Source organism: Rousettus aegyptiacus, unplaced genomic scaffold, assembly GCF_014176215.1.
Source record: "Rousettus aegyptiacus isolate mRouAeg1 unplaced genomic scaffold, mRouAeg1.p scaffold_m13_p_16, whole genome shotgun sequence".
Taxonomy (NCBI): domain Eukaryota; kingdom Metazoa; phylum Chordata; class Mammalia; order Chiroptera; family Pteropodidae; genus Rousettus; species Rousettus aegyptiacus.
Window position 1 is genome coordinate 41,693,259 of NW_023416291.1, and position 106,041 is coordinate 41,799,299.

The 106,041-nt window shown below is 52.5% G+C and overlaps 5 protein-coding genes and 2 pseudogenes across 17 annotated transcripts; 4 read left to right on the plus strand and 3 right to left on the minus strand.

The window, feature by feature from the left end:
* Positions 1 to 6,956: 6,956 nt before the first annotated feature.
* On the plus strand, positions 6,957 to 9,576 carry GDF15 (growth differentiation factor 15). Its single transcript, XM_016132492.2, has 2 exons — positions 6,957 to 7,273; positions 8,553 to 9,576. The coding sequence occupies exons 1-2, from the start codon at positions 7,021 to 7,023 to the stop codon at positions 9,185 to 9,187; spliced, it is 888 nt and encodes a 295-aa protein (XP_015987978.1). The 5' UTR covers positions 6,957 to 7,020; the 3' UTR covers positions 9,188 to 9,576.
* A 797-nt stretch (positions 9,577 to 10,373) lies between these two features.
* Positions 10,374 to 14,180, minus strand: LRRC25 (leucine rich repeat containing 25). Of its 2 annotated transcripts, XM_016132491.2 has the most exons (4): positions 14,010 to 14,180; positions 12,745 to 13,541; positions 10,616 to 10,792; positions 10,374 to 10,503 (listed from the first exon to the last, which is right to left on the minus strand). In XM_016132491.2, exons 2-3 carry the CDS (start codon positions 13,530 to 13,532, stop codon positions 10,654 to 10,656), a joined length of 927 nt encoding a protein of 308 aa, XP_015987977.2. In that variant the 5' UTR covers positions 13,533 to 13,541; positions 14,010 to 14,180; the 3' UTR covers positions 10,374 to 10,503; positions 10,616 to 10,653. The 2 variants fall into 2 exon arrangements, with proteins under 2 accessions (XP_015987977.2, XP_015987976.2); XM_016132490.2 differs by having other exon boundaries at positions 10,374 to 10,792.
* A 2,015-nt stretch (positions 14,181 to 16,195) lies between these two features.
* On the plus strand, positions 16,196 to 16,311 carry LOC118612774 (annotated as a pseudogene).
* Positions 16,312 to 25,804: 9,493 nt separating this feature from the next.
* SSBP4 (single stranded DNA binding protein 4) lies at positions 25,805 to 40,771 on the plus strand. Of its 12 annotated transcripts, none has more exons than XM_016132363.2 (18): positions 25,807 to 26,167; positions 33,442 to 33,514; positions 33,809 to 33,870; positions 33,983 to 34,041; positions 37,106 to 37,195; positions 37,675 to 37,740; positions 37,947 to 38,006; positions 38,092 to 38,161; positions 38,324 to 38,391; positions 38,470 to 38,537; positions 38,808 to 38,853; positions 38,944 to 38,988; positions 39,088 to 39,142; positions 39,221 to 39,291; positions 39,364 to 39,442; positions 39,821 to 39,849; positions 39,949 to 40,172; positions 40,431 to 40,771. In XM_016132363.2, exons 2-17 carry the CDS (start codon positions 33,453 to 33,455, stop codon positions 40,156 to 40,158), a joined length of 1,140 nt encoding a protein of 379 aa, XP_015987849.2. In that variant the 5' UTR covers positions 25,807 to 26,167; positions 33,442 to 33,452; the 3' UTR covers positions 40,159 to 40,172; positions 40,431 to 40,771. The 12 variants fall into 12 exon arrangements, with proteins under 12 accessions (XP_036090276.1, XP_015987850.2, XP_015987849.2 ...); XM_016132355.2 differs by having other exon boundaries at positions 25,815 to 26,167; positions 33,957 to 34,041; positions 39,949 to 40,056; XM_016132356.2 differs by having other exon boundaries at positions 25,864 to 26,167; positions 33,957 to 34,041; positions 38,944 to 38,979; positions 39,949 to 40,056; positions 40,431 to 40,644.
* Positions 40,772 to 40,969: 198 nt separating this feature from the next.
* On the minus strand, positions 40,970 to 46,432 carry ISYNA1 (inositol-3-phosphate synthase 1). Its single transcript, XM_016132352.2, has 11 exons — positions 44,044 to 46,432; positions 43,815 to 43,943; positions 43,546 to 43,707; positions 43,136 to 43,268; positions 42,851 to 43,044; positions 42,474 to 42,623; positions 42,178 to 42,393; positions 41,904 to 42,068; positions 41,707 to 41,820; positions 41,416 to 41,633; positions 40,970 to 41,284 (listed from the first exon to the last, which is right to left on the minus strand). Exons 2-11 carry the CDS (start codon positions 43,932 to 43,934, stop codon positions 41,083 to 41,085), a joined length of 1,674 nt encoding a protein of 557 aa, XP_015987838.2. The 5' UTR covers positions 43,935 to 43,943; positions 44,044 to 46,432; the 3' UTR covers positions 40,970 to 41,082.
* Positions 46,433 to 47,267: 835 nt separating this feature from the next.
* On the minus strand, positions 47,268 to 104,345 carry ELL (elongation factor for RNA polymerase II). The gene is made up of 12 exons (XM_016132350.2): positions 104,180 to 104,345; positions 75,158 to 75,205; positions 70,197 to 70,318; positions 69,671 to 69,834; positions 67,300 to 67,565; positions 60,348 to 60,472; positions 56,508 to 56,604; positions 54,684 to 55,155; positions 51,347 to 51,413; positions 50,941 to 51,112; positions 49,928 to 49,972; positions 47,268 to 49,312 (listed from the first exon to the last, which is right to left on the minus strand). The coding sequence occupies exons 1-12, from the start codon at positions 104,312 to 104,314 to the stop codon at positions 49,196 to 49,198; spliced, it is 1,830 nt and encodes a 609-aa protein (XP_015987836.2). The 5' UTR covers positions 104,315 to 104,345; the 3' UTR covers positions 47,268 to 49,195.
* On the plus strand, positions 63,628 to 63,745 carry LOC118612633 (annotated as a pseudogene).
* Positions 104,346 to 106,041: the final 1,696 nt, after the last annotated feature.

Below are 106,041 nucleotides of genomic sequence, written 5' to 3' on the forward strand. Positions count from 1 at the left end.
TCTGGTGGGCATTTGAACCCCTGTTCCCATGTCTCTGCTGACCCCAGGCTGTCTCCTCTGCCTGTAAACCCCCCTCCCCCATTTATGCTTGGAGCACTCCTATGCATCCCTCATAATCCAAAGTTTGGGAAAACAAAAACAAAAACAGAACAAAACAAAACAAAAACTCCAAGGTTTGGTGGAAGATACTGAGGTGTTCGTGGTACATGCTGAGTGTGACAGGCCTGGGTAGGGGTCAGGGGGCAAAGTACTGCGCCTGAAATCCCACAGAAGCCCTTCCCCCACACCCTCTTCAACTTGGCTACCGGCTCTTTCCCACGCTGGCAGCTTGCCACCAGGCATTCAGCGGCTTCTACAAGGAGTGCCTCAGACCTGCCTGGGCATGTCCCAGTCCCCTAGAAGGGATGAGGGGTAGGAGCAGTGTGGTGCTGATGGAGGCAGGGCGAGAGGCAGAGACAGAGAATGGGAAACTGAAAAGCAAAAATGCAGAGAGTAGGGGAGAGACAGGGACGGCAGACAAGACACTGAGGGGCAGAGATGACCCCAGCCAAACAAGAAGAAGGATTTGAGATTCTGGGTGACTTGGACCCAGCGTAGTATGACTCATGCACCGGGTTGCCTCACTCTGGGTCTCAGTTTCCCCTTGTGACATGAAGCTGATCATTGGATCCAACTGGCAGAGCTGTGTGTCCATGGTCATCCGGGGCCTGACACAAAGCAGGTGCCTCACAAATGCACACTGTGGTTAGTGGAACCATTACAGGAGCACTCATGCAAACCCGGGCTGGAGCGGGTGTGTGGGGGCGTGATAGTGGGAAGGCTGGATCCACCCCAGTGGACACTTTCCGGGCAGTGAGCACATGGGGACCCGAAGCCTAGTGGCTCAGCTGACTCTCTTCCTGCCCCACCCAAGTGCCCAGTTGCTCCCCCTCTGCCCCCTACCAGAAACCCACACAGCTGGTCCCAGGAACTGAGCTGACCACTTCCGCCCCTAGCAGCCCCAGGCCTGCTGACTCACGCTCAGCTGTCCCCACCCCTCCCCCACAGAGCCCTGAAGGAGGGGTAGTCTGGCAGAGTCCCAAGCCCAGAAAGCAGGGAGCTCATGGCCAGGAGAGGAGCATCAGGAAGGAGAACCATACCCTAGCTTTAACTGCTTTGCAAATGAAAACACACCCTTGACAAGGAAAAAATGAATAATTGGACAGTTTTGGGTACGATTAAACTCAGTCACAATTTCAAACTTTTGGACACCTAAAAAAATCCATAAAGAAATTACAAAGAGGAGCCAGGGACTGAGAAGATATCTGTGATGCATTTAACTGACCAAGGACCAGCTTTCAACATGTGAAGGTTCCCAGACACACTAGACAGAAGGAGAAGGCACCAGATAGAAAAATGGGCAGATAACATTGTCTCCTGAGCTGCCATAGTAATGACCACAAACTGGGTGGTTTAAAACATCGAGTCCCAATCTTTTTGGTACCAGGGACCAGTGCTCCTATGGGAATTTAATGCCTAATGATCTGAAGCGGAGCTGAGGCTGTGGTGCTAGCGCTGGAGAATGGCTGCAAATACAGGTGAAGCTTCACTCACCACTCACCTCCTGCTGTGCGGCCTGGTTCCTAACAGGCCACGGACCTGTACCAGTCCGTGGTCTGCAGGTTGGGGACCCCTGGCTTAAAATGTCATCCTAGAGACCATAAGTCTCAAAGTATCAGCAGATCTGGAGGCTGTGAGGGAGAATCAGTTCCAGGCCTCTCTCCTGGCTTCTGGTGGCTTCCAGCAATCTGTGGTGTTCCTTGATTTATGACTACATCACTCCAACCTCTGCCTCTGTCTTTCTGCGGGCTTCTTATAAGAATATCAGTCATTGGATTTAAGGCCCACCCTACTCCAGTGCAACCTCATCTTAACATAAATAAGTACATCTGCGAAGACCCTAAAGGTCATAATCTGAGGTGCCGGGTGGATGCTGGAATTTGATTCCAATGATTCTATTTCTCTATTTTGTATTTCTTGATCTTTTCTCTAATCTTTACTATTTCCTTCCTTCTACTAGCTTTGATTTTAGTTTACTCTTCTTTTTCTCTTTCATCCAAGTGTCAAGTTAGGTTATTGATCTGAGATCATTTTCAGTGTAGCTATTTATAGCCATCAGGTTGCTACGAGCACTGCCTTTGTGGCATCTATAACTTGTAGTATGTTGTGATTTTGTTTTCATCCGTCTCCTTTTGCGGTGGTCTGGAGCTGAACCTGTAATATCTCTGACGTATGTCTGTAGTGACACTGTGGCTTGGTCCTTAAGAAGGCACTGGTCTGGAGGAGCACAGAACCGGACACAGATACTCCAGGCCGCTGTGGTCAGGATGGAGTCACAGGGAGGCCACTTAGCCTGAGGGAACCTGGGAAGAGAGGGTAAGGCTTATTGGGACATCAAAGCTGTAACTGAAGAGACAGATAAATAAGAATTCGCTAGCAGGGGCCATCCCTTCCAGACTTGCCCAGGCATATCTGAACTGAACTCTGGTTGAAGTTGAGACATCATTGCCCAACCACCTGTAATAATGGTTATTCTAAAATATTGAGATAGTAGCTCTAATCGAGCTTCATCTATTCAGTGCTGCTCTATAAGGGGTAATACTGAGAAACTGAGTTTTGGAGATGTTAAAAAGCAATAGCAGTTTCACTGTTACTAAGAGTCGTTATTAGTAAGCCCCATGGGACTTAACATCTAACCTAATTGCAGTTTCAGCCTCTCCCAGGAGGGGAATTTTAAACCAATAAATCTGAAATTTCCTGGTCAGCACTAGGGAGGCCACCTGTCTGATAAGACGCCCTGTCTTCCACTAGGGGAAGGTGACCTTGCCCAAATTGCCACTCTCTTCTCTTTCTCGTCCCTCCCATTTCTGCCTCCATTAGATGCCCTCCATTTTGTGCAACTCCTCGGAGCAGGTTTCTGTTTACTAGAAGGGATACTGCCTGATTTGTGAATGATTAAATAAAGCCAATTAGATCTTTAAATTTACTTGTTTGAATTTTAGTTCTTTAACAACGGCAAGGAATCACAGTTCTCCTTGTCCCTCAATTAGATTTTAAAATGATCTCCCTTTTAGCCTCTTTCAGATCTCCTGCCAGGAATGTGTTTGCTTCAAGTCACGAGAAACAAACAGTAAGAGTGGGTTTGTGTATTCTCTTGTGTATTGTGTGTTTTTGATGAGGGTGACCATGGCCAAGTGGTGAAAGAAAATTCTAGGAGGTTTGGGGCTGAGCCAGGTGAGATCACAGTCTGCCCCTCCCCCCCGCCGTCCCCTCCAGGGCCTGCACGCTCTGTTTACCTCCACCCCGGTCAGCCTTTAGCTCAAACGCGCAGGTCCCGGCCTACTGAGCTCATCCCTGGCAGGCTGCCTACAGCCTGCCCCATCACTCCTCCCAGCTTGGCCACAGGACTGGTGATGAGGTCATCAGCTAAAGATGTTTCAGAGGGGAGCCAGATGGGGTCTGGCTGCCAGCATTCCAGAATTTGGTGAAGTGGAAACTGCCATGGAACTAACATCCCCCTTTCCCGTTCCCAGGGGATCACCTCGGCTCTCACTGGTGCTGTGTCCCCTTGAGAAGTTCCAGGAATAAAATGAACTAATTACTGGTCCTGATTGTAAAGTGACAGATGCCCACTTGTGAGTCAGCAACTTCACTCCTGGATATGCATAGTAGAATACTATACAGAAAAGAAAAAGGACAAACTGCTTGGCAGGTAACAAAGAACACTCGTGGACATGGTGTTGGATAGGAAAAATGTACCGCTGGTTCCATTACATCACATTGGAAAACAGGCGAACTTATCCATGATAACAGAGGCGGACATAGCTGGTATCCAGGGGCAGGGAGAGTGATGGGGAAGGGCCCAGGGTGGAACCTGATCCAGGAAGTAGTCCCACAGGGATGACACTGTAAAATAGCATCGAGCTGAACACCTAAGGTTAATCCTTTTTCCTTATGAAAGTCGTATCTCAATCAAAGCTTAAAAATAAAAAGGCAGAGGCTGTAGGAAACATTCTGGCAACTCCTCAAAAAGTTAAACATAGAGTGATGGAGAATGACGGTATGACCTAGTAATTCCACTCTGGGTGTATCCCCACAAAAACTGAAAACAGGTCCTCAAATCTTTGTATATAGATATTCATAGCAGTCCTATTCATGATCACCAAAAATGTGGAAACAACCCAAATGACCATTGATAAACAAACTATAATGTATTCCTACAGTGGAACGTTACTCAGCCATAAAAAGGAATAAAGCATTGACTCGTGCTACAATGTGGATGAACCTTGAAAACAGGCTAAGTGAGAGAAGCCAGACACAAATGGACACAAAGTACGTGATTCCATTTATATGTGTGATATTGTGACTTATAATAGAAAATATATAGTTGGTCTCCAGCACATTTCTGGCACTGAGTTCCTAAAACCCTTGGAATTTCCTGTGAAGAGAGTGAGAGAGATGTCTTTTGTTATGTTAATGAGACTTTTGGAAAACAACCTAAGGATGGGAGATAGTGGCCAGTGGAGCAAACCACATCTTAGGAAGGTTAGAGCTTTCAGTCCTACCCTCTGACTTCTGAGAAAGGGAGAGGAGAGGCACTGGAGGTTGAATCGATCGCCAGAGGCCAATCATTTAATCAATCATGCCCGTGTCATGAAACCTCCATAATAAATCCAAAAGGATGGGTTTCAAGAGCTTCCAGGTTAGTGAACACGTGGAGGTGCTGGGAGGGAGGTACACTCAGAGAGGGCATGGAAGCTCTGTGCTCCTTCCCCATGCCTTGCCCAATGCATCTCTTCATCTGGTTGTCAAGTCTTATCTTTTAATATCCTTTGTAATAAATCAGAAATCTAGTGAGTAATGGGTTTCTGAAGTTCTCTGATCTGCTCCAGCAAATTAATCTAACCCAAGGAGGGGGTCATGGTATCCTCCATGGTATCTTCCAAGCACTGGTGATGACCTGGACTTGCAATTGGCAACTGAAGAGGGGGCTAGCGACAGTCTTGTGGGACTGAGTCCTGGATCTATGAAGTCTGATACTGTCTCCAGGTAGATAGTGTCAAAATGGGGTTGACTTACAGGACACCCAGCAGGTGTGGGAGAATTATTGGTGTGAGGAAACCCCAGTATTGGAAACTGGGTACAGAATGTTTAATATAAAATGTCCAGAACAGGCAAATCCATAGACAGATTAGTGGTTGCCAAGGGCTGGGGAATGGGGACTGACAGCTAATGGGGATAGGATCTTCTTTTGGGGTGATAGAAATATTCTGGAAAAGAGGTTATATAATATTGTGAATGTGCTAAATGTCATTGAATTTTTCACTTTCAAGTGTTGACTTTCCTGTTAATTTTCTGTGGAGCCTCCTACCTAGAAGGCATGAGAAACTGTCCCATGACAATGCCCAGGAGAAATAGGGAGGTGAGTGGAGATGGCTTCCGAGAACCTCCCACCTCTATGCTTCTGGGAACCCAGGCATTCCAACAGGACTCAGGCACGGCCTGCATGGCCCACGTGGACATGTGCAGCATTCCATGAAGGGATTGTCTCTACAATCCTATGCATCTTATCTGTCCCTCCATTACCTCATTGCTAGAGTGGAAAGGCCAGGTTTAACCTTCTGACCAGCTTCAGTCTGGATGGTAGGGTGAGCAGCTGTATTTATTGAGCACCTGCAGAGTACTCCCCTGGCTCCCCCTCCCCATACACTGGGGGTGGGACCCTCCCATTACCTGGTGATAATCCCACTGCACAGAGCTGAGGCTGAGACGCTAAGGTGTGAGGGTGAGGCTTGGCTGGGTTCACACACCCAGTGCGTGCTAGATCCCATTCTTCCAGTGGGAACTTTGCCGTGTGGTCCCCCAGTAATCCTTGTATGTCTTGTGTGTACATACCTGTCACATTTCACACCCCCCCATCATCTGCTTTGAACAACTGCCCATCTTCTCTGGTCGCGAAGCTGGAAGTAGGCACGGGGGCTGGTACCTGGGGCCCGGAGTCTTTAGCAGTGGAGAAAGGTCTGGGTACCCCAGGGAGAAGGGTGTTTCTGGAGCACCCCCTGCCCCTCCTCCATCTGGTGGCTGCACCTGACACCAGTCCCCCCGCAGCACCACAGTTCCTCGCCACCTCCTCTCTGGGCCTAGCCATGGGACTCTGCACCAGCTTTCCAGGAACCCCCAGTCTGAGACAAACAGCAAAGTACAGACACTGTCAGTGCTGGGACTCAACCCTGGGCAAGAGGAAGAGATAGGGGATGGGAGCATCCAGCTGAGCCTAGAAAGGTAATGCTAGAGAAGGCTTCCTGGAGGGGTGCTTTTTGAGTAGGGTTTTGAAGAATGAGTAGGAGTTTCTCAGATTTGGAAAGCGCCTACATATGCCTGGTTCTATCTTTTAGATCTCATGCGACCTTCTTGCCAGTCAAAGTCTCAGTCCTTATTTTCCAGATGAGGAAACAGAAGTGTGATGGAGAGAAATATCTTGCCCCAGGCTGCACTTTTTGGCTCTTTCTAGCCCTTTCTCCTCTGCTTTGTTTTTCAACATCTTCAGCCTTTGGCCTTAACTAGAGGGGAGAGACGGCACTCCATGGGGGAAGAAAGCCACTTCTTAAGCTCTTCCTATGGAATTTAGCACATAGTAATAAATCTTTTTTGAGAAAAATGATTCTTCCCACCAGCCCACCAAGCTGGGATGATGCCCCCATTTTACAGAAGAGAATATTGAGGCTCAGAGGCACTCCTGGGTGGGTGGGGGTTGCCCAGCTTCCCCAGGAGCACTGCCCCCCAAGAACCTCTCCCTGAAAAGCAGCCTCAGACCCTGCCCAGCTGTGGTCCCCGGATTGTTTACTGTGCACCCAAGGCAGGCGGGACCAGGCAGGCGGGGGCGGACAAAGTCCGGGAACTATAAAGGCCAGGCCAGCAGTGTCCCGTCAGTCTCAGCTCAGAGAACAAGGAGCAGGGCCCCAAACACCGCGCTGCTACGCGATGCTGCTGATGCTGCTGACGCTCTCATGGCTTCCAGGGCTTCCGTCGGGAGATGCCTTATCTCTGGCCCAGGAGCACCTCCCGGCCTTTCCAAGACCCTCAGACATGCACGCCAGTCCGAATGTCTCCAGATTCCCGGAACTGCGAAAACGCTACGAAGATTTGCTGACCAGACTTCGAGCAATCCATACCTGGGAAGACTCGGACCCTGACTTCATCCCTGCCTCTCGGGTCCAGATACTAACCCCAAAACGTAAGTGAAATCTCAGACGACTCCTACTTCCGCCCAGGTAGCTCCTATCATCTAACCACTGTTTCTGAGTCATAAAGCATGCCGCCGAGCCTCAGTTTCTCCATTTGTAAGCCAGGCAAGAACGGTCCCCCCACACCCCTCGAGGCTGATGGGGGTGCTGGTGTCTTTGCTTGTGTCGGGGCAAGGCGAAGCTTAGCCAATGTGAGATATCTCCTTGGATAGCAGAAGGGGAAACTGAGGCAGAGAGCAGCCAGAAACTCTCCTGAAGGCTCTCAGAGCCTGGAGAGCCCAGAGGTGAGGTCGGGCAGGGGTCGCGGTACCTGTCCTTGTATGCAGTTGTGATGGTGGTGGGGTTGAGGGTGAATGGGATCCAGGAGGAAGGATACAGAGGCAGGGCGGGGGATGGGAGGCCAGTAGGCGGTATTTAGCATTGTAGCATTAGGCAAAACCAACCCAGGCTGGTTCTGAATCTGATGCAATCGCGCGAAAAGGCACTGCTAAAGTCTTACATGATAGGTGCCTTGAAAGAGGGAGGGGAGTATTTTTTCACCTTCCACGGAGGCTCCAGGAGGCAGAGAGGGCAGAAGGAGTTCTGGGCTGGCTAGGAAATGGGAGGGGTTGGGAAGAGGGTTTCATGCCAAGAGGGAGTGCTCTTATCCTGCCCTAATCCCAATGGTGTTGTGAGACTCCAGGTAAACTTCTTGCCCTCTCTGAGCCTAGCAAGCTGGCGGTGCTCCATGCAGCAACTCAAACCCCAGTCCCCATAGTATCCCCAACACCTGTACCAGCCTGGGGGCAGCCCGCCATTCTTCATTTCTCAGATAGGAAACGGAGACCCAAGGAACTGAAAACACAATGGCTGGTTGTTGTATCCCCAATCCCAGGCACTTAGTAGGCCTTCAGTAAAAATGTTTTTGACTGCCAGAAGGAGGAGGCAGAGTCAGCATTTGAATCCCAGTCTCTCTAATATCGGTTATTTACTCACTCCCGCAAGTATTTATTAAGCACCTACTGTGTACTGGGCACTGTGGCGACCAAGCAGACAGAAATCTCTGCAGAAATTCTAATAGGGGAAATGAAATGATATACAACCAAATAAAATAGGGCGGTGCCTATTTTAGGCAGTCTGGAGGGTTTCAAGGAAAAAGTGGCTGATAGAGAAAGGGGTTTGTGTAAAGTCCCTGAGGTGGGATACAGCCTGGCTTGTGGGGAGAAATGGGCACCCCCACGCCCGGCACACAGTAGGCCCATGGTGACTGGTCTTCTCTCTCTCCCACAGTGAGCCTTGGGCCAGGCGGCTACCTGCAACTGTACATCCCCAGGGCCAACCTGACTAGGGGGCTCCCTACAGCCTCCCGCCTGCATCGGGCCCTGCTCAAGCACGAGTCGAGCTCGTGGGACGTTACACGGCCGTTGCGGCGTCAGCTTGGCCTCGGAGTCTCCCGGGCGTCCGTACTCCGCCTGCGGCGGCTGCCGCGGTCTAACCGGTTGCTGGCAGCATCACGTTCTGCAAGCCTCCAGCTAGAGCTGCACTGGTTGCCACGCGCCGGCAGAGAGCGCCGCAGTGCGCATGCGCGCACTCAGGATGCCTGCCCGCTCGGAGAGGGGCGCTGCTGCCACCTGCAGAGCCTGCGCGTATCGCTCGAAGACTTGGGCTGGGCAGACTGGGTGATAGCGCCTCAAGAGCTGGACGTGCGCATGTGCAGAGGCGCGTGCCCAAGCCAGTTCCGGTCCGCTAATATGCATGCGCAGATGCTGGTGCGCCTGCATCGCCTGAAGCCTGACGCAGTACGTGCGCCGTGCTGCGTCCCCTCCAGCTACCAGCCGGTGGTACTCATGCACCGGGATAGCGAGGGCCGCGTGTCGCTCACGCCGTATGACGACCTCGTGGCCAAGGACTGCCACTGCGTATGAGAGGCCCTTTGCCTTCACTAACGGCACGTGCGCAGTTGAGGTGTCCTCAGTCCTCGTCTGTCAAATGGGCTCGTGGGACCAGAAAGTATCCTATTCTAATCACTGCTGTCTGCCCCCTCGCGCCCAAACCACTGTATTTATAAGTTGATATTTATTACTAATTTATTGGGGTTAAAGGTCTGAGGGCCTGAGGGCTGTGGCGGGTTGGTCTGCTAGGGTGCGCATTTATTTAAACTCTGGTAATAAAAATAAAGCTGTCTGACCTGATTCTTGTGATCCTGTGATGTTCAAATAGAGCTGGAGACCTTGAGAAAAGTTCACACCTCCCTGGTCTCAGTTTCCCACAGGGGACCTGGTACAGGGGTGTGTGGAAGGATTCTGGGAATGGTCAGCTGGGCGTTCTTGGAGATGACAGGCAATTGGATGGTGTCCCTGACACCAAAGGACCTCAAGGGCAGCCTGGGACATCCCCCTTGGTCTCCATGCTTTTCTAGCTCCCTGTTTCTCTGGGTTTCAGTCTCCCTCCATCATTCCTCAGTTCTCAGTACTCCTGTTTCTGGATGAGTTAAGATATCTCGGTATATTAGAGCTAAAACAGACTTAGAGACCAGGTCTAACATCATGTTTTACAGATGGGTAAACTGAGGCCCAGAGAGTTAATGGTGGAGTCAGGACCTGGACCTATGCCTCCTGACACCCTGGCTATAGATCTGCATCTGTATTAGGATGTTTAAGAGTGAGAAGAGGAAGGGGATGGCGTTCTGGGCAAAAGAAATAGCACAGGTGAATGGATTAGGGAAATAAAAGCTCCAGAACAGAGGTGGGCTTGGCAGGAATAAGGTCCAGACCAGAAGGGCAGAGGGATGGGAGAGGGCAGTGAGGTGGGTAAGCTGGATCACACAGGCCTCAAGGACCAGGACGAGGATCTAGGGGCAATGGAGAGCCATGGCAAGTATGTGAGCAGGGGAGAGGCACAGTCCCATTTCATGAGTTACAAAGATCTCTTGGAGGTTGGCGTGGGCTGCCCTGGGGGCTGAGTCTGGATGCCAGGCACCTGGGAAGGGGGCCTTAGAGGAACAGAGGGGAGGGACTTGGGGTGAGGAGAGATCCAGGAGTCTCAGAGACCTAGCCTTCAGAGCTCGGGAGATCCCCACTGAAAGCAGCTCTCTCCTTCAGGCCGGCGGTCTAGTCATCCCTGCAGTTTTTATTGAGCACCATCTGCACACCAACAGGAAGGTGACAACAGACTTCACACCTTGAACTTCCTGTGTCTGTGTTGGGGGTCTCTCCTCTTCCTCTTCCAGCAGCCGAGGGAGCTGAAGAACAGAGTAGGAGGCTGGGGAGGGGGCTGCAAGGACAGTCCTTCCCTGTTCCACTCCTCAGACTGGGAAACTGAGGCCAGGGGAGATCTGGAATGCCCCGAGTCACCTGAAAGGGGGCAGGCTGGAGTTCAGGCTGTTGCAGGCTCAGCGCCCAGGGATCACGTATTCCTCTTCGTCTGGTAGGGCCTGGCTCAGTGACTGCAGGTTGCCATAGACAGACTGCGAGACCTGGTTGAGGTCCTCGTAATTCATGTAATAGTCGCCATCCTCCGAAGGGTGAGCCCTGTGGACAGACAGATGGGTGAGGAGGAGGACTCAGAGGGTAGCCACATCAGCTGTGAGAGGCAAAGAAAGTTAAGGGTGGTCTAGTGCACAACTAGTATTTACATATGAGGAAACTGAAGCATAGGGCAGTGTTCTCCCAGCCAGACACTTTCTCTGCAGAAAGGAAGCCAGGGGCAGTGAGTCAGGAAAGATTTTGTAAATTCAGCATTGTTACACTGCAGTTTGAAGACCTTGAGCCACTGTAGCATTTTTTTTCTTCCTTAAAGTTGAGATGGTTGCCCGTTTTTTACATTAAAATCTACACTTTAGTTTCCTCTTAAAAAGTTGGAAGCTTTGGTCACACCAGCCACCTCGACACAAGTGGCTGGAGCCAGTGTCTACCGCTTTAGATGGGAAATGGTTACACCACTGTCCCTGAAGCAGGGGACTTTGTGGCCTCAATATAAAAGTCTCTGAGCCTCAATTTATGTATCCATAGAATTGGTCTGGGAGGATGTTGCTTCTTAGGAATGTCTAGCTGTGGTAGGCAAGACTCCCAGAGAAGAAATTTCCTGCCTCCAGAACATTCTAATCCCACCCTGGGTCCTCTTGTAACAAAGACCATTTTGTAAAAATTGGTGGTTATGAAAGAGTCATGGGGTTGTAAAGTATAGCATGAGGAATATAGTCAATAATACTGCAATAACTATGTATAGTGTCATATGGGTACTAGATTTATTGGGGTGATCACTTTATAAGTTATATAACTGTCTAATCACTATGTCGTATGTCCGAAACTAATATAATATTGTATGTCAAATGTAATTAAAAAATTAAAAAATTGTTTTCAAAAGTCACTTTTGGTAAGTGGTATCTATCAGTCAACCAACCACACTTTGGTATGAATTACTCCAGACAGACACATATGGTTGTGTGGGAATGGACAGGACTGGTAGTCAGAGTTTGTTTCCTGCCTCTGCTTCTGACTCACCACGTGACCTTGGGCAAGTCATTTCCCCTCCTCCCAACGCCCACCTTACTGCAACTGTAAAATATAGGGTGGGAACAACACATCCAATCCTAAATGTTTTTGGAAGCTACTGGCCTTGAGCTCTGGGCAACAGCAGGCAGAGGTGAGCATCAGAGCACAAGTTGCTTTAGCAAGTCTAGTTCCTTCAAATCCCTACCGCAGGCCACTTCTGCTTTTAAGCTATATTTGCATCTGCTTTGTATATTCATTCAGTTCTCAGCAATAGGCTCTCACTGTGGATCCCACCACCCAAACACAAACAGGACTCTGTTCCCTTCTGCTTAGATCCTCCCAGCTCTTCCACCCTCAGCTCTGATGTCTTGCCGTCTCCAAACCCATTCACAGCAGACTCTGTTTTCTCTCACCTCCTGGAATTTGTTTCTGCTGGTGCCTCCCCCTGAAATTCCCTCCACTCCTCAGACAACCTGGAAAAGTTGAACCCATCTATCTGATCCCAGGCAGATCTAGAGGTGTCATTGGGGCTTTGTGGTAGGAGAGGGACACAGATGGCTTTCTTAGCATCTCTCATGTATCTAAAGGAGATGGAGAGAGGGCTGTCCCCATTACAGGGAGACGGAAATGGAAGTTCAGAGACAGCTCTGGGTCACACGAGATCTGCACCCAAGCTACTGACCGCTACCACAAAGCCCCACTCTGCCTGGAGCACTTGCCTGTTCCCTCCCTGTTCTTGGTGGCCAGAAACTGGGTTTGTAGGTTATGAAATGAGAGCTTATTCCATCTATAGGTTCTCACTCCATTCTTACCCCAACTCCATAAGGTGGGGACTGCTATTATTCCTATTTTACAGGTGAGGAAACTGAGACCCGGAGAGGGGGAACTACTTGCTCAAGATCACACAGCTTTCAAAGGGCAGAGCTGAGATTTGAACACTGCCCATCTGGCTCCAGAGTCTTGCAGGCAAACGTGTGTGAGTCACTCACCTGTGTTTGGCCCACTGGTGCCCGGCAGGTGGTTGGCCCACAAACACGTTCTCATAGTCAGGCGTGGGAGGTCTGGGTAGGGTGGCTGATGGTTGCTTAGGGCTGAAGCTCCGGCTACTGTACCTCAGCTGCCGGCTCGAGCTGGGGCTGGGACCATCCTGAGAAGCCCACGTTTTGCTCAGGCCCCGGCAACTGGGTGCCCATCGTGCCCGGAGTCTCCGGGCCAACAATGGGCCAGCAATGGCAAGCCCAAGAAGCAGGCTCCCACTGGCAGCCAGTGCCCCAATGGTCATCGAGGCTAGGCCAGGGGCACAGCCACCTTCCAGGAAGGTGGAGAGGTTGTGCCAGGAGCCAGTGCCTGTGTCCAGGCACTGCAGAGGCAGTTGGCCAGAGCAGTTGTCTTGCCGGACTTTGTGCCAGGAAGCTAAGACGCAGTGGCAGTCAGCCTTCAGCTCAAGGTCGCAGCGTTCTGCCAGTTCTGTGTCCACAAGGTTCAGGGGATTGTCTGTTACATCCAGGATCTGGAGCTTCCTCAGAAGGGCGAAGAAGGACCACGGGAGCTCTCGGAGGCCGTTCCCAGACAAGTCAAGGTGGAGCAAGCTGCCGGCCTGTAGAGACGTGTTCCTGGGCAGGCTCAAGCCTTGACCACTGAAGTTCAAGCATGTAGCTGTAAACTCCGTAGTCCAATCCACGTCCCCTGAGAACACGTTGCAGGACAATCCCTGGCTACTTGAATCCTGCAGCAGCAGCAGCAGCAGCAACAGCGCCCACGCTAGGGCGCCCCCCATTCAAGCAACCTAGGCAGAGACACCGGAATCCAAGCCCTGACCTCAGCCTGTGGTCATCCTACCCTCACCACTTGGGTTATTAGTGTTTTTTAAAAAATAGGTCAGAACAACTCAGGCCGCTTCTGGTAATAGGCAGCCCCTCACTTGTCAGCCCCTCGCTGGGCGGCTCTGGCCTCAAGCTCAGTCTCCCCTCTCGGGAATGGATACATAACACTCGTGACTGCAAGGCTTGAAGGTTGAGGAGGGTACCAGTCCCCAGCAGCCCCTCCCCCTTCTCCCAGACAGGACCATAGGCAAATGAACAATATTCCCTCAAAGGGCCTGGTCCTCAAATTGCAAGCCTCTGGGAGTCCTGGGCTAGAGTGGGTGGAATGGGAGCTGTTGAAAGGGGTCACCCCAGCTCTGATTTGCCACCCCTTCATAGACCCTAGTTCTAACCTCTGTCCTGCCTTTGAGGTCCCACAGAGACCCCTTTACCTGGGCAGTGCTGGAAGGCTCCCGTGTGGAGGGGCTGTGCGATGGTTCACCTGGATGCACGACGACGGTGACCAGTGACTTCGGATCCCCCGTAGTCCCTAGTGCTCCTCAGACTCTGCACCCAGAGATGTAGGGGAAGAGGAACTGATGTCAAGTGGAGTACAGAGGGCAAAATGAAGAAGACACAGAGAAGACCCACCCCACTGCAAGGCCTCCAGGCCCAGGGTTCTCAGGGGGAGGGGCGACCCGCTTCCCTTTTGCTGGAACCCAGTTGACCTCCATTAACACCCCAACTGACTGCTACCTCATCAGCTCACTTCCTGCTCTCAGCTCAGTTGACTCCCAACTCATGCATTCATTTATTCATTCAACAAACATCACCCTGCTGGGCCTCAGCCCTGGCCAGGTTCTTAAGGAACACAAGTCTTGCAGGAGGACAGAGCTGGAGGTGGACGCCCCTCTTCATATGGAGTCAGGGCAGGGCTAGCAGAAAGGACAGGGCCCTGGAAGGCTTCCTGGGGAGGAGACATTAAAATTGGGGCTTCCACAGATGATTAGAAGTTTGCTAAGGATTCCTAAAACCCATCTTTCACTCTTCAAGCTCTTGATCTTCCCCACAGACTCAGAGATCTCTCTCAATGATGCTTCCATGCTGGGAGATGGAGAAGGAAAGTTCCCCGGAGGAGGAGACATTGAGTCTGGGGCTTGAAGGATGAGTTGCAATGGGATGCAGAAATGAATGCATTGCAGATTCCAGGCAGAAGGCACAGTAGTAGCAAAGACCCTGCAGCTTGAGAAAGCATGGGCACTGAGACCAGGAGTGGAGTGAATGGAGTGGAGACTAGGAACAGGTGACATGGGGTGGGGGCTGCTGCATGGTCCCCAAAGGCAGGCTGAGGACTGGGGCTTTATTCCCAGGACCATGGGAACCCAAGGCAGATGTGTGAGCAGGGGAGGAGCACTGTGTCAAGAGATTCATCTAGAGTGAGCCTGGGGTCTGGAGGTGGGGAACCTGGGGACAAGACCACGGTCCCAGAGGGAGAGGCGGGCCCCAGTCAGACCAGAATGATAATGACAAAAGTGGGATTGAGGGGAGAATGGGCAGGGTGGGCTGGGAGAGGGTCTTGGCCTCACTGGAGTCCAGGCATCAGGCAGACTGGGTTCAATTCCATTCTAGCCTAACTCACTTTCTTCAGACTCCGCCCCTTTCTTTCTCCAAACTCAGAAGAATGTCAAAGGTTTTGAACCAAGACTTTGCAGAAAGGGCTACAAATTGTTCTTCAACACACCCAAAGATACGAACTCCTAATAAGAAAATGCAAATCACAATAACTCTGAGATACTATTTGTTTTCACCTACCGGGTTGGCAAAAATTCAAACGTGTGATAACACCCTGTGCTGGCTGGGTTGTAGGGAAATGGGCAACCCCACACATTGCCGGGAAAGTATCCATGGCACCAGCCCCCATGCAAGGCAGCCCAGCACAGGCTACGGGAACCATGAACATTTGTGCCTGCTGACCCAGCAATTCCACCCTGGCACTCCCCCAAGTATCTGCATGTTTGCAAAATGACATAAATGTGAACCGATGAAGGATATACAAAATGTGGTCCATCTACACGGTGGATTATTACTCAGCCATTAAAAGGAATGAAGCACAGACACACAAAACACCATGGGTGAACCTGGGAAACATACCGAGTGAGATAAGCCAAACACAAAAGACCACATGTTGTATGATCCCATTTATATGAATGTCAAGAACAGGCAAAGCCATAGAGACAGAAAGCAGATTAGTGGTTTCCAGGTGCTGGGGGAGGGGGAATGGGGAGTGACTAATGGGGATGGGGGTTTCCTTTTGGGGTGATGGAATGTCTGGAACTAGATAGAGGTGACGGTTGTACAACTTTGTGAATGCACTAAATCGTTCACTTTAAAATGGCTAAAATGGTAATTATGTTAAGTGTATTTTGCACAATTAAAAAAAGAGAAAGCAAAAAGATAACACTGCTATGAGACAATTCATTGCAGCAATTTGTTATGTAAGAAAAATTGAAAACAACCTGAGGAATTGGTTGGATCGATAACAGTTCATCCGGACGTGGTTCCATAGTGTAGCGGTTCGCATGTCTGCTTTACACGTAGAAGGTCCTGGGTTCACACCCCAGTGGAGTCATGGCCCATGGCCCACGGCCATGCCACCCTGAACAAGCTTGATGTCTGATTTTGGAAGCTAAGCAGGTTTGGGCCTGGTTAGTACTTGGATGGGAGACCACCTAGGAAGACCAGGTGCTGTAGGCATAAATAATAATAATGAGTAATAAATAAAATAAAATAAAATAAAATAAAATAAAATAACAGTTCATCCATCCTGGGGAGTGCCATAGTCATGCAAATGAAATTATAGATCTCTATGAATAAATAAGGAAAAATACATTCATTTCCTCCATAAATGTTTATTAAGCTCCTACTGCGTGCCAGGCACTGGGCTAGGAGCTATGGATACAGCCGTGAACAAAACAGACAAAATCCCTGTTCCTGTAGGGTTCTTGTAGCTGTCAGGGAATCAGGCAGCAGGCAGGATCCATCAGAAAAATATGTAATAGGTGGTGGGGAATGATGTAGAGAAAAAGAAAGGTGAAATCAAGCAGGGAGGGTGGTAACTTTTTAATGAGAAGGTCAAGGAAGCACTTATTAAGAAGGATAATGGAGTTTATTGAGTCAGGAGGTGGGAGAAGGGCACCCAATGTATGGAACAGCCTGTGCAAAGCCCCTGGGATGGACGTTGGTGTGGGTGAGAGCAGATGTCTCCAAGAGAAAATGTTAACTGAAAAGGGCAACTCATTATCATCGTCATCACCTTCTAGATTTCATTTGCCTAAAGAAACTTAGAATGAAACACACACAAAAAATACTTGTAGGAACCTCTTATTGGCAGGTGGGTGGGAGGGAAAACCTTACCACATGTGTTTTAATATTTTTTATTTTAGGATCTTATCATTTCATGTGAATGCAAATCATAGTCAACACATTCAATTAAAACACTGAAATCAGCAGGAAGAACACAGAAGACAACTAAGCTTTCAGGACAAGAGGGATGAAGGGCTGCAAGCTGGCTATGGGCCTGAGTGCAGATGGCCATTCCTCACACCCTATGCCCTGGGAGGAATCAGCAGGTCTAGCACAGAGGCCTCTTAGAATAGGAGGAAACGAGGAAATGAGGAAGCACCAAACACTTGGGCTGCAGGGGAAGGGGGCGGGGAAGATGCAGGCCTGAGTCCTGGGATAGTGGGTTCTGGAGGTGGGTCTGAGGGATCTGGGCCCTGGGGTCTGGTAAATCTAGGGGTTCTGGAGTCTGGGAGGTCCTGGGACTTGGGGGTCTGGAAATCTTGGCATCCGGGGGTATCCAGGGATCTAGGGCATGTTGGGGGGTTTAATGGGCCTGAGGTCTGGGGGATCTGAGGTCTGGGTATCCTGCTGCAGCCGCAGCTGGCCATGCCCAGTTCTATGGAAGGGGGGAAAGCTCTGGGCTCTGCTAGCTGCCAACCTGGCTGAGGGGAGCCAGAAGCTTCTGGAGGGCACATCTTCATACTCCTTCTCTTGACCTCCTGACACATGCTGAGCAGGTCCAGGACCCGAAAACGAGGCAGAGCCAGCCTGTCAGCACAGAAAGCTCCAGTGACTCTCAGATACCCACAGAACCCCTCAGAGATGCCCAAAGATGGAGAGATACACAGGGAGTTTCCGGAGGGCAACCCAGCCCAGGGCCACTAATGTGTGGCCCTCTCGATTTGCATCCTCCCAATACCCTCTGACTGCTCTGTGCCCACCCTGTGTAGGTTGAGGCCTCAGCCTGGGCTTGGCCCCCAGGAGCCCCTGGACCCTCTTCTGACCCAGCCCCCTTGCTGGCTTCCTGCTGTCTTCATTCTCTCCTTTGAAACCCCCCACACCCTATGCCTGGGAGGTGGGGATCCTGGGGACGAGGCGGGGAGCAGCCCTTACAGTCCAGGGGAGGGTGGGGGGGCAGCCTGACCCAGTACCAGAGGCCGTTTAGGGGGCCTGAGGATTTTCAGGTATCTGAGGGGCTCTGGAGCCAGTAGGTCGGGACAGGAGACAGGTATGATGACCAAGGGCAGAGAAGCTGACTTGGGACAAATCTGGAACTTGGGCAGATGGGGCAACTGCAGACCTCCATGTATTTATTCAGCAAATGATGACTAAAATCTGCTTGGCCACGTCATCTCTGTGACCTGGGGCCAGTACCTAACTTCTCTGTGCTTCAACTGGCTTCTTCCTCTTAAAACAAAGACAGTAACAACCACCATGTATGTTGGCTGCGAAGGGCTGAAAGGCAGAGGTGAACGTGAGCATGTGTCTGGCACTGGAGACATGAGTGACCAATACACCAGCTTAATGTCCCATGGAGGAGTAAATGATGGTTCATGGATGCACAAAAATCTAATTCAGAAGGCAAGCCTTGATTTTTAATGAGGCAGAGAGACCTTATTTGAGGTCACATGGCCTCACTGGTTATAGTAAAATTTGAGAAGCAACTGCATGCTTTTGGGAGGTGGGGGTTAGACAAAATATGGCATTGAGGATACTGTGGTCAGAAAGCATGTTCCACCTGCCAGAGGGCATTTTGCTGCTCTGCATGGGAGGTCATGATGCTGGCCCACAGGGCTCTTCTGGGAGTAGCCCCGCACCACAGACCAAAGGAGAGTTGATATAAAGGCCCCAGCTCCAGATCCCTCTGTGGAGTATCTCCAAGGCCCAAGCAGTGCCCCGGCTCCCTGGGGGTCACCTGGGCGCCCCCTGCAGGGCATTTTTCTCTCCTCACTGTGACCAGAGCTTCTTGGAGTGGCTTCCCTTATGTAATTATGCCCTAAAATTTGTGTCATAGGGGCTTCTTCTCTGGTACCCCAAATTAATATAGGTCCCATGGAGTGCTATAAAGGAATACTTTATGATCTCACTTATATATGGAATCTTAAAAAAATACGTGAATAAACAAAACAAAACAGAAAAAGACCCATAGATATAGAGCAGGGGTCCCCAACCCCCAGGGGCTACAGACTGGTACCAGGGGTGGCCTTTTAGACTCTGGGCTGCTCACCTCCAGGCGAGCAAGCAAAGTTTCATCTGTATTTGCAGCTGCTCCCCAGCTAGCATCACCGCCTCAGCTCCACCTTGGATCATCAAGCATTAGATTCTCATAGGAACACTGGTCCCTGGTGCCAAAAAGGTTGGGGGCCACTGACATAGAGAACAAGTTGATGGTTGCCAAAGAGGAGGGGATGGGAAAAAAATAATAATCATCATTTATCTCACAATTTTAAAAAAGGGATGCTATATAGCAGTTAGAGTTTAAAAACACTTTAAGTTTATTATATAAATATATAAATAAGTACATAAGTATATAATATATTAATATATATAACCAAATACATACATTTATAATGTATAATTATTATATTTAATTATAAATAGCAGTGCTTAGACATTGGCTATATAATTTTCACAATAGCCTCTTGAAATAGGAATGGTCATTGCCCCCATTTTACAAGCAGGGAAACTGAGGCAAGATGTGTTTGAGTAGTTTGCTCAAGGCTCTACAGCCCTCAGGAGTAAGTCCTGAATCTGTGTGGTTGACCATTAGGCTACACTGCTCAGAGACAAAGTGCATTTGTCTGCATCTACCTGGAGGGGTGTGCAGAGCCATTGTACAGCACACAGTGGCTCTCTGGAGCCCTTGGGGATGCACAGATGTGAACTTAGCTTCATGGTAGTGATTGCCTAGGGTGGGGGCTAAGGAGGGTATTTAGCTTTATTTGCTATGTTTTATTTTATTTTTAGTAAGGTTTCACTTGTTCCACAAATATTTACTGAGCACCTACTAGATTAAGCTAAACTCTTGCCCTTGGTGAGATGATATTCCAATGGGGGAGATGATGAACTGCAAATTAGCAAGTAACGGTTAGTGCTACTGAGATATATCTATATCTATATCTATATATCTATATCTATAGTGCTACTGAGATAATAATAGTATATAGTATATATATGACTATTATAACTATACACTGTTATATAGTATGTAATAATAGTATATATATAACATATATATATATAATATATATAGTGCTGCTGAGAAAAACTTAATCCGAGTGTGGGGTATTTGGACAGACAGATGGGGTGACAATTTTGACCGTTAGTCAAGGGTGGCCTCTTGGGAGGGGGACAAACAAAAAAGGAGAAAGAAAAAAAGATTTTCAGCTAAGAGTTCAAAATAGAAACAAGATTTTTCTGGGGGAGGTTTGGGAGTATTGGGTGATTTTTTTTTTTTTGTATTTGTCTTCTTTTTCTGCCATACCTAAATATGTAAGCATATATTTGGAAGCCCACTTGGAAGCATGGGAAAGGCCAAGAGAAGCCAACTGGATTACAAACCTGAAACGAGATCTCAAGAGCTGCTCAAGAGCCGCCAGGGCAGAGCCTGCAGGTACCCTCAGAGGTTGGATCTACGGGTCTCTGCTGTCCTCATGTGGTCATGCTCAGGATTGCAGGTGCATCTGGCCTGGGCAGCAGCAGAAAATTGGTTTCTCCGCTTTCTGACCCCCACACCTCCGTCACAGGAGGGTCATGACAGTCTGTGTGGTCCTAACGCTGATATCTCTGAGGTCACTGGAGGCCTCCGACCCCAGCACATAGTGGACATTGGTAACTTTTAATTCATCAGAAGGTATTTATTGAGTGCCTACTGTGTGCCAAGCTTTGTTCTAAGTGCTAGGGACAGCATTGAATAAAATATTCAAACTCCCTGCTTTCATGGAGCTCATGGATTCCCGGGGACATGGGCAATCAATGTGCAAAAATAAGATTTTCAGGAAAATCCAACTGGGCACTGTGACCCAGGTCATTGGAAGGTTTCTCTGAAGAGACATCACTGGAGCTGAGTCCTGATGGAGAAGAAGCTGGCTATGGAGAAGGGCTGGGGGAAGGGTGTCCCAGGCATGGAGAACAGCCTTGGGGTGGGAATAAACTGTGTGTATGCAACAAGATCATGGACACAAAGTGCCCAGTTCCTGGTGCTTAGCAAGCATCCACTTCCTACTGTTGTTAAATTGAGGGATCCCAAAAGGGCAGAAAAGACTCCACCCCCTGTACCACCCGGAGGGAGAGTGAGACCTTAAGTTTCCCTGGAAATGCTTTCTTCTACCACAAGAAGAGAAACCAGGGGCCCAGAGAGAGGAAGTGCCAGGAAACCCCAAAGTGGGACCCGGCGCCTCTACTCCCTGCTGTGTGTCCTGGGGCAAGCTGTTTCCCTGCTCTGAGGCTCTGTTTTATCTGCAGAACTTTCTCTGCAGTTGATCCCCCATCTCCATTCATCCCATCCTCCCAGGCCTGATGTTCCCACAAAATGCCTCCAATTTCCCACAGTGAGTGTCCCAGACCCAGGCAGGGCACTGGGGGTACTTCTGTGGGTGGGGAGCTGCCTCTGGGTCACTCACATGACTCCATGCCTCTTCAGGCTTCAATTTCCCTATCTGTAATGTGGGAGAAGAAATGCTGCCTCTCTCATGAGATGCTGGGTGCATAGGTTCTTAATGATTGGTTTGACTCAAGTTCAAGTGCAAGGCAAAGGAGCAGGGACTTGATTTGTGAGCAGTGGGAGCCATGGAAAGTGCTGGAAGCTGGGCAGTGTACTGGCTTGGGCTGAGCTTTGTAGAGGATGGACGGGGTGAAGGACCTGTATGTTCAGCTAGACTGAGGTTCAGTGGTCTCCCACTCAAGGCCACACATCAACACAGGGCACAGCCAGGGTTCAAGCCCAGGCCCAGATCCTCCATCAGGGACTTCTGCCACCAGATGACCAGTCTTGAGGTATAATCCCCATTTCAGAAACCTGAGACTCCAAGTGGTTGCCAGCTCTCCTAGGAGACCATCAAGTGTGAATGACCCTCCTCTTGTGCCACTTAACCCCTCCCCCAGCACCCCTGGGCTGGGGGGCCTGCTCTTACCCATTCTAGGCTGGAACCCCCCCCCCCGCCCCCCCAGCCTCCAGCCTACCTGGTGCTCACCAGCTGCTGTGGCTTCTTCCCTCCCAGTGTTGTTTGGGTTGTAATTTTTGTGTTGCAGTTAGAAAATTACCCATAATTACAGCTCTGAGAGGAAACGTCTGGTGGTGCAGACCCCGCTCCCAGCTGTGGCCTTCTCCAACACACAGCTGAGGAAGCTCCCGCAGCCCCCAGCTTGGATCCTGGCCCCTTCCAAAGTCCTCCACTTTAATGAGGAGGGGGCTGCTTCCACCTCTTGCGAAGAAGAAAAACCATCATCAGGAAAACCCAAACCAGCCTTCCTAATGACTCTTGCAATATATTCACGGCCCCACTGCTGGGTTCACAAAATAGGGCCCATCCTGGGGGAGGTCGTTATCAACTGACTACTTGATGCATTATTTTAACAGTGGCAAATCAGACCCAGGCTAGAGTAGAACCGGTTATCTGGAGGATGTGGCCAGGAAAGGCGAGGAGGAAGGGGAAGGGGGCGGAGAAGGAGGAACTGTTGGGGCCAAAGACCGAAAGAGGAGACAGAATAGGGCAGGCCTGCAGCCAGAGAAAGAGCCCTCCAGGAGGCAGGAGCAGACAGTCCAAAGACCAGGAGGTGGGCCCATGGAGGGTGGGTCTGAGAAAGGAAGGGCTGGAAGGAAGGGAGTGAGGGGAGGTACAGCCGCTCCTCCGGGCAGTGCCAGAGCGCCACAAGCAGGCAACCGCCCCTGACCCCGCGGGATGAGTCTTAAAGGAGGGGGCGTCGTTGGTGGTCCCAAGCGACAGAGACCCAGCTCAGAGCTGCAGTCCCTGCACAGCCACACGAGGGCGGCCGGGAGCCGGTGAAGGGGTCGCAGGTCTGAGATCTAGCCTTGACACTATCCCCTTCGCTTATGAAGCCCCCTCTCAGACCCTTGACCTGGTCCATGGCCGCTGTCTGTCTACCAGGGCAAACACCCTGCCTCCTCCAGGTCTTCCCGACCTACCCAGAAGCCCCATGGAGCTTCTTAAAAACTCTGATGCAGATCCCGCCCCATAGGGCTCCATAGCTCCCCATGGCTCCTTTTAGAACAAATCCCAACCCGTCGCCTCCGAGAGGGGTTCCTCTGCTCTCTTAGCCATCATTCCCCCCTCTCCCCGCCCCCCTCGCTCAGCTACACTGCCCTCCTCGCTCTGCGTCCAGGACCTGAACCGTGTGCCCACCTCGGGGCCTTTAAACTAGCTTTGGCTGCAGTCTGTACTCTGCTTCCAGATATTTCGGATCAACTCCTACCTTTATTATTTTTTTTAAAGTTCCTTTCCCCTATGCCCCTCCCTCTCATGGGTCGGCGGCCTCTTTCTGTGGGTTCTGCTCTTGCAATGCGTGTGCTCTGATTGTATGTGTTGAAGGCTCAGCTTCCCAGACGCCGCGTGGGGCCCAACTCCCGCTGTTCTAGGACTTTTCCGCCGGCGCCGGGGCTGTGTTTGGAGATCGGTCCCAGTTGCTATGAGAACCGCCCGCCGCACCACCCCCCTTGCAACTCACGCGGCCGCGAGAGCCTCTGCCTCTCTCCCTCCTCTGGGAACCTGGCGGACCCTGCCGTCGCCCGTCCGCTCCATCCAGGACCCCTCCTTCTGCCCAGCACGTGGCACTCTAAATTATCCTAACTGAACAGCTTTTGACGATATTCCTTCTCTATCAGACTCTGCTCCACAAGCAGTAGCAACGTGCGCTGGCATACAGCAGGTTCTGAATAAATATTTGTGGAGAGGAAGACTCGCATCGACTTAAGGAACCGAGGCTCAGAAACGGGGAGGGACCTGCCTGGGGCACACAGAGTCCTAGGCAGCTACGGAACATTGGGAGATAAAGTGTGTGTGTGTGTGGGGGGGGGGCGTCTGCGGGACCTTGGAGTCCCAGCAGTCAGTACACTGTGTGACTTGGGTGAGTGACACCCTCTCTGTGCCTTGTTGGGAATAGGCGCTGGAGACTGGTAGTGGGAGCGGACATTAGGATAAGAGTGTACTTGACGCCCACGTTCCCCGGTGGCCCCCTGGGCGCTGGACAGTCCCAGCTCTGGGACTGACATATGAGTGCCAACCGCTCCCCCAAAGCACGCAGCGCCGGCCCCTCCTCCGAGCCGGCGGGGCCCTGGAGGCCGCTGGAGAGGAAGCTGGGGGAGGGGACGGCCGGCTGGACAGGAAGTGGGTAGGGCTGGCGTCCCCCTCCTCTCCACCCCTGTTGGGGCCCCTCAGGGTGGAGGCGGGGCTGGGGCTGGCCAGGCCCTTCCCTTCCTCTTGGCGCGTCTGGAACCCCAGCGGTTCCCGACTTCCCTCCTGCCTGCAGGCCTGAGTGTGTGTGTGTGTGGGGGCGGGGGGCGTTCGTTCTGCGGGGCGGCCTCTGAGAGAGGCATAATGGGGGGTCCGCCGGAAGCGAGAGGCGGTGTCTCCGTCAAGACACATACCACACAGGAAACCTGAGTGCACAACCACACAACACAGGTCCCGATCCACCCACGCACGGAGGTACACGCGCACACGCACGTGTGCACACAACCTGACGCTGTGTCACTTGGCCCCACACAACCGCTGCGGACACAACACTGCGGTAGAGCCAAGGACAGTTGCCCAGACAGCGACCTTTCACTGGGTGCCTGCCAATCCCCCAGGCACAACGACGCACACATGCCCTCACACACACTCGCGGTTGCATACGATAAAAAAAGAATACCCATGGCAGCCATTCCAGACCTGGATTCACAACTGGAACACCTTCCCCCGCCCCAGCCCACACATGTCTGCTCACACAACTTACAAGGACCCTGGCAGACAGGCCCCCACCAGGCACCCCTGCCCTCTAGTGTCCTCATCTCGGTGTCCGCCTTCACCTCCCCTGCACGCTCCCTTGGGGAAGAAGGGCTCCAAGAGGAGGAATGAGACAGCTGCTCTCTGCACCCTTTATTCCTGACAAGAGGCAATTAGAGGTCGGATGTGCCCCAATTTACAGCTGGCAACACTGAGCCTGAAAAGCGGAGCCAGCCAGAGTGACCCTACTATTGACAGAGGGTATGTCTGTAAAGTAGTGCAGGGTGCCTCCCAGAATTTGGCCTGGGTATCCCAGGAGCATTGCTTTTATGTTGCGTGGCTGTGTGCTGTGGGTAGCCGTGGGTATCCACAGGCTCAGTGAGACCCCATGATTGTGTGTGGATCCCTCGGGAGGCTGCAGTGAAGTGTCCCAGGTGACTCCGAGTAGCTGCGTGGGCTCATTCTCCAGCTGTTGGAAGCTGTGGCGTGGCTGTGCCTACACGTGTCTCTGTGTGGCTGTGTGCCTATGTCAGCGATAGGCTGTGTTTCACTGTTCTGTGACAGCTACTATAGGAGTCATGTGTACTTGTGTGTGACGGCATGTCCCTAGGCCAGTTAGGTATGGAAATGATACACCCAGTGTGACTTCTCGTAGCCTTATGGACTCAGTAGTTGTTCTAGTGTCTGTGCAGACTCGAGTGTGTCCTGGGTTTGAGAGTGTAGTTACAACTGAGTGTGTGGCTGTGCGAGTTTGGTGGCTGGTCCTATCTGGGGAGTGTATGTACAGCCGAGATCAGCCGTATCCTGCTGTGCATCTCCTGGTGGCCTTCCTAACTCGTGCCTCGCATGAGTCTAGCCGCCCCCCCCCCTCGGGCGGGCACTGCGCGTGCGCGCTCGGCCCACGATCCCGACAGTGGGACCCACCCGTGCACTCGCCATCGCCCCTTTAAGAGCGGCGCCCGCGGGCGGCGGGGAGGTGGCGGGCGAGGGCGCGCGCGCGGCAGGAGGAGGGGGCGCGCGCTTCCCGGAACAGCCCGCGCAGAAGGAAGAGAGGAAGAAAATAAACCCGTGGGTAAAGCTAGAGCTGCTGCTGCCGCTGCCGCCGCCGCGGCCGTGTGGAGCTCCCCCGCGCGGATGATGCCTGTGGTGCCCGCGCGGGGCTCAGGGCGTTGAGGCCCGAGGCGCGGGGTAGCTATGGCTACGGCAAGCGCCGCCAGCGGCGCCGCCTGACAGGTGTGGGCCCTGGTGGCGGCGGCTTGGAGCAGCATGTACGCCAAGGGGGGCAAGGGCTCGGCCGTGCCCTCCGACAGCCAGGCCCGCGAGAAGTGAGTCGGGGACCGGGGGCAGGACTCCGCGGTCGCGCGGCTTCCGTGGGCCCCAACGCTGGCGGGCATCGCGCGGGCACGTGGGCGCGGGTTGCCCGGCGTGCGGATCCCGAGCGCGCTCGAGGGGCCACGAGATTTGCAGGGGCGTGCGAGACCCGAGTACCTCGAGGGGTCGCGAGATCTGTGGGAGTGCGCTAGACCCAAGGGGCATCAGGGGTCGCGGGATTTGAAGGGGCGCGCGAGACTCAGGGCTTGAGGGACGCAGAGTCGTGAGGTTTGAAGGGAAGCGCGAGACCTGAGAGGGCATGAGAGTTAAAGGGGTGCGGGAGCCCCTAGGGGCGCGAGATTTGAGGGGGCGCGAGGCACTCGTGAGAGACTCGAGGGGTCGAGATTTGCGGGGATGCGCGAGATTCAAGGGTGCGAGATTTGAGGGAGGCGCTTGATATCCTAACGGGACTGGAGGGTCGAGAGACTTCCCAGACAGTGGTGACTTGGATGAGTGAGGTTGCATGCGCGCGGGATAGCGATCCCGGCTGCTTCCCGGATCCTCCAGGGAGTTTCCGGGCCGAGTGAGACTGGCCTCTCTAGAACCCCGGCGCCTCGGGAAGAGCTTGAGAGGAGAGGAGAGCTTGAGGGGTGCCGGCCCTACCTGCTCCTAGCCACCTGTCTGCTGGGCAACTGGGTGGGGCCCATAGGAACACCGTAGGGCTCAGTCCTGGGGCGAGGCCCCTGGACGGCAGAGGCCACAAGCACCCCCTCTTATTCTGAGCGTGGTGCTGGGCTGTGGTACCAGGTGCTCTTGGGCTGGTAGGCAGACAGGTACCTAACTCCCAGACTTGGAAATTGGGGCTGGGGGCTCTCAGAAATGGGAACTCAGTCTAGGGCAGAGAGGCTCATTCCAAAGGTGATACTGCCACTTACCTGCTTTGTGGCTTTGGGTGAGGGAGCGCCCCTCTCCTAGGCTCACTTTCCTTTCCTTAGAAATGCAAATTAGTGTCATCCCTTAGGATTGGGGAGGATTTGAAAGGTCTGGAAGCTGTGACCTTCCAACAGCAAGGACACCCAGTGGCTTGCGGTATTGTTAAAGTGCCAGGGAAACGGGCCTGCACAGGAGGGAAAGCTTTTGATGGCTGATGGCCAATGGCCGATTCCCAGGATCCTAAGATGTCCAACTACCTAGAGTGGCCTTGGTGGGAAACAGGCTGCAAGAGCAGAGAGGAGCCTAGGTCATTCTGGAGGGTGTCTCCTAATGATGCTCCTTGAGAGCCAGGCCAGGAGTGAGGACTTGTATGCCTGGGCGGTGAAGAGGAGCTCTAGATGTGGGCTTACTGCACCTCTCTCCTCTCTGGCCTTAGGTGACAATCCCCTCCCCCCACCTCCCCCCTTGTCTTTCACACAGACAGGTGTCCATTCTCTGCCTAGCTTTGGGGTCATTTTGGAGAAGAGATTCTTCTTGCCAGAAGATGTTAGGCAGCTAACAGCCTTTCCAGGCCTCTTAGCCCATCTGTTATAAGGTTATGCTTCATTTCCAGGCACTAAGCACGAAGAGTTTTTGAAACTGGTACCTGGCTACTGCCCAGGTTGGAAGAAGGGTGTGTCTGGCTTGGCTGCACCACCCCTGGGGATCCTGGCATGTCCCTGGCTATCCTCCTACACAGGTTTTTGGGTCTGGGGGCTACCTCTTGCCCAGCAGGAATAATTCACTTATTCAACAGTTGTGTGCTGGTCTGCATCTAGGGTGGAGTGCGGTGGTTGGGAAGATAGATCTAGGCCCCGAAGACTCCCACATCCTAGCAGGGAGGCAGGTCTCTTTACTTGGGCAAATGGATAGGAGGCCAAGCAGAAGGATGATCTCAAGATAGTCTATGAAGAAAACAAAGTGGGAAAATAAGTGATAGTGAAGTATGAAGGGTCAGTCAGGTGTGCAGACACCTGGAAGAAGAGCAGCAACTGAGGGCACACCAAGTGCAAGGGCCCTGGGGTGAGGTCTGGCAAAGGAGCTGGGGTTGTTGCTATGGGTAGGGGGAAAGGCAGCCCACGAGGGCACCGTATGGGCCAAAGAGGCTTGTGTGTGTGAGTACGCTCTGGCTCCTGTGTGGACTAGGTTTCACAGGGGGTTGGGAGTAGAGGCCAGGATGACCTGGGGGAGAGCTGCTGATGGCAGCTTAGGTACGGCCATGGAGATCAGAAAACAGAGAGAATCAGAAGTTTGAGCTGCTGGCGATGGGGTTGGGAGTTGAGTTTTGACCTTGTCAGACGTCTCAGGAGAGATTTTATTCTTTGAACCTGGCCTCACTCTTGGAGCTGGAGAGGGGGTTATCCAAACACTGGATGGTTGCATCCCCCTGTTTCACTGGTGAGGCCGCTGGGACCTGGAGAGGAAGTGACCTGCCAGTTTCACCAGTTCTGAACGCAGAGAACACTAGAGGGACTGGCTGGCTGCTCTGAGCATGTTTCCCCACATGAAGTGTAGCCTGCCAGCCTTGCAGGATTCTCACAAGGACTGGGTGAGATACTGCAGGCAGGGTACTCCTAGCAGGCAGCCACCAACCGAGCCACTTCCTGTCTCTGGGCCTCGGTTTCCTTCTCTGTGAAATGGGGTGAGGGGGTTGTACTGCTCAAGTCCTTGGCACCCTGGGACTGTGTTTTCCTCTCTTTCCTTCTCCTGAGCCCCTCCGACTCCCCATCTCAAAATGGCATCTGAGCAAGATTGCCCCAGAAACAGACACTTACTGTGGGTCCCTGCTCTCAAGGGTGCACAGCAAAGTCCGGGAAGTACAATAATGGGGTGGCCTGGAGGGCAAGAGGGAGGCTCGGGTCCAAGTGGGCTGCCTGCAGCAAGACCCAGCCTCTCCTGTAAATAGTAAACATTCTGAGCCTAGGGGGAAGCCCATGAGCAACTGTCACCCAGAACTAACTAGTGCTTGTATTTGCTGGTTGGTTTTGGGTCTTTTAAAATTAGGGATAAAGATAGCAGGAACAGTTGGAGACTCCTTTGTCTCCTTTGTATCTCTCCCCCAGAGCTCCAGAAGCCCTGCCTTGGTGAATCGAAGGAAGAGGTCTAAACATCTGCTGTGTGTGCGTGTGTGTATACATATACATATGTGTATATATGTGCATATATATACATATATATGTGTGTATGTACATATACATATATATGTATACACACACACACTCTGGAGAACTTTAAGTGCTGCCAAGTGGGTTTAGAACAGTTTCATAAATGACGACCATAGCCAGTGTTATTGGGCATCTCATGTTTTTCCCTTGGGATCGGTTTGAGATGGCAAATAGCCCAGCAGTTGAGAGAGTCACTGCGTGTCTGTCTCACTTCTCAGTGTGGCCATGGCATTCTTGTTGCGGGGGTCATGGATCAGAGGTTCTGGAGGAAGGACCCCTCCCCTCCCCAGCTAAGTCCTGGAGGCGCAGCAGAGCCAGTGGACACAGGGGAGCCTATGGGGAAGGGCTTGAGAAGAGGAGGCATCTGGGGAGGGAATGGAAGGTGGGGGAAGGCCAGGGTAGAATTCGTGAGTTGGGGGTAACTGCCTGCTGGGTGGGAGAAAATCTGTAAGAGGCAGAAGCTGATAGGAGGGTGGTGAGGAAGGTGGCAAGAGATGGCTGAAGGTAGCAAAAGGAAGGTAGGAAATATGTGGGTTGGAGAGTCCCTTTGGGGGCATCAGTGGGACATGGCTGGTGGATTTGATCAAGTAGGGGAGGTGTGATGTAAGTTCATGAGTAGGGGGCATCGCCCTGCCCCCAGCAGCATGTGCATCCAGGGCCTTTAAGGGAAGGAGGGCACTAGGCAGGGAACATTCCTTACCATAATTCCTGATAATTATGGTAATTCTTGATAATTACGGTGTTTGTGCTGCATTTTAGTTCACGTGTCTCTCACATCCCATTAGATCACCACTTACCTGCACAGCCCATGTGCATCTTCTCCCTGTGAACACTCCAAGGCCAGGTACCGTTCCTTCTGGAGGGAGGGCCTCCCTGCACTGCCTCATGCTCCCTGCCGCCCACATGCCCTCTTGCAGAAGGAGGGGTGGGTCATTCGTTACATTGAGTTTTGGATCTAGAGCCCTGCCCTTCCCTGTAATGAGCTTAGAACCTGGACCATCAGGCTGAAGTCCTTCCCGGAAGACCCGAAACAACCTGGCTGAATGTCCCTGTTTCAGAACTTTTCACTGAAAACAAGAAAAACAGTCCAGAATTCCTCCCTGAAACTCAATCCTGGTAAAAATTAAAGTGCCAACTTGTAAGAGAAGTCAGCAAAACCGAGAATACTCTCTGGCTTCTCTTTGTTCTTGGGATAAAACCCCAAATCCTTAACACTGAAATAGTAAGCACCGACCTTTGCCAATGCTCAGTGACCACCTCATTTAGTTCTCCAAACATCTCAGGAGCAGGTCTGGCATCTGGGGCCCAGGTTACTCTTGTGAGCTCAGCAGGGAGGGAAAGAGACCCAATCCTTGCCCTCCTAGCTACATTCCAGTGGGGGCTGCAGGCAGTGAGCAGAGAGACATGTCAGGTGGGGATTAATTAATAAGATGATGGGTCAGGGTAGGGGTTATATGTGATAGGGAAGCCTCTGACAGGTGACAGTGGAGCCACGAAGATCTCTAGGCAGAAGTACCCAGATGGAAGAACAGCTTATGCAAAGCCCTGAGGTGGAGGGTGGCCAGTATGTGTGGTAGGGCACTGGAGGGTGTGAGTGAGGAGTGCTGTAAGGGGTGTGTGGAGACTAGAAGCTGAAAGAGAGCAGCCGTTGGAGGGGCCCTGTCAAAATCTAAGTAAGAGAGTTGGTGGCCTGTACTAGGTGTGCAGAGGACAGCATTTTCCTTAAGATTTTACCCTAAATTCAATAAGTAGTTATCTCAGGGACAACATGTGCCATATATCTACATGAATCAAGGCCAGACTACCCCGGTCAGACCACACAGGGCAGGGCAGCAGTGTGGAAGAAGCCAGTGGAGGGGCATGTCAGGTCTGGGCCTTTTGATACCAGGTGGAGAGTGGATCCGGAGTTCAGGGAGACTAGGCTGTAGTGCCCTGTGGACAGCTGTATGAAGATGTCATCGGAGTTGGAGGGAGGCTACCCAGAGAGGGGAGAAGAGAGGCCTGGGCTGAGGGGGAGAACAGGCAAAGGTGGGTTCCTAGACCTGTGTGGTGGGTCAGATGCTACCACTGCAAAGTCTAGGGCCAGGGGAGACAGAAGGTCCAGTGGGCTGGCAGCATGGAGCCCATGATGGATGTGGTAGGGCCAAGGGCCACTTCTTCAGGAGGCTCAGGGAATCCTGAGGAGAGCCTTCTGTCCCTGAGGGTTAGCTAGAGTATAGCCCATGCCCTCCCCTCACCCTGGACCCCCTGTTCTGTATTGCTTCCTGTCTCTGAGCATCTCACTCTCCAGCCTTGAGAAGGGGTGGGATCACAGGAGCGAATTGGACAGGTGAGCCTGGAGGGTGGGGGTGGGTGGGTGGGGTTCGGGCAGGAAGGTCACTGTGCTGGAGAGGGGCAGATGCTGGAGACTGCCAGAGTGGGCAGTGTCAGAATTTGGCGGGGCCTGGGCTGATGGTGCTGCCAAGAGAGGTGTGATTATGCAGTGGGGACTGCAGCCAGTCAGAGGACACACACTCAGAGCTGCAAGACTACCATGAGTCCTACCCCTCTGTGGTAGCGGACAGGGACTCCTGTCCCTTGAGTGTTTGTCACAGGGTACATGGTGTAGTGTGAGTGAGCCAAGGACATGTCTTGCCCTGGGACAGCTACTACCCAAACCCCCCAGTGGTGCCCCCTTGTCCTTGCATAGCACACTCTGTCTTCCAACTCACCATACCATATAACTTACCTTCTTGTATTGTTGCCTTACTGTCCTTCCAGGGGTACAGGGGTCTGTTGTGTTCACTGCATGAGAAAGCGCTGGGTGATTGTTGAATGAATGAATGAATGAATGAATGAATGAAAAAAAGAAAAGATGGATGGGTAGATGAAGGAAGGAAGAGGATCCAGGGCAAGGGCAGACCTGTGGGGTGGGTACTAGGGGCCAGGACAGAGGATTGGAACAACCTCAGTGAGTTCTGACTGGGAGCTGGTGGGGGTCTGATGGCATGGCTGGGATGGGAGGATCTAGGATCATGGGGCTTGGTTGGGAACGGTAGGAGAGCAGGAGCATGAATTAAAGCAAGGTTATTTTTAGTTGGGGCCATCAGCCAGGGTAGAGCAGCAGCCGAGCTGGAGGCATAGCCTCAGGCTGGCCCTTAGGGAGCTCCGAATCTCGTATCCAGACTCCCAAGCCCACCTGGGCAGTAGCCTGGAGGGCCCCATGTCAGTGGAGTGGATGGCTGGAGAATGGCTAAAGGGTGGAATCTTGTCCCTCTGCTAGCCAGTGTGGAAAATGGATAGGGGACTGGGTGGGAGATGGAGGCAGAGGTGGAGGATAGGGAGGCCTGGGAGGTGATGTGGCTAGGCAGACCTCCTTGTATAGCCCAAAGAGACTGCTGCTGGTTGACAGTTGGCTCATGCTCTTGGGTAGGCAGCAGCCGAGTTGGTGTGTCCAGGGGTACCGTGCACTGTGGGTATTTGGCAGCCGAGTGGCACTGCTGGCCTCGTCTCCTCTCCCCACGTGCACTGCCCCAGACTCTCCCTGGGGGCTCCTATGGAGAAGTTGCAGCACTGATAGTTGGCAGGCACCTATCCCAAGGAAGACGATGGGGCCCAGGCATATCTGGGGGAGGAAGGCCTCAGGGAGGGAGGGCCCTTTCCTTACTCAGCAGGCAAGGCTGGGAGTGAGTGAGGTATTGGCCTTGGGTACATGGCTCAGGGTACGTACGTGCTGGAAGACTCTATGTAGTGCATGTAGTGCACAATCTGAAATGACTCCCACGAGCCTTCTGCCTCCCTGGGGCCAAGGCTGCTCTGGGGTCCTCGCATCAACAAGATAGGGCTAGGAATTGATCCATGAAGGAGTGTTGGACTGACCAGAATTCGGCCTGCATGTGGGAAGTCGGGGACTGCTGCCACTGTCGCCTAGAGGAGGGGCCTGCAGGCTGGGTGTCGATGGCTGTACAGGAGTCGGTCAGGCTGAACAACTTGTGAGGATGCCATCTCCTGTGAGAGGTGGGGGAGATGGGGAGGATGAGGGGACCAAATGGGGGCAGTGAATGAGGCTGGAGGTGGATGCGATGAGGGCTCACTGTGGGCCTTCTGCCCCTCATCTCCACCTGCCCATCTGCCTGGCCTGAGAGCCTGAGCCGTCCCCACCCTGCCCGCAGGTTGGCACTGTATGTGTATGAGTACCTGCTGCATGTCGGTGCCCAGAAGTCAGCCCAGACCTTCCTGTCTGAGGTAAGCTGGCCTGGACACACCCCAGGGTCCTCTTCTCCCAGTTTCCATCGGTGCTCCAGTGGTGGTATTGGATGTCCCCTCTTGATGGCCCTGAGAACTGAGGGCTGGGGTGGGTCTGGGCCCATGGCCGGCATACAAGCCCCTATTTGTCCATCCACTGCTCCTGTACTCACCTAGTTGTCTGCTCCCAGCTCCCATTCTTTGGTCCACTGGTCCTGCCCTGTGTTCTCTGCCTGAGGTAAGGCAGAATCATGTGGGCGGCGGCCCCTCACCTGCCTTCCCTCTCCTCTGCAGATCCGCTGGGAGAAGAACATCACGCTGGGGGAGCCCCCAGGCTTCCTGCATTCCTGGTGGTGGTGCGTGCAGGGCTGGCATGGACAGACCATGGAGGGGGCTGGGTGGGGGCGCATGGGGAAACCATTATCCCCCCTGCCGCCCACAGTGTGTTCTGGGACTTGTACTGTGCAGCACCTGACCGCAGAGAGGCATGTGAGCACTCGAGTGAGGCCAAGGCCTTCCAGGACTACGTGAGTCCCACCCCAGGGACAGGCACTGGCAGGGAGGTGGGGCCTGGGGGAGGCTTTGTCGCCTGGGCCTGGTTTACCATGGGCTGGGCAAAGGGTCACTCACAGGATGGTAGAGGCTCATTCCACTGCACTGCAGCCCCCACACCTTCCTGAGGCCAACTCCTCTCCCCCTTCACTTAGCCCAGTGGTCCAGGGTAGACACTGCAGCTCCTACCTCCACCACTACCTCTCCTCTGCCACCCCAGCCTTTCTGAGCCTCCCGAAGTGGGAGCCCGGCCCCCACTGGGGATGCTGGGGGTGGCTGATAGCGCTTAGGCCACTTTCTGACCTTGCTATGTGACTAGGGCTGTGACTTACTGTTTTGGCTTCGGTTTCCCTCCCAGTCGAGTGGGGGGATGTGTGGGGTATGTGGCATCAGAGGCTTGTCTAGAGAGGGGCCTGGGTGGCATCTTGTCAGGGGAACAGATGGCAGCCCCCTGCCTTTATCCGCTTGACTCTGGCCCCTCAGAGAGGTCGATTACAGGTCAGGGAGAACCTGGGGGACAGGGGCTGTGGGTCTGATGGGGAAGCAGCGGCTCAGGGGGAGTTCCCCCTTTCCACTCTTCTCCTTGTGCTCCAGCTCTTCAGCTGGTGCCCTCACCTCTTCCCCTTGGGCCTCTCCAGGCTGGCTGCCTCCACTATCTGCAGTGGCACCTGAGCGCAGGCCTCTGCAGGGCCAGGGTGCAGCTGTGAGGGGTGAGGGGGTTCACCACATCCCTGAAGTCACCCCGTGCACGCTGTACACGCATGCATGGGAGCCAGGGTCTCTGCTCTTCGCCCCCATCAGGCTTCATTGTGCATTTGCCGTCCTCGTGTTCTGGTGTCACCAGAACTGTCTGGAGCTGTGCGTGCCTGATGCCTTGTGGGCCCTTCCCTGCACCTCTCTGGTGTCCCTGGGGGAGTTCCCCTTCCGATCTCTCATCTCTCACAGTGCCCCCTGCAGTGCCCCAGCTGGAGTCTGGCCTCCCTGAAGGGCGGGGCTCAAGAGCTCCATGTTGGCAGCTCAGTGCTTCCCAGTGAGTGCCGGTTTACCATGGCAGCGGGGCGTGTAGGGGGAGCTGGAGCGGGCACCGTGGGCCAGGGGCACACACTGGGTAACAGGTTCCTACAACTGCCACTCCAGGTGGGGGTGCTTTGTCTGTCTCCCCGACCCTCCCAGCTCTGGGTTACCTTGGCGTCTCCAGGAAACAGGAGCAAGCCCAGCCCGTAATCATGGCAACGCAGGCCAGCGCCTCTGGGTGGATTGACATGGGGGTGTCCAGTTCCAGCCTCATGCCAGGGAGGGTGGGCTGGTCGTGCATTAACCCTTCAGCGCCTAGAATTGGGGAGCCGCAGGGATGAGGGGTACCCTGTCTTATCTCTACCCTCACAACTCGTGGGCTAGATCTAGGTGTGCAGCTGCCCCCACCTCAGCCTTCTCCCACCAGGAAACACTCTGACGCCTGCTATGGCTCAGAAAGGTGGCTGCTCCCCCCACTCTGCCCTCTCTATGGGGTAGGCAGTGGAGGGTAGACACACTCAGGGCTCAGAGGTGTCCCCCTCCAGCTACTCGGGCAAGCACCTGCCTGGGTAGCTGCTCCATGCCATGGGGCTGTGTGTGAAGAATGAGACAGAGGCAGGAGGGACCCACACAGCTGAGAAGGGGCTGAGAACTTTGTCCCCTGCCCCAGGGTCCCATGGGCTGTCAGATGACTTGTGCTGGGAGTTCTCAGCCACAGTAGGCCTGGGGAAGCTCCTCCTGGTACCCCTAGCTTGGGGCCTGGCAGGAATCTTTTAGAGGCTGACCTTTGAAGAGCAGGAAGGGAGCCTGGCTGTAGGCTGTAGTCCCGCTGAGGGAGGGGTGTGTCTGTAGGGGCCCCTTACCCCACTCCTGTAGGGCAGGAAGTGCTGTGTGATTGTGCTGTGGGCAAGTGCTTAACCCCTCTGAGCCCAAATGGCTGCAGTTCCAGAAATTCCTGAGTGCCCTGTGTGCTGGCTTTCACCAGCCCCTGGGACAACTGTGACCAGGACAGACTATCCCCTTCCTTCTTAGGCCTGATGGGGGAGGGCAGGTGATGCAGACAGCCAGGAGTCAAAAGGCCCTGGGAAAAGTGCTCCCTGTCTCCTCAATGTCCTTACCCATCCTTTGCTGTGTTCCCTCTGTGCTGTAGACTAACCCTTTTCCCCTGCTCTGTGAGCCCCAAAGGCTGACAAGCCTGGGACTTAGAACCAACTAGAGGAAGTGACCTGTCAGCCTGCCCCCTGCCAGCTCGGGCCTGCCACCAGCATCTCTGCCCTTGGCCCACAATGGAACACCCTTCTGGCACCTTCTCCCCTCCTCCATCTGAAAAAAGGTTTGGGGCCTGGAGACAGAACCTAGGGAGTCCTGCTCTTCCCTTCCTCCCGGAGGGGCAGGGAAATGGTCTGTGCTGAAGCTCCAAGGAGCCTCAAAGAGGAAGGTTCATCTTGAAGCTGCCAACTGATCTTTTGTCTGTTTATTTGGGGAATGTTGGGTAGAGCTGGGGGTCCAGCTAAGCTGCCTTACCAGCCAGAGGACACAGGGTGGTTGGAAGGGTCAAGGGTGGGAGACTGTGCCCCAACCACAGGAAGCTGGATTCAGACAGAACCAGCCAGTGCTGGATGGCTGAGTGCATGTCAGTCCTGGGTGGTTGGCATTTTAGACTCCCACAATCCTCAGGCTCAGGACTTTGGGTGCTGAGATTTCTGGATCCCTGTCCTTCCTGGGTTATGGGCTTAGCCCAGCTGGGCCCTGACTACCTCCAGAGTCTCAGGTGCAGCAAGGAAGCAGAGCCCCTACTGAGGCCACCCAGTGAATCTGAATTTGTGGTCATGTCAGGGTTGATAAATGGGGTTGGAAGGGGGAACAGCTGTTCTGTCACCTAGAGGACCCTCTAGGCATCCTATGTGTGGTCAGAGGGTCAGATGGCCTGGGTTCCCTGTTCTGTGGGACAGGCTACTTGAGAGGATGAAACACTGGGGCAGGAAGTGGCCTGACCTAGCCCTCAAGTCTCCCCTACCCCTCCAGAGCGCTGCAGCTGCCCCCAGCCCTGTGATGGGGAGCATGGGCCCCAACGATGCAATGGCAGCAGGTCCCATGGCACCTGGCTTCTTCCAGGTACAGCCAGAGCTGGGGCCCCTTGTCCCTTAACCCTGTGCACATGTGTTGAAGGGTGACAGATGTGGGCAGTGACGGGGATGGAAGTCCCATGTTGGGAGAGGCCTTGAGATGGGCAAGCTATAGTTGGGTGGGAGTGTGTGGGTGCAGTGGGGAAACACATGTGGGCCCCGGTGGGGCTGGCAAGGGTATGGAGGGTGTGGCCATAGTGCCTGGGCTGCAGTACAGGGGAGGGTGGGGTCTCTGTGCACTTGACCTGTGGGTGTGCTTGCCAGGGTGCCTGGGTCTGCAGAGCATAGCTCTGTGAGCCAGCCTCCTGCCTGTGACCCCTCCCATAGGGGGCGCACCCAGTCTTGCAGATGGGTGTCCCACCCTCTTGCCTCCTTGGTGTCTCATCCCCAGTCAGGCTCAGTAGGGCCCCCAGGAAACAGCTTCAGGTGATCTTGCTCTTCCCAAACCACCTGGTTCTGTACTCCTAGGGCCCCCCTGGCTCCCAGCCGCCCTCCCACAACCTCAACGCCCCCATGATGGGGCCTCATGTTCAGGTAAGGACCTGTGATGCTCCGCCCCTTCGCCCACACACTCCCTGGCCCTCTGCACTTGCATGCACCAGGAGCCAGTTGTGGTTTGCTGGCTTGGCCTGGAGGAGAGGGCAAGCCAGGCTAGTGGCCTGGGCGCAGCAGGAACTGGGTAGCTTTGAGGGAGATGAACAGGTCGGGGGAGGTGCTGACCCCCAGCCCACCTTTTCCAGCCCTTCATGTCACCGCGGTTCCCAGGGGGCCCCCGGCCCACCCTGCGGATGCCGAGTCAGGTGAGAGAGGGAAAATGGGAAGGGGGGCAGGAGCTGGGCTGGGGTGGAGGCACCCACACTCAGTGCTGCCACACCCCCTCCACAGCCTCCTGTGGGCCTCCCTGGCTCCCAGCCCCTCCTCCCTGGCGCCATGGACCCCTCCCCACGTGCTCAGGGTGAGTAGGGAAGCTCTAGCTGGTGTCCCCCTACCACCTTCAGGACCCCAGCTTTAAGTGTCCTGTCCCTGCTGCCTCATGTTGCAGACCCCCCACCTAAGCGCATGTTCTTACTGGGGAGTTGTCCCGGCCTGAGATACCTTCTTTCTGCCCTCACCCCAGGGCATCCGAGCATGGGCCCAATGCAAAGGGTGACTCCTCCACGGGGCATGGCCAACGTCGGGCCCCAGGTAAGGGGTGGGCCCAAGTGGGGGGCTTCAAGGGTTCTCTCCTCTGGGCGTGTACTCACAGCCCTTTCATCTTCACAGAGCTATGGAGGTGGCATGCGGCCCCCACCCAATTCCCTCACTGGCCCAGGCCTGCCCACAATGAACATGTAAGGCCCTAAGGGACCCTAGGAATATGCCCATGGGGGCCACCCAGCTTCTTGGGTTGGATCTACACAACAGCCTGGAATATTGTTTATTCCACTGTTAGGTGGGGAAACTGAGGCCCAAAGGCCAGTGAGTGAAGGGTTGGGACTTCCAAGTAATTGCTGCTTAGCCAACATCTGCTGTGGGGGCCTGACTGGTTTTCCAGTGGGGCGGGGTGTGTGTGGGAATGCTGCCTGGTCCAGCCTCCAGGTTCCACCCATGGTCTCTTACAGGGGTTCTGGAGTACGGGGCCCTTGGGCCAGCCCTAGTGGCAACTCAGTGAGTAGAGGAATGTGGAGTGGGGGGTGGGTTAGGTTAGGGATGTGAGGGGTACAATGGGCAGATTGCTCACACTGCCCCTTTCCCTAGATCCCCTATTCCTCCTCGTCCCCCAGCAGCTACACGGTGAGTGGGGTGAGTGGGGCCGAGAATGGGCCACCAGGTGGGGTGGGGTGGGCAGTTGTTGGATGGTAGATGGGGGGCCTTTCTCACCTTCTCTCCCTCTGTGCACAGGGACCCCCAGGAGGAGGTGGGCCCCCTGGAACACCCATCATGCCCAGCCCTGGAGGTAGTAGGGCCTGAGTGGGGGCATGGCGAGGGGTGTGCTTGGGGGCCTCCCTCACGCCCTACTGCATCCTTTCCCCAGACTCCACCAACTCCAGCGAGAACATGTATACCATCATGAACCCCATGGGGCCAAGCACTGGCAGAGCTAATGTAAGTAGGGAGCTGCGGGGTGGTGCCGCTGGAGGCAGTGGCTCAAATCCCACTCTACGGTTCTGCTCACAGTTCCCGCTCGGCCCCGGCTCCGAGGGCCCCATGGCCGCTATGAGTGCACTGGAACCTCACCACGTGAACGGATCCCTGGGTGAGTGGGTAGCCTGGACGCTCTCCTCCTGAGTTGTTCCATGAGCCTCTTGCGCCCCCTGGCGGCCTCCCCTGCCCCTTCACCTGTGTTCCCTGTGGGGGCGTCTGGGTCGTGCCAATCCTCCGTGGGCGGTTCAGTGACAATGGGTTGCTCTGGGGGAGGGTCCAGCAACTAAGCCGTGAGAACTCTTGGTTGGCAGCCAGCGCTGATCCCCCTCCCGGCCCTCTGCCCAGGATCTCCAGCGGGTTGGCCCAAGGGAGGGGGTGCCCAGCCGCTGGAGGAGTCAAGAGGTCTATAGACCCTGGGCTCGGGGGTGGAGGGGTGAGCCCGGTGCAGACGCATCTGAACTGTGTGTCCTCGTGTGTCTGTCGTCCACAGGCTCGGGCGACATGGATGGGTTGCCAAAGGTGAGGGGCTGAACTCGGGTGGGGCAAGGGTTCGGGGCGGGCCGAATAAGGGGCCTGACTGGCCGGCGGGAATCGCACACTCACCTCGGCCGCCCCCAGAGCTCCCCCAGCGCCGTGGCCGGCCTTAGCACTGCCCCAGGCACCCCGCGGGACGATGGCGAGATGGCGGCCGCAGGGACCTTCCTGCACCCGTTCCCGAGCGAAAGCGTAAGCGACTGCGTCGACTCCCCACCCGCGGCGGCGTCGGGCCGGAGGGGCCTGGCGGGCAGGCCCCGGCGGGGCGGCCGGGGGGCCAGAGCAAGACCGTGACCGCGGCGGGCCAGGTGGGGGGGCAGCCGCGGCATCCTTCCCCTTCCCTCCCCTCCCCCGCCCTGGTCTCACTAGCCCCGCCCCTATCCTGCCCCTATTCTGAGACCCATGCCCCAGGGTGGCCTCACCTCCTTAACTTTGATACCTGCTCCCTCCCCTTCTTTCCACCTCCGCCCAGACCCATCTGTTTTTTGGGGGGGAGGGGAGGGGTTGGTCCCAGCCTAGGGCAGAGCTGAGCCCGCTCTGCGCGCCACCCCCCCATTTCTCTGCAGTACTCGCCTGGGATGACCATGAGCGTGTGATGGGGCAGCAGCCCGTTGCTCACTGCCGGCCTTGGCCTCTATCCACTGTCCCTGTCAGGGGCTTGGGTGGTCTTCAGGTCAGGGTCTGAGGTCACACCTCGGGGCAACTGGACTCCTGGTCAAGGCTTGGAGGCCCCACATTAAGGACTCTCATTTTATAAAAAACACAAGGACCTCAGAGGCTCTTTCTTGTATGGGTTCTTCTCTCATTTCTATTTTGTTCTGGGGACTCCTGGGGTGGGGGGGATCTCCTTTCCCCTGGACAACCGGGATGGACCCCATTAATAAATGTAACTTGTTTTGGTTTTTGGTATTGTCTTACATTTCTTCAACTTTGGCTTGTAGCCACACCCTCCACCCTTAGTCTCAGCTTCATCTTCAGGGCTGAGGTTAGGCAAAAGCCCCAGGGGTTCTGAGGGTTGGGACAAGTTTTAAAGGGTAGGTAAGTCTACCAGGTGAAAAACTACGGGGTGGTTAGGGTTAGGTAAAAGGCATGAAGAACCCACAGGTATGCCTAACAGTGGCGATGGCTTTATTGTCTGAGGGTAGGGGTCTGGAAGAGTGGGTGGGTCCTGAGGGATAATGGGGGCAGGAGTTGTAGGCAGCCAGTGTGGCTACCACCTCAGGTGGTGGGCGTCAGGGGTGCCTCAGCCTGCGAGTGCCCATTGGTGTCACTGGTATAGCCGTTTGGGGCTGCTGGCGCTGGTTGTTTCTTGCAAGACACAGGGCAAGCAGGAGTCACCTGCCCAACCCAGTTGAGCCCTGGGCGCTCCATCTTGTGCTCCAGAAACATGTGGTTCTGTGGCGGAAGACCCAAACAGGCCCTGGGGGGGACAGGTCAGGGCTCAGGGAAAGACCCCATGGCTAGTGCCCTGGCAGCCAATTCCTAAGCCCCATGCACAGCCCCCGTGAGTGGGCATAAGACCAAGGGGTAGGGACCTCTGGGGGGGCACACCTGAGGATGTTCTCAATGCAGCTGCGCTGGCGGAAGAGCGCATTGACTACTGGACTGCCTGGTGGCACAAGTGGAGCCTTGAAGAGGAAGCCGAGCAGTGATAGCACAGGATGGAAGCCCTGTGGCTCTGGGTCGGCATCGGTGCAGAAACTCACGCGCTGGCACAACTCGGTCAGCAGCGCCAGGTCCAGCATGATGGGTGCAGCCAGGAGTGAGTCCTGTAGGGCCAGCAGGTCAGGCGACCGTGGGACAGAAAGGGGGAGCCCCACCCCTGCCCCCAGCGCCCCACACCTCGCAGGTGTTGTGCAACACCAGCGTGTTAGTGCCGCCCAGCATCAGCTCCGACGTGTACTCATCAAGCGCACGCTTGCTGTCACCCACATACGGCACATACTTGATGACCACCTAGGGGATGGCACAGTCACATGAGTCTGCCCTCCTCTGCAGGTTGCCCCCTCCCTGGATCCCTGTTCCTGTGCCCCACGCACACAGTGGTCTGGCTCCTCGCCGGGTGCATAAAGCACCGGGTTGCTCTGCACCATGTCGTCCACCACGCTGCTCTTGGACACTTCCTTGGAGCGGAACTGTGGTGGCGCTGACAAGTTCCGCCCATCATTGTTGCCCAGGTGGTTGTAGCTCACAATGGACATGGTCTGCGGGAACATGGGGCCTCACGGATGCTGCAGGCCCCACAACACAAGCCAGGCTAGGGTTCAACCCCCCACCCCACCCTGTGCCACATACCCCCCCAGGCCCACGCACCTTTAGGCCAGAGCTGATAAGGAAGTCTACAAGCACTGACTTGACCTTGGTCTGACCTGACTTGAAATCGTCTCCGCCCACAAAGACTCGGCGCTGCCAAGCAAGCTCAAGCACTCCCGGTACCAGGGTGTTCTGCGGCGACCCATTGAGGAAGGCGCAGCCCTCCAAGATGCTGGCCACAGCGAAGAGCGTGGAGGGCGACACCTCCAGGCCCAGCTGTGGACACAGGCGGGCAGTAAGCAGAGGAGTTCCTTTGGGGCTGGCCCTGACCCTGCTCTACCTCGGAGCACACCCACCTGGATAGTACGCAGCAGGTTCTCAGCGGTGTCATTGAGGCCTGGAACCAGTTCGCAGAAGCGCTCCGTGTTTGCCGTCCATAACACAATGATTTTGTCCAGCCCCGCACGGGACCGGAAGTCGCAGATGTCCTTGCGAATCTGCTCCAGCTAGGGGAGGGGAGGCGGGGTGGTGGGGTGGTGGGAGGTTGTACAAGCACCCTGACCTGTGGAGGCCTGGGCTACTCAGCTCTCCCTCAGGATGGGAGTATGGGGACAAAAAGGGAACAACGCTGGGGCATATGGGGAACAGGTGGCAGGGGGAGGGGCAAACGGCAGTGGGAATAGTGCTAGGTGAAAATTACAAAGGGGGGGCCGGGGGAGGGGGCACGCCACACCTGCTGCGCGCGCGTGCCAGGAATGAGGTTGTCAGCACGCGTGCTCTGGTTAGCTGCGATGAACTCTGGGATGTAGACAGAGGGCCGCGGGCGCAGGGCCTCCATGTGAGGCCACAGCTGCTCCTGCAGCCCCCAATCCAGCACCTGCGCGCGCCGCATCGCCTCAGCCAGGTTCAGTGACGATATGTCCCAGCCTGGGGTAGACCCTCAGGCTCAGCCCCATCCAGCAGCTGTCCCCTCCAGGGACCGCCTCCCACCCCATTCTGGGTCCAGGGCTCCGCCCACCGTCGAACACGAGGTCGTCGGGGGATACCATGGGCAGCAGCGTGTGGAAGGGCACGAACACCTCCTGGCCCTCAGTGTCCAGGCCCAGGCTAACGGTGCCCGCTTGGGTCAGTGAGCCGTAGTAGTTGGCTTCCTGGGGGTGTTGGGGAAGAGTGACAATGAGGGTGATCGTGGAGTGGTAGGGCCCCGCCCCGCTGTTGGGGGCCTCAGCTCCAAGCTCCAAGTTCCTAGTTGCAAGCCAGGGCTGAAGCCACTTCCCAGCCTGAGGTCCCTTCCGGGAGCTTGCCCCACCTTAGGCTCCACCCCCGTGGAAACCGCTCCCTGAGGACCCGACCTTGCAGGCCCCGCCCCCTCCTGTATGGACTCCAGCAGAGCCCTAGCTTCTCAGTGCTCCGCCCGACCCCCCCCACCTTGCGACCGGTGCGCGTGGGCCAGGACAGGCGCAGCCGGTTGGCCAGCACCGCAGCAGTAAGCGTGGAGCCGTTGTTGCCGCCCCAGCCGACGAGCATGACCCCAAGCCGGGGCACCTGCCGGGCGGTCCGGAAGGTGAAACGCGTGGACGTGGGTAGCACCTGGGGGCGGGCAGCGCGGTGAGCCTGGGGCCGCAGACGTTGGGCAATCCCATCCCCTCCTAGCTCCCTGGGTCCCCCAACCCTCGACCCCCTGGTCTCTTGCCCACCTTCAGGACACCCCCCTCACGGCTGACGCTTGTCGTCCGGTACTCATATTGTGCCTCGATGGCCTCGGGGCCGTAGACCACATCTGGACTCTCGACCACAAACTTGGTTGCAGTCTCCATCGCGGCGAGCTGGGGGCGTGGGGTTGGCAGGTCAGCGGGGACACGAGAGGAGCCGGGCCGAGCCGACTTCCGTTTCTCGGACCCCCACCGCGCCCGGGGCCCCACTTACCAGCGCAGAGTCAGCGCGGAGTCGGTTCGGACAGGCGAGCTGCTATAGCTCCGGGCGCCGGAACTCCGGAGAAAAGAGCCACGGCCCCGCCCTTGCTCCGCCTCCTGCTCTGCTTGCGCTGGGGGGAGGGGATCCGGAGGAGTGGTGCACCGCCCTTGGACTCGGGTTCGAGGCCGTTCAGCGCGGGATCCACGGGCTATCGCGTGCCTGCCTCGCCAAGCGCACCCTGGCATACACGTGGCCTAGACCCCGGACGGGGCACGGAGCGCGTGGATTCACTTCGCACCACAGCCCGTTAAGGCGCGTGGCCTCTTATCCCCCTTTCGCAAAAGAAGGCAGTAAGGCTGAAAGTGTCAGGCTCCAGACACGAGGCAGGAAGTAAAATTAAGCAGGGTGCCTGGGCCTACAATGGTAGGTCTCTTGTGCTGAAATACTGCAGAGGAAACCAGTCAGAGGACTGAGCTAGGACTAGCACCCCAAAGTCAGATGCTCCTCCAGCCCAAACTCCTTCTCCATCTCACTTCTAGCACCCACCAGGCATTCTGACCTCCTTCTGACAGGGCTCACATGGCGGGGGTCCTAGGAGGGCTCCGTTTTCTGTAGCAAGATGGCTTGAAGAGCCAGGTGAGGGAGGATGTTAAGTGGTGAGGGGAGAGGAGGGGATGGGCAAGGCCCAGGCAGCCATCTAGAGAAGCTAGGCCTGCACAGCCCTGCTCCCTGCTATCACCCAGTGATAAGGGAGCGTGGGAACTCAGAGGGCGGGGGTGGTTCGCCCAGGAACTTTCCAAAACAAGCAGCCTCCTCTGGCTGGAAAATTTCCACCACTGGCGTGGGCCCAAAAGGTGGATCATTGGGAACTTTCGCAGGAAACATGGTCAGGGCCTAGGCTTGGTGTGTGTGTGTGTGGTGGTGGGGGCGGGGGGGAGGGTTGCTCCAAGACTGGCCCCAGGCTTTGCTGTCATGGGGCCCCAGTGTGGGGGAGTTGGTAGTGGACTGGGGCACACTCAGCTAGAGGAAACTCAGGGAGGGCATTCTGGAGGAGGTGGCTGCTGGAAGGGGGTCTAAAGACATCTCTTATCTGGGGGAGTGGGTTCAGGAGCAGATAAAAAGGCAGCTGGGGAGGGGAGGTGGTATAAGGAACGAGGGCAGATCCTAAGGGCTGGGGACAGGGAATATGGTGTAAGTATTTGGGTTTTGTCCTAGTACCTGGGTAGAGACTGAGTTTCAACACCAAGACCAGTGATTTACTCAATCATACCTATGGAATAGAACCTCCATAAAAACCCCTAAAACAATGGGATATGTGTGAACACATGAGGTGCTAGGAGGGTGGCACACATGGAAGGGGGTATGGAAGCCCTGTGCCAGTCACCACTCTGCCCTCTGCACCTCCTCCCTTTGGCTGTAGAAGTATTTTCCTGAGCATCGTGAGCCATTCCAGAAAATTACCAAACTTAAGAGGGGGTCATTAGAACCCCCAATTTATAGCCAGTTGTTCAGAAATATGGTTGACTTTGGGGACTTGTGGCTGGTATCTGAAGTGAGGGGCAGTCTTGTAGGACAGAGCAGCTTAACCTGTGGGGGGTGATGCCAGCACTGGGAACTAAACTGTTGGATGTCTTATTTGGTGTTGGATCAGAGGATCATAGAAGGAGCTTGGCACCTCCAGGCCACATGTGACATCACGGGAATGTGTGCAGAGAGAGGATAAAGGCCCCAAGATGCAGCCCTGGAGAACCCCAGCATTCCCAGGGCAGTGTGTGGGAGATGCCAGCAGGAGGATGGTGGGCTAGGTAGGCTCCATGGAAGGGCAGTGCTGCGGACAGCTGCGAAGGATTATTCCTAGCAGTCAGTTGGCGATGTAAAGCGACTGCAGGGAATGTGCAATACGGGGTGAGTGTGTTTGGGGCAGCTGGTAACTGGAGACCACTGTCCCCACCGGACTGCAGGCTTCTAAGAGCCAGGGCAGAATGGTCTTATTTACTGCTGAGTGCCAGTGCCCAGGGAAGCTGGCTACACAGGAGGGGCTGTGGGATCTGGGTATTGGTGGGAGGAAAATCAAGGACATTATCCAGCAAGTGGTAGCCCCAAGCCCCTTGGTCAGAGTGTAGGTCATGAGAAAGGAGAAGATCCTTTAAGGGCCCCAGGGAGCTGGACTCATGGCTTCTTCTCAGGAAGGATGGTCAGAGAACTGCCTGTAGCTGCTTGCCTGCACTAAAAAGGTGATGACCAGGGTGGCACCAAACAGTGTAGGGGGTTGCAAGCAAGGCTGGTGGAGGGGGGCAGGCGAGGCTGAGGCATGACAGGAGGCAGGTGTCAGCCTGGGCCCTGGGGTGTAGGGAGAGTGATGTTATCCCCTGGAAAAACGATGTGGCCAGGCCAGCAGGGATTGGGGCGGGGGGAGGGGGGGTACATTCTGCCCTGCCAGGCCTGTGTGACCTCACATCCCACTTCCCTTGGATTCCTAGGCTGCCTTAGAACTCAGGCCAAGGCCGCCGGCCTGGGGGCCGCCAGGGAGGCTGAGGCCCACAGCCCTGACCCCTGGACTCTGTTAATCCTAGTCTTAGTCTTTATCTGTTTTTCCTTCCCCAAATAAATGCCCACCCCCCCATCCTGTCCTTGGAGGCCAGGCCCTCTGCCTGCAGCTCCTCACTTGGAACACAAGGACGGCCATCCCCACTGGCATCCTAGGCCTGTGGAGTTCCACTGGGTCTCAGCGTCCCCTTCCCCATCAGAGGCACAGGGGATGCCCCAGCGTGCTGGCCTAGAAGGAAAGAACAATAAAATTACTGTTTTCATTAATCACAGCTCATTTCTCAAAATAAGGGCACTTCCCTCACCCCAAGTGGTGCTGCTAGAAATGTGGGGACACCACTGCTTGTCTCAGCCCACTCCATCCATACTACAGTAGGAGGGTACACGGCCCTGTTCACACACCCACTGTGGCTCCCCATGGCCCCCGCCTCCCCAGTCTCTGCTTATTCCTACCTGTGACCAGGCAGTCTTGGCCTTCTTCCCTGGCACCTGCAGGACCCACCACCTCAGTCAGGTCAGCTTCCACCTACCAGCCTCATTCCTGAGCGACGGCTTTGTCAGGATGCCTTCTCTGCCAGGTCCCAGCCTCTGCTCATCACCCTGGACTGACCTTGGCCCACCCTGACACAGGACCAGGGCCCCTGGGCTATGACAGACACACATGCACCCTCGCAGCCAGGGCCGCTGGATCGGTTCAGTGAAATTTATTGTAGGTTGAAAAAAATCAGCATTTATCTGTTTAGTGTACAAAAAGGACACTAGATCTTTTAAGAAAATATTAGGAAACTGAAGACGTGGATGCCTTTCAACTGTAACATTTTGGCAAAAGTGAAAAGTTCTTGTAAACACCAACTCCATGGCTCAAAAAAGTTTTTCTCCACAGTACAATATTAAAAAGAAAAAAAAAAAAACAGTATCAATAAGTTAAGACCATATTTAATCAGCTAGAACTTTTGTCCATCAACCCCCAAAGCACAAAACTTTTCTTAGCTTCATAATTCCTTAAAAGGAGAAGAAGAAAAAAAAAAAAAAAGGAAATTCAACTGAGAGTGCCTTGAACTGGTTCCCAGGGCAGAGGGCCGGGGGCTCCTTAAATGATCCTATGTCACCGGTCTGCCTGCTCATGTGCACAGTTGTCTGCACGACTCGGGGCCCAGGGGCTGTTCAGCCCTTGCCCACTCTGTCCCAAATGAGAAATAACACAACTGCTAGTGAAACACGAGGGATGAGCTTCCTTGGTGCCCGGGCACCTAGGGGCTCATGGAAGAGACTGGAGGGTGGGGACAGTGCAGGCATTCATGAGGGGCCTGATCTTTGGGAAGCCATCAGGAGATACCCCATGGCTCAGACACACAGAAATGTCTCTGGGCATTGCCGCTCTCCCTGTGGGGCTGCGGCTCACAGTCACCCCCCACCCCACTGAATGTGGCCTTGAATCTGAGCACCCACCTCAGACCCCACCACACCCTGGCAGGGACACACATGGACACATACACAAATGCACACACACAGACACACACACATAGCCCCCGACACTCTGGGGGACACTATACTAGGCACGGCAACTAAGCAGCAATTGGGATATCCATGCAGCCCACGCCCCCAGAGCAGGTGGACTGGGTGCCTTTTCTGAGCTCGCTCTTGGGGAGCCTCTTGACTCCACCAATCCCCAGCCCCTCCCTGAATGCAATCCCCAAGGTGGCTCTAAGACAACCCCAGAACCCACAAGAGGACTGAGGGTGGAGCGAGGTCTCAACAGTACGACATGAAAAGCAGCAGCAAAGGGGAAATTGAGACCATGGAATAAAGTCCAGCACTGTTGCTGCAGAGTGAGCTTGTAGCACAGAGAACCCCAGTGTCCCTAACAGCTGAGAGCCTGAAATAGTGGGTAGGCCCGGGGGCTCCAGCAGCTGCTCTGGGGGCCAGCTGGAGTTCTTGAAATAGACCTAGGGGGTTGAGCTGCCCTGCATACCCCCTTAGAGAGAGCCCACCCTTGCTTGGGCCTGGAGGACCTGGATGGCCTAGCTGGGCACCTGGCCAGAGCCCAGCAAGGGAGATGTGACCATGGCTGGTCTCCCACCCAAACTTCCCAATGGCATCTGTAATACTGCAGAAAGGACACAGGGCAGCGTCTAGACCCTGGGCATCTAAGGAGGGGAGGCACAGGTTTAGAAAAAAGATGCTTTCTCTGTCATATAAAAATAGACTCAAGTCTCATGAGCAGTAGCTAAAAGTGGCTGTCTTTGTATAAAACTAGAAAAAGCAGGCAGGCCGGCCAAGTGTTCTGACGAGAGGAAGCTGAAGCCCCTCAGACTGTGGTTGGCGAGGAGCTGGGCTTCCTGGGGAGCCTGTCCTGGGCAGGGGCTGCTCAGGAGGTATGGGGGCTGGGGAGTAGAACGTCCTGCCTGGATCTGTGACCTATGGGTGCCCCATCTACAGGGGGTCCCCTGAAAGCCGGCATTGCTGGTTCATCTGCTGGCTCAGATGAACGTGTCTTCTTCGTGTTTATTTTGTTAAATAAATCTTTCTCCCGTTTTCAGCTCCCCCCGCCCCCAGCTTTCCCACCATCCAGAAGGGTCAGTCCAGGGATGGGGACCTCCTGCCCTTCGGCCTGGGGCTAGGGCCAAGCCTGCAGCTGCCGCTGGTCATATTCAGCGATGAGCCTCTTGATGTGGGCCAGCTTGCTGTGCAGGTACTCACAGCGGTGCTTCTCCTGGCTGTAGTTGGTGTTGGTCTGCAACAGAGTGGTGGGGTGAGCTACATTCTGCAGCCACTGGTATGGAGCATGGCTGGAATGGGCACTGACCTACGTGGAGATGCTAGCCTACTGGTTGCCTCATGCTCCCGCCAACCTTGCCTGCAGGCCAGTGCCCACCAGGCAATGACTAGTACCACTTCTCTGTCTTGGGCCAGAGTCCTAGGCTGGCATCATTCCCAAGCCGCAGGCCCTGCCCTGAGAAATGAGGTTGTGACCAGGGAAAGGGTCAGATGTGAGATTGGCATGAAGCCTCCAGGATGGTCTAGGGCCTAGATGACAGGGAACCACTTGGCATGCAAGGCACACATATGGTGAACCCATAGCTAGTAGCCTTTAGGAATGAGAGCTAACATTGCCTTGACTGGACATTAGCCAGGAGCCACTTCATAGGAGACTTTCAGGTACCCCAAGGACAGGGCTTAGAGCCCATGAGGCTGGGTATCCCTCCCAGACTAGCAGCTAAGGGTGGGAACTTCATTTCCTCAACTTGACTTTGGGGGCTGCACCACCAAGTAGTGGGACAGCTGAGGGGTGCTAGGGTGTCCAGAGAGGGGCCACTCCCCACCACTCCACAGCTGGGTTGAGACTTACCTTTTTGATTTTGCGATATTCCTGTAAAATCTGTCCACGAGTAGTCTGAAAGAAAACAACAAAAAAAAGAAAACAATACCCTCACTTATGAGAAGCTCCAATGAAGCAAGGTGCTCTCCAATAACCTGTGACCTGTGGATCGCCACATACCTGGGGACAATAGCCTCTGTGTGGCCCTGCAGGGAGCTAACCAAAGTACAGAGGAAGGGCAGCAGACTGTGGGAAGGAAGCTAGACTAGGGGGCAAGGTGCAGGGGCCCAGCCTCAAGGACAAGTCAGTAGTGGGAGGGGGCAAAAAGCACGCACATGGCCTCATTCCCTTATACCTCAGTTGGCCGCTGTTCACTGTCCACTGTTCAAGGCTATGTATAGAGGTCCCTGACCACCTGGGAGTGCAGGGGGAGGCTGGGGCATGTCTACATGCTGGCGGGGAGGAGGGAGGATGGGGATGTCCTAAGGGCTTGTGTGTCTCAGACCCTCAGAACCCTCATTGCTCTTCCAATCACAGTCTATCTCCTCTGGAAACCAAAGTAGCCTCTGCCAAGGAGATAGACTCTGACCTCTTATTAATTAGGTCTGGCCCTGCAGTCTGGTGATCAGCTGAAAGGTGGATCAAGAGGGAGGCTGGTGTCCCAGGGCTGGTGACCAAGGCCCTCCTACATGGTCCTATATGGGGACCTAGGGAGCCCATGTGCTGTAGGCCAGAGGACAAGGGACTCCTAGTATGGGTGGAGATTCCACAGAACTCCCCATCCCCTCTCACCTCCCGCTGTGCCTCTGAAAGCACAGCTGGGCCATGGACACAGTGTGTCCTGGCCCTGTCCCTCCTGGCCACGGGCTGAGGTGTCCTGTGATATGAGTAGCAGGGTACCAACAAGGGGTGGCTACCTGTCAGGCTACTAGGGGGTGAAATATTAGAGCAGCCCCTCCTCACCAGGGAGAACAGAGGCTAGGCTTGGACTGTGAGAAACAAACTTGTCTCCTTCATGGTGAGGTGTGAGCAGGGGGCCCTACCTCATACTCCTCAGAGCCCTGGGAGAGTTGCCGGAGTTGGGCGTCCAGTTGAGTGAAGCGCCGTGTGATCTGCTCAATGCGGGCGTGTAGGTCACGGTACTCGCTGTATTCGGCATTGAAATCATTCTTGTAGCTCTGACGCTGCTCCGAGGAGGAGATGGTGGCATATTTTCTGGAAACAGGAGAGAGGCCAGCAGAGCTCAGGGGCCACTATGGAGGCTGGAGTGCCCATGGCTACATGGTTGATCCCACCTAGGGAGGGCCTGACCCAAGTAGGTTCCTGCCATGAGTGTTTGCAACTGGCTCACAGGGACTTGACTCAGTACTGCTGCTGCTGAGTGCAGGATGGGGACAGGGCAGCAGGGGTAAGGCCATGGGAGAGGAGGGGCCTCAAGTCAGTACTCACAGTAAGTAGTCGGGCGTGTCTGAGGTTGATGTGGGGATGCTTGAGCTGTTGCAGGTCCCGTTTAAACCTGCAAAGAATAAAAGAGATCTGCAAAAGATTCACACTTGGTTGTCTGAAGGACACAGAGACACATACCAGCACCACCCAGGGGCCCCGCTGGATCCAGGGGGAACCGAGGCCTTTCTGTGATGTGTGCGTTATGTCCCTGAACAACAGCTCCTTAAATGCTAAGTACCCAGATAGCGCCACAGGCATGTGTTCAGCAGGTAGCTGAAAGGATAGGTCCATCTCAGAGCCAAAGCCTGAGCAATCCAACCAGAGCTTGACCTGTCCAGAGGCTTTGCTGCTTCTGCTGACTGTACATAAAAGGCCACTACACTGAAGTGACCCCATCTAACCAAGTCCTTCTGGTGTTCGGCTTCTGGCCTTGAAGGACAAAGACAGATGGCCCAGGGGAAACATTGCACCTCCCAGAATCTCTCTGCTAATGGGAATTAGTGGTCTGAGTTCAACCTGTTGTTCCTGCTTGTCTCACTGGTCAAGGGGTTTTGGGACCTGTAGGGCAGCCCCAAAACAGGGCTGGGCTGGAGTCTCGAAGGGACATATCCCAGGCTGTCTTTGTGGTGAAGCTCAAGGACATGGGGCCAAGGCCTGCCCAGATCATACTCAACTGAAAACTACAAACTAGTGTTATCTACTCCTCCCTCCCAACTTCTTCCAGATGGCTTTTACCCACACAGAAGTGGTTTTATCATTTTGCAGCATATCCTCAGTAAAGGGATAGCCCCCTAGCCCATCACCAGTTTACCAAGCCCTCTCTAATTTCACACTTAGGTTGCAGCAACTGGGTGTAAGGCTGCCCTGCACTAGGGGGTTCCTACCAGTGAATGGAGCACACCCCTTCCCAAACCTGGGTGTGTTGTCTTTAATGAGGTTGTGGTTTCCCTGGGCTAAAGCCTGTTGGACAAATATATAAGGGTTTAGTCCACACTCCCATGATACATGCCTAGCACAAGGCAGGTCTCCTGAGATGTTCTTTCTTGAAGCACAGGGTTAGATCAACCTGGCACTCAAGACACCTTTGGGGTCTGGCCCGTGACAAACCTCTGAGGCCCCCACTCCTGCTAAAGCACTCTGTACAGCCACCACTTGGCCTCCCCTGCACCAGCCAAGTGCTTCCTGCCATGGGGCCTCAGGCTCACTGGCAATACCCCCTATGGCTGCTCCTCTCCCCCAACACCCATCTGTCCCCTTCATAGCCCCAATACTTCTCCTGTGCCTCTCAAGGGCAAGGGATATAGGGATGCATTTTTGAGTTCATGCTGCAGGCCCCAAAGGGCTGTCCCACTCTGCTCATAGGGGTCAGTGGGCCTGAGCTGAGCCCAAACCCCCGACCAAGCTTGCCAGCCTGCCCAGGAAGGCACCCTGAGGCCGCAGGAGTAGTTTACAGCCTAAATAAGAGTGGGGGGAAGGGGCAGCACACGACTCAAGAGTAGCCTGCAGTATAGGATGATAAGGATGGTGGTTGGCGGTGGGGGGCCTTGGGAGGTAACAGTTGGAGCCATGGGACTAGGGCTGGCTGAATAGAGCCACCTGTCCCACAGGTGGAGGCCACCACACCTATCACTGTCAGAGGTGATCACTGGGGAGGGCTGGGACAGCAAGGTCAGACTAGGAGACAGTGCCATGCAGAAGTGTGAGTTAAACAGATGTAAGAAGCCTCCTCAGGTGCTGGCCTGGAAGCTTCCCCAGTGAGTGTGGAGGAGGGGCCTGTGCCAGAGAACTATGCCATTGTTAAAGGCGGTGAGTGGTTTCCACTTATATTTGCCTGCATGCTCAGAGCATAGCTCACATCCCAGAAAGAGCTGCAGAGCAGCACAGGGTGAGGAGGGCTCTGGGTGGGCTCTGAGGAGGTTTGCTATTGTTATCATTTGAGCTGCCTTCGCAATGTAGGTTAAAACACAGATTTTGGAACTCTGCCATGCTTTTCCTCTTCTCGGGGGTGTCTACTCCTCTTTGATGATGCCTGATTCTAAAACTCATTTGCTCACCTCAGCTTGGGGACTAGGGACAAGCTGCCAGGCAAGGCAGACTTGCATCAGGCAGAATGTGAGCCCTATGCATCATGGGGCCAGCCTAGGCTGCACCTTCCTGGCCCATGTTCGACTTTCCCAGGCCCCTGCCAGGGGAAAAGGGGTCTCACTTGTACTGTTTGGGATAGAACATGCTGCCCAACCGGGCTGCTCAGGGCCTGCCTCCCGAGGCGAGATGGGATCAAAGAAGCAACTCAAGCAACCAGGCCACCTTCTCTCAATCTGCCTGCCAGATGCTGGGAAGCCCAGTGGAACAGCAGGGCTGAGAGAAACCCAGAGGACTGATCCATCTGTGTCCACAGGACCTGCCCTCCAACCACAGGGAGGGGCTGGCACAGCCTTTCTGGAGGGTAGCTCCTTAAAAAGCCTTAAGGAGAAGGCAGCTCTGCCTTCCCAAGAATGCCCCTTGCTCAGGACCCTGCCTGGGGAAATGATCAGAGTAGTGGCAGGTGACAAGCCTGGGTTTGCATGTGACTAAGTGGGGCCATGATTTTGTTGCTATATGCTGATCAAATTAAGTTCACATGGGGTGCTCAGCTCCAGTGCCTGGGGCTGTGAACTCAGGATGGCCCAGGCTCTGGAGGTAACTACTCCAGCCCCACCACCAGCCCAGCCTATTCACATGCCCCTCCAGAGTCCCTGGGCCCCGAAGAGGTCTTCCTGCTTGGTATCCAGCCCTGGTTAGCCTTGCACCCCACATTCTGCTGCTGAGACCCAGATCCCTCCGCTTGCAGCTCCTCCACCTGCTGCATGACCTCGTTCCAGGGCTTACCGCCACTATTCTATGAAGAGCCTCCCAAACCCTTTTCCCACAGGCTCCTCAGGCCACAAGAGGCCCATGGCAGTACAGGTGCTGCTCCTCTCCTGCCAGGCCATCCCCACAGCCGCCCGAGTCCAATAGGCCCTGGCCCCACCTTGCCCCTCTCAGTCTGTGCCTGGAACTCGTTCCTCTCCACATGCATTGCCCCTCCGCAGGTCTTATCTTGGTCAGACCTGTGTCCCTAGCTCCCGGTGCTGGCCTGGTGCATGCAGGACTGCAGGAGTCTCCAGCGCTGAGACTGTTCGGGCATTTATAGATACCCCGTGTGAGAAAACAGCGTGCAGAGAGGCTGAATATACAGGGTGAACCAACATGGGGGAGTGTGGGGCAGTGCAGCCCCCTTGGCGAGATGTGGAGCTGGTGCTCAAGCTGCTGACAGCGCCCTCCTGCTCAGTCCATCCCAGGCCTGCCTCTCGGCACCTACCTGGGGCAACTGGTGGGGCTCCAAGGGAGCCAGGCACAAGGTCTGGTGGCCGGGCCTGATGCCTGTCCCCAGCTGCCCTCTCCTTGTCCTTGTGCTTCTTGGACTTCTTGGACTTCCCCCGAGACGAGCTGCCATGGGGCCTGCTAGTCTGGGAACAGTCTGTCAGCAGGGGAAGGCTCAGGCATGAGGCAGGGGCTGAGGTGGCCACTTCCCTGTGCTCGCAGTCCCGGCCACTGTGGCCCAGGTCATTACTGACATCAGCCAGAGGGTCGTGTGCCCTTGGGGGCTCCAGCCGTGGGGGCAAGTGAGTGTCCATGCCAACCAGTGGGCCTGGGGTGGGCAGTAGGGCCTCACGGCCATGGGACATAGTCAGCTTCCCATTGACTGTGGGCTGAGCTCTCTGGGTGAAGTGCGATATCCGGGGTTTCTTGTTGACCAAGGGGTCGATGAAATCAGGAGGCTGAGGCCGTTTCTGTGAAGGAAAAGAGACCATTTTAGATGGGAGACTGTATCTGGAGTGGCTAGTATCCCCTAGGGAGTGGCTCAGAAGTAACACGCAGACCTGAGCTGAGCCGGCAGGCAGCCCAGGCCTAAAGGAAATCCAGTCCCCACCTTCAGGGCCTACTCTGGACAGTGGGGACACTGGAGACTCCTGCAGTCCTGCCAACCAGGCCCCTGGTGCCTCCCCCAAGGACTGTGCAGAAGGAAGGGCAGCCAGGTCATCAGTGGACCGCCTCAACCATCTCCATGGACTGGTCTTAAACACTGCTGTGCTTAGTATCTACCCCAGATGATGGTGATGGTGACAGAGCCAAGTCTGAGGGACACCTGGCAGCCCCACAGACTGGGAACCCATCGCACCAGAACTGTGACTACTTGGATCACACAGAAGCTCTATGACATGGTCTGGGTCTTATCCCCTTTCACAGATGATTAGACTGAGGCATGTGAGGCAAGGCCAGACCATAGGAGGGGACCCAGCATTGGACCAGGTGGCCCTGACCCAGGGAAACAGATAAAGAAAGAAAGATGGTGGACGGCAGGCCCAGGACCAAGGAGCCACAGTGGAGTACGGGTGAAATTAGGCCCCAAAACCAAGGTGTATATGGACCCAGCCTTTCTACAAGGAGGCCTCAGGGCCATGAATATGGAGTGGGTGGCTCTAGGCTGAACAAGTGGGAGATGAGGGTGACAAAGAAGAGGAGAAGGGAGGAACAGGGAGGAGGAGGAGGAAGAAGAGGGAAGAGAAGGAAGGAAGAGCTCAAGGAGGAGGGAGAAAAAGGGCCTGGATGTGGGACTCACAAGTCAGAGCATGCAGGTGGGTGGGAATAGCTTTTACCAAAAATCTCGAGCAATGGTGAGGGGGGGGCACAGCCAAAGACCACCCCAGCCAGAGCCAATTAAGTTTCTCACATCCCCAGTGCCCTCCCTGACTATTGACTACAATGACAGTGACCACCGCTCACGGGGCCCCACTGGGCATCGTCTTATCCTGAAGGTAGTACACAAGATTTTACAGAAACCTCACTACAACCCTAAGAGGCAGCAGACCCAGGTGAAGAGAAAACATGAAGCTCAGGGCAGTCTAATGCCTGCCCTCCCTCGGCCACACCACCCGCAAATGTCTAAGGGAAGTGCACCCAGGTTCTGGGTCCAGGCCCCAGGCTTAGGGGAAGCCAGGCATCTGCTCGCTGTTTGAAAAAAATATCCCAGCCCTGAGCCAAGGGCCCAATGGGCTACCTAAGCACCAAGGTTGGGTCAGGCCCATTTGGCTCTAGGTTAGACCTGCCCTCCTCCACCAGCACCTCCACCCATTGCTCCTACCTGAGGGGGCGAGGCTGAACTCCCATGCTCATCTGGGGGGCTGGCAGCAGCAGGTTCTCCAGGGAGGCCGCCTGTGCTCTGTGGCTGGCACAGCTTCCTGCGGAGAAGCAGGATAGGTGGGGGCTTGCTGCAGTACTCCTCAGGGCGCATCCAGGCCCATCTGTCTCTGCATTGACATCACACTGTCCCACCCTTGACCAGTGATTCAGGGAGGGGCCACCACCCCGCTGAATCAGAGAGGGTGAGCATGCTGGGTACAGTAGGGCCTGGCAGGCAGAGCGGCCGGAGCACATCCTGCCCCGGGTTCATCCACAGCTGCCCTGCAGCCTCGGCCTCACACTGCCCAGAGAACTGCCTCACAAAGTGTCCTGTGCCCAGAGAAGGGTCAAGTTGACCACCTAGACCCCCATTACCATGGACACCAGGGAACCATGTAAAATTGACCACTCAAGGTCTATCTTTTGAAATCTGGGCTCACTGAGGCACTGGCCCCTCAACTGTTCATCCTAATAATGACGCACACTGCGGAAACTTTATAGAGAATGTTGACTAGAACTGAGATGACCTGGTCTGTGACAGGAAGGCCTCTCAGATTCAGCTCCCGGCTTCCTGGGAGCCCAGGCTACATACAGCACCTACTTGTGGATGGCAGAGGCAGCCACTGGCCTGCCTAGACCTAAGCAAAACGATGCAGCCAAAGATAAGAAGAAAGACACACCAACACTTGATGGGCAAAGAGAGGCCCTGATAAAGACCCTGGATTGTATGTGGTGCTGAGGACCCTCCGCACACTGCAGGGAGGCTGAGGTCTGGGGACTCAGGGGCCAGGTCTGAACTGCTCCAACCAGCAATGAGCAAGTCTGACTTCCAGACCAATGGCTACATTCCAAACCGCTGCTGCTGTCCACTGCATGTGGCCCAAAATGCAAGGAGAGCACAGGAAAGGTGCCCAAAACATGCACGCAGTGACTAGGGCAACACGGTCCCCATGGCCAAGGGGAAACAGGTTTCCTATCCAGCTACATGGAAGCCACAAGAGCTCTTGTTAAAGACAGAAAACCAAGGATAGGCATTTCCATCCACTCTTTTTTAAGCCACCAGTAAAAAGGCATGAAAAGGAAAGGGAGCAAAAGAGTGACGACATTTAACAGTAAAGCAGAAGTACAGGTGGTGACTGTCCTATAGGATCCAAGAAAACCAAGTCCCAGGCTACAGAGAACCCCATGGCTTGGGGGTTGGAGCCTCAGATACCTCAGAGGAGGGGTCCCCGAACAGCCCTGCCCTGGGTCCTGATCTTCTACAGAGTCCATAGCATGTCCAGGAGAGGAACCCAGGCCTTCTCCAGGCACTGGGAGGTTGCTTGGGCCACACCCAAACAGACATGTGGTCTCGGAAGAAAAGGAAACAAAGGGGTCCCCCTGAGGGAGCAGAGCCATCCACAGGAAAGTCCTGGGGAGGGGGGTCTTCCAGGCAACAAATGTTAGATGCAGAACAGACAGAAAAATGCATTTAAAAAGGAAGAGAGATTGTAAGAGGATGAAAACTTTAACTCAACAACAAAAACATCAGTCTTACTATCTTCAGAAGGACAAAGGACTTGAATAGACATCTCTCCAAAGAAGACATACAAATTGGCCAATAAGCACATGAGAAGGTACTCAACACCGCTATTCACCAGGGAAATGCAAATCAAAACCACAATGAGATACTACTTCACTCCCACTAGGATGGCTAGACTCAAAATACACACACGCGCGCGCGCACACACACACACACACACACACACACACACACGTGTTGGCGAGGATGTGGAGAATGTGGATGGAACCTTTATACACTGCTGGAGGAAATGTAAAATGGTGCAGTCACTAAGGAAGAGTTTAGCGGTTTTCCAAGAAGTTAAACACAATTACCACATAGCTCAGGAACCAGTATGTGTTTGAGAACTTAAAATCCACACCCACACAAATCCTTGGACACAAATGTTCATGGCAGCACTAGTCACAATGCCAAAGAGGTGGAAAGAACCCAGGTGTCCATCAAGGGACAAATGAATAAACAAAATGAGGTCCATCCACACAACAGAATATTATTTAGCCATTAAAAATAATAAAGCATTAACACACGCTATAAGCTGGATGAACCCTGAAAACAATGCAGAGTGAAAGACCAAACACAAAAGGCCACATGGTGTATGATCCCATATATAAATGTCTAAAAGAGGCAAATCCATAGAGATAGAAAGTAGAGTAGTGGTTCCCAAGGGGAAGGCAATGGGGAAGTGACAAATAATGAGGATAGTCTCCTTTGAGGTGATAAAAATGTTCTGAAATTAGAGACTATGGTTGAGCAACACTGTGAATGTACTAAATACCACTGAGTTGTACACTTCACATGGGTGACTTGTATTAAGTAAACTGTATCTCAACAATATGATGCTACAAAAAGACAACAAGAAGGACTCTTGGGAACTAGAAATGATGGCCAAGAAAAACACAGACTGAGAGAAGCCAAAGAGTCTAGGAGCACAGTACCCTGTGTTAGAATTAGAGGAAGCATGAGAAAGGGCAGTGAGGCCTTTTCACAACTGCCCACTGACAGGAAGAAGGGCTAGTGAGTTTTCAGAATGTGCAGGCCACAGCGCCCACCCTACATCACCTGCCATACTGTCCATGTGGACATGCACTGGGCCGGGTGGTGAACCTCTGAGCACTGTTTCCTACCACAGACATGTGCACACACACTTGTGTACAAACACATACACGGGCTACTCACTTTCGGCCACATCCCTTCCCAGTAAATCAGTGAGGCCAAGGCTCTGTGGTCTGAGAACTCAGAAAGCTGCTGAGAGGTTCCAAGGATGGATGGACAGGAGCAGCCTTACTGTGCCCCCTTGAAATTAACCATTTCAACACTGGACCTTTTGCCCAAAATTGCGTGATGAATGAAAACACCTACAGAAGGGGACAATGCCAACTTGACATGTTTAAAGAGGGCAACAGAAGACCCCCAGAGAGGCGATACCAGGTAGGACGCGTCTTCTGCAGAGATCACCCCCCTCTCCCCCACTACCCAACACCCGGAGACCTCAGACAGCCAGAGCAGGGACCTCAGGTCTGGTGGCTCAGGAATGAGTGTCCCCCAGGGCTGAGGAGGAACCTGGGATTCAAACAGAGTGGTCCCAACTCAGTTCTGCTTTCCAGATGCAATTAATGTTTTAAACAGTTGAACTTTAAAAAAAAAAAAAAAAAAGCCCTCACGAAGAGCTCCAAGTCCCTGAGAAATCAAAGACTAATTAGTGATCAGCCACCTCCAAGGGCAGGCATGTATCAGAAGCATTAGTTGCTGGCCTAGGCAGGCCGCATACTCACTCCTCTCAGAGCCTCCTAAGCCACTCTGACCTCTAGTCTCAATTAACCCTAGAAGGAATGCATTTAATTAACACTGTTTAGGACTGCAGAAAGCTTCGTTTTTGTACTTCAGGTTCTTAAATGGTTCTAAGAAAGAAGCTCCACAAAGAGAGGCCCACAGGGACAGAGCAAGTTACAGGCAGAAGCTTCATGGGTAGGGAGGGGCAGCAGGAACAGTCTGAGTGGACTGAGGCCTTTGTGGGGCACTCTGGTGTATGTAACAGTAACATATGCCCCCAACCCTACTGGGGGCGGAGCGAGGCTTTCCCCAAGTGGAAGACCAAGGTGGGGTACGTAGGCAGTGGGGAAAATGGCTAGAATCCCCATGGACCCTACCACCCTGCTCAGCCCCAAGGTCTTGGGACCAGGTGAGGCCACCCCAGCATCCCGGAGATAAGATCTGCCCCAAGCCCAGGGGAAGCAGCCTTACCGAACAAGCATGCGCTTTAGCAGCTGCTGGTCCCCCTCTGAGTAGCCAGGCCAGTCCTTCTGCACATCTTTGTACACACAGTCCTTCAGTGTGCATGTGCCGTCCTTAGCATTCACATTGGCCACCTACAACAGAGAGCCACCGTCAATCGCCTTGTGGGAAGCACAAGGGGGAGCGGGCATAAAGGAAGGCAGACGGACCTGGAAGGGAAGAGGACAGCACCCCACTCCCAGCTCCCTTGTACCAGGTCCAGATGCGCACATCTTACAGCCGCTGGGGGCCAGGCTGGCTCCAAAGAGGGAGGCTGTCATCTATAAACCCTATCAGCCTCCCACGGCTATGGCTGAATGTGTGTGTTCCCCCAAAGTTCATGTTAAATCTTAACCCTTAATGCGATGGTATTTGGAGGTGGGGCACCTTTGGGAGATGATTAGGTCATGAGAGTGGAGCCCTCACGAATGGTATTAGTGCCTTGATAAAAGAGATGCCAGAGAGCTCCCTGGCCTCTTCTACCATGTGAGGACACCATGAGAAGATGTCACCTATGAATCAGGAAGGGGACCCTAACCAACCACCCAATCTGCCAGCACCTTGATCTTAGACTTCCAGACTCCAAAACTGTAAGAAGTAATATCTTTTGTTTGAGTCACCCAGTCCATGGGATTCTGTTACAGGAACGTGAATGGACAAAGACAACCACTCTTGGATTTGCATCTCCTGGAGCAGAGTAGGCTGAGGTTGGGGCTGCCTCCAGGGGCCAGACTGAGCCCACACCAGCGAGCTCTCCTTCCATTGGTTAACAGGGAATAAGTTAGTTAAGTTAGTCTCCAAGATGGTTTACAAACATGAATTTAAAAGTCTGCCTTATACATGCAGAAGAAAATGAACAACTGTGTGTGTGTGTATAAAGATCCTTTTCATATTCATAATGGTAACCACATATCAAAGTGTCAGAACTGAAATATATAACATAAAACAAAAAGAACTAGAGGCAAAACCCACAAGAGCCAACCAAAATAAAGAAAACAGAAACACAAGGACAAGGAAGCAATGAAAACACCGAGCTACCAGAAAGCAAAAGATAAAATCGCTATAAGAAGACCTCATATTTCAATAATCACTCTAAATGTAAATAGACTGAACTCACCAATAAAAAGGCACAGAGTTGCAGAATGGATCAAAACACAAAACCCAACCATATGCTACCTCCAGGAAACACATCTCAGCTCTAGAGACAAATATAAGCTCAAAGTGAACGGGTGGAAAATGATATTTCAAGCAAATGGCATTTAGAGAAAAGCGGGAGTAGCGGTACTAATATCAGATGAAACAGACTTCAAAATAAAAAGGTAAAGAAAGATATGGAGGAACACTTCATAATGATAAAGAGAATCATGCACCAAGAAGACATAACACTTATTAATATCTGTGCTCCCAATCAGGGAGCCCTGAAATGTGTAAAGAATTACTAACAGAACTAAAGGGAGAAACAGACCAAAACACTATCATAGTAGGGGACCTAAAAACCCCACTGTCAAATATGGACAGATCATCCAAACAGTAAATCAATAAATAAATAACATCGTTAAATGACACATTAGACCAACTAGACATAATTGACATATATAGAGCCTTCCATCCCCAAACAGCTGCTTATACATTCTTCTCTAGTGCACATGGAACATTCTCAAGAATCAACCACATACTGGGACACAGAAATAGCCTCGACAAATATAAAAGGGTTGAAATCATGTCAACCATGTTCTCTGATCATAATGCTTTGAAACTACAGATCAACTGCAAAAAGGAAGCAGGAAAAACCACAAATACATGGAGATTAAACAACACGCTACTACTAAAGAATAACTGGGTCAGGAAAGAAATAAAAAGAGAGGTCAAGAGGTAAATAGAAACGAATGATAATGGTAGTACGACATATCAAAACGTTTGGGATACAGCAAAAGCGGTCCTAAGAGGAAAGTTCATATCATTACAGGCCTATCTCCAAAAACAAAAATGAGCCAAAATAAACAACCTAACGCTTCATCTTAAAAATCTAGAAAAGAAAGAGCAAATGAGGCCTAAAGTCAGCAGAAGGAAAGAAATCGTCAAAATTAGAGCAGAAATAAATGAAATTGGAAACAAAAAGAAAAAATAAATACAACAAGGAGCTGATTCTTTGAGAAGGTTAATAAAATTGACAAACCCTTGGCTAGACTCACTAAATAAAAAAGAGAAAAGACACAAATAAACAAAATCAGGGATGGAAGAGGAGGAAATTATGACTGACATCGCAGAAATACAAAGGATCATACAAGAATACTATGAAAAAGGATATAATAACAAATTTAATAACCTAGAAGAAATGGACCAGTACTTAGGAAAATAAAATCATCCTAGACTGAATCAAGAAGATCTGGAAAATCTATATAGACCAATCATTAGTATAGAAAATGAAACAATCATCAAAAACCTACCAAAAAGTAAAAATCCAGGACCAGATGGCTTCACCAGTGAATTCTACCAAACGTTCAAAAAAGATTTAATACCTATTCTCCTCAAACTCTCCAAAAAATTGAAGAGGAGGCAATACTTTCCAACTCATTTTATGAGGCCTGATACCATTTTATACCACTCTGATACCAAAACCTGGTAAAGATAACACAAAAAAATAAAACTACAGACCAATATCTCCCATGAACACAGATGCAAAAATCCTAAATAAGAAACTGCGAACTGAATACAGCAACATATTAAAAAGATTATACATTACAATCAAGTGGGCTTCATCCCAGGGGCACAGGCATGGTTCAACACATGCAAATCAATTAATGTGATACACCAAACAAACTAATTAAAAAATCATATAGTCATATCAATAGATGCAGAAAAAGCCTTGAACAAGATACAGCATCCATTTATGATCAAAACACTTAACAAAATCTGTATAAAAGGAAAGTACCTTAACATAATAAAGGCCATATATGACAAACCCTCAGTCAACATTATACTTACTGGTGAAAAAACTAAAAACCTTCCCTCTTAGATCAGGAACAAGGCAGCTGTCTACTATTGCCACTGTTATGCGATATAATAGTAGAGATCCTAGCCAGTGCAATCAGGCAAGAGAAAGATATAAAAGGCATCTAAATAGGAAATTAAGAAGTCAAACTGTTCTCTATGTAGAAAATCCTAAAGATTCCACGAGAACACTACTAGAAACAATAAGCAAATACAGTAAAGTCTCTGGATACAAAATCAACGTTCAAAAATCCTTAGTGTCTACAGCCATGCTACCCTGAACAAACCCGATCCCGTTTGCTCTCGGAAGCTAAGCAGGGTCAGGCCTGGTTAGTAATTGGATGGGAGACCACCTAGAAAACTAAGTGTTGTAGGTGTAAAAGATTAAAAAATAAAGGATTGTAAAATGACAAGGTCCTTGTAATCTGTGAGGTCAACCAACGGCTGCCTCGCCTAAATAAATAAATAAACAAACAAGCCATAGCATTCCTATACTCAAATAATCAAGCGTCAGAAAAAGTAGAAAAAATAATTCCTTTCACAATTGCAACAAAAAGAATAAAATATCTAGGAATAAATTTAATGAAACATCTGAAGGACCTATATAAAGAAAACTATGAGACCCTTTTAAAAGAAATCGAAGAAGATACAAAGAAATGGAAAGATATTCCATGTTCATGGATTGGAAGAATCAACATAGTTCAAATGATCATATTACTTAGAGCATTATACAGATTTAAAGCAATCCCCATCAAAACCCCATCGATATTTTTTTAAAGAAATAGAATAAAAAATCATCGGATTTGTATGAAAGCAGAAAAAACCCCAAATTGCCAAAGCCATCCTGAGAAAAAAGAATGAGGCTGGAGGCATCACTCTACCCGACTTCAAATTATACTACAAGGTTGCAATAATCAAAACAGCATGGTATCGGCAGAAAAACAGACACACAGACCAGTGGAACAGAATCGAGAGTCCAGAAGTAAACCCATATTTATATGAGCAAATAATTTTTGACAAAAAAGAAAGGAAAGCCTCTTCAATAAATAGTGTTGGGAAAACTGGAAAGCCACCAGCAAAAGAATGAAACTAGACTGTTGTCTACCACCATACACCAAAATTAACTAAAAATGGATTAAGGACCTGAACATAAGACCTGAAACAGTAAACTGCATAGAAGAAAACATGGGAACTAAACTCATGGACCTTGTACTTAAAAAGGATTTTATGAATTTGACCTTAAAAGCAAGGGAAGTAAAAGCTAAAATAAATGAATGGGAGTACATTAAATTAAAAAGCTTCTGCTCAGCAAAAGAAATTGTCAACAAGGTAAAGAGACAACCATCCGAATGGGAAAATATATTTGCAAACAATGCCTCCGATATGGGCCTAATATTCAAAATATACAAAGAACTCATATGACTCAATAACAACAACAACAACAAAACAAACAAACAACCCAATCAATAAATGGGCAGAGGACCTCAACAGACACTTCTCCCTAGAGGACATACAAATGGCCAACGATATATGAAAAGATGCTCAACATCACTAGCTATTAGGGAAATGCAAATCAAAATCACAATGAGATACCACCTCACATCTCTTAGAATAGCTATAATCAACAGGACAGTAATAACAAATGTTGGAGAGGATGCGGAGAAAAAAGAACCCTCATATAGTGCTGGTGGGACTGCCAATTGGCATAACCACTATGGAAAACAGTATGGAGGTTCCTCAAAAAACTAAGAATTGATCTACCATATGATCCAGCAATCACTCTACTGGGTATTTACCCCAAAGATTTGAAAACCCGTATCTGAAAAGATATTTGCACGCCGTTGTTCATAGCAGAATTATTCACGGTGGCCATAGCATAGAAGCTACCAAAGTGTCCTATGATAGATAATTGGCTAAAGAAGCTGTGCTACATATATACAATGGAATATTACTCAGCCATAAGAAGAGATGCAATACTGCCATTTGTGACAACATGGATGGACCTCGAGATAATCATACTAAGCAAAATAAGCCACACAGAAAAAGCTGAAAATCACATGATACCACTTATACGTGGGATATAAACCTAAAACCAACAAATGAACAGGACAAACAAACAGAGACTCAAGGACATGGACAATGGACTAGTGGTTACCAGAGGGTAGGGGGTGGAGGAGGAGGGGAGAGGTAGAAGGGATAAAGGGAGTCAAATATACAGGGATAGGGGAAGAGTGAAGTGGGTAAAGGGGATCAAATATATGGTAGCTGAAGGAAACTGGACTTTGGGTTGTAATCACACAATAGAATATATAGATGTCAAATTATAATGTACACCTGAAAATTATATAATTGTATTAACCAATGTTATCCCAATAAACTTAATTTAAAAAAATAAAAAACAAAAAACAAAACATGTGCCTTAAAGATTCCTGAAGTTGTAATGGCCACTGTCCCAAAGTGGGCACTTCTGTCTACATCGCTGGGCACCCTGGTCTCCCACACACGCATGTATAGCTATGTGTCACTATTTTTCCCTATTACTGGTTTTTAAGAGAACTCCATATTAGTGTTTTCCACAGGGAGCATTTTTAATAGCCGAGTAATATTCCAAGTGGCCATACTGTGATTTACTCAAATGGTTCTCCTTCGTTGGACGCTGATGCGTTTCCAGTTTCTCTGCAGCATAGACAGACATCTCTGTATGCAGGCTTTTCCATGCTGGCAATGGTTTTCTTCAGCCTGCTTCTCAGGAGTAGGATTAGTGGGTCAAAGGTGCTTAATGTTTTTATGTTTTTTGATACATTTTGCTGAAATGCTCTTCAGAAGGGCCACCTACCTGTCAACACTCCCACCCATAAGGATGTCTCCCAAGGGGAAGGGTAGGGAGGCACCTGCCCATGGGCCCCCAGTATCTATGGGTGGGCCTGGATCCCAGCCCAGATCTACAACCATGCATGGAATGCAGCTCCATTTTTTTCCACAGAGGAAGGTCACAGAGGCCTGTTCTCCCCACCCTTGCCCTTTGCCATGAACTCTTGGGGGGTAAGGGTAATGAAGGACCCCAGCTGGAGCAAATACCGACATCCTCCTACCAAGTGTGCTGCATGGTTCCTACCAGCCTCGGGCTACACTGAGGACAGGGAAGACAAGTAACCAGAGTTCTGCTGAAGAATTCAGTAAATATAGAAACTCATCCTCAGATACTGGTACAATTTTGGTGTGGGCTTTCTGCCACAGAAGGTGCTAGTCAATTCTCAGAGACAGAAAATAGGAAGGGCAGGTGAGCTGGTAGAGCAGAACCCGAAGAGGCTTGATCACGGCTCCTCTTCAGGGTACTGATATAACTATGCTCACAGCCGCACAGTAGCGTGGTATCTGCATGGCCCAGTTGACGTGGTGGAGCGAGAGCAAGCCATTCATTTCCCAGGGGTACTCCAGCTGCTTCCTGGAGTCCTGGGAGCCTAGGCGGGACCTTGCTCCAAAGCCCAGCCTGTTTCTTAACAGCAGGCTCCACTGCCACCACCATGTTCCTGCTGGCTAAGCTCTTGGCCCCACAAGAGGTGCTGCAGTCATGCTTAGGCATAGATGGAGGCTGAAGTGTCCAAAAGTGAAGCCCCCTGCCTCGAGTCACAGCTGGCAAGAGGCAGGGAAGCCCTTGTGACTGCTGAGCACGAGCTCTCACTAACTCACATGTATGGGTTCCCCAGGTTGTACTCTATTCTAAAAACCTTGAGCAGCTGAAGTCTTGGATCCCCTATGCAGTGCCTGCTACCTACACGTTAGCAGATGGCAAGGAGTGCAGCGCTGGTCTCACTCTGAGCCAGTAAGCACTCCCAGCCCAGTGCCTATCCAGACCATCTACAGAGATTGCTCACAGGCTGGCTGGACCCCACCCCCACCTACCCCAGCCAAGCCCTGGGCAAGCACGCACCTGCTGGAGGAGACTGTCCAGCATGTCCTTATCCGCCTGCGCCAGGCCATCCTTCTGTAGCCGCAGCAATAGTTCAGCTTTCCGGTAGGGCCTCAGTGCCAAAAGGTGCAGTACCCGGTCACGGAAGGGCCTCTGAGACACCCCACCGCCCCCACTAACACCGCTTTTCTTGATGGCACTTGCCAGGTTGATGGGGGTTGCACGCTTCCGGGAGGGGACAGCATCCATCGCCCCTGGAGCTGGTTTCCGAAACTGAACCTTCTTGCCTGCCATAAGAACCAGGGTATTAAGGATTGAAGGAGGTTTTGGGGTGGCCATGACATCCCACTGTCTGTAACTAACACCAAGTTCCTAAGCATGGAAAGTGATGGCCAACAGCACTGCACCCCCAACAAGCCAGCATGCCCAGCCTGGCCTGCTTCGTGGGGACTTTGGGCAGCTGAGAGCACCACCTGCTGACCACATACAGCTCAGTGGGCACCTGCAGGCTCAGAAGTTGGAGCTGCAGGAAGTAGAAGCATGTTTAGGGCCATTAACTGACTTCATGGTGGGCAACCTAAATCCTAGGGGCCAAAAACGTCAGCTACCACAGGGAGAAAGAGTTGGTCTATGACCCTTTTTGATGTAAAAAGGTGGTGGTGGGGGGGTGTCTCTGAACTGCCAGAGGCAGGTGCCCCAAGAGCCTATACTTCATAGCTCTATGCTGGCCCCAAGGGATCCGCCATTCTTTTATGAAAAAGGAAGGAATAAAGGTGCCAGGACTGCTTGGCAGCTGCTCTGGAGACTGAGGTGCCAGCAGCTCCCCAGCTATAGCCCCAAGCACTCACTCCTTGGGCAGATGTGAGTTGCATAGAGCCCCAGGGGCAGTGGGTTGCTCCCCACCCTCCCTGTACAAATAGACTATGGGTCCAGCACAGGCATCCCTCCATCAAGCCAGTGAGTACTATTCTCAAGGGAGGAAGTTGTTAACTCTGTCTTGGACGGAGCTTCTGCCATGGAGGACTGTGAATGGCCAAAAGGTCAGCCAATGCCTTGAATCTTTGGGCCAAAAAACTCTTCACATGACTTATTTTTGCTCTTATCCCTCAAATCTGATTTGTCAGATTAACACAAGAAGTGCTTTTCAAATCCTCAGGGCCTGACTTCATCCCCAGAGGACCCAGCTGAAGGGTTGACATGGGCAGGGGAGAGGCCTGACACAGCCGGATGTGCCCATCTGTGTTTTCAGAGACTGGCAGATGAGTGTTTCCATCAGAATGTAAACCACAGCGAAAACTCTTATTGTACCAAAGTGGTCCAATAAGACAAATTTTGACCCAAGTTTTTGGCCAAAGGACCCAGAAATTTATTAAGATGTGTATGAATTGTCCACATTTGCATCTTGAGGAGAAAGCAAGTGGGAGAAGCAATTTTGGATTCTGACCCTAGCAGTGGGCAACTCACAGCCCAGGGCCTGGGCTCTCTGGGCAGCGTGGCCACATCCACTAGGGCTCAGCATGACTGGCAGGACAAACTCCTGCACTGAAGTCTCAGGGTTCATTCAAAGCCAACCCCACTGCCAAGCAAGGAAAATCACAAGCTTTCTTTGCGGGGATTTGAAATCTTCCCACCTCTTCTCAAGACAGAGAAACCCCATGAAGCCATTAAGGTCCTCATTTGCTATGAGCCAGTTCATGCTTCTCTAACTGTATGCCCCTCTTTACCTGGCAATGAAGTCTGATGACTCTTTAACTCTGACTAGGTCCAGGAGGTGGGAAAGCTGTAGCTGGGTGGCAGAGCTTTCTTAATAAACTCTACTTTTCTCCTCATTTTTAACATTGTTGGTATCTCAATTTCGCAATAATTTCTCAGGTGCTGAGCTGCTGGAGCCTTCTAGGTGAGCAGGGATCAATGCCTTTCCTTCCAGGTCTCAACCCAACAGTCCCTCACTGGCCCTAACACAGTAGCAGGCCACCATGTCAGCCGCAATGGCCTTGGGTAAGAGTCAGCTGGGCAAGTGAGGGCAGGAGGTGATAGCCAGAAGAAAGATGGCAACCCTAACTTCATGGAGCATGTTTGTGACCCTGCTGGGCAGAGGTCCCTGTAGCCACGACCTGGGAGAGGGGCCATGGATTCAAATTTCTCCAGTTCTTGGGCCCTGAGTCTACCTGGAGGTTTGGAGGTGGCAGATGAAATAGCTCTCTATCAATGCAGGAAGATCTTCTTCTTGACCTGACATGAACCTGGCTGGTCCAGCTCGGGGGCCACACCTCTGTCATCCACCATTTCTACTTCTGGCCTGGACAAGCCCTGAATACCTCTGGCTCCTTAAATAGTTGCCCACAGGTGGAACCCCTCCCCAATGGGTGGAGCTCCAGGCCTCCATCCTCACCCAAGTAGCGTCCTCCAGGTTTGATGACAATGGCACCACGGCTCCGAGTCTCCTCCTCAGCCTGCGCCATGCTCTGCCGTGCCTTCTGATAGGAGTCGTCAGTGGCGCACACTGTGATTTTGTCCTGGATACTACCCAGGCAGTCCAGGTGGACATCCCCATGGCTGCAAGACAAGGGGCCGGGAACCAAGATGAGAACACCTAGGAGATGGGGAGACATGATCTTGGGGCCTGCACCCTCCCACCCGTGCTGGGAAATAGGGCTCAACACTGACTGGAGCCACGTGGCTTCAACAGGGCATATCTTGACCCAGAAGAAACAAGAGGACCCAGGCCCCCGGGCCAGAGGCAACATGCCAAGGACCCACACCCACACTCTGGACACAGTGAAAAGAGCCAGAGCAACTCATCTAAAAGAAAGGGGTACTGGGCCAGAGATGGTGGGCAAATATCTGCACAGGGGGCTAGGTTGTGGGGAGCCCCAGGGTGGAGGTTGGAGAGGCAGGGCTGTCCCTCCGGGCCTCACCTGGAGATGTACTGCTGGATGCAGTCGAAACTGCCCTGGGGGCTGTCGCGGCCGATGTTGGAGAGGTAGAAGGAGAAGGTCCGAGCCTCCGAGGGGCAGTTGGGCTGGGGGATGGAGATGTGCTGCATGGAGAGGGGGGTGTCATCAAGGGGGCCGCAGCACAGAGGGGACCATGGGACAAGCCAGCTGCCAAACCCCGCCTGTCCATGCAGCAAGACCCTTACAGCAAGAACATGCTAGTGTTTCCTTCAACACAATTGGGCTTTCCTGGCAACAAAATTGGGCTTTACTGAGCATTGCTGGGGGAAGTTGATGGCTGGTCCCTATCGACTTACCCCAGCAATGCTCAGAATCTTCAGTTCCCTTGCTGGGGGGAGGACAATGGCATTGCAGTCAGAGGAGCACAGAGAGTTCACCAGAAACCTAAAGGCAGAGACCCCACTTGGGTCTGGGCTGTGATTCAGTTTCCCCACCCACCAAACAGCACATCTGGCTTGGGATACCCTCAAAAAATGAAGTGAGACAAGACAAGCATTAGCAACTGGCAGGGCATGATGCAGCCAAGATGCTCTGACCCTTGCTCCTGCTGAGCGACTCCCATTCCACCTCTTCCATGAGGACACAGACTCCACTTGAGTGTCTGTCTACTGTCCTGTGGCCATGAACAAGGCCTCTGAGGGTCATAGGGAGATATACCTAAAGCTGGGTGCACAATGAACAGCTGCCCAGAATATGGTAGGAAGCTTGTACATCAGTCAGTAAAATAAAAAGGAGCTTTCAGAAAACCTGAGCCCGACGTGGGTGGTTCTTCCTCGTCCACCTTAATCCTCTCCCTCACCCTGTTCTTGTCTGGCAGGGACCTGGCCTCCCTAGGCAGTATCTTGCCATCTCAGCTCTCAGGGGGCAGTAGCTGCCAAGGGCACTCATGGCCCTGGGTACCCACCCCACCCCTGTCCCTGCCAACCTGTGCAGACCCGATCCCACCTGAGAAGTCAGGAGGGGAGGATGTACCCTGGTTAATGGGCCATTTTCCTGCTAGTTAATGGTACTGGTTAATGGTTACCAGTCTCTGAGACCAGTAGGGAAACCAGCCAGCTGGGCAGGAATGGCCCGAGAATGCACTGTCGTCTCTGAGCCACAGCAGAGCTCAGCATGTGTTCTAGGACATGGCCTGAAGCATAACAGCTGTGTGTGTACCCTCTGGACTGAATCTTGGCTTCCCTGGCCCATGTAGCCCCTCAACTGGCTCAAGTGCACCGGGTTTGGGTGTGGCTGATGGCAGCTCTGACATGAGGTTACGGGAGGCAGGAGCACATGTCTGTGTGACAAACAGACCAGAGCAGTAAACATCCTTGGCTCATCCCATTCCAGGCTTGAGTGCCTCTGAGGTCTGAGGCCCACAGGGGTTACTGGCTCCTCGTTGGTGGGGTGGTTGGGCCAGGTTCTGGCCAGAGGCCTTTCACCTTCTCCTTCCTTTGAAATCCATCTTAAATTGGCTGCTGCCCTTCCCCCAGATATGCGGGGCCTCGTGTGCAGTGCAGGGGAGAGCCCTGGAGACAAATCATGTCCCAAGTGGGGGCAACACTGTGAGGACAGCACTGGCCCATCCTTTCAGGGAAAAAGAGGAAACAGGTACACACGGGACCCAAATGCCACTGACCAAGTCCTCTCTGGCCAGAGGGATTATCAGAGACTGTCAGTTTTCTTCATCATTTTCATTCCCAGGGAACCATTCTGGGAAGAGAGAGTGACTACTGTGGCTGAACATACCTTCTAGGTGGCAAAGCAGCCTCTTCTGCTCACTTGTCCAGCTGGAGACCTCACTTCCCGAATCCCACACCCAGGGCCCTTTCTGAGCACCTTCTTCTCGTCACTCTCCATGGGCATAGAAGAGCAATGCAACATCTCACCCACCCCCGCCTGTGGCTCCGTGAGGTTCAGCTGCTCAACCATGGCTCATGATGGCTCTGAACTCCGAACTCCCTTCTAGAGATTTTAAAAGATGTTTCCAAATTGTCCCTGTTACCAACACAGCAACAAGCACCTTGTGGCTCAATCTTGAACACATCCTAACTGCTCCTGCAGACTTGGTTCCTAAATGCACAGACACTGGCCAAAGGCCAGAGACCAGCGCTGCCAGACTTCATTCAAGAAACCGAAACTGCAGCTTGGGTTCCTGACATAGCCCAGGGAAACATCAAGGCCCTGAACTGCCCTGGATGAAACCCTACCTCTCCATCTTTTTTCAACTTAAGAGTTTACAGATGGAACTGGCCAGGTGGGGGTGCTTCACCAGCTGTCAACTCAGAAATGACCCCCTGACAGCAGAGGGGACAGTCAGTCAGCTCAGTGCCCCTGAGAGTACAGAGAACAGATGCAAACATGAACCCGGCAAATGGACAGGTGAGCATTTTGTTCTGGCAGACACCGCCCTGGGACCAGATGCACTCAGGTGTAGCCAAACTCTCCAGGGATTGTGGCAAGTGCCATAGAGGTGTTTAAAGAACCAGCCAACATCAGATTGGTTGCATGTCTTCATGGCCTGGCTTTTGTGGAGCACCCAGTCTAGGCTGGGAGGTGGCCAGGACAGATCTAACACCCATCCAGGGGGTGTGTGACGCTGTGACCCTATGCCACATGCACTACATTCACGTCTTAGGAAGACATGCACCAGGAGCAAAGTGAGCTCGTTCTGGGATGCAAAAAGTACATTGGTTCTCTTAAGGCCACGTTCTTTAGCACAGGACTCTCTAAGTGAACAAGGTCCCCATCTAGTGGTAGATGAGGATACTGAAAGACAGAGAGAGGTCCCAAGCAAAGGAGCCTGCCTACAGATGGGGTCTCAATCTTCAGTCTATCAGCTTCATGGGCCTCTGGGGAACAGGGGTCCCTGTCATCCACTAATAAGCCTATTCTATCCAACCCTGCTGGAGTTCCTGCTCCTCATCTGCACTCTACCTCCTGGTCCATCTCTAACCCTGCAGGTGGGGTACTGAGAGCAAAGTCCCCTCCTCACTTCTTAGAAACACACAGGTTCAGCTGTGCTCATGCAGCAGAGCAACTAGGAGAACTAAAAGGGGAGAGCCGAGGCACCCTGCCTCCCCCACCCCACCATCTGAGTGACTGTGCACATGAAGCCTGGCACCAGATAAGGCCCTTCACACCTAGCAAATGGGAGTGGCATGCATCCCATCAATGCCCAGGAGGAGGATGAAGTCCGGATGTCACAGGGGCAGACCCAGAGTCTGAACCTATGTAGCAAGCCAGGGAAGAACAGCGCCTCCCTTGCCACACAGCCCCTCCAGCCCTCACACGGACTCACAAAGGGAAGAGCCTTCTTGTGAAGAATCACAACCTGGCCCTGCCTGGAGCTCAGTGCCTCTGTGCCAGACTATCTCTAAACTCCATGCTTAAGCAAGCTCAGGAGGGAAAAAAATATATAGTCTGCAAAGAATGATTCTAAAACTAAGGTGGTAGGACCTCACATCTGGAATGGATGTGGCTCTCGGGCTTTCCACAGGAATTCAGGGGACACGGGGTACGGCTCGGAACCTAAAAGTCTATCTATGAGTATCCATGAGAGGTCTTGCTGAGAAGTGAACACTGATCATGGTGGCCCTTTTTGTGCACAAGCTTCTTTCCACAACTGCTGAGGGCACAGGGTATCTATGGCCACCAGAGGGAGCCATGGGGGCCAGTCTGGCTACAAACCCAGGTTAGCCTCGCCCCTAACACAGGAAATGTCCCAGGGAAAATGGCAAAACGGTGACCATAAGTCTCCAACGGGGCTGATGGAGGCATGGGCGGGAGGGAGGGGTAGGGGGTCGGGAACTTTTGGGGCGTCTCACCAACCTTGACTGGTATTGGTGTGATGGTCAGTTTGTGTGTCCCCAGGCCAGGCTGTAACCCCAACATCATTAGTGCTAATCTGGGTATGCATGGAAGTATTCTGTACACACAGTGACAGTCAAAGTCAGCTGACTTTAAGTAAAAGAGAGGACTCTTAATGGTCTGGGTGGGCCTCATCCAATCAACTGAAGGCCTTACGAAGGAAACTGAGTCTCCCTGAGGAGGAAGAAGCCCCTCTGTGGACTGCAGTGCCCGTTCCTGCCTGCCCAATAAAAATGCCTTGGTATCTCTGATTCTGCACATGCACACATGTGTAGCACAGGCAGATACATGCATTCCTAGAGGCAACCTCTCTGGAGCACCCTGGCTGAGGACGCTAGCTGAAACCCACAGATCTCCCCGGTTCTGTAAGGAGCCAGCCAGCTATTGGTAAAAACTGATTTAAGATACATTTGGTAATTCTTCAGATAAAAACAAAAGACTTGCAATAAAGATTAAAAGAAAAATTAAAGTGTTCCAAAGGGTGTTTGGTAGTTAGGGGATGAAGGGTGGGGGGAAGTACCCTAAGGAGGGGGAGCAAGGACTATGAACAACTCGCCTTTTCTTTCATTTCCCAATTTTTCTGTAACATGGTCACTGAGAACGAATACGTTTCAGAAAAAAATAGGGGTGCTGAGTTTCTATACCCACTAGTACCAAAAAACAGACAAACACCCATGGGTCTTGGGTCCACAGAGGGAGAGGAGTACCCCACAGTAGGGAGGACACAGCTTGGGCTCTTGGGACACAGCTTTGAATCAGTTCAGAGACTACTTAAAAACAGGGTTTGGAGTCTTGTATGCATCAGCTACAGGAAGAAAGGGAGGGATCCTGAGGGGCCACTGGACAGGAGAGCTGCCTTCTGTCCACAGATAGCCTGTTGTGACCCAGGGGCCGTAAGACCAGCCTGGGTACATCCAGAGGTGGAGCCTGGCCTGTATGGGGACTGACCTGGCACAGAGGTGGATGGGGCCAAACACTGCACCCTACTACTGCTGTGCCCAGCAAGCCATAACAGGCCCTAGAATAAACTGGTCCCACAATTCCAAATGTGAGTAACAAAAACTACTCACCCCTTGGCTTCCTTGAAATCGAATTGATGGTCTCAGCGAAACAGAATCCTGCAAATAAGCAAAACAAGAAAATGTCAAAAAAGATACCTGGAATTCCTGAGACTCACTTCCACTTATCTAAGGAGCAAGGTTAAGAACTGTGCACTCAGAAAAGATGAGAGAAAACTCAAGTCTGAAAACTATAGGAAAGGTCACCAGAGCAGAGTTTTGAAGGATCAATATAAGTTCCCTGGATGGCACAGGGGCCAGGACTAAAGGTACATGAGTGACAAGAGTGGAGACACAGGCAGTGGGCAGCCCCTCACCAATGTCCTGAAACCAGCATTAGCCCAGGCCACCTAGCCCTACAGATACCCTTTCTAAACGGAAATGAGTGTGGATGAACACCACCAGCCACAAAGCAGGCTGATGAGGTGACTCTGGCCCTCCACCACTGGCAGGACAGAGCCCAATGCCTGCCCAGCTCCCATGTCATAGCTTCAGAGCAGTTCGTCACTATGCTTGGGGTGGCAGAATTTCCAAATGTCATAAAATATATAGTAAAAAACTAAAAATAAATATTTTAGCCTTCAGGTATTCAGAGATCAGCCTTCTGGTAGAATTCTGGAAAGAACAGAAATCCATATGGAAGGCTGCACCTCTCCTCCCCACCTACACTGGGCACAGCACCCACCTCTATGTAGCAAATGCTGTCCCGCAGTGCAGTCCTGGCTTGTCACCACAACCTCCTCCTTCAGGCCCCAAACCCATAAGGCCCAAATCTACCCCTGTGCCAATCTGTCCCCACGAGCCTCCCCTGCATGACAGCCAGGGATTGGGCTCTCCCACCTCAATCACTAATCCCAACACTCTGGCCTCCTGGCCCCACCTAGAGCGAAGGAGGCTCTCCCACCCCCACCACCATACACAGATCCTCCCTGAGTGGCTGCCTATCAGCTCCCCAACCAGAATGCCAGATACCACAGCCGACCTTGGGGAGATGGAGTAACTCTGAGTAGTGGAGTGGCTCTGAGTGGTGGATTGGGTCCTTCAAGATTCTCAGCAAAAGAGGGGGCTTCCGATAAAGGGGGTATGGGTCCAAATTGGCTGAGTTTGTCTCCCTCACAGCAACTGGTGGACCCACAAGCTGAGAGGCTGGCCACCTCTCAAGTCCCAGCCTGTCCCTTGGTAGTTGTGGAGTGGCCCTGTAGGGGCTGACAGCTTACAAGGTTAGGGGGCCCTGTTGCCCTGGGCCAGGAGAGTCTGACAAACTGACCTGGGCATTGACCGTTTCCCTGTCACCTCAGCAGCTTCTAGGTCAAGCCCACGACTGCAATTAGCATGTTACCAGGTAACGTAACTTCCCTTGAAACCCATGGGCATGGCACTGCGGCCTCCATGCCTGTCACACCTGGCACCTGAGTGGGCTACATTTTGGGCAACAATACAGCAATGCCCCAAGTCTCCCCAGACCCTCTGGGGAGAGGGGGGTCATGTCATTCCCACTCCAGGCTCAGAGGTGTACACCCTCCCCACCAGGGTCTAAGCTGTCCATTGCAGCAGCTCCTGAGCAGCAGGTATAGAGGGTTCCTGAGGAGGCCCAACCCCAACACTGGCCCTGTCAGGCCCCTGGGTGGTAGAGTGCCAACTCCCAATAACCACAAATGGGGATGAAGCTGGGAGCAGCTCAGGAAAAGTATCATTGCTGATGCCAAGCTTTAGCCAAGAGTGGGGGTGAGCAGGAAGGCCTGGAGAACAGGCAGTGAGAAGGCCTCAATGCAATCAGGCAGGGGCACCCTGCGGTTATCCAGCCCCCTGGCAGCTCCCTGTCTGGGGGGCATCATCTGAATGAAAAAGCCATATAGTAAAGATGGTGATTCATGCAGGAGAAAACAGGTAGGGTGAAGGACAGTAATGGTCAGGGGACTGGATGGCCTGTGGGAAGAGGCACTAATGCTGGCCTGAGAACCCTCTCCCATAGATGGGGCAAGGACAAGGAGGAACTCAAGATGGCCCTAATCCCCTTCTCTCTCTCCATGGAGAAGAGTGTTTAAGGGTGAGGAAACAGGAAGTGGATAACAAAATCACCTCCAGGTCCAGCCACAGTTCACAGGAAGCCAGTGGGTAATGCACAGTTAAACTTGAGATGGTGGGTGATTCTGCCCCAGGGGACAATGCAATATCTGGGCTGGGGACAGTTTTGGCTGTCATAACATGGTTGAAAGAGAAGGTGCTTCTGGCATCTGGTGGGTAGAAGCAGGGACACCGCCCAACACCCCACAGTGCATGGGATGGCCCCACAGTAAAGAATGAGCCAGCTCCAGAAGGCACTGGGCTTCTAGAAAGCAACAGGAGAATGATTGTCAGAGCAGAACATCGGAAATTCCACAGGACCAACCTGTTGGTTTCTTCAATAGGTGGACAGCACGAAGGAAGAAAGATGAAGTGCTACAGATTACCACAGACCTGACACGCACTGTGTGGCCCCGACTTGAACCAGCCACCATGAATACCCCATGAAGACAGCCAGCAGAGTGCTAGGAGCTGGGCCTCTGTGTTCTCACAGAGCTGCACAAAGCTTGTATCTACATCTATTGACATTCAATATTGTCATTGAAAAAGCCATGGATAAAATGAAAGAGTACCTGGAATTGTTTTAAAAATGCTCCAGCAAAACCAAATGAATGAAGTGAGAGGGTTCCTCAGGAAAGAGCTGAGACGAGACTGTCAGATATTCAGTAGATGAGCTGGGTGACAGCTCAGAAATTATTATTCTCTGCCCCGTCTATCCATGAACATCTCCATGTGAAAGTTTAAACCAAAAAGTGCACATAGAAAGACTCCAGCCTCAGTGTACAGAACAGATCAAGCAAGGGCTAGCTCAGCCTGGGCACAGTCCTGGGATGCCTGCCACAGGCCATGTATGGGAAGCAGCACCCAAGGCTGTTCCTACCAGTCCTGAAGTGCCCACTGGCCAGTGTGGACAGCGCCCGGGCAGTGCATTCCCTGACATCTTCCTGGCCCAAGGAGCCCCAGCCCTATAAGCCAGAGATGTCTGTGAAAAATGACAAAAAGGCATCTGTTCCTCCTTAAAGAGAGTCTGATTCTGTAGAGCTGGGACCCAATTTTCCTGAGCAGAGTGTGAACAGGGAAAGAGAATGGTGAAGTCCCGAGAAAAAGCCTGGCTGCTAACCTCCTGGCAACTGTCCCCCCCTTTCCAGTAAAGCACAGAGGATGAGGAAATGCCTTTCAGGAACCCTCCCCAAGACTTCCTGGCAGGTTCTAAGCAGGACGTGAAAGCTATGGAGAGTTCAGACAGTGTCTGTGACGGTGAGGGGCCATTTCTGTGAACCACAAACAGAGAAAGGCCTGGGACATGTCCTCAAAAGGTCAGTCCACTGGGTGTGACTGGTTCAGGGCCAAGCTGGGAAACCTGGGCGGGGCCTGCACAGAGGCCCATGGCAGCCCCTCCCTTTTGGCCAGGAGGAGGGTAACACATTCAACATTACAGGACAGGCACGGAAAACCAAGAAAAGAGACTCCAAGCTGCTATGAGCCAGTTGTCAATCAGGACTCATATACTGGTCACCACAGCATGTGTTTCTAACCCAAAATCATGGAGGTACATAAGAAGGAAGCTTAGGGAAGTTTTTAAAAAAACCTTGACGACTAGAAAAACAGGTGTAAATCTCCTGACACTGGCCCTGGTACCCTCCCACAGGTTTTGTTTGTTCTTGGGTCAGCAAGTAACACAGTCAGCATGCTGTGCTATACAGGCCACGTTCCTTTCTGCTGGAATCCTGTGCGCCCCCACTGGCCCCCCCTCTGCAATCTCTACTGTTTTCTGTCCCTATGGCTGCACCTTTTACAGAAAACCATGTAAACAGAATCACACTGCATTGGTTTCCTGTAGCTGTTATAACAAATTACCACAAACTTTGGTGGCTTAAAACAAATTTATTCTCAGTCCTGGAGGCCAGAAGTCTGAAATCAGTGTCCCTAAACTGAAATCGAGGTTACTAGCAGGGCCATACTGCCTCTGGAGGCTTCAGGAGAGGGTCCTTCCTGCCTCTTCCAGCTTCTGGGACCCCAGGCATCCTTAGCTTTTGGCCACGTCACTCCAATCTTTCCCTCTGTGACCATGTCATCTTCTCTTCTTGTCTGTGTCAAATCTCTCTTTGCTCCTCTCTTCTAAGGTCACTTGTGATTACATTTAGCCTGCCCCCATCCCAGATAATCCAGGAAAAACCCCATCTCAAGATCTCGGATGAGATCACATTCACGGCTTACAGGGGTTAACATCTGGACATCTATCAGAGGTCCTTATCCAGCTGACCACACACACTTAGCATAATGCCTTTGAGATGCATCCATGCTGCCGTCACTAAAGTCCATTCCTTTTACTGTTGAGTATTAACCACTTTATAATCCCAGTTTGTTCATCCATTTGCTGACTGAGAAACTGGGTCATTTTAAGTCTGGGGGACTAATAAGTAAAGCTGCCATAAACATTCATGTACAGGTTTTTGTATGGACATGAATTTTTATTTCACTCAGTGAACACCCAAGAGCATGACCGCTGGGTCCTATGGTAAGTGTATATGTAACTTCATGGAAAACACTGAACTGTCTCCAGAGTGGCTGCACTATTTGCATTCCCATCAGCAATAAAAGAGAGCTCCAGCTGCTCCCCAATTACACCAGCATTTAGTGTTGTCAGGTTTTTCTTTATTTTAACTATTCTGATAAGTATGAAGTGATATCTTATTGTGGTTTTAATCTGTATTTCCCTAACAACTAATGACATGGAAAATCTTTTCATCTGCCATTCTTATATCTTCTTTGGTGAAACTGCACAAATCTCTAATGCATTTTTAAAAATTGGGTCATGTTCTTATCACCTTTTGAGAGTTCTTTATATATTGTAGAGCTTTATCGAATGAGTTTTGCAAAGATTCTTTCCCAGTCCATGGACTACCTTTTCATTCTCTTAACAGCATCCTTCAAAAAATCCAGAAATTCTTAATTCTGATGAAATGGCATTCATTAATTTTTCTTTTATGCGGCTTACTCTTTGGTGTCATAGCCATCTCCTTTCTGTTTAAAAATAGTTCTATTTTACAAAAATCTTCTCCCCCCAAAAAAGCTCCAGGGCACTGCTGACCCCAGCGCCGTCCCCACTGAAGGCTCTCTCAGATTCCCCGTCAGTGCTCCCTGGATGCTGTCGGCCCAGACAGTGCAGTTTGCGGACATCGTTTGGTTTCAGTCTGACACCCCCTGTGGGATGGGGTAGTGGGGTCCTCATCCCCAGACACCTACCCCTTACTCTGAGCTACAGCACATACTGCCCCTTAGCCCACACACCACTTCAGCCAACAAGTCGGGCCTTGGTCATAGGAGACGAAGACCACTCCCCCCACCAGGTCCCCTGTGTCCTTTGGGCAACAATCACCCCAAGTGGTGAGCTAACACGCAGGCACTGAGCAGGTTGGAGCACAAAGGACGCTGGTGTGCAGGGAATGCAAAAAGACCCACAGGGCAGGGTCTGGCTCGTGTCCTCCTTCAATGCAGGTGGGCAGTTTCTGAGCCCCGACCGGAGGGGGCTGCGTGGGTTTGCTGGGCACAGGCTCTCCTTAGAAATCGCGGCCAAACTGAACATGAAGACTTGTGGTGTCGTGGACAGCCGTCCTCCATCACGAAACCCACTTTCACCTTCAACTATGCAGCTACCAGCATTCCTGTTGTTACAACTGAGGAAAATGAGGTGAGGAGAGGGAACAGGGCTGGGGTCCCCACCTACCAGCAGAGCTGATCCCAACCTCATAGAAAGACCAGCCCTGAGGTCCCCACATGGCTCACACTCGGTCTCCACTCCACTGGAACTTACCCAAATTTCACAGGTTATCCAAACCCTCTGTAAAACCCGTAGTAACGAAATGAGAAAAACATTCACTAAACACTTCTTCATATTTCTGTTCCACTTAGCTCCCATTAGATAGAAAGACACCATCCCCCTCTGAGACACCGGTGCCCCATAGTTGCTGGCAGCACATCCCAGTCCTGCTTCCACGGCGCGCTGCTGTCACAAGCCACCAACCACTGCCAACTCTCTGAGCTGTGTAACCCATGTCTGGGTCAGGCCCTCCTTTTAACACCTTTGCCTCATTACTTCATCTTTCCTATATGCCTTTCCTCAAATAGAAAAATTAAGAAGCCACCCTACGTGAGTACCTGCTGTATACACCCAGCGCATATAGCCTGCAGGCTGAACCTGGCCTGCAGAGGGGCCAGGTCACATTCTGGACTTGGTCCTATCCTCACGACAGTAGCCATCAGATGGCCAAACCTGTTCTTGAGGTCAACTCCTTTTTGGATGGAAGGCCTTTAGGTCCTGGAGAAGAGCATGAGGCTTGGGCTGCAAACTCTGAGACATGGCACAGGCTTGCTCTGTCCCACGAGGGAGGGCAATACAAGACAAGGCGAGATTCGAGGTTTGGCCAGCCCCATCTCAGGAGATGCAGGCACAAATCACAGACACAAAAACCGTGGCTGAGGCCTTCTCTTCCCTTTGATGCCCTCCCTAACTCCCCATCCCACCCCATGGCCTCCAGCCATGGCGGATGGCTCTCCTGCATTCATGACCTGCACCTGGGAGCTCCCAGGTAAGGAACCCACCTTCCTCAGCCTTGGGGTACCCTGTACCTGCAGATGAGGATCCAGGGGTTGCCAGTTGCTCAGGTTTCATCGCTGACAGAACCACGAATGGATTGGTCCCTTCAGATTCTCACTTAGCCTCTGACAGGCCAGGTGTCAGGCTTTGGGAACAAAGAGATTCTCTATCACTTGAAACAGACCTTCCTGGAACAACCTGGATTTTGACTCTGGACTCTTAGGAGTTGCTGGGATCCAGGGGGCAGGGCCTAGCTGCCTATCCAGCCATAACTCCAGCCACAGAGAAGCCCTCTACTGGCTGCCCCTGCCATGTGAGCATGACCCCCTCTGGACATGGACAAGCTGGCAAAAGAGCATCCTCAAGATGGACATCCTCAAGCCCAGAGTTCTAAGAACTGTGTCCAAGGCCCCAAGAAGGTGAGCAATGAGGCTCATCCCTGGCTACCTCTCCACACTGGTCAGCTATCACCTGGCTTCCATCCCATGAAAGGATTTGTCCTGCTCAAGTAGGCGATGTGTAGGGTCCACCAAGATTCACCAGCTGACTATTCCCCAAGATGACCATCGTTCAGATCAAGGAGCCCAAAGAGAAATGTCACTGAAATGGGCTCTCCCAGCAGGGCGGGTGGGGCAGTGCTGCTGGCCTCCCTCAGGGCCGCTTTCTGCCAGGTGCTTAAGCACTCACTGGCCTTTCTAGAGCCTGACCATGGGGACCTCCTGTGGACAAGGCCACACGCTTCTAGGACCAACTTTGGGTGGATGAGGAAACTATGGCCCAGGAAGCCAGGTGCCTGGCTCAAGGTTGCCAGCTCAATAAGCAGCAAAGAAGGCACTTGAACCCAAGACCCTTCTCAGATAAGGAGCCGTAGGCCCTCTGCCACTTTGGGATGTATCTTTTCCCTCTGCCTTTCCTTATGCATCAAATAGGATCACACAGCTTCAGACACTCCTGTCACTCTCCCTGACAGCCAACCAGTGTCCTCAGCTGGAGCTGCTCAGGGCGTTCTCATCTCTGCAGATCCTCATTTGTTAACCAGCTCTCTGGAGGGGAGCCTTGCCCTGGAAGCATGCAAGAGCCTGAAGTCTGAAACCATCAGGCTGCTTTTGTTTTGTCACCTGCCTAAAAACAAAAGCGACTGGTCTTGGCTCAAAGTGATAAGATAAGCTTCAGGTATTTGCCTAAAAGCTGACGTACCCCAGAATCCAGCAGGCAGCTGGATGGAGTTCTGCTGAACAAAGAAGCGAAGGTATCCTCTTTCATAACCACATGGCAGCCATTGGGTTCACTGTTTTTTATCAACAGGACACTCTGTGCCACTGTCCACCTTCCATGTTGCCTGCCACCTGGCTCAGTGGTGTCCTTACGTCGCTCTCCCTCCCACATGGAGTACAGCGCACAGCAGAGCTGCCTTGTCTCATCAAACATCTTTAAACTGGAAGTTTCTCAGCTGTTCTTTGACGTCTGGGGCATTGACATTTTAGGATAACATAGGACTCTCCGGCCCCTTTCTTTACTAGGGCATGCTGCACTTTGGGTCTACCTAGTGTGACCCATGATGAATCATGCTGTGTGTTCCAGCCACATGCCTCGAAGTGACCGTGGCATTACCCAGAAGGACCCCAGGCAGAGGTACTCGGGGTCTGTCTGCCCTCATGGGGCCATTAATTCTGACCACCCAGGCGGGGCCACTCTGTTCAGTCTGCCTTCTCCTCAAGCAGCTGACGGCAGATGCCTATTCCCTACGTGTAGCTCAGGCTCAGTCCCACTCTACACAGCATCGGTACTGGGCGTAAAATGCAGTTTGTTTCTGCCAGCCTCAGCACTCTGCTGTAAGGAGAAGTGCTCCCTTCTTCTCTTTCATTTATTTGCATGCCTACCATTAGCAATGTGATAGTAAATTTTGTGTCAACTCAACTACACCATGGAACCCAGTGGACTCTGAGTAAAGCAGATTACCCTCTACAATGTAGGTGGGCTTCAACCGGTCAGTAAAAGGCCTTAAGTGAAAAAGACCAAGGTCCTCTGCAGGAAGTAGAAATTCTGCCTCCAGCCCATCTTTTGAACTAGAGAGATATATCAGCTCTTCCCTGGGTCTCCAGCCTGGTGATCTGCACTGCAGATTTCTGATTTGTCAGACCCCATGAAGAAATGAGCCAATTCCTTAAAATAAGTCCCCCTCCTCAAACTGGTTACATTTCTCTGAAGAAGCCTAATTCAGACAGACTCACAGATTGCCTTTTGTAGTGGTCTCAAATGCATTATAGTCCTTAATTACCTTGATGCTGAGAGTGTTCCAGGATGGCCCTGGGGCCCTTGGCACTGGCTCCAGATCCATCCCTGCCCTTCCCTGAACGCTTTCTGATGTCCTGGCACCATGAGAGGCTCCAGATTCCACTTGGCCTACTCTGGCCACGGCTGTAGGATCACCTCCCTCTCCAAGGAGACTTGTTCCAAAACAGAGACTCAGAAGCAGCCTAATCATCCATCACAGCAGCTTACAGAGGCACCCCTGCCCAGGACAGCTCCTAAGGGACCTGCATTGAAGGAAGTCCATAAGACAAAGCTCAAACTGGGGTCCTTGAAAATAGGTGGGAAGAAAATAACACATCTGTTTCTACCAACTGAAACTTAGCATTTCCTTCATTTACAAAAAAAAATGCAGGCAACAAGCTACAGCAGTTTGAGTGGCTTCAACTCTGATTTGCTTTAGCACGAGAGGCTAGTTGTGCCGATGTCTTCAAAGGCCATTTTTGCTCACCACTATTTTGAAATCACAGCAATTAGATCTGCTGCTAGATCATTTAACACATTAACATAATAAAGTTGTTAAGAGGTTATACATTGTAATGCTTCACTCATTGTCTGTGTAGTGCATCTCCTAGGTAATTCTACACATTTTAGGTGTTGGAGAGGGGATCTGTGCCCAGAGAGGGCCATGGCCCCTGCCAATGAACGACTCAGTGACTTATTAGGAGCTACCCCAAATCAAATGGGGCTTGTCCTTGGATGGTCAGACTGGAAAGGTGCTTACGAAGTCACCAGTTAAAAACAAAATAGCCCCAATTAATCCGGTTTCTGAACCAGTATTTATTCTTGGTCTGACAAACTCAGGGTGAGGACTCGCCAGATAAGCCACATGAAGTGCTAGTTCAGGCACGGAACGTCAGCGCACCAACCACCACACACTAATGCTGCTGGGGACTTAGCACCCAATGGTTCCTGGTGCCCACAGGGGTGGGGTAGGGGATCTCCATGCAGTGGGGAGCTCATAGCTGAGTTCTAGAGCATTTGGTTCCAGTTATTTAAAATGCCATTACTATATCATGAACACATTATTATACATCACATGACTGAAAAAACATGTAGACATAAAAAGGCCCTCCCCAGGCCTGTCGGGAGCCCCTGCCTGGCCCCCATCTTGCCTCTTTCTTTTGAGTCTCCCCTTCCTACTCCAGGTGCCCTTTCCCAGAGTCCAGTGGCCTCCCCCAACCCTTGCATGTTCCAGGCACACGCTGTGCTCTCTGGAGAGGCTATCCCTCTTGCCTCATCTCCTCATACCCTTGGCAAGGAACGACTCTATTGGCCAGGCTGAGATGACGCCAGGAGAGGCTGGGACAAGTATAAGCCCCCCTTCTCTATGATTCCTCCTAAGGGCCCCTCCCACCCCCAGAATGAAAAGCACGGCTCAGCAACTCAAAGCACAGGGTGGCCACGTGGTGACCTGGCCTTGCTGCTCCTCATCCCACATGATCTCTGAAGCTGAGAGGGACGAGCAGATGCTGCCTTCATCCTCCGCATGGAGCCCAGGTCCCGAGAGTAACTCAGAAGGAAAGGGGTGCTTGTGCTAATCAAGACAAACCATTTCTACAAGCCCAGTGATTTGTTTAAGAAAGGAAAAAGGCGGCTCAGAGACCAGGATGAGCAGGGGTTGCCACCAAGCTATGCTGCGAAGCTCTACCCGGCACCTTCCAAAAAAGACCTTCTCTGTACCGAGGTTCTACAGAGCTCACACTGGGCTCCAGCTCCAGGCAGTATGATGATGCCTTTGTCCCCTCTGAGGCCGAGGCTGCTAACAGAACAGAGACAGCCTGGCTCCCTAAACACAGGGTGTGGGGCTTCGGCTTGGGCAGAAAATGGAGATCATAAATCAAAGTGAGGTGCCACACTCAGGAGGATGGAACAACACAAATATGGCATATTTTTCCATCTCTGACTTATGTAGGTTACCCAATGAGCAGGGCAAGCAGGTCAGCCAAGGCTGGATAGAACCATGGCCCCATGGACAGAAGGAGGGGCTCACCAGCCACCTGGTCCCTGGGAAATGCCCCTCTTCATCCTACAGCCTGGGAAAGGCCTGCTGGGTCAATACTCACTCTTCGCATTTTTTTCTGATCCTAGTACACAGGTCCCCTCTAGCAGTGTTGTCTCAGAGACCCAGGGCATTGTCCTGAAGGATGACCAAAGAAAGCGAGGCCAGACCTGCCAGGACCCAGTAATGTGCCACACCCAGGTGACAACCCATCTTTCTGGACTCAAGAATAAATAAAACCAAGTCATATTTGAGAAACGACTTTTTAAAACATTGCTGGAAAGATACAATCCATGTAGAAGGGACAGGGAGGCAACCCTGGTTGATAGGAGGAGGTCCCTGCCAAGGCCTCTCACTATATATAACCTCAATGCCAACACTTCCAAGTGAGCACACATCACTTCAAAAACATGAAACATCCAGGAGGCAAGATCAAGTCTCCCACTCATCAACCCAGGTCATTAAAACCATTTTAATTCAGGCCTGAAATTCGGTTTTGGGAGTAGCTCCTAATATGAGCCATCACAGAAGCAGAATCTGGAGCGACTCTGGGCCAGCCGCTCAGCTGGAGAAGGACCAGAGATCTATTCAGGAAAGGAAAACGGACTGCCTTGTTAGTACTGGATAGTTGTGTGGATCAGCAGTGAGTCTGCCCCATACAATCCAAACCCTTTCTGGACTTGTGGGACAGGATCCAGAATTGCCTAAGGTAAAAGGTCTGAGGTCCTGGACCCTCCTAAAGCCAGCGGCTGATCCGGGCTTACACTGGCCCTATGCTGCCCCAGGCAAAGTCTAAGACCGCCATGGCCAGGGCTCCCTCTTCGGTGCCCAGGCCAATAAAACTCAACTCAAGGGCCAGGCTTTGCTTGAAGGCTGAGGCAGCACCTGGTGTCTCCTCCTCTCCTTACAAGAGATCAGAGCAGCAGACTTGCCTGGCTTCCACATCAAACAGCTGGTCCTATTGGGACGGGAATCAGGGGCTGAAGGGCAGGAATTGCTGGGAATTGAAAGCAAACCTGTCTCAGGGACCAGAAGCTAGATCACAAGACTTGCTTCCACTTTAGGATCTGCCATTTAAAAGCTGTGTTACCTGAGTCAGACACTTAACCTCTCTGGCTTAGTCACGTGAGGATGATGACCTAACTCATTGGGCTGCTAAAACAAAACACAAACAGCACAAACCGGCTCAGCTGCTTGCGTGCTTCCAGCCCTGGCCTCTATATTTCAGAACACTGAAAAACACAGCCATATTGTTTTAAAAAATAAAAATAAAAAACACACGCATATCCCTGACATGAGCAAGGAGGTAAGGCCCCCAAGGTCAGGGAGACCGCCCTTAAGAGGCTGTGTGGCTTGATGTAGTGAGAGACACCATATATGGGCCGGTCGGTTTTCTCATCTGTGAAATAGGAATGACGCCAAGGACCCCTCAAACCTAGGGGCCACTGCTAGGGTGCCATGGCCATGGGACTTGACTGTATCTCCTCTCCTGCCTGGGTAACAGGCCACAGGGAGTGGGAAAAAAGATGCCCAGGGGCTCTGAGCACACTAAGAGGCCCCATTGCAAATAGCTGATGGTGCCCTAACAAAGGTGCCCCTGCCGCCTAAACCAAGGGAACCATCAGAACCCAGAACCCTTCCCAAAACCATATCAATAACCTCGAAGAATATTCGACGAAGTGAAATCAAGCCAATAATAATAATAGTAATAATAAGGGCTCATTACGTAAAACATGACTGCTGGCTGTGCTCACATCCCCACATTTGTTGTTTGTGTTGTGGGCATTGCTAGAAGGATCCACTGTATGTTCGGCATTTGCCTGAACCCCTTAGATAGCAGCACTAAGCGTTCACCTTGCAGATGTTTGTTGTGGCTTCCTTTAAACAGGTGCTCCCCATCGACCCTCTCAGGACATCTGAAATCCTGCACACTGAATCTAGTTTTCTCTGATCAGGACCTGTCAGCAGCTTCCTGCCTGGGAACTGACTCCAACAAGGGGAGAAACAGTAACTGTCTCTTCAGGACAGAGGAACAGATGGGGAACCATGGGCTTCCTTCAAGGAAGCAGCTGTGTGTCAGGGCCAATGATTGGCGCATCCTAGATCCTGCAGAGAGCATACTGCAGGTGCCTAGACCTCTTGATGGGTTCTTGCTCAGCCCCACGCACAGGGCCCGGCTCAGGGCCCAGGGCTACAGTCTAATTCACTGTCCTGCTTGAGGAGTCACAGCCATGGGCTCGAACATGATATATATGTGAACCAACTCTGGGAATCATTGGGGGTCACACAGAACTCAGTACTTTCCAATTCACAGCTCAGCTTGTGTGTTTTCACTAATGCATCATGAGGTGGCTGAAGCAAACCTAAAACTCTGAAAAACAGCCTAACAACATGGCCTGAGTACTTGAAAGCCACTGGCAGCTGGGTCCACAGTCACGCTCAGGAAAGTGACAAATGGCCAGCTGTATGCCAATTTCACACATTCAATTCCCCAGAGCATAGCCTATAAGTAAGCATCACTCACAGGGACACCAGGAAAACTTCCAGCCACCAACTCGGCAAAACTCCCAGTAGGAGAGGCAATCTTGTTCCATGAGGAGCGCAGTGGGTCCAGCCTTTGAAAAGGAACAATCTCACGTGGTCTGCCAGCAGACAGCACTCAGGAAGCAACAGTGAGAGTGCCGTAGGGTCACTGGAGTGAGCCCCGTTAAAACACAGACAACCCAACAGGGAGTGGTGACAATACATGAAGATAAAAGATAGTGCAAGTGGCTAAAACACATGCGAGGCCACGGAAAAACACAAATGGGATCAAGACGACATTTCTGCCCAACACTACCACAAAATTAGCAAGAATCATATAATCTGTTATGTGAGAGGAAGTGAGGAGGTGCCAGAATGCAGCAGAGGTGGCATGAACCACTGGCCAATGTTGGGGGGAAAGAGGGGAATAAGGCAGGACTAGCAGGCCCTCCCTTGGCTCTGTGTGGTTGGGCTGGGCAAACATCCTGAGCCAGAGGCCAGCAGCTCAGGGGAGCCAGTGATGGAAAGGAGTCACAGGTAGGACCCATGGGCCTAGACAGGATGTCCAAGGGAAACAAGATCCCAGGCACTTCCTGCTAGTATGACACACCTGCTGGTGGCCAAGAGCTGGCTGCACTGTGTAAAAACAAAACAAAGTCAGAAAGCACTGATCCAGAAAAGGGAGGCCAGTCAAAAACACGTGGCTCACAGCTAAGGCCTAGCATATGCACGGCCCTCCCTCAAGTCCTATCCTTTCAGCAGCCTGCCCCTTGGTGGGCAGGAGGTGGCGGAGGCAGTAAGGGCACTGACATTGAATGGGAGACTTCCAAAGAAAGGCCCTTGACGGTTGAGGCAAAGACACCAGGGCTTGAGCTGTGGAGTCCCCAGGTGCCCCATAAAAGTGGTTTAGGCCCAGGAGGTGCATGATCAGGAATCATACATCACTGCCCACCATCCCCCAGCAGCATCACCGTCTGGCTGGCCCAGACAAGGGGTCTGTAATGGGTGGAAGAAGCCTCATGTTAGGCCGTCAATACCTCAAAGCTCTATGGGATAGGAAGGCCTTAAGAGTGGTCTGTCATCAAAGCTCGATGCTCCCATTAAGGACCCACATACTCAGTCCACTGGTCAGAGATAAATGAGGGCTCCAGGACAGCAGGCAACCCAGGGAACAGACACGGCAACCCTGGGGCGATTGCCATAAGAACACAGGACAGGCAGGCTCTGTGGATGTGGGTACAGAGCAGTTTCCGGTAACTGTGACCACAAACAGAGCTATCTATGCTGACAGAGCGCTTTCCATGGGTTTAGGGCGTGATAGGAGTGAGTCAGGAGGAGACAAAGGGCACCCGGTGTGAGGGTATGAGGGCACAGACCCCTGGGGAGGGAGGGGCACAGGCTTACGCCAACTGCGGCCCTCACTCAGGTGGTGGTGTGGGCAAGCAGTGAGCACACAGTGTTTTATTTCAGTCTCTAGGAGGCAGGAGTTCAGCCACTGTGCAGACGGGATGGGCAGTGGAGGCCAGAGGAGGGCAGAAGGCTTTGTGGATGGATCTCCCTTCATAGGATAACTGATGCCACTATGTTTTTTTATTTTTATTTTTTTCCTTAAATGCAATCTTGTGACTCTCCGGGTAACAAAATCTGAACACACATCCTGAGTGAAAATGATGACACGGAACTCACTCTTCTCAATTTCCCCTAAATTTTCTGCAGACATCAGGATTCTTCCTGGACTCTTGTGCAAAACTGCTGTGTACATGTGTTTTCTGTCACATTCATCGGTGACAAGGCAGAAGGGGAAGCAGCTACAAGCTCCAGAACCCTCAGGCCTGGGACTCAGTTTTCAGGACAGTGACGCTAGTCCCTCTGGAACTGGTCAGCCTGTAGACTGCAGACTCTGGGGCTTCTGACCCCACCTGTCAGGCCTGAGGCCAACCCAGTACCACTCCCAGAGTTAATCAATAGATGAAAAAGTAACAGCGAAAAGCTCGAGGCCCAACTTGAAATAAATGGAGATACTCAGGGTGCATCACTCCAGGCTGCTGTATTGTGGCTAAGGCCCGGAGGTGTCTGCATTTGAGCTGTGTCCCCAACTCCCCATCTCTAACATGCCTCTTGGGCTTTTGTGAGAAATACTACTCACACGAGCCCTCTGGAGCCACTACCAAGTCCTACAACTAACTTGTCCAAGTTGGCAGGCCCCAGGGGCCCACACAGACCCTACAGCCTTGAGCCCCTGAGGAGCTAGCTGGCTTGAGGACTGTGATACCTGCACAAAGGAGATTTCTGGCCCATGGCTCTGCCAGAGGTGCAAACGCCTGCCCTTCAGAGCTGCCTCGGGCCTTGACTATTCTCTTGGACACTGGGGCTGCGCATGAATGGAAAGCACAGATCCCATAATACAACGATGACCCCCACAAGGCAGAGGGAGAAACTGAGGCCCAGACAGTTTGCAGCCAGTCTCCCCTCCCCCACTACCCTCACTCACACTTTGCAGCTTGCTCAGCCCACATGCAGTCAACATCAATGAGGGTTTGGAAACAATAAGGCCTGTCCCTTGCCCTGCCCCTTAGCTATCAGAGGGATAGTACCTCAGGCACCTGGAACTTCTGTGTCTAAGCCCACTGGGCACCACATGAACACAGAATAGTGGGCAGCCTCTCCAGGTCTTCAGGCTGGTTCAGAACCAGCCCTAGCTCAGCCACTGCAAGGCATCCTGCTACACTGCCCCAGGCCTGGGCCCTACACCCTCTAGTGACCTGCCCACAACGCCCTCCCAAGCTCACAAGCCCTGAGCTGTGCAACTGTAGAGGGATGCCTGTACAAAAGGTATGTTCACTCCTGAACACTGGAATAGCACCAGGAGCCCCAAGAACAAGGCATGGAGGTGGACACCATGTTGACTCACTGAGCCTAAGCTGTGCCCAGCAGATCACACACTTGACAATTCCTGTCACCTAAAAGCATCTGGACCTCAGTGAGTTTGCAGGTGAGAGATCAAGACCAGGAAGAGAAGATGCAGAGGCAGGAGCCCTGTGAAAATGCCAGTATGAAGTGCAGTCGGACCACGGCTCTGGGGCACAGACCCTGGTTAGTCACCCACCCACCCCCACCCACCCCAGGAAAGAAAGGGGTCCAAAGCCTGTACCTTCCCAGCACAGCAACAGCCCAATTTCCATTGCCAGCCTATGAGCCTCGCCCTGCGCACCTAGGCACTGGCAGACCAGTTCACTGGCTCCACTCTTACTTAAGCTCACCCAAAAGGGCCATTAACCTCATCTGCTCAGAGACAAGAGGGGACCCTCCCCACAGAGATGCCAGATGGCAGGGCTAAGAGCAGGGAGGCCCACATATCATCAATCCTACACTCTAGGCAAAAAAACACCTCGAAATCCTTCTTAACATAGCTCCACTTGCTGTCAGGAGGAGCTGGCACAGATCACCAGGTCAATGGCTCTATGTTCAAGTTTCTCAATCAGTGGGACCCTGTACACAGGTAAGGTAGTCAGCACGGCCTTGTCCCAATCTCACAGCAGGCTAGAGACAAATTGGACACATATGCCCAGTGCTGACTGTCTTTGTCCCATTTGCCAGAGCCAAGCACATTTCTCTGGAACAAGGAGACATCTGAGAGTGTCCAACACCGAAAATAGTGCAACCAGAGGAGGAAGGAACACAGTCTTCTACCTGAGCCCTACCCCTGACTCAGACATCTCCCCACAGTTCCCCTGCTCCGGGAGCCCCCTCAGCCTGGTCTCCCTGCCCAGCCTATAGTGGTTCAACAGTCACGCCAATTCTGAAAAGGGAGAAACGACGTCACAAGATTAAAAACAGCAAAATCATGCCATTTCTGCTGACAGAATCCAGAAACCACAGCCCCTTGGCAGGGAGGCCTGCCTGAGAAGCCCTTCCCAGGTCTTTCAGGCCACTGGTATCTAACTCAGAATCTGTCTACAGATGGCACTCACCCTAAGCTGAGAAAAGTCTGGCCATAAGAACTCATGGAGAGCTCACTCCTGGAGAGCAGGAGACATCTGCTGCCCACTATCTCCATGTAAGAAACCAGTCTGACCCCACCATCATCTGATTCTTATGCCATGAAGTGCATGTTTGAAAGACATCATGAGAACAACTGACCCCTTAATGGGTAAAATTCCCCCTCAGAAGATGACTCCAGCCCCACTGTACACCCACAGAGCAGAGATCAGGGGCTGGAGGACTTCGGCCAGAGCCTGACTGGAATCAGGGGCAGATGCTTACCCTCCCAAGCCCAGCAGAAAACTGCATGCTGGCCCTGTGTTTCCAGAGTTCACCAGCAGGTCACAAATAGAAAGGCCAGGCCCACTGGAAGCTATGCCAGGTTTGACACTGTGCTGAGAAAAGCTACTGGGACACCCAGGGGCTCTAACAGGAAGAAAAGTATTTGAATCTACATGAAATCAGGAGGGAGACAGCCCGTCTCAGAGTGCGGACCTCACGTTTGAAGTTTAAACTAAATCTGTGCTGACCAGATGACCTGGGTTGGCCACTATCCTCTAGGCATCCCATCAGTGAAACAAAGGGGCTGAGCTAAAAGGGCCCTCCAAGGTCTTGGTCCTGCCCTGTGAGGCAAAGGCCAACTAGGACTCTCAGGACCACACATCGCAGCACGAGGGCCAGGAGTCCCTGAGACAGCATGTTCCACAGATGCTGACAGTCCTCATGTCATACACCTACCCCAACACTCTAGACCAGCAGCCTGCAAGCTATTTTGGCCAGAGAGTCAGTATCTCAGGCTTTAAGGGCCAAACAGTAGATTGCAAAGACTCAGTGACTTTGTGGCACAAAAGCAACCACAAAAGCAGTGACAGATGATGCCACTCTGTCCCAAAAAAAAACTTTATCAACAAACACAGGCAGTGGGCCAGATTTGTCCCTTGGGCTGTAGTTTACCAATTCATTTCATGCTCTTTAAAGTTGACACTGAAAAAGAGAAGTGCCATAACAGTCCACGTTGTCAGTGTCCTAATCCAATTGTTTGCCTAATACAACAATGAACATGTTGGAAGCCTTGGTTTTGGGAGCTGGTAGCTAAGGCAGTGACACTGAGCACAGTTGACTTCGGCTTACTCAGGGGCAAAAAAAGGCCCATGAGCTAGCTCTACCACTGATTCCACAGGGAAATGGAGCAGCCAGGAGGGGTTGAGGCACAGGACCTGTCAGGACCTGAAGAGAAACATGGCAGAGAGGTCGCAGGCAAGAGGTCCCCACTGTTGAGAAGTGAGCTCTGAGCTCTCCTGCTCTCGGCCCGTGCAAGTTGGGCTGTCCTGACTGGTGCAGTGGGCATTTCCCTTGTTCTAATCACCCCTCCAGATGTGAAGAGAATCGCAAGGTCCATGACACAAAGCTGAATTTCCCTCAAAACTCAGTTTAAAAAGGAGAGAGGAAAGGAACATCCTGACTCACTTTTCCTGCTTAAGGCAGGAGAAAGAGGCAAGGCCACCAAGTGCCCTGTGGGTACTGATGGCACTACCTCCACGAGAAAGTACAGTATAAGGGGGCAGCCGCCCTTAGGTCAGCCTATGCCGTGCTAACTGCAACCCAAAGGCAGGTGTGGGGCCTGTCCAGGAGGAGGAAGAGGCACAGCCCATAAAGCAGGAAAAAACTCCAGGACAAGGGCACAGCCCCAACCTGACCAGCACCTCCCAAAAGGCAATTCTCGACCCATGGGGTCTCCAGGCCACTTCCCACCTGGAAGAAAACCCATTTCCCACGTCGGTCAGCTTATGATTCCATAGGGCAGTGGTCCCCAACCTTTTTGGTACCAGGGACCGGTGCTCCTATCAGAATCTAATGCCTGATAATCTGAGGTGGAGCTGAAGTGGTAATGCTAGCGCTGGGGAACGACTGCAAATACAGATGAAGCTTCGCTTGCTCACTTGTCACTCATCTCTTGCTGTGCAGCCCATGGACGGGTATTGGTCTCGGCCCAGGGACTGGAGACCCCTGCTACAGGGGACACGAGAGCTAAACCACCTAAGTGGTGATGCTGCCCCATTTGAGCTCATAGCTGAAAGGGCCCAGCAGACTCAGGTATCTACAGAGTGGAGCCCAGCCCTCCTCATCACCCTCTGGGCCTGTTTGGTTTTGGGAGGGAGACACAGAAGTCCTGCCATTAGGTGGGCCAGAGGTGGTGACACAGAAGTCCTGCCACAAGGAGGGCCAGAGAGAAGAGAAACACCCGGGGCAGAGCCCAAGTCACTCCAAGTCACTTCCCTAGCCCTCAGCCCCACTGGTCTCCCCAACCCCCCCAAGTACTTCAGGACATTGACCCTACCATCTTAGAAACCAAAGTCCTGACTAAGGCTGGGCTCCTGTACCTGTACTGCTACTTCCACTCATCCAGGGTAGGACCACACCAGCTCTCCCCGAACTTCGATATCTGTGCCCAGGTAACCAGTTCAAGATCTTTCCTCAGGCAGGATGTGAAGCCAGCCTAAGCCCACCTCAGGTGTGGGAGCCCCATGCCCCCCCTCTGCTGGGGTTAGGTTCTCTGTCACCTGTGGCCAGAGGACTCCTGAGCCCACTGATGGTCTAGTGGGTGTTGGAGGCCCTACGGACCTAAGTCTCCTGGAAGGTCACACTGATCTTAGTGTGTTTTAAAGCCTCCAAGTCCACCTTGCACCCATGAAGATGGGTACTATCAAAAAAGCAGAAAATAACTAGTGCCGAGGACGTAGAATAGCTGGAACCCCTGTGCAAAGCTAGTGGGAATTTAAAATGGTGCAGTCATTATAGAAAACAATCTGGTTGATCCTCAAAAAGTTAAACAGAATAATCATCTGATCCAGCAATTCTAATTCAGGATATACACCCAGAAGAACTGAAAGCAGTGTCTCAAAGAGATGTTTCTACATCCAAGTTCATAACAGGATTATTTACAGTAGACAAAATGTGATCCATTCCTACAACAGAATATTATTCAGCCATAAAAAGTAAATTCTGATACCTGCTACAACATGATGAACCTTGAGGGCATTATTCTGAGTAAAATAAGCCAGTTACAAAAGGACAAATATTGTATGATTCCACTTAAATGCCATCTCCTAAAATAGTCATATTCATAGAGACAAAAAGTAGATGGTGGGTGCCAGGGGCTGGGGAGAGGGAATGGGAGTTAGTGTTTAATGGAGACAGTTTCAGTTTGGGAAGATGAACAAGTTCTGAAGATGGATGGTGTGATGGCTCCACAACAATGTGAATGTATTTAATGCCACTGAACTGTGCACTTAAAAATACTTAAGGTTATAATCATTGTTATATGTATTTTACCACAATTGAGGCTCTGAGAGATCCTAAGTAAAGACTGGTGCTGATTGGTTGTAGGATTCCTAAGAGGCCCCACCTCCCAGCCTGCCAGTCACCAGATGAAGCCCCCCAGAGGAGAGAAATCAGGGTGGAGTTTAGCACCACAACAGTAAGACTAAGAAGGTGCTGGAGCAGCCTACACCACACAGAGCACAGAGCAGCCACAGCTGCTTAGTGGGGCTTCCCTGCCTTATGGAATTTACCTCAACTTCCTGCCCCAGCACCCCTTACCCTCTACCCTCTTGCTGCCCCATCACCCTGCCTCCATCCCACACTACTCTCTCAGATCTCCCACAGACATCCTCAATCTTGGTCTCTTCACCAAAGGTTCCTTCTGCCCAGCTTTCTGCAGGCACCTCCTACCTATTGCCATGGTAGTGATCACTGCCTTATTCGGCCTCCCCTACAGGTACATGGGGGCCACGAGTGCCAATTCAGCCTGATAACCAGGACATGGAGGCCTATGTGCACATATCCACGTGTAGGGAAAGGTCAGCAGGGACTCCTCAGGCCCTTCAACCCTTTTTCCTGCCTCTCTTGCCCGGAAAGAGTCCAAGGCTGGAGGGAAGGGTGGAGGTGACCCCTGCTACTCAATCCTTACACACCTTTGCCCAGGCTCTGCTCATCCAAGCTGGATGATGAAGGGAATAGAAGCCCACCTCACATCTCCAGGGAACAGTGTTCTTGAGTGGAAGGGATCTGGCCTCTCAAGGATGCCTCTGATTCCCCAACACTCACTGGCTGGAGCACAACCTGGAGGCAGAGACAGAGCCACTGCACCCTAGGCTCCAGGCCTGGCTCCTCACAGTCTGCCAGCAACAGCCACCAGCCTAACAGACTCAGTAGTCACCCCAAGCCCAGCCAGACATGTCATGTCTCTAGAAATTCAGCCAGCACTTTCAGCCCCTGTCCATTTCACCATCACTGCCCCGCTAGGATGCTGGAGGGATGGAGAAGGGGGATGTACCAGAGGGCCCAGCACCCTCCAACACAGTGCAGTGGGCTTCCCAGCAGAAAAACTGCTAAAGAAACTGAAGAAAGCCATTTCTTTATTGGGAAAAAAAAAAAAAAATCCTTAACGGTAGAGGCACAAGAGCAGATACTTCAGCTTCACTTTCTCAGGTCATTTGCAGGATACGCACACAGAAGCAGGAGCAGTCGGCATCCACACGCCTCTCTCATCTGACCTGGGGGACTACTGAAATCTCAGGTGCTGCTTTAACTAAGCCTCAGGGAGCGTGCCAGTGGCCTGGCCCCCAGGCTGTCAGCAGAAGTGGCTGCAGCCAGGCCACCAGACTCCAGCGTGTGGCATCCTTCAGGGAGCTGCCTCTTTGCTATCACACCCAACCTGATTATCAAAGTTGGACACAGGGCAGCAAAGAGAAAATCGAGGAGTTGACACCCCCAACCCCGTTATGGACCTGGAACAGGAAACGGGGGCAGCTGGGAAGACACACCCCTGGGCAAGGCGCCCCTGCGCTGAGTCTGTCTCCCCTCCTAAAGAACTAAGGGAACACTGATGAAAGTGCAACAGGGTGGAGGATTAACCACAGTCCTCCATCACCTGGTAGCTCATTAATTTCTCAAAGGAGGAGCTGTCCAAAGTGGGTTGAACCCCACCAGGACGACTCACCAGGACCCCCTATAGTGGAGTGCACCTGCCCATCCAAGAGAGGCTAACTCTGGGAAACGCTGATCTCCGAGGTGCTGTCTTAGGATGCCCCTCCATCCAGGATGCCCCTCCACTCAGGCCTGGTCTTGGCTCCCCCAGCATCCAGAGCACCCACTGTCCAGAAGCTGGTCAACATCAGTGCAATGAGGAAAACCTGGGATCCAACTGCCCCAAGCAAAGAACACAATCCAAGAAATGCAGTAAGAAAGACTGCTGGCTCCGGAGCACCACATCTGTTCAAAACCACTTTCAAACTGCAGTGTCAGGATGCTGGCAAGAACCTGATGACATCCACACCCTAGGACAAGGTGGTAATCCCGAAAGACATGGGCTCTGGAGCAGCGAAATCAATGCCGATGGTGCCCACCTGCCACAGATCCGTAGCAGCTCTCCTGGCCACAGTCACCTTTCCTCCAGCCAAGGGTCACTCCAGAACCCTGCATGATCTGACCCTCAAACACCTGGCTCAAGCCGGACCATAAAACCCAATGTTAAGACATTTGCACCACAGCCAGAATCAGGAAAGGCTAACAATGTCTCCCTCTCCCAACTAGATACAGGGGGAGGCCCACATCCTTCCCATATCTGTCCCCTCCACCAGCCCTCAAAACCACCCTAATTCAGGCCTCCTTCCCTGACCATCCACTCCCACAGGCCAGACCCCATCACTCCTAGGCTTCGATCATGACACCTGTAGCTCCCTGCTCCACTCAGGATACATAGGGACAAGGGGGTACCCCTCACCACACTTTACCACCTCTGCACAGCACTTAGCTCAGAACAGTGGACACAGCTCTGTAAACCCTGGAACCCCTAGATTAGTACAGCACTAGGAAGAACAGTAGCCTGTTAGGATCCACATTGCACAGAGATGCAGCCACTGAAAAGTAAAACTTACCATTTAAAAACCCAAAACAAGCAAACAAACAAACAAACAAACAAAACACACAGCTTACACAGTCTCGGGGAAAAAATGAAACCTAAGATTACACAAGGACACCACTGTGATAACATGCTGCCCAGATGCAAGACAGAGAAAGGCACCAAGAGGCCAACAGCAGCTGTGGAAACGGGGAGTCATTACTCTTAGGTATTTTTCCAGTTTTGTATACTGAGCTACACTGCTTTTATAGTAACAAGAAACAAACTTTTAACACATGTCACTTTTAAACAGGGGTTCGGTGACCCCACAAATCACAAACATGTGAGACTCCCTCCCTTCCAGAGGAGCTATGGCAAGTCACAAATGCATCCCTGATCAGGGGACACAGACATGGCCAGGGAGAGACCTGGCCTGATGATATAATTAGCATCAGACTCCATGTAGCCACTTGGTGTGGGGACAAGAGGGCTCCCCTCTGAATGGTTAAATGTGAACAACAGTTTTTTTATTAAAAAAGTAAAGCGACAAAACCACCACATGACATGACTGTCTCTGTCACTGCACTACAGGTCAGGGGTCATTTGGGAGACTGTTCTTAAAAGTGTCCCTTTGGGCTCTGAGGTGACTGCAGAGTAGCCACACATCACTAGAGATGAGATCACAGACAACTCTGGCTATGCAACTCACACACTAGCTCATGGACCAACGAGAAACTCATGAAGGCAGAGAGTAGGGAGAGAGACTCTAAAAATGAAGAACTGGGAAGAGCCAAACCCTGAAGGCACAGCATGGATTGTCAGCTAGGTCCTGCCAGACCATGGGGCCAGGGCTCTTGCCACAGAAGTTTCCCAAAAGAGGATTTGTTCCAGCCCAAAGCCACGCAGAACAGGAGAAGGAGCCTTGTTTTGCAAGGACTCCCCAGAGATGTCACAATCCGGGTGTGATGTAAAAATTGCCTCAAGGGTGATGAACTCTGGCCTTGCAGATGAGTCAACAGAGGGTGGGTTTTCAGTGAGCAGCCTACTGTTTACACACAATCACCGTGGAGAACAGCAGGCAGCCAGAAGGCTAGTCAAGGGTCAAGGTGGCAGGCAGGCTCCATCCTCACATAGCATTGCGGCCTCCTGCACTCACCCCACACCCTAGGATGCTCACCCTCTATTGCACCTATGAGACAAGATCCTTCTGGGAGGGACTGACTCCACCCAGAACCATTAAGTGCCCACCTTGAAACACACAAACTGAACACCTATACCCTCACTCGGGAGGCCAGGCTTCTGACATCCATAGGACAGCCTGCTCCCCATCCCCCACCACACAGCCCAGCACAGCCCTTCAGAAGGTGTATTCGAGTCCAATGCCCAGTTCTCAGCCAGTTCCAGCTGGGAGATTCCCTCCAGTGACTCGACTTCCCACAGTCTCCACCCCATTTCCTCACCTGAGAAATGGAAATTGCTCTGCCACAGGGCTGACAGGGGACCAGATGAAATAAAGTGTGCAGCTCAGGCCAACGCTGGCATGTGGGCCTCAAGCCACAGTTGGTGGTTACTGTCCCCTTTAGGCTTTCTTGAGGGAGAGGGCACAGTACAGACACAGCCAGCAACTTCAGGCATTTGCAGGACCACTCCTGTCACCAACACTCACAGGAGCCTAGAACACTGGCATTTTAACTGGAACTCGAGATCACACTGTGACTCCTTTTCATAGCTATGTTCCAGCAGCTCAAGCTCCCTCCCAACATGAGGGGCAGCCTGGGCCAGTGAGGACATTCCAAGTGACTTCAGGCAGGCCACACTGCTCCCGACACATAGTAAGAACAATAAGCTAGCTCTCCTGCTAGCTTATTGTCAGGAAAATGACACATGCCCAGATGAAGGGTTTACAGGGATTTGGCCCACAGCCAGAAGGGGCTGCACCACTTAATCCTAAAGGTGGCCTGTCTGTAAAACAGACACGGCTGGCAAGAAGCTGCCCTGCTTAGGGCCAAGTGGAGCAACCTCAGGAGGGAGAGATGAGCCTGCTCACTGGGGCCTTGCTGTGGGAAGGGAAGAGGCTAAATTAAGGCTCCTCCTGCCACCGGTGCCTGGGCTGACATCCACACAGCCGCCTCCTGAGCAGCAGGCAAACAGCACCCCCCGCGCGGCTCCAGAAAAGTCATGAAGTATTCACTGCAGGCCTCCTACACCTTCTCTCTCCACACATCCTTCCTCAGGACACAGCCCTACAGCAGTCCTCCAAACATTAGTGGGCCACCCCACCCCACCCCCAACCTCCTTCTCAGTCCCTCATATCTCAAGGCCTGTGCACCCAGCACACCTGGACCACTTACTCAGCAGAGCTCAGCTCTGGCATCTCCTAGAAGCACCTCTTTCAAACAGCACCTTTTTATGTCACCCACCCCATACCATCAGGTCACCCCATTTTATTTCCTTCCTGACACTGACAGCTGACAAGCTCTTCATGCTGATTTCTGTGCCACCCTGTTCGGCATCTGTCCCCTACCTCTAGAATATCAGCTCATGACAGTAAGGGCCTGCCTTGGTTACTTGTGAATATCCAGTTCCTAAGCAGCGGTCCTGCACAGACCAGGCTCTCAGTCAGTTTCAGGTATGCAGGAGTCCAGGCCCCGTCTCCTTGGGCTCTGCTCTAACCTCCAGGCAGGGACTGGCGCTAGGTAGAGGCACGAGGTACACAAGAGAGATCAAGATTGTGCTGAGGGACACACATGTGCCAACGGGATCCTCATAGCCTCTGAGCTCAGAGAGGGCTGGGGGCTGGGATCCTTATAGCTGAGAAGGATCTGGACTTGTAAGGGTCAGGGACTGGCCCAAGACCTCAAACAGAGAGCTGAGATTCAAACCCAGATAGGCTCCAATCCCCAAGCTTCCTAGGCCCCCCCCTGGGCCCTCGATTTTTCCTGAACAACAAAATGCTCCTCTCTACCAAGGAGCTTATAATCCAGGAGAGGAAAAGGCCACCCAGCAACAGAGCCCAACAAATCCAACGATGAATTGCCCAGGTGGTCAACGCAGGTACCCCAGGAAGGGTCGCTTCTTCAGACTTGGGAGATACTTCCCTGAACAGGCAAGTGAGGCCATCTTGGAAGGATGGGTTGTGTCCTCTCTCCCATCACAGCAAAAAGTGGGATCCACAGGAGCGCATCCCTCAGGACTCACTAGAGTTTTTATATTCAAGGAGAAACTGCATGAAACCTAAATCTGGATGGCGGGCAGCTACATGTAGTATCACATATTCACCTTCCACGACGTTCCAGGCAGGCTACCAGGTCTGCACAAAGGCAGCTCGGACTTTAGATTCCTCTGGAGAGAGAAACCATGGGGACTTTTATGGGGGCTGCTCCAACAACTAGGATTACGGGAAGCTCTCCTCCAGTCCCCTCCCACATCTGAATTTGTACAAGCCTCTTCACAATTAAAAAGTAAAAGTAAAAACCCTTTCCATAAATTGCCATTGGTAAACCGTATAACCTCGGTGCAAGAGAATAAAAAACGTTAGATGCTAATAACGGAACTGTTTATCAGAGGTTTTGTGAATAACCAAAGCACTGTTTTGGTCACATAAACGAGTTCTTCATGTCACCTTCCCCATTCCCAGTGCCCAAAAGCACCAAGAACACCCAAACTGCCGTCATTTTAGCCCAGTCCACTACACTGCCCAACGAGTATGATTAAACACGAAAAATGCCAACTCACTTCAATTACCAGACAGCTTCTGAGAAAAACACAAGCCTAGGTCACCCCAAGTTTTAGCCCAGCCAGTCAAGTTGGCCAGGAGGGCTTGGAGAAGTTCTTCCTGGGTTGCCCCTCCTAGTGATCGACACTGACCTACATAGCTGGGTTCCACATGGGACCAGCTGGAGTCTGCAGTTACCTTCACCCTCATATGAGGAAGATCTAGCTTAGCTGGGAGATGTAACCAACACCCAAAATTAAAAATAGCAGTGTGACAGCATGAGGTGAACGCACAGGCAGGCCTTATGGATGACTGGATCAAGCAAGGGCAGCATAGGAGGGAAGGTGGAGCGCCTAACCCAGAGTAACCAGGTACCAAGTTCACCTTATGTACATGACTCATGAGCTCTTCCCTAGCTGCCTCTAGGAAAGTCTGCCTTCCTGTAGGACAAGTCAGAATCTCCCAAGAAAAAAGATGCAGGGGCGTAATTCCAGCCAGCCACTGTGCCCCCACCTCCTCCTCCTCCTCCCCTAAAGGAGTGCCTCAGCCTCACCTTTGAGTATCCTTCTGACAAGCTGAGAACTCACTCTTCTAAAAGAGATGAAATCTCCATTTTATTACGGGGAAACTGAGACACCAGGACAAGACGGGAATTGCCCAAAAGGTGGGAAGAAGCTCGGGAAGGGTGGGCACCGGGGAAGTGGTGCGAATGAACCAGGGAAGAAATTCCCAGCTTAGCTAATGGTGCTGAACAAGTCCCAGGCAGGAAGAAAGCCACATTCCTTCCTACTTAGTCTCTGTCCTCACCAGCCTGAGGCCTCCCCTCCCCCATCCCTGGTATACACAAACATACAAACACACACACACACACACACACACACACATACATATACAGGGAGAGGGGCCTCCCCAGCCACCTATGACTATGAAGTCCCCATTTTCCAGGCAAGGAAGAAAAGAGCTCCCAAACCACTTCCCCTCAGGACCTGACCACTGGGCACCTGTAACTTCTGTCCCAACACAGACGGAGGGCGCCATGACACAAACAGAAATGGGAAGGAGAAGGTTTCTGATCATGGCCCCAGATGTGCCTCAAAGTCAGGCCTGAAAGAAGGTGCAGAAGAGTCTTCCCCACCCCCTGCCCCAGGCCAGGTGGCAGAACTGAAACGCCTTGAACTTCCCCAGATGGGCCCAAATCGGTGCCTGAGAAGTTTGAAAGTCAGCAACCAGGTGCTGTGAAGTTTGAGAGCTCCCTCCCAGGTGTCCACCACTTGTTCCCAACCTGGGAAAAGCACCATGTCTGCGACCCCCTACATACACATCTTCTTTCCCCCCAAAACACTCCCTCTCTTCGAAAGTGTCTAGTGAGACAGGATCGCCAGGGGCAGGGGCGGGGTGGCGGTGGAGGGGAGAAGAGGACAAGCTGTCAGTTTCTGTCCTAACTGCCCTTCCCAAGTAACAAGAGTGAGCCCAACTCCAAGGACCTCGTTGTAAAGAGTCAAAGACCGCCCCCACACAAAGGGAACAGGACCCCACAGGTACCCCAATAGCAGTGTCCCCACTGACCCACCGTGCCATGGACCCAGGAGAAGCAACCCCAAGCATCCCCAACCCCCTCCCCCGACCAGGTAAACAGACGAGTTCCTGCCCAGCTGCCTGCTGGACCGGGAAAGGCCCCAGACGCCACCAGGTGCCACACAGACGCCCCCCCGGCCCAGGCGCGCGAGTTCAGGCCCCTCAGCCGCCCAGGGTCGACCGCCCAGTGTCGCCTCGGCGCTGAGAATAAACGTGGTTTCTTGCGCCCCACCGGCCCAAGTACCCGCGAGCAGCACTCCGGGCGCCCGACCCCGCGCGCCTAGGCCCGGATGCCAGGCTAAGGGCGCGCGAGGCCGGCCTGTCTCCGATGTCCCTGACGGCCGCGCTGGATCCGCGCCGCTCACCTGGCTGGCGCGGTAGCTCTCGAAGGCCCTCAGAGCACTGTCGGTGAGCTTCACGTGGAACACGGACACCTTGCTGCCATCGCTCACTCGCCCGCACGACAGCCCGTAGCTCCGACCCTCCTTCAGCGCCGCCATCTTGCGACCATCTCTCCCCGCCCCCCCGTCCCGACTCCAGGGCCAGCGGGCCGGCCACGCCCCGCCCCGCCGCTCGCTGACGCGCTGCATTATTCATGAGCGCCGGCCACGCCCTCTCCGGCTACGACGAGGACCCCCGCAGACACCGCACAACCCTCCCATGATGCATTATTCATAAACATGGCTGGCTATGTCCCCTGAGGGCCCTGCGAAGCCCTCATTCACTGCCCGAACTTCCTGCATATTCATGACAAGCCTGGATGACTCCACCTAAGGGAGCTGCTTCCGCTCCCGGACTCCGCCCAGACACGCGCACCCCCTCCAAGCCCCGCCCATGTACGTATTGCGCATCGAAGTCCCGCCCCACCGGGGGCTGACGTGACGTATTAGTGATGTATTATTTATGAGGTCTCTCGCAGTCTTCTGTCAGGTTGAGCGCCGCAGTGTGGGCGTGGAGGGGCCTGGCCGGCGCAAAACACGTGGAGGGTGGGGCCAGCGGCTGGCCGGGTGAGTGGGCGTGGCTATGCAAACCAACCATGCATTGGGCGCTGGATTGGGGTTCCTGGATTTCACAGGTAGATGGGGTTCTCCCTCTTTCCCCGGGCTTTTAGGGGCTTGCGGGGCGGTGAACTTTACTCACGATAAGCGTTAACTGTTAATAGAGTAAAATCTTACATCCCCATGAGCTCTGAGAGATGGTGGTTATCCAACTCCTCCATTTTTAAAAGTACATTTTATATATTACAAAATTAACCCATTTAACCTATTTCTTTTAGGAAAAAAAGTGCAGCTTGCTGCCAGCATTAATTTTACATAAACACGCTCTTTGAGGTCGAAGCAAATCTTATGGGTTTTCAATGGGAAAATAAAATATAAAAATAAAAACCGGATTTTTCTAAATAAAACTTGTTTCTAATCCTAATGTAAGAAAGATGTATACATGAATTGGATTCGTCAAATCAATCTTCAGCCAACAACTGTTAGAGAACGATGTTAACATCACGCATAGGAATGCTATGTTTCCTGGGAACTGACATTTTCAGCGATCAAGAATATATTTTGTAAAAGGAAATAACCACTTTTTGTAAATGCTATTTTTGTAAATGGAATGCCATTAACAGAATGATGTCATTTGTTTCCAAAGACTATCAGTACACTAGAGCGACACAAAAATAATAATAAAAGCAAGATATTTCATGGCAAACTTTGTGGATAAGGTTATCTTGGGGTAAACACTGCCACCAAGTATTCTCAGGACAAATATAAAATGGGTTAAAGTGTAAAATTCAGTGGCATTTAGTACATTCACAACACTGTGCAACAACTACCACTATAGTTCCACAGCACTTTTATCACCCCAAAAGGAAACCCACTCGCCACTCCTCCCTTCCCATCCCCTAGCAACCACTAACCTACTTTCTGTGACTATGTATTTGCTAATTCTGGACATTTCATATCAATGTAATCATACAACATGTACCTTTTTATGTCTGGCTTCTTTCACTCAGCATAATATTCTCAGCTTTGTCCTCATTGTAACATGTCAGGGTTTCATTCCTTTTTAAGGCCAAGTAAAAAAACACTGTGTGAACTGACCACATTTTCTTTATCCATCATCTGTTAATGGACATTTGAGTTGTTTCCACCACTATAAATAGAGCTGAGTGAACATTCATGTACAAGTTTTTGTGTGGATGGATGTATTCCCTTCTCTTGGATTTATACCT

What these genes read in the sequence shown, in the direction of transcription:
- GDF15 (XM_016132492.2), top strand. Translation starts at nt 7,021, where the DNA reads ATGCTGCTGATGCTGCTGACGCTCTCATGGCTTCCAGGGCTTCCGTCG. An exon ending in CCAGATACTAACCCCAAAAC is followed by an intron (nt 7,274 to 8,552) that starts GTAAGTGAAATC and finishes TCTCTCCCACAG; the next exon opens with TGAGCCTTGGGCCAGGCGGC.
- LRRC25 (XM_016132491.2), bottom strand. Translation starts at nt 13,532, where the DNA reads ATGGGGGGCGCCCTAGCGTGGGCGCTGTTGCTGCTGCTGCTGCTGCTG. An exon ending in CACCAGTGGGCCAAACACAG is followed by an intron (nt 10,793 to 12,744) that starts GTGAGTGACTCA and finishes GTCTGTCCACAG; the next exon opens with GGCTCACCCTTCGGAGGATG.
- SSBP4 (XM_036234382.1), top strand. Translation starts at nt 26,109, where the DNA reads ATGTACGCCAAGGGGGGCAAGGGCTCGGCCGTGCCCTCCGACAGCCAG. An exon ending in CCCAGACCTTCCTGTCTGAG is followed by an intron (nt 33,515 to 33,808) that starts GTAAGCTGGCCT and finishes TCTCCTCTGCAG; the next exon opens with ATCCGCTGGGAGAAGAACAT. An exon ending in ACATGGATGGGTTGCCAAAG is followed by an intron (nt 39,850 to 39,948) that starts GTGAGGGGCTGA and finishes GGCCGCCCCCAG; the next exon opens with AGCTCCCCCAGCGCCGTGGC.
- ISYNA1 (XM_016132352.2), bottom strand. Translation starts at nt 43,934, where the DNA reads ATGGAGACTGCAACCAAGTTTGTGGTCGAGAGTCCAGATGTGGTCTAC. An exon ending in TTATCAGCTCTGGCCTAAAG is followed by an intron (nt 42,069 to 42,177) that starts GTGCGTGGGCCT and finishes ATGTTCCCGCAG; the next exon opens with ACCATGTCCATTGTGAGCTA. An exon ending in TGCATTGAGAACATCCTCAG is followed by an intron (nt 41,285 to 41,415) that starts GTGTGCCCCCCC and finishes TGTCCCCCCCAG; the next exon opens with GGCCTGTTTGGGTCTTCCGC.
- ELL (XM_016132350.2), bottom strand. Translation starts at nt 104,314, where the DNA reads ATGGCGGCGCTGAAGGAGGGTCGGAGCTACGGGCTGTCGTGCGGGCGA. An exon ending in ACCTGGAGGACGCTACTTGG is followed by an intron (nt 67,566 to 69,670) that starts GTGAGGATGGAG and finishes TTCTTATGGCAG; the next exon opens with GCAAGAAGGTTCAGTTTCGG. An exon ending in AGCCCCACCAGTTGCCCCAG is followed by an intron (nt 51,414 to 54,683) that starts GTAGGTGCCGAG and finishes TATTCTTTGCAG; the next exon opens with GTTTAAACGGGACCTGCAAC.